The 144,179-nt window shown below is 45.5% G+C and overlaps 1 protein-coding gene across 2 annotated transcripts; it reads right to left on the minus strand.

The window, feature by feature from the left end:
• Positions 1–5,817: 5,817 nt before the first annotated feature.
• Positions 5,818–92,137, minus strand: MTAP (methylthioadenosine phosphorylase). 2 transcript variants are annotated; one of them, XM_075931482.2, is made up of 8 exons: positions 91,838–92,137; positions 68,458–68,544; positions 58,980–59,038; positions 49,825–49,992; positions 34,932–35,034; positions 23,402–23,641; positions 20,237–20,359; positions 5,818–7,158 (listed from the first exon to the last, which is right to left on the minus strand). In XM_075931482.2, the coding sequence occupies exons 1-8, from the start codon at positions 91,868–91,870 to the stop codon at positions 7,120–7,122; spliced, it is 852 nt and encodes a 283-aa protein (XP_075787597.1). In that variant the 5' UTR covers positions 91,871–92,137; the 3' UTR covers positions 5,818–7,119. The 2 variants fall into 2 exon arrangements, with proteins under 2 accessions (XP_075787597.1, XP_075787598.1); XM_075931483.2 differs by lacking the exon at positions 91,838–92,137 and adding an exon at positions 69,906–69,932.
• Positions 92,138–144,179: the final 52,042 nt, after the last annotated feature.

Genomic DNA, 144,179 nt, shown 5'->3' on the forward strand with positions numbered 1-144,179 from the left:
ACTCTTCGCTTCTGCAGACTAAACAGACCCACCTCCCTCAGCCTCTCCTCATAAGTCATATGCTCCAGCCCCCTAATCATTTTAGTTGCCCTCCGCTGGACCCTCTCCACTGCGTCCACATCCTTTTTTGAGGAAGAACATCGTTTTATGAAGAAGAATGCCTTTTTCTGTCGAGAAAAGCTGTGTGGATGCAGGGAGCCAGTTCTGTCGAAGAAAAAGGCCTCCAAGATGAAGCCCTGGTGGACTGTCAACCCTTTACGTGTACAGCACCTCTGTGGTTCCTGGCTGCAGCCTCTTAAAAGCACAGTCACCTGGACAGGCCTTGCTGTCCAGCAGCTAGCCAGAGCACCCGTGCCAGCCATGTCCCAGCCTCCTGGACCGTCTCGGGACAGAGAGGAGGATCCACCCAGGAGCACCAAAAGGTGGGCACCAGCCTGGTCATGGATAGAAATAAAAAACCTGCTGGAGCTCTGGTCCCAGGAAGAAGCCCTGCAGACATGCGGCAGGAATTTGGACATCTATGAGTACCTGGCCCAGGACTGACCACCAAAGGGCATCACCCTCACACCATGGCACAAGTGAGGGCCAAGGTCAAAGAGCTGCGGCAGGGATATGCCAAGGCCTGGGACCAGAGCTCCCGCTCTGGGGCAGCCTCAGAGAGCTGCCCTTACTACTAGGAGTTGGAGAAGATCTTGGGCGGTGGGGAAGCCCAAACTCCACTGTATGTGGTGGAGTCCGGGTTACCCCACCGCATCGTGGACCGACCCCTGAGGGAGGAAGATGAGGCACGAGAGGTGGGAGAGGAGTCAGCAGGGACCTTCTCTCAGGAGCTGGTCCTCCAGATCCCAGAAGCCTTCCAGGCATCCATGGACATGGAGGAGGGATCATCAGGTGCGTGCTTTGAGGGGTCATCACGCACGGGCGGGTTGGCAGTGTGGGGGTCCATCTAGTCCCATTGTCACTGTGGGGCTCCTGTGAGGCTCTCAGGCTGCTGCCCAACTCACACGCAGTGTCACGTGTAACACCCCTGAGTCTCCTGTCCAAAGGAGAGCCCGACAGTCACGGCATGCCCTCGGGGACAGCAGGGGTGCGCGCACACATTGTCTCCTCCTCTTTTCCTCCACAGCCAGACCCTCTACCCAACAGAGGAGCACCACACCTGCCTCATCACCATCCCAGATCCATGGCCCCCTCAGGCACTGGCGTGTGTACACGGACCTGCCGAGGGAGCATGTAGTGGCCCCTGCAGGAACTTAACAGGACCCTCCAGCAGAGGCCGAGTGGCACATCAGGCTGCTGGATGAGCTGGTCCAGCAGCGCACTTCCATTTGTGCCACAATGCGGGAGGTCTTCACCTTGCCTGCCCCGTCACGGGCACCGCTCCTCCTGCACGCCAGCCCCCTGCTCCTCCTTCCTTCCCATCCCCTCCTGCTCCTGAGCCCTCACAGGCCCAACAGCTGCCCCCCCCTCCTGCCCAGGCCAGGACTGGCTCTTGCTCCACCCGATCCCAAGGCCGTGGATGCAGGAAGGTGGCAGGTCCCTGTGAGCCCCCCTCACCTCTCCAGGTTTTCAGTCCCCTACCATCCCAGTTAAAGGACATTTCAGTTATGGAACAAAATCTTTTTTTTTGACTGACAGATTTACTTTGTTTAGTTTGAGCAGTAAGAAGAGAAAGGTGTTTTATACATAGTCTGCACCTGTTCTGTACTGCTAGTGTTTCTAATAAAAAAAACCCAACTCTGTTTACAAAGGAAACCAGGTCTGTGTCTTCTTAATGGAAAGAGAGTGAGGGTTGTGGAGGGAAAGGTAGGATGGGCCAGGCCAATCCTACAATGGGAGAGTCAGTGGGCTCCTTCTGAGAATCTGTCCCTCAGGGCCTCTCATATTTGGACACCAGCCTGGCGGATGGCAGCCGTCCGGGGCTGCTGAAATTGCCTCTCCTGGCCATCAGGACCTGTCCTCCACCCCAGGAGGCAAGCCTCCCCTTTCCTCTCCACCAGGTTATGGAGGGTGCAACACGCGGCCACCACCTCCGGGATGTTGCGTTCGCCCATCTCCAGGCATGTGAGGAGGCAACGGAACCTCCCTTTCAGCCAGCCGAAGGCGCATTCCACCTGGATGAAAGCCTGGCTAAGATGCGTGTGGAAAAACTCCTTGTTCACATCCAGGTGGCCGGTGTAAGGCTTCATGAGCCATGGCATCGAGGGGTGTGCTGCGTTGGCCACTATGCACTCCGGCATCTGCACATCCCTGAGTGCAAGGTGCCGCTGGGGGAAAATGTTCCTGCCTGCAACCTGTGGTGCAGGTAGGAGTTCCTGAATATGCGGGCATCATATGCCCGCCCTGACCACCTGACACAAATGTCCATAAAGTGTCCCTGGTGGTTGACGAGGGCCTGCAGCACCATGGAATAATAGCCCTTCCGGTTTATAAATTGGGCTGCTCAATGGGGTGGTGCGCGGATTATGATGTGTCCCCCATCGAGGGCTCCTCCACAGTTCGAGAATCCAAGGGTGGCAAATGATGTTGTCCAGGTCCACGAGGTGGACGAGCCTCTTCAGCAGCTCTGCATTGATGGCCCTCAGCACCGGCAGCACGAGACAAATAGAAACCAGGGAGTTAGACAGGATACCTAAGCGCTCGGGAGGAGCACCCTTCCCACCCCTCCCCTTGTCAAGGTGCCACTCCATCCCCCACTCCCTCTTTTCCTTGCCTGGCAGTCCCCCTTTCTCAACCCTCCCCACTCAGCAGGGCCTGTCCCCCGACAGTGACTTACCGCCATCAAGACGGCCCCGGTGGTAGACCTCCCCTCGCCAAACTGGTGTCCCACAGAGCGGTAGCTGTCGGGGGTGGCCAGCTTCCACAGGGCAATTGCGACCTGCTTCTACAGGGGGATGGCGGGCCGCAGGTGGGTGTCCTGGTGTTCCAGAGCAGGGGCGAGCCAGGCACACAGCTCCAGGAATGTGGCCTTCCGCATCCGGAAGTTGCGGAGCCAGTGGTCATCGTCCCAGAGCTGCATGATGATCCAGTCCCACCAGTCCGAACCCATCTTGTGCCTCCAAATCTGCCTGTCCCTAAAAAAGTTTGCGGGCAAGGGCAGAGCTCCTGCATCCCGGAGGAGGGTCTCCTCAGTGCGGTCCGGATCCATATGGGGCAGGAGATTCATGACAGAGTCATGCAGATGCAGCAGAAGCTGCAGTATGGCAGCATGGGGCTATCACCTGCCCAGAGGCAGCTCAGGCTCCATGTCCAAAAACAGGGTGAAAAGCAGGAAAAAACCCTGCAAATACACTGCTGTGGTGTCCGCGGAGCAGGGCAACCAGAGTAAGCACTGCAGCAGCTTTGCTTTCCCTCTAGGAGGTAGGCAAGCCAGGAGCAGAGCAACGGCTGTCCAGGGGGATCCCTTTAAGCACGTGTCTTTGCAAAGGGCAGGAAGCAGAACCTGGCAATAAAGGTTGCCCCCGTGCCCTGCCAGAAGCACTTCCAGATGCCTTCTTTTTTCGACAGAGCGCCCGGCAGTCTAGACGTTCTTTTTAAAAAAAGCGGATCCATTTTTCAATCCGCATAATGTAATCTGGACGCTCTTTTTCGACAGAGGCTTTTTCGAAAGATACTGTCGACAAAGCCTCTGTCAAAAAAGGTGTTCAGTCTAGATATAGCCTGTAAGTGTAGGCATGGCATGTTTGTGATAAGATTTAATTGTAACTTTTTAAGTGCAAAATTTGGTATTTTATTGATAATTAAAAAAATTAAATATCACATTAAAATAAAAACAGATGCTTTTAAAAATAAAAAAATCATTGATTTTTATCCTCTCTCACATGAATGGCTACTAGTCAGGCTGGCAGGGATAGCGGCCCTAGCTTTTGATAGCCAAAGGCTAGGAATGGATGAATCACATGATTACCTGTTCTGTTCATTCCCTCTGGGGCACTGGTTACTATCAGAAGATAGGATACTAGGCTAGGTGGACCCTGAGCATCATGACTGGGCTGACATAATTCTTGGCCAAAATGCTGCTGTGTTGACAGAAGAAATCTTTCCTCTACCTAGCTCCTACCTGTCTGAGAAGTGGATTAACTATATCAATGGAAAACCCCCTTCCATCGCTGCAAGAAATGTTTACACAACAACAGTACAGCTGGAGCTCTATAGCTGTGCTACAGTAGTGATGGTAGTGTAGACATGGCTTGATCCACCATGGTTTGGCAGGACTACTGTGGTGTGAGAATGAGATTGAACATGGAATCTTTTGCTTCCTCTTCCCATCACAGTTTATTTCACTGTCAATGTGCTTTGAAGATCTGGGTATAACTTAGCAAATCCCATTTTCAATGTGTGTTTCTCTGTAGAACTGGAATATTAAATTTACAGCTCCAGTAGCCACACTAGATCAGACTAGTGGAGCACAACTGTCAGCAGCTGTACAGAATGCAGCTGAAGAGGTTTTCGAAGGAAAGGATTTAAGTGGTGCAGGAGGCCTTGGTAGGTTCTCCTTAAGTGCATTCCAGCATCTATGATTGAATCCTCCTGGAATTCCTCTCTATTTTGAATGGTTTTTTCCAATACAAACAACTCTGTGTTATTGGCAAATTTCACTAATAGATATCCACTTTCTTTCTCAAAGCCCATGGGGGTTCTGCCTGCAGAGTACTCAAATTAGGAACAGAGTCCAAATAAAAAGACAGCACAGTTCTGAACTGAAGATGCAATTATTCTCTTTTATTTCACCTATTTTAAATTCATGTCAGACCTCTCCCACAACAGCCAGAGCTGTGTAATATTTTATGGCTGACCTTACTAAAAATGTCACCCTAGTCACCTTCATCTAGTTCAGGGGTTGGCAGCATATGGAACATGTGCCATAAGTGGCACGCAAAATAATTTTCAGCATTGCACCTCCCGCAAGATTGGAGCCAGCACCAGTTTCCTGCAGGGAGGAAAGCCCCGAAGCTCCGTGCTGGGTCCGGCTTGTGGGGAAGCGCATACACACTGCTCCTCCCCTCCCCACAGCAAAGCGCGGCTGCCTTATCCACTCTAATTTCCCCTGTGCTCCGGGGAGGTAGGACACAGAAGCTGCGTGGCCTCCCCCCACCTGGGAGCCAAGGGCAGGAGACCAAGCAGGGCACACAGTGGAGAGAGCGGTACAGCCCAGGGCAAAGGGGGTACACTGGGGCATGCCACTTCTGAAAGGTTGCTGACCCCGATTTAGTTATTTCCCTGTTCAAAGAACTTTGGTTATAGTAATAACTGATGCAAAAAAGTAGAACTAATTTTTTTTCTGAAGAAAGAAACATGTATCCTACTTGCTTCTAATATAGTTAGACGACTATAAGCCTCTTTGGGTATGGATGACTTCATTGTGTGTCTATAACATGCCTAACACAATGGAATCCTGGCCCATGTATGGGAGTCCTATGGGCTACTGCAACAATAACAATTATAATGTTTTAAAACATTTTATTTCTTTATGTAGAGCCTCATTTTTATCTAAACAAATGGTATAATTTGCTCTTTTCACTTCCAATCTTCTCCTCACTTGACATTGTTTGTGTTTTTATCTGCATTGTTTGGGCAGGTAAGTACTTTCTGAAATTTCTTTAAGATTTTCTAAACTCATGTACTCTTCTGCTTAACTATTTCAGGTTTTGCTTGTACAATACTCAGATCTTCAACTTCCACTAATAGTGTTAGTGAATTACTGTATTGACTAGCTCCATGCTTATCCAGTATTTTTGCCATCCAAACAGCTAAACTCAATTATCTGAATAAAGACCAGAAATAAAACAAACCCATTCACATACAATTCACAGAAGCAGGAGGTTACATTTGGTTTATTTGACAAGCAGCAGCAAATTATTTTCTTGAGGCAAATTGCATTTATTCTGCATATGCAGTAGAAGATGCAGAGTGCATGAGTATATGCATGAGATACAATCAACAGGAGATACATTCATCACTAACGCAGCTATACATCAGAATAAAATGAAAGAAAAATAATTCTGTAAACAAACGTAACAGATAATGCTACCCTTGGTGTACAGAATGGACAGTGGCATCAGGCCAAGATGTTGTGTTCAATTTGTCACTTCAGTTTTAGTTTAATTAAGGTCTGAGCCAACTCCAATGAAGACAATGGAAGTCAGTGGCTGCAAGGAAATCTTGTTCAGACCCCTGATGCCCACCATTCCTCCTTAAACTCACATAGCTCAGCTAAAATTGAGAAATGTGAAATTTTACAACATTTCAATAGTCTAATTTTTTTAAACAGAGATTGAAATCCAGACTTAAATTTTGCAGGAATATTTATATATCTGTACAATCTGTGTCTGCAATCGATTGCAGGCACAAATCTAAATGTTTGTCTTCTGACTTGCTCATGCAATCAAGTAAACATTTAAAACAGTGACAAGTACTCAAAATTATTGCTGCTGCAAAACAGCTGACACAATGATTTATGGTGAAACAGTAGGGCAGCACAAATGGACATGTTTTTAAAATGTGGGTTTAAAATGTCCAAATCAGAAAGTAATTTTTTCATAAGAGAACAGTGACAATCCATACAGGTAAATATATATAAAAATTATAAAAATACTGCAGCGTATTTTTTAAGTAACTAATAGTCCTTCAGTTACATTTCTGTGGTAAGATAGCTAGCTCTCAGAAAAAGGAGGTAGCAAAGCAACTAACAGTTCTGTCTTTTTAACTTTCTGAAGTTTTAATTTTTTTAAAGTGATCAATAAAGTACACAAGCTAACCACTCCTTTTCTCTTGCCTTCTTTCAGGTCAGGAATGAATAGCTATTACTGAGCAAAAAGTGAATGAAGCACTTCTCTTTTTAATCTGCAGTTTGTAATCAAGAACAGAAGTACTAGATCTTATGATAATTTATTATGGAATGCCTATCCCATTGCCCTACCAGTTCATACAATCAATACATTTCAAGGCTATTGATAAGTTCTTCAACCGCCTTTAGCATGATATTTTACTAGCAGACAAGAAATAGACCAGTGCAAGGTTTACTGTATTCTTTCATGCTTACATCAAATTCCTGAAAATATTGTCACTGATAGATGCTCAAGACTGATCCTCTCCTTTCTTCAGAGTCCATCCATGCTTTCAATGTTTTGGTAACATGACAGAGCACTGCACAGTACACTGAAGTACAAAAAGATAAAAGCTGAATGCACCCTCTCGCAATACACACACAACTTTACACTGTAAAGCACTCTCAACAGCAACCCATACTGACTGCATGCAGATTAGAAATGGGTATGAATTCTCCTGATTCAGTAGCCCTGAAAAAACCCACCGAAGGTATGACGGGAACAGCCTTTCATCTCCAGGAATTGTGAAACCAAAATACCCTGTAACTACAATTTATTTTCTTTCTTTCTTTCTTTCTTTCTTTCTTTCTTTCTTTCTTTCTTTCTTTCTTTCTTTCTTTCTATCTATCTATCTATCTATCTATCTATCTATCTATCTATCTATCTATCTATCTATCTATCTATCTATAAATAAACTGGTAATTGTTGTTACAAATCAACTCCACAAGTACTGGATTAAAATTAACACATTTCAAAACTAAAGTTAAGAAATGTCCCATTTTTATAGACTTTTATCTGTTTAAAAAGTAGCATATTGGTCACATCCATTGGATTTATTAAACTCTCTCTGTATATAAACTTAATTAAAAAAAACCCTCTGAAAACAACAATGCTAAGAAAAAGTGAATTTTTGTATATTTCTTAACCACTGTAACTCCCCCTCCCCCAGTAACCCCTCACCCAAATATCAGAACACTGAAAGTAATGAGAAACTATTGTTTTCTTAAGACAGTATGCAGGGAATAACATGCTCATGGCATTGAGGGACTGGCCTCAGCCAAGCTGTGCATCAGAGTCAGAGATACTGAGCAGTCACAACTGCCACTGAATTTAATGAGAGAAGCTTGGCTCTTTTGGACACAATTGCTTGATACTGCAGTCAGCCCTGCATGGAATCCCATTTCTCACATGTAGTTTTAACCACTCAGACTTCCTTGAGAGACTCCCATGAGGATAGTTACTCATATACATAAACTTTTGTTGAATCAGAGCCTTCTGTGGCTAGTGAATAAATGTGTCATTTAGGGTACAACTAACCTCATAAAAACAGCAAAAGTTATCTAGGAAACATTTTAAAGGGCAAACTATATTTCAGCATATGTTAACTTAATGGTTTGCAAACTTTTTTTCTTGCAACCCAGCTGGAGAAAACTGTTGATGCCTATGACTCAGCATAAATATTTTTTGAGTAAAGTGAGGGCTCTGGGGTGGGGCTGAGGAATTTGGGATGCAGGAGGGGGTTTGGATCAGGGCTGGGGCAGGGGATTGGTGCTCAGGGTTTAGATGTGGGCTACACGTGGCACGGAGTAGGTAGTTCAAATTAGGATCTCTAATTCGAACTACCATTACTGAGGTGTACTGGTAGTTCAAATTAGAGATCCTAATTCGAACTACCTACTCTGCGCTGGGTGTAGCTGCAGGCACGGAGTTCAGACTAAGGGACATTTAAAAATGGCGGTGCCCAGGAAGATGCAAATGAAGCCCGGGATATTTAAATCCCGGGCTTCATTTGCAACTTCGAATGCCTACATTAGCCTCCCTAGTTTGAACTAGGGGGCTAGTGTAGACATACCCTCAGTGCCTGACATTCTGTGACCCAGTACTGAGTTATAACCCGTCATTTTCAAACTGGTGTTAACTGGTTACGGTGATCCCTAATTCTGACCTCTCCCCCTTGATTAGCCAACATGTTAAAATACAATTTGCCCTGTCTACACTAAGGCCATGTTTTCACTCTGAGAAAGATCTACGCTCCTGAGATCAATCTTCTATAGTTTGATTTAGCAAGTCTAAGTTAAGACTCACTAAATTGAACTCAGAGGGAGCCCCCACTGGTGTCCAGTACTTCTGCTCTTGCGAGGAGTGAAGGAAGCCAATGGGAGTGTTTGCTCCCATTGGCCTCCTGCTGTGGGGACGCCACCAAACTCGGCTTAAAGTAACCCTACTCCTGCTACATATTCTATGTAGCTGGAGTTATGTACCTTAAGCCAAGCTTCTGGGTCTAGTGTAGACCAGGCCTAAGTGTTTGAAATTAATTAATTAAAATATCTAGGTAAGTACTTTTAAAAAAAGTGTATTCAAAAGTCCATGGGACTCTGCATGGGGACAGGAGTCTGTGTGTGGAACTCACTGAAGAAACAAAGTCTTTGTGTACACATGATTTAAGAGGCAAATCAGTCTTAACATAACATTCTCTTTCTATCCCAGTACTAAACGTCTCAAGCCAAGACTGTTGGTTGTACTGTATTATGCTTTTGTGTTAGGTCCAATGACATCATCACCACTTTGCCTAGCCCATGAGTTGAAATTCTGGCCAGTAGAGACTGAGGTCTTTTTCCCCTCTTTCCAGTATTTTCTCTTTTCCAATGACTAACAAAAGATATCCGACATACATTCAAGGTAGAATAGCATAGTAAATTCAGACTACCTCATGCGTAAGCTAACTAAGGAGCAATTCTACACATGTATCAGTTAAAGGGTACTCATAAACAATAAAGCCCAATCCCAATCAGCTGAGCTTTCACTTGCTAAACATAAGCATAGAAGGCTCTCTACAGTTCCCATCCATTCCTTAAAGAAGCAGCATTAGTACAACTGCTATGACTTCAGAGAGAACATTATTATTGATCATCCATAGATTGAATCTGAAGTGGGGGTGACTCTTACTTTGATAATATAAAAAATGGACTTGTTAGGACAGTTGTACTAATGCTGCTTCTTTAAGGAATGGATGGGAACTATAGAGAGCCTTCTATGCTTATGTTGGCAGTTTTTCAAAGGGACATTGTTAAGGGCCCAAAAGCAAGCTATTCCGCTGCATCGGAAAGATAGAAAATATGGCAAAAAACCGCCTTGGCTTAACCATGAGATCTTACACGATCTAAAAATAAAAAAGAATATTTTTATTCTTATAAAAAATAAAAAATGGAAAGTAGGACAAATTACAAAGAATGAATATAGACAAACAACACAGGAATGGAGGGGCAAGATTACAAAGGCACAAAATGAGCTCAAACTAGCTACGGGAATAAAGGGAAACAAGAAGACTTTTTATAAATACATTAGAAGCAAGAGGAAGACCAAGGACAGGGTAGGCCCACTGGTCAGTGAGGAGGGAGAAACAGTAACAGGAAACTTGGAAATGGCAGAGATGCTTAATGACTTCTTTGTTTCGGTCTTCACCGAGAAGTATGAAGGAATGCCTAACATAGTGAATGCTAGTGGGAAGGGGGGAGGTTTAGAACATAAAATAAAAAAAGTTAAAAATCACCTAGAAAAGTTAGATGTCTGCAGATCACCAGGGCCTGATGAAATGCATCCTAGAATACTCAGGGAGCTGATAGAGGAGGATCTGAGCCTCTAGCTATCATCTTTGGAAAATCATGGGAGACAGGAGAGATTCCAGAAGACTGGAAAAGGGCAAATATAGTGCCCATTTATAAAAAGGGAAATAAGAACAACCCAGGAAACTGCAGACCAGTTAGTTTAACTTCTGTGCCAGGGAAGATAATGGAGCAAGTAATTGAGGACATCATTTGTAAACAGTTGGAAGGTGGCAAGGTGATAGGGAACAGCCAGCATGGAATTGTAAAGAATAAATCATGTCAAACCAATCTGATAGCTTTCTTTGATAGGATAATGAGTCTTGTGGATAAGGGAGAAGCGGTGGATGTGGTATACCTGGACTTTAGTAAGGCATTTGATACAGTCTCACATGATAGTCTTATCAATAAACTAGGCAAATACAACTTAGATGGGGCTACTATAAGGTGGGTGCATAACTGGCTGGATAACCGTACTCAGAGAGTTATTAATTGTTCTCAATCCTGCTGGAAAGGTATAACCAGGGCTCGACAAATTATGGAAAACTCTACTCGCCAGACAAAAAAGGGACTCGCCACCCTCCCCCCAAAAAAGTGTTTTTTTATGGCATAAAGTCCTAATAAGAATAAGAACAGTAATTACTAATACATTCTTAATAAATATCATCTAAGTTATTAATACATATCTTATAAACGTCTACCTTTTCCCTCTGCTGCCATGTCTCCTCACCTTGCTCCATCAGCTCCCCTGGTGCCTGCTGCCCCCCAACCCCTCACCCTCCTCTGCTGTCCTGACTCCTGCCCTTCTCGCTGCCCTCAGCCTTCCTGAGACCTGCCCCCTCCAACAGCCCTTCTCTCCCCCCTGTGCCCACTCCTCCAGTAGCCCCACTCTGATCAAGTGAGCTACCCCTCCTCATCCCCTCTTCTAACACCTCCCTCTACACACCTGCCCTGCCTCTCTCCTCTGATGCTGGTCCCTCCCCTGCAGGTGTCTGCCCTTCTGCTTCACCCCCAGAATCTCCTGGCACCTGCACCCTTCTGATTCCTCCCTCCTCCCTCACTGCCCCTGCCCCCTTTGTCCTCTTTTCCCCTGATATCCACCCCCTCAGCACCCTCTGCCCCCTTTCCCTCATGCTCCTGTGCCCTAACACATGCCTTGCTCCATCGCCACCTTCCTCATGCCCACCCCTTCTTTCAAGCCTTCTCCCAGCACCTCCCCCTCCTTCCTCTAGCCCCCAGTGACCTTACCCTCTCCTCTCCCAGCATCACCCTGTTCCCCCCTCCCACTGACACCTCCCTTCCTGCCCTTTTCTCATTGTCTGCACTTGGCCCCCTGGGATTTGTCTCTCTTGCACCCCTGTCCCTTGGTGCCTTCCCCTTTCTTCGTCTTCTTCCCCTGACCTCCTCCCCTCCCCTCAGCACAATCCCCTTCCCCATATTTTCCCCCCTCCCCTCCCCTTCCCTCCCCTCAGCCCAGCCGCTTCCCCTCCCCCAGGGCCAAGCAAAACATTTCCCTCCCTTTTTTGTTGTCTTTTACACGTTTGCATTTTGTAATGGTTTTTTTTTTGTTTTCATTTTTGTCCCACCATTTTAGCCCAATAAATAGCAAATAGCATTTTTGTTCATTTTTTTTCTATAAAGGTAAAGGTGCTTCAAGTGAACTCCCCCTTTCACTCATTGCTGGGTCACAGCAGCCTTTTCCCTGCCCTGTCTAGCCCATCCCTATGGACAAGCACCCTTCACTCCCAACCCACAGGGGAAACAGGGTGCAGGGACGGCACAGAGCCAGAGGGGTACAGGGAACAGTGGCGGGGGGACAGGGGTGGCATGGGGAACAGGAGGCACAGAGGCAGAGGGATGCAGGGATCGGGGGGAGCAGTGTGCGGGGTGCGGTGGAGGCACTGGGAATGGGACGCGTGGAACGGGAGGGACAGAGGGATAGGGGTCTAGGGGCAGTGCAGGGGACAGGCTGCACAGAGCTGGAGGGGGAGAGCAGGGATCGGGAGGAGCAGGGTGCGGGGTGCAAGGGTGGTGCAGAGCCAGAGGGAGAGCAGGGGATCCAGGGTGCAGGGGCGGCGTGGGGAATGGGCGGCAGAAACCAGATGGGACGCGGGGCAGGTGCAGCGAGCCGGGCGGTCGGCAGAGAGCAATCTCTCGCCGGCGAGGGGGCTGGGGGCCATGCCAGGACTGGAGCCGGCGGGGCGGGGCCTGGCTCCGCTGCACGCCACAGCCAGCTGCTGGGGACACGCAGCCAGAACCGAGCTGCCGCGGCCCTTTAAAATCAACGGGGCCATGTCACGCCAGCCTCCTCGCGCCACAGCTGCACGCAGGGAGCCTGGCACTGAGAATCGCCGCAGTTCCCCCTCCCCGGCAGCGCTCTGCTCCTCTGCCGGCTGGCGGATTGGATGAGGCCACGTCGCCCGTAGTGCGGGCTTCAGCCAGCCCGTTACAACAGCCTACCGGGTCAGTCCGCCCCTGCACTTGCCAGCTGGCAAAATCTACTCACCAAGGGCGAGCGGGCGAGTGTATTTGTCGAGCCCTGGGTATAACAAGTGGGGTTCCGCAGAGGTCTATTTTGGGACTGGCTCTGTTCAATATCTTCATCAACGAGTTAGATATTGGCATAGAAAGTACTCTTATTAAGTTTGCAGATGATACCAAGCTGGGAGGGGTTGCGACTGCTCTGGAGGATAGGGTCATAATTCAAAATGATCTGGACGAAATTGGAGAAATGGTCTGAGGTAAACAGGATGAAGTTTAATATAGATAAATGTAAGTGCTCCACTTAGGAAGGAACAATCAGTTTCACACATATAGAATGGGAAGCAACTGTCTAGGAAGGAGTATGGTTATAGTGGACCACAAGCTGAATATGAGTCAGCAGTGTGATGCTGCTGCAAAAAAAGCAAACATGATTCTGGGATGTATTAACAGCTGTGTTGTGACCAAAACGCCAGAAGTCATTCTTCCGCTCTACTCTGCGCTGGTTAGGCCTCAGTTGGGAGTATTGTGTCCAGTTCTTGGCACCGCATTTCAAGAAAGATGTGGAGAAATTGGAGAGGGTCCAGAGAAGAGCAACAACAATGATTAAAGGTCTAGAGAACATGACCTATGAAGGAAGGCTGAAAGAATTGGGTTTGTTTAGTTTAGAAAAGAGAAGACTGAGAGGGGACATGATAGCCCTTTTCAGGTATCTCACAAGGTGGAGGGAGAAAACTTGTTCATCTTGGCCTCTGATGATAGAACAAGAAGCAATGGGCTTAAACTGTAGCAAGGGAGGTTTAGGTTGGACATTAGGAAAAAGTTCCTAACTGTCAGGGTAGTCAAACACTGGAATAAATTGCCCAGGGAGGTTGTGGAATCCCCATCTCAGGAGATATTTAAGAGTAGGTTAGATAAATGTCTATCAGGGATGGTCTAGACAATATTTGGTCCTGCCATGGGGGCAGGGGACTGGACTCGATGACTTCTCGAGGTCCCTTCCAGTCCTAGTACAGGCAGTCCCCGGGTTACGCACAAGATAGGGACTGTAGGTTTGTTCTTAAGTTGAATCTGTATGTAAGTCGGAACTGGCGTCCAGATTCAGCCTCTGCCCCTGCCTCGCTCCTCGTGGAATCCCTACTTTCGCTTCGCGGAACCCCAGGGCTCCGCGGAGCACCAATTGGGAAACACTAATTTACACTATACTCAATTCAAAGTTTAAACTTGCTTAAGGATTTGTGGATGAGTTTTGCCTGAGACAGCATGGCTTTTAATACATCCAAAGTGTGCTAAAAGATGAGATGTGAGTCTTCACTAACTGGACCATACAAAAACATAGATTTATAAATTATTTTTATTAGAACTTCAAATTTCTAGTACCAAGGGAGAAAGTGCAGGGATATCAGCATTCAGGGACATGTTCCTTTTACTGTCCCTAGGCCTCCCTCCCTTACACAGCATTCACCAGCCTCCTTCTCCAACACCCAGACCTTCAAGCCACATATTGGTGGCTTGCCTCTGCTCCAGGACCTTCACAACGCCACTCAGCCCTGTGACACCAGAAAGGAAGGGGGTCAAGAGAAGGTGAGAGATGCCTGAGCATGAAGGTGGCGTGGGAAGGAGTAGGAAAGAGATCAACATTGTAACATCTGAGACAAAGATTCTCTTTCTTGGGCAAAAGGAGTAAAGTGACCTTGATGAAACTGAACAACTTTTCTCCTGCAAACTCACAAGTGCAAGGTGCAGTCAATTAGGTTTAATTGGGAGGAGCACATGGGTTGGACAGAGACATTTCTTAGGGGAGGATCTATGAATAGAGATTTTCCATGTTCTAGTAAGGAGGAGAGGAATATGATAAAATATGGGTATGATCAGATGAAAAACAATCAAATTAAAAAGCGTCTAACACATCAGGAAATGGCAGACAGATAGTGACACATTTTTAAGTGATTATGCACAAATGCTAGAAGTCTAAATAAGATGGGTGAATTAGAGTGCCCCATATTGAAGTAGGATATTGAAATAATAGGCATCAGAGAAACTTTATGGAATGAGGACAATCAATAGGACAGTCATACCAGGGTACAAAATATATCAGACGGACAGAACAAGTCATACTGGGGGAGAGGTAAGGGGAGTGGCACTATATGTGAAAGAAAATGTAGACTCAAACGAAGTACAAATGTTAAACCAAAATGTTCCATAGAATCTCCACGAATAGTAATTCCATACTCTAATAATAAGAATATAGCAGTAGGGCTATATTACCGACCTCTTGACCAGGATAGTGATAGAGACTATGAAATGCTAAGGGAGATTCAAGAGGCTATCAAAATAAAAAACTCAGCAATAGTGGAGGACTATCCCTATATTAACTGGGTACACGTCACCTTAGGATGCAGAAATAAAATTTCTTGACTGCTTCTCGGAGCAGCTGGTTCTGGAACCCACAAGGGGAGAGGCAATTCTTGATTTAGTTCTAAGAGGAGGACAGGATCTGGTCCAAGAGGTAGATATAACGGGAACACTTGGAAATAGTGACCATAATGTAATAAAATTGAACATCCCTGTGAGGAGGGATGGGGGAGGGAAACACATAAGCAGCCCAACACTGTTGCATTTAATTTCAGAAAGGGGAACTACAGCAAAAAGAGGATGTTAGTTAATCAGAAATTAAAAGGCACAGTGCCAAAAGTAAAATCCCTGCGAGATGCATGGAAACTTTTCAAAGCCACCAGAATAGAGGCCCAATTTAAGTTTATACCTCAAATTAAAAACACAGTAAGAGAACCAAACAAATGCTGTTATGGCTAAACAGCCAAGCCTGAGACAGGGCTGGCAGCAAGCCCGCAGCCATGGCAGAAAGTAGCCAATTAGGACCCAGTTGGGGCTACATACATAAGGGCTCCAGGAGGGAGGAAGAGAGACTCTTGCTGTAGCTGGAGAGCAGGAGGGACCTGGCTGCCAGGGAAGCTGGGGCCTTCCTGGAACAGAGCTGGGCTTGGAAAAGGCAGGCAGGACTGGGGAGCTTTGCCTCAGGGCAAGGCCTCATGGTTAGAGGGCTGTAGGGAGGCGGCCAGGATAGGCAAAGGCAGCAGGTCCACCCCTTTGCCAATGACGAGTGGCCATTTCAGACTTCAGTTTGCCCCGGAGATAAGGGGCTAGATGAAGACTGATAGTGGGTCACTGAGGCAAGGTGGGAATAGGGAAATTGTGGGTTCCCTGGGAGGGGAGTACCCCCAGAGTACAGACACTGATAAACAGCTCCCCTCCCCCCCAGAAGGGGGCCAAGAGACATTGGAGTGGGCACTGCTGGAGGGCAGTGTCCTGAAGAGGACCCCGCGGTCTGAGAGTGGCGTGGGTCTGAGCCAGAGCGTGACATGAAAACACGGAGGGACACCCACCAGAGGGAGGTGCCCTGCTTCCAAGCTAATTCCCAGTGCTACCGGCAGGCGGCGCTGTGGTGGTGAGTATCCGCCCCATGACATTTGGTGGAGAACGTGGGCAGTTGCTACAAGGGGACTAGTATGGACTGAGTGAGCTGTGCCTAGAGAGACTGAACAGAGGATGGTGGGGAAAATGGACCCCAGATATGCAGAAGTCTTTTTTGCAGAGTGCTCATGTGCAGTTCCTGACTGGACTCCTGTGTCAGTGCCCCAGCAAAAGAGGACTGGCCAGCAGCAAGAAAGATTGGTGAGCCTAATGCAGGAATTTGGGGAGAACCAGAAGAGACAGCATGAGGGGCAGTGGGCCCTTCAGAAACAGTTGGTAGCAGAACAATGAGCCCTGGTAATACTCCTACAGAAAGAGTACAGGAACAGCCGCCCAGGGTCAGGAGGCTGGCAAATGAGAGAAGGACTTGCTATACTTATTGGTGGTCTGAAAAATGGCTTTTGCACAAGAGAGGGTTTTTGTGAAAAAAGGAGCTGTGCAGATGGCTCCTTTTTATGCAAAAGCCTCTTGTGCAAAAATGCCCCCTAATTAATTATGCAAATGAAGCACGGCAATATGCTAACTGTGTGGACCCAGACCCTGAAAGTAGAGAGTACAGAAGAGTTTGGCCTGCATAAGCAGGTGGAAGCAGCAGAGAAGGCCTGCCGCCAAACAGAAGCGAACGCGACAGACATGGCCACGGAGTACGAGGCCGTGGTGGAGGAGAACGTACATCTACGGAGTCAGGTGAAAGAAGAGGAGAAGCAGCAAGTGGCTCTGGAGGGGCACCTGCGACTGGTGAAGGCTAGGAAATCTCCCTACCCCCCGGGGTGCTGATTTTGAGGAGGGGTGAGAGAGACACGGCATCTGCCCTATGCTGGCCCTTTAAGGGTTAAACCCCAGCCCTGGGAGAGGGGTGGAGCTGAGGAGCCAGCAGCTGTGGCCACTATGACCCAATTAGGGCCCAGCTGAAGGCTGTATAAATAAAGGCTCTTGGAGGGGTGGAGACAGACACTCTTGCTCTGGCTGGGAAGCAGGAGGGACCTGTCTGCCAGGGAAGCCAAAGGCCTGCAGAGATGAGGCCTGAGAATACAAGGGCTGTAGTTAAGAATGGGGCTGGGGAAAGGCAGGCAGTTGGGGAAGCTCTGGCCAGCCAAACTCCCAGGCTGCGGGGGCTGAAGCAAGGCCTGAGATTACTATGGCTGCAGAGAGGCAGCCAGAGAAAACGAAGGCAACAGGTCACACCCCCTTGCCAATGATAAGTGGCCATTTCAGACTGCAGTTTGCCCCTGAGGTAAGGGGCTAGATGAAGAATGGCAGTAGGGTCACTGAGGCAAGGAGGGTATAGGAGGTTGGGGGTTTCCAGAGGCGGAGAACTCCAGAGTGCAGAGACATGGGGAGACACCATCCAAAGGGGGTGCTCTAGCACCTAGAAGCTAATTCCCAGAGTGACCAGCAGGAGGCGGGACAGTGGTGCATCACACCGCGTTACAAGCACTCAAACACAATAAGGTCATTGCGGAGAAACTAAATTAATTCTTTGCTTTGGTCTTCATAGCTGAGGATGTTAGGGAGATTCCCAAATCGGAGTCATTCTTTTTAGGTGACAATCTGAGGAATTGTCCCAGATTGAGGCCTTATTAGAGGAGGTTTGGAACAAACAAATAAATTTAACAGTACAAATCACCAGGACCAGATGGCATTCACCCAAGAGTTCTGAAAGAACCTAAACCCCATGCCCTGAGCTCCACATCTCCAAACTCCTACATCCCCAGTCTTTTGCCACAACACTCCTGCACCACTCACACACCACAAACCTGTGCCCTGAGCCCAGCATACACCCCAACCCAAACTCCTGCACCCTGATATCCACACGTCTGCAGCTTGCTCAGCACCTCAACCCTCCACCTGACTCCAACACTCTCCAACCTGGAGCCCCCTCCTCGAGCCAGCATCTCCTTCTTCTCCTCCTCCTGCATCCAACTTCCCTCCAGAGCTTGCACCTCTTACCCCTTCCTCCATCCAAATCCCTCATTCCCACCCCAGAGCCTGCACCTCCTGTCTCACGCCAGTGAGAGTGAGTGAGGGCTGGGGCCAGCAAATGATGGAGAGGAGCAGAATGGAGAGGGCGAGGCCACAAGGAAGGGGTGGAGTCTTGGAGAAGGGATGGGGTAGATCTTGGCTTGCCCCGATATTTAAAAAGTATCCTGGATGTAAAAAGGTTGGAAACCACTGATGTAAAGTAATGCACATTGGAAACAAATAATCCGAACTACACATACAAAATGATGGGGACTAATTTAGTTGTAACCACTCAAGAGAGAGATCTTTGGAGTCATTGTGGATAGTTCTCTGAAAACCATCCACTCAATGTGCAGTAGCAGTCAAAAAAGCAAACAGAATGTTAGGAATCATTAAAAAAGAGGTAGAGAATAAGACAGAGAATATCTTATTTCCTCTATATAAATCATGGTACACCCACTTCTTGAATACTATATACAGATATACTCAACTCATCTCAAAAAAGGATATATTGGTATTGGAATAGGTTCAAAAAAGGGCAACAAAAATTATGAGGGGTTTGGAACAGGTCCCATATGAAGAGAGGTTAAAAAGACTTGGACTTTTCATTTTAGAAAAGAGGAGACTAAGGGGGGGGGGGATATAATAGAGGTCTATAAAATCATGACTGGTGTGGAAAAAGTGGATAAGGAAAGTTATTTACTTGTTCCCATAATATAAGAACTAAGGGTCACGAAATGAAAATAATAGGTAGCAGGTTTAAAACATACAAAAGCAAGTTTTTCTTCACACAGGGCACAGTCAACCTGTGGAACTCCTTGCCAGAGGATATTGTGAAGACCAGGACTTTAACAGGTTCAAAAAAGAAATAGATAAATTAATGGAAGTTAGGTTCATCAATGGCTATTAGCGAGGTTGGGTAGGAAGGGTGTCCCTAGTCTCTGTCAGGGGCTGGAAATGGGATGACAGGAGAGAGATTGCTTAGGGCACGTCTACTGAGTTATTTTGAAATAACAAGGTGAGTGTCCACACAGCAAGCCCATTATTTTGTAATTATTTCAAAACAACAGGCTTCTTTTTCTGGAATAACAAACCCTCATTTCATGAGGAATAATGACTATGTGTGGATGGCACAGCTGTGATTATTTCAAAATAACTGGCCTCCATGGCTTCTCACAGCTGCTGTGGTGGCCACTCTGTCCATACCCCTCAAAACTCTATAGGGGAAACTTCTGGTGGCACAACTCAAGCCTTGCCAGCCCTGCTCCACACTGCAGAATCAGTTTGTGCAGCAATGGCTGACCCCAGTACTCCCACTGAGCCCCCCTCAGTGCTGCTAGTGAGCTAGCAGCCAGCTCCTAAGCCCCTGCCCAGGAGCAGAAGAGGAGGGCCCCTTCTTGGTCAGGTATGCAGATGGATCTCATTGAGGTCTGGGGAGAGGAAGCATTAGCCAATGTTGGAAGACAAGATACTAGGCTAAATGGAAATTTAGTCTGACCCAGTATGGCCGTTCTTATGTTCTTAATCATCTCCATTTGGCTCACTATTATTATGAGCTCTCCCCTGAGTAAAGATATAGCAGATTTGTACTTTTCCTTGCTATAGGAGTACCACAGCTTTAAGACACATACCACAAGTGTCCCTCTTTTGGAAACACTTGTAAAATTGAGGCTAGCTATTTGCAATAAAGGTTGTCAAACTCTGTAATGAACCTTTCTCCCCGGTGACTTCCTTTTGTTGAATCACACATTTTTTTGAGTGGTGTTTTGAAGAGGAGTATCATGAGACATACATAGCACACACTTCTCTCCTTCTTCCCCCCTTCCTTCGACGCCCCCATAACAAACAATCCTGTTCAAATATTGTTCTTACTTTCATGTTATGCAGAGTTTCTGTCCAGTCCATCGAGCCTATTTGAGGTATAGCCGTAAGAAGTATGCTTGTAGCCTTGTTCGCATTTTCTTTCAGAGTCTTTAAAACCTTATCTACTGAAACCTAGAAATACAATAAAAATTAATGATTTTCTCAAACTGGTTTGTAAAATACCGTACAAAACACAATTCTTAATTAAGCAATACACTACATATCATCCCCATATAACTGTTCTAAGGGGAGAACAAAATACACGAATAAAAATAATCTGTTATGCATTTTAAATTGAGATAATATGTCACAGAATAGAACTTTTAAAATAATCTAAAACTTCTTTTATTGTTATATTGTACAATTGGAAAGCCCTTCCTCGAGCTTCAATGAAATTCTTCACCAGAGTAAGGATTGAAAGATGGGCCCTTGCTGCGGAATTAGGGACTTACATTTACTCTAGCCATCTACGCGTCTAAATATAATACTGAGCTGACACATCTGAGTAGAGTGAGACCTCTTGCCATGGAATGTTTGAAAATGCCAGAATTACTCTTTATACAAAGACAACCTTGGGAAATCTGAGGGAGCAGCTATTAAATGTAAGCTGCAAGGAAAATGTCAGAAATGTATCAGCAGCTTTACATAAAATGCTGCAGTGTGGTGATTTTCATAGCATCAGTAAAAGCTTCAGTATCCTTTGTGAGGGCATAAATTCAATTTTAGTGGGCATACTTGACTGAAATCTTACTGTATAATAATGGACACTGTAGGGACATAAATATTTCCACTCTCCAAAAAGTCAAATTCTGTACCCTGTCTATTGGTCTGTCTCTGTGTGACACATTTGTACACAGACAAAGATTGCAGAAAATCACTATTTCAATTTTGTAACACGGTTCTTTCCAGAGCAAAACTACGTTAAGATGGAGGAAAGATTGAGGGTAAAATACATTACAAGGGTGTTATAAATATCCCAAACACAAGCACAGCAAACACAGAAAATTCAGAGCTAAGATTAAACTGGAAAGAAAACTAAATATGTTAAATGGCGCTGAAATACACAGTTAAGGAACCCAAACAACCTTCTGTCTTTGAAAGGCATCATCATGGAAAATAATCCCAAACAAATCCATCTTTAAATCTGGGACCTCATGAATCATTATTGTATGGTTATTTCAGGGCATCACTGTTGTAAATTGTGTGAAGGCTACAGTGTATTCTTCATATATACTAAAGATATTGAATTTCAACTTCAAATGCAATAAAACAAACAACCCTCTCACCCCCAAACAAAAACTTAACTATTGAGCTTTGACCACCACCTTCCTAAACGTAGTAAGAAAAAAAAATCAGCTACTGATGCCTTTCCCTTGACTTAAGTGGTAGTTGTGTACATACATCCAATAGAAAATCTGGCTCTAAATATTTCCTGGCTCTAAAGATTTAGAAGAACAGTGGGCAATAAGCCAGAGGCGGTTCCACCAGGGTTAGCTGCTGGCAGGCCGCCACTACTTTATTTAACTGCGCCTCCGCAGGTTCGGGCACTTGCCACTCCTACCGGCCATGGATCACTGTTTCCGGCCAATGGGAACTGCAGGAAGTGGCGTGGACTGGGACACCTCTTGCTGCAGCTCTCATTAGCTGGAAACGGCTATCTGTGGTCAATGGGAGCTTTAAGTGGCCATACCTGTGGACTTGCAGGTATATAAAGCAGTGGTGGCCCACCAGTGGCTAACCCTGATAAACTGCCTCTGGCACATGGGCTGGCTTCTGCTCACTGCTGATTTAGAATTATAGGTGTGGAAGGGACTGCAAGGGTCATCCAGTTTAACCCCCCGCTAAGATGCAGGATTTATAATTTCTATAATCATCCAAGAGAGATGTTTTAAGGCCAGAAGGGACCAATGTGGCCATCCAGTCTGATTTTCTGGACAAAACAGGCCACAGAAGTTCGCCTAGGAATTTTTGTATCAAGTTCAGTAACTATTGGTTAAATACGATGGTCTCTTAAAAAGTCCCTGAAAGTCAATTTACAGACTACAAGTGATGGAGAATCTATCACATCTATTGACAAATGATTTCAATCTTTAATGATGCTTGCTGTTTAAAAAAGTGCCACATTTCCAGGATGGAATTGTCTAGCTTAAAAATTTTCTGCATAAGTATACTTGTTTTCTGTCCAAAACCAAACTGCCCCACAAAAGCTAGGAAATATTTCATGTAAGCATAAAAAAGGTAGAACCAGCAATTTTACAGAGTTCCTTTGGACAACTGTTTCTTCACGTCTTACAGCTGCTGCTGTCATTTTCACTATGGTGGCGACTGGGGCACACGGAGCGACCGGCAGAACCCTGGCTATAGCGAACTAGCCACACTCAACCGGCCAAATAGCCACATGTGGCTAGCATGTTGGACACCACAGGACTAAGATTTAACTGGCAAGCATTCTGCTGGTTAGTGGTTGCTCTTGAATATGTTACATGAGAAAAGAGACAAGAACTAAAACAGATGTGTTTTTGTGTGGAGAGCTCAAGAGGTTAAGGACAAAGTCAGTTACAGGAAATAGATGTCACAACTGGCTTTATACACATACCCTTATTCACACAATAAGAGGTGACCGGTTTTATTCATGATTTGAGAACTTTATGAGAGGAAAAAGCAGGCATATTGGGCATTGTATTTTGCTCTCACTAAGGGCTTAACTACACTGCCAGTCCATAGTGCTGTAACTTTCTCGCTCGGAGGTGTGTGCGTGGGTAAGTGAAACCCCCCGTGAGCACAGCAAGTTACAGTGTTGTAAAGCACCAGCGTAAACAGGCTGCCAGCACTGTTAGCTACACCCTCGTAGAGGTGGTTTTCCTATAGTGCTGGAAAAGCTCTCTCCCAGCACTTCTGTCATGGCCACACTGCTGCGTTAAAATCACTGCCATGGCTGCACTTTAAATTTAGAAGTGTAAACAAAGCCTAACACCTGAGTTATTTCAGAATAACCCCAATAATTTCAGGGAGTGAACTAGGATATAAACCAGCATAATTAAGAGCAGAATTTGTCTGGTATAAAAAGCCCAATTGTGATTTCTAATAAGAAACTGTATAATTTTCTGTACACACACTACATATAGGTTGTCAATCTAAAACAAGAAGACCAAACAAAAAAGAAGTGTCACTCACGGCTTCTTCATGCTCCTTCCAACAATCATAATCCGTTGCCATAGCAATACTTGCATAGCAGATTCCAGCTTCTCTTGCAAGAACTACCTCAGGAACTGTGGTCATGTTGATAACATCAGCTCCCCAATTGCGAAACATCAAGCTTTCTGCCCGAGAACTGAAACGTGGCCCCTCAATGGTGATCACTGTCCCCTTTGAGTGGCACTTGATCCCATGCTTCTTGGCAACCTCCATAAGAACCTTTACAAATATTATCACAGATACAGCAAATTATTAATCACCTGTGTGAAGCCAGCTATTTCCTCTTACAAGAGAAGTAAGCAAAGAACATTTCTTTGTCTGGTGTGACACTTTTGCCTCTCATCTGAATAACTTTCACACAATGAGGCTGTCTTTACACCAGTGGTGGCCAAACTTACTGACCCTCGGAGCTGCATAAAATAATCTTCAGAAATTTGCAAGCTGCAGGACACTCACAACTGTTGGGATATGTAAAAATGTTAATAGGGGGCTGAAGTTGCTCTATATTAGTGGTTCAGGGGTCAGCCATGACATTACCCTTTAAACTTGCTTTTTCCTTTTGTTTTTTGTAGTTTGGGAAGACAGATTAAGAGTCCGGTCGAAGCCATTATTATCCTTTCTGATGTGTAGAATCATAGCACTGGAAGAGACCTCAGGAGGTCAAGTCCAGCGCCTTGCCCAAAGCAGGACCAATCCCAACTAACCCTAATGGCTCTTACTACATTTAAAAAGCAAAGCCGCAACAATTCTGGCGCGGGTGCAAGCTAGGACTGCTTGTGCCATCCCAGCTCACACTGTGCACGGGAGCTAACCTCCTTATTGACTTATTGACTAGTCAATGGAAATTCCATTGACTAATCAATTAGCTTATTAACAGTTACTTAACATCCCCAGAAATTGATAGCATGATGACTAAGTGGGCTGAAAGGTTTTTAGAAGACTAATCTGACTGTAACTTCTGTAAGTGATTCTGTGCTTTCTATGTACATGCCATTTTGCAACTTGTATTCCTCAGGGTACATCTACACCAATGCTTCTTAAACTGTGTTCCACAGTACACCGGTGTGCCACGGAGAACAGAATTGAAAATGGCTGCCCTTAAAGGGGCAGGCGACCTTTTTTTTCCTAATAACTTTCCCCTGTCCCTTTTACCTCCCAACATTTTTTTTTTTTTTTTTTTGCTCCCCATAAAAAAAAAATGGTTAGGTGTTCCTCAGTCTTAAAAAGTTTGAGAAACACTGGTCTACATTGTGAAGCTATTTCGGGATACTTCCAGTATCTCAAAATAGCTATTCCGCGTCTTTTGAAACAAGCCCATTATTTCAAAATATAATGGGCTCGCTATTCTGACGTCCCTGTAAACCTCTTTACATGAAGATTAAAGACGGTTTCAGAATAGCGGTTTATTTTGAAATCTGGTGCTGTGTACACCACACCAAATTATGAAATAAGCTATTTCGAAATTAATTCAAAATAAGCTACGCAATTTGCATAGCTCAAATTGTGTAGCTTATTTCGAGCCTTAGGTGGAGTGCAGAGGCACCCTCAGTGACTGTTAGCATGGATCTCTTCATTTTCCCTCAGCTCAGATGGAAGGATATGTTCTGGTCCAACTGAAAATGAGCCACTTTTAACCATAAACAAACTATTTTTAAAAACAATATCAATACTGAAAAGAAAGCAGCATTTTCTGTTACTTGTTAAAACAGCACAACCTTCCTCCAACACACAGAAATCCCCAAATGCATACAATAAGAGCATCTGTATTTAAAAATGCCAGTACAGACGACCCCGCACTTACGACTTAATTGGTTCCTGGAGAACCGTCGTAAGTCGGGCTGTCGTAACTTGAACCCTTATTGCCCATAGGGGCAATGTTATGAATGGGGGTACCGTTCCTGGCCTGCTTTGCCTCTTGGGAGTTGTAGTCTCCCGGAGCCAGGGGGCTCTGCTGGGCAGTAGGCAGCCCTGCAATGGGGCATGAACAGCGCCCTGAGTGAGCTGAGAGTTGTGCCGGCCAATAGGCAGCCCCGTGGAGCGGACAGCTGGGGGCTGGGCCCAGCAGTTGGTGACCCTGTGGCACAAATGGCAACTTGAGCTGGCTGGGGACTGGGTCAGGTGGTAGGCGGCCCCCGGAGCAGGGTGGCCGTAAATGCGGGGGGGTCATAGGTTGGATGGTCGAAGTCGGAGGTCACTGTAATAAGATTAGTTTCCATCCTGAAAATGCTTAAACATTTCTTGTAATAATTGGGCCTACAAAATTTACCATGATTGCGAGCTCAACTTCAAATATAAGTAAAAGTTCACAAGATGCCACAATAACCTTTAATAAAAAAAATACTGATGGGAAAAGATACAAAGGGAGAAAGAAAGACTGAGTTAGTTGAAACCAAAAGGCCTACTGATGTAACTCAAGGACTGTGTTAGGATCACGACTAAACAGGAGCAGCTGACACCAAAACTTATTTTGTCCAACAATTAGGCACAGTATTCGACATACTAGGGCAGGAGTTGGCAACCTATGGCTCAATGGGGAGCCAGATATGGTTCTTCTGGAGCCTCAACTCAGCCCCCCTGCACCCCAACCCGCATCAGGGATGCAGTGCTGGTGCTACAGTCTTTCGGCCTCCTGCAAAGGGGCGAAGAAAGCCCCGAGCTTCTCCTAGGGAACAAGCAGGGCAAAAAGTGGCTACTTGAGCACTGCCAATTTCCTTCCTCCGGGAAACACTTCCTCGACGATTCCCCTGCAAATCCTTCCTGGAGGCTTCCTTCTGGCAGCAGAAGGCCATGTTCCACGGTGCCTGCCATGCGGCATGAAAACAAGTAAGTGCTCCCCCATCCTCTCATGCCCAGAGCCCCATGCCCTCACTCATCCTCCCCCAGCCAGCCAGCCAGCCTGTCCTCAAGCCCCGTGGCCAGACAGCCTGTCCTCAGCCCTCTGGCCAGACAGCCTACCACCAGCTTGCTCCTGCCCCCCTGGCCCAACTACCGCCAGTCCCTTCGAGAATACTTATGGTGCTGTCGAGAGCCCGAATGGTAGCACTCTGTACTGGAAGTGCCTGTCCTTTATTGTAAAACAGAGAAATCTTCTGTGTGATGGATATATTGATATATGAAAATAAGTGTCCTGGAGGTCGAGGATAGACAACCATGCTCCTTTTTCCAAGGCAGGTATAATTGTGGCAAGGGTCGCCATCTTGAAGCGTTGGCATCTGACAAAGCAGTTAAACCTGCAGAAGTCCAAAATAGGTCTCCAACCACCCAACTTTTTGATGGTGAGGAAGTATTGGGAGTAAAACACCCCGCCCCACTGTTGCTGCGGTATCTCTTTTATGGCATCCAGACTTAGGAGATGTTCCACCTCTTGTATGAGTACATGCTTGAGAGAGGGGTCCCTGAAGAGCGACAGGCAAAGGTTGTGGATGGGAGCAGAGAGGGGCAACTAAAAATGGGATGCAGTAGCCAGTTTTCATGATTTCCAGCACGCACTTGGTGGTGGTGATGACACTCCAGGCTGGATAAAATGCAGCTAGTCTGTTACCAAATGTTGTGGATGCTTTGGATTGCTGCCTCGGAAATTTCGGGGTTGTCAGACCCTCGGTCAGGACTTCAAAACTGGCGTCTGGATGTTGAGGGTTGCTGAGCTGATGACTGGTCGGAGGCCTGTCTACAACTATTTTGGCATGGCTGGCATCTGTTGTCATAGTGTAATTGCTGTTGGTTAATGAGGTAGGTCTGTACCTTTGGAAGAATGATCTGCCTTGTTTTCTTTTTGTGACAGATACGTGAATGCCTAGAGTCTTCAATGTGACTCTTGAATTATTAAGGTATGCAAGAAATGTCTGGACTCTGCCAAGAGCTTAATGCCCTCGAACAGCAAGTCCTCTACCGTTGATTGGACCTCTCTTGGAAACTCCGAGAGCTGAAGCTAAAAAGCTTGCTTCATTACCACTGCCAAGCCATGTTCCCTATAAGCTGTGTACCTGCACGGCCACGCACTAAAAATTTTAGGTCCATGCACGTCATTTTAAGAGCCACGCAGCAGCATCCACCACTCACTTCCCTGTGTGAACGGAAGGTGAGTGGCAGTGGTGGCTGGTGGGTTCCTGGTGATGGGCAGCTGCCCTTTTGCTCTGCCTGGAGCTGGGGCACATGAGATGAGGCTGGTCCGGTGAGGCTGCCAAAGCTGAAATGGGCCTCATGCGGCTGCCGCTTTACTCCAGTTGGAGCTGGGGCCGCCCGTGGTGCTATTTTTAGTACTGAGGTCCTGTGGGGATCAGGACCATAGTACTAAAAATAGCACTGCAGGCGATCTCTGCTCCAGTCCCGACATGCAGTCCCACCGCAGGAGCAGATGGGGTTTTAGGGCCAGGGGCTGCAGTACTAAAAATAATACTGTGATCCCTGCTCCAGCCCCCGCAAACAGCTTTCCATGTTAAAGGTAGAAAATTAGGGAAGGGGCAAGGAGAGAAAGGGGCTTGTGCTGAGGGGAAAGGGGCAGTCACCAAGGGACAGGGTGGAGGAGAGACAAATGCCGGGGGCCCAGAGGAGACAATAAGGAAAAGGGCAGAAGGGGGGAGGGAAGTTGTCAGTGGGGATGCAAGAAGGGAGGAGACAGGGTGATGATAGGAGAGGGGTGGGATAATGGAGGCAAGAGGGAGGAAGAGTGGGTGCCAGGAGAAGAGAGGTTGAAAGGAGGGATGGGCACGAGGAAGGCAGGGGATGGAGCAAGTTATGTGTGAGGGCACAGAGGGGCATGAGAAGAACTGGGGCAGAGGATGGTGAGGGGGTGGGCACCAGGGAGAAAGACGATGCAGGTGCCAGGGATATTGTGGGGATGAAACAGAAGGGCAGACACGTGGAGGGGAGGGATGGGCACCAGAGGACAGAGCAGGGCAGGTGTGTAGAGGGAGGTGTTAGGAGAGGGGATAGGGAGGAGTAGCTTCAGATGAACAGAGTGGTGCTAGAGGAGGAGTGGGCACAGAGAGAAGGGAAGGGCAGGTGCAGGGGTCAAGGAGGATGGGGAGGGAGAGTAGGTCCCCAAAGGGCTGAGGGGAGTGAGAAGGGCAGGAGCCAGGACAGCAGAGGAGGATTAGGGGTGGGGGGGCAGTAGCCAGGCACCAGGGAGGAGATGGGGCGAGGGGAGGGTGGGAGACATGGCAGCAGAGGGAAAACGGAGAGGTTTATAAGATATTTATTAATAACTTGGTGGCACACATCCAAACAAGAACATGTGACCTCAATACTGGTGTATAAGACAAAACTCACTCTGCTTATGGGTGAAAAATCTTAGAGGAAACACTGCTGCTGAGGCCAAAGATCTGGCTGCTGTGTCTGCTGAGTCCAGCGTGGCCTGTAGGGCCATTCGAGATATTAGCGTACCCTCCTTAATGTTTGATTTAAACTGTTCTTTTTTGTTGTCTGGGAGATTCTCAATAAAAGATGTTGATCAAAAACGTGGTGTGTATATTTTGCTAGTATTGTTGGCTATTCTGAGCTGGAGGCTTGCTGTGAATATGCCTTTCTCCCCATTGTATCCAACCTCTTGCAATCCCTGTCATAAGGAATGGTACAGGTAGCTTGTTGCTTCCCTCTTTGATTCACGGCTTCCACTACAAGGGGAGTTTGGTGCCGGGTTGGAGAACAGGAATTCTGCTCTTTTGGGGGCAACATAATATTTTCTATCTGCTCGTTTAGATGTTGGTGAGATTGTGACAGGAATATGCCAGATATTCTTGGCAGGATCCATAAGCACCTTGTTCGTGGGGATAGCCAATTCCACATGAAGAGAGGTGTGCAGTATGTTTGTCAGCTTATGTTGTGTCTGTGGCATATCTGATAGGGAAATCCCTAAGCTGTCTGCAACCCTCTTGAAAAAAATTCCTAGAATGATTTAAAATCATCCCCTGTGGTTGGTGGTGGGGGCACGATCATATTGTCAGGAGGTGAAGATGAGGTGTGTGTGGGTGGAAAAGTGTGGGATATCTGTTCCTCCCCCGTAATATCTACATCCCGCTTCTTTGCATCCGAACTATAGCGCTTTGGATACTGCACTGTTAGTGCGTGGGACCATGGTGCCGGGGATATCTGTTGTGGCTGTTGCACCTGCTGTGGTCTATAAGCTGCCCATAGGTCGCAGTATGGCCAGTTGGGCAGAATAGGCGGTGGAAACCACTGTGGAGGCTGCCATTATTGCATTTGTTGTTAGGTGAGGACTATCCCGGTAAGCGTGCTTGATTGGACACCTCGTCATCAGACACCTGGCTATCTGAGGTGTTTGTACACGAATGCGAGAAGCCTGGGCAACAAACAGGAAGAACTGGAGGCCTTGGCCCAGTCCAAGAAATATGATTTAATTGGGATAACAGAGACTTGGTGGGATGACTCGCATGACTGGAGCGCTGTCATGGAAGGGTATAGATTGTTCAGGAAGAACAGGCTGGGGAGAAAAGGAGGAGGAGTTGCACTATATGTAAGAGAGCACTATGATTGCTCAGAACTCCAGTATATAGAGGGAGAAAAACCTGTTGAGAGTCTATGCGTTAAGTTTAGAGGTACAAACAACAGCAGTGATGTTGTGGTTGGTGTCTACTACAGGCCACCGAATCAGGTGGATGAGGTAGATGAGGCTTTCTTTGGACAAATGAGAGCTTCCAGATTGTAGGCCCTGGTTCTCGTGGGGAACTTCAATCACCCTGACATCTGTTAGGAGACCAATACGGCAGTACACTGGCAATCCAGGAAGTTTTTGGAGAATGTTGGGGATAACTTCTTGGTACAAGTGCTGAAGGATCCAACCAGGGCCTGTGTGCAGCTTAACCTTCTGCTCACAAACAGGGAGGGACTAATAGAGGAAGTGGAGGTGGGTGATAACCTTGGAAGCAGTGATCATGAGATGGTAGATTTCAGGATCCTGACCAAAGGAAGAAAAGAGAGTAGTAAAATACACACCTTGGACTTTAGAAAAGCAGATTTTGACTCACTCAAGGTGTGTCTAAACTACCTGGCTCCATCAACGCAGCCATGTCAGGACGGCAAAGGGAAATGAAGCCGCGATTTAAATAATCGCGGCTTCATTTAAATAAAAATGGCCACCACGCTGTGTTGCTCAGCTGATTGTCAGCTCAGTGCAGCAGTCTAGATGGGGATCTGCCGACCTCAGAACCCTTTGTCAGCAGATCCTTTATGCCTCATTTCCGTTTGCCAAGTAAACTAATCTACATGGCTCCATCGACGGAGCCATGTAGTTTAGACGTACCCTCATAGACCTGATGGGCAGAATCCCCTGGGATGCTAACATGAAGGGGAAAGGAATCTAGGACAGCTGGCAGTATTTTAAAGAAGCCTTATTGAAGGCACAGAAATAAGCCATCCCGATGCGTAGCAAGAGAGGCACACATGGTAGGAGACCGGATTGGCTTACAGGGGAAATCCTTGGTGAACTTAAGCTCAAAAAGGAAGCTTACAAAAAGTGGAAACTTGGACAAATGACCAGGGAGGGATATAAATATATAGCTCGAGAATGCCGGGTAGTTATCAGCAATTGGAATTGTGACTGGCAAAGGATGTGAAGGATAACAAGAAAGGTTTCTACAGGCATGTTAACAAAAAGAAGGTGATCAGAGAGGGTGTGCAGCCCCTACTGGATGAAGGAGATAACCTAGTGACAGATGACGTGGGGAAAGCTGAAGTACTCAATGCTTTCTTTGCCTCTGTATTCACGGACAAGGTTGGCTCCCGGACTAATGTGCTAAGTGACGCATGATGGGATAAAGATGGACAGCCCGTGGTGGGTAAAGAACAGGTTAGGAACTATTTAGAAAAGCTAAACATACACAAATCCATGAGTCCGGAATTAATGCATCCGAGGGTACTGAGGGAGTTGGCAAATGTCACTGAGGCGCCTTTGGCCATTATCTTTGAAAAGTCGTGGAAATCGGGAGAGATCCTGGATGATTAGAAAAAGGCAAATGTAGTGCCCAGCTTCAAAAAAGGGAAGAAGGACAATCCAGAGAACTATAGGCTATCGGTTCGTGGAAAAACCATGGAAGGGATCCTTAAGGAATACATTTTGAGGCACTTGGAAGAGAGGAAGGTGATCAGGAATAGTCCGCATGGATTCACAAAGGGCAAGTCGTGCCTGACCAATCTGATTAGCTTCTATGATGAGGTAACTGGCTCTGTGGACATGGAAAAGTCAGTGGATGTGATATACCTGGACTTTAGCAAGGCTTTTGATACAGTCTCCCACAATATTCCTGCCAGCAAGTTAAGGGAATGTGGACTGGATAAATGGACGGTAAGATGGATAGAAAGATGGCTAGAAGGCTGGGCCCAGCGGGTAGTGATCAACGGCTCGATGTCAGGATGGCAGTTGGTTTCTAGCGGAGTGCCCCAAGGTTCGGTTCTAGGACCAGTTTTGTTCAATATCTTTATTAATAACCTGGATGAGGGGATGGATTGCACCCTCAGCAAGTTTGCAGATGACACTAAGCTAGGGGGAGAGGTAGATACTCTTGAAGGCACAGATATTGTCCAGAGTGACTTAGACAAATTGGAGGATTGGGCCACAAGAAATCTGATGTAAAGTGTGGTATCTGTAGGGGAGAGGGTAGTAATAGAGGCTGTGAGGCATGTGGTGTGTGCAGCAGTGTTATTTCAGGTGCCGGTTGCTTTTTCTGCAAGTGCTTTGGTGGTGCTGCTGCTGCCGCCTCAGGCAGAGCGCTCGCACTCGGTGCCGCTGGCGGGCACTGCTTGTTATGCACTGCGGCCGGTGCCAAGGACATTTGAGCTGGTGCCGATGGGGAGGCTTTGGATTTTGTTTCTGTCAGCACCTTAGGTGAGGTGTGTTCTCTGTGCCTGGGGTCGCGACTCCTTCCATTGCCAGCCCCGTTTGTAGGCTGTTAGTCCGACCCCTTTTGTGCTGAGGGTGGGTGTGCGGTATTTTTGTGGAGAGGACCCGTCCTCAGGGGAGAGTCAGTTCCCGAGGAAAAATAGAGGACCTTTTCTTTGGGTGAGTATTGTTCTTTGGACTCAGCCCAACGGGAGCCAGTCTCTCCAACTCCATCCCAGGTGATTTCTGTCTGGGAGGGGTAGATGACTCTGGGTCAGAAGCCGACCAATCCTTTTTCTCCATCTGGAGCATTTTTAGTTGCAATTCTCTCGATTTCCTGGTAGGCGCTGTCAGTTTCTGACAATGAGGACAGTGTTCTGTGAGGTGCTCTTACCCCAGACAGCGGACGCGCTGTTCATGTCCGTCTGAGATTGACGTGGACAGCCTGCAGCCCGTACACTTTTTGAAAACAGCTGAACCAGGCATGTCCCAGACACCAGTAAAGTTTGCACAGAGCTTCTACGTCCATTTAACTGCTTACCTAAAAAAGAAAAAAACCCGCCCCAAACTATTCTTACTAACTATGGTAGGACTCGTCTATAGAGAATGGAATTTTTTTAAACTATCACTATAATCGAAGAAAAAGATTTCTGAGGTTATAACCATCTAAAAAACTAGCTAAACATATAACTTGTCAATGAGGTAAAGGGTGACTGCTGAGCTGCAACCAGAGCCGGTGGCGGTTGAGAAGAAAATGAGGAAGCTTCCAGCTGCACACGCGCAGTAGCTGGCCCTCCGATTAGAGGTGCAGTGGCGCTGGCGAACCTAATGGTGGAGCACCCACGGGACGCTCCTCGAAGAAGAACCAGATGGTTTTTGTTCCCACAACCCTTCCAATTCTCTATACAACAGCGGGCTGGAAGCCACCATGCAGTGCAGATTGTCTGTCATGAGCAGTGCTCGCCAAGCGGCGGCAAGCCCCACTCGCCAGCTGCGCAGTTTCGCGCGGTTCTGCGCATGCGCGGATCATTCTGCGCATGTGCAGATTGCTCTGCACCGGCTCTTCCGGGTTGTAAACAGGCAAGTAGATTACATTATTTGTCGAGCCCCGGTCATGTGTATAGTAGGGTTGCCAGATGGTTTCAACAAAAATACCAGACACACTTGACATTACATCACAATCTACATTACATCTTATTTAGAAAATACCAGATCTTTATATTTTCTCATTTATGTTTTCTCAATTTGTTTCCGGAACAGAAAGCTCAAATACTGCACTGTCCGGTTCAAAACTGGACACTTGGCAACCCTAATTGCATGACAACCCAAGTTGGGAGGGGGGAGATATGTGACAGGGTCAGAACAGAAGGCTATGAAAAAAAGTAGTGGAGGGGCGATCTATAAGCCTCAGACTTGAGGAGATCCCTGCTCCCAGAGTAACAGGGAGGGGATGGTTTAGAACCAGCAGAGGCAATGGGGCAGTGGAACACCTGGGGCAAACTGACCAGGCCTTCGGAGTCAGGCCAGCCTAGGCCAATTAGCACACATGAGGGTAATTAAGAAAACCCATTCAGACTGGCTATCAAAGAAGCTGGCCTGCAGCGGGAGAGTGCATGCAGCTGGGAAGAAGGAGGAGAGAACCGCTGGAAGTAGATAGAAAGGAGATCACAACTAAGATGACAAACCAAAGAGAAGAAGGTGCTGGGGAAGGTGTAGGGAAGTAACCCAGGGGTCTTGGAGATGTATCCTAGCAAGCGTCAGGGATTCACATGAACAGCTACTATTACAGGGCCCTGGGCTAGAACCTGGAGTGGAGGGTGGGCCTGGATTCCCCCAAACATCCATCTCCCCATTTCCACTCGAGGAAAAGGACTGTGGAGTTTATTCTCCGCTTTACCAGACAATGGCCAATGAAGAAAAGAGATCAACAAACAGTAAATTGAAGCCCTGGGCATGATGCCTAACACTGTGGGCTGCTGGAAGCCTCTGAGGCAAGGAAATCCACCAGGAAGCACAGGATCCACTGAGTTTTCATAGGAGCTGTGTCACACTGTTAAACGACTAGGTTATGTGAACACCTATAATTCTTTGGGCACATATACTCCATCAAATAAATACAACAAACTACATGCTATACATGGTAAAATGGCTCAGACATCGTGGAAGGAAACAAGTGCAACATTGGCACTACGAATTATTTGTACTGCAGTAGCACCTAGGAGCCCCAGTCATGGACTGGGACCCTACTGTGCTAGCGCAGAACATACAGAGTACAAAGATGTTGAGTGCCTCAATTTTCTCTCTCTTGTTTGCCCACAATGCCATTTCAATGGATTGGTTCTTCATAACTTATGAGACTTTCACCCCCATGAAAGTCCCTGGGGAAATCTAGATTGCCATACCCTACTAAACATTACTAAACAATTGGCATTCTTTTCCATGGAAAACCAGACTTGGTCTGACTTTTTCCATCATTAAACCACAACACCTTTTATTTCCTTTGCCTACCAAATTCTAATTTTATTTTTGATTTGATAAAATGCTGCGATACAGTCTCCATTTCTCCATTCCAGTATCTGGATTATGGAACCATTTATTTAGTCCATAGAATTATAAACCACAAAGGATATCCAAACAACTCTGAAATATTTGATTTTTCTTATGAAATCGACTAACCTCTCTGGTTTTGGTGCAAAATGGTTCAGCCATTGGAATATGGCATACTCCTGAAAGACTGGAATAGCACCCATCGTAAAAAGTGTTATGTCTTTTCATAGTTCTGGAAAGAAGAGAAGATAATATGTAGTGAGAAGCAGACGGAAATTCATGGATACTGAGTGATTATCAACTGATGAGAAAAGGACATGAAAATATCACATTAATAAACATCTCAAACACTGTTCTTTACCTGTTTTGCTCTAGATACATTTTCTGAAATTGTGGTGGGAGTGAATAAAGCAGTAGTTCTAGGAGTATATTATCAATCAGTTCATTATAGAACATGTAAGTTTATTTAAAAGGGTCTCAGTGTAAGTTACTTTTATAAAAAGATGACAATCAATTTTCAGTTCCTAACAAATTCCAGTGTGAATTATTCATAAATGTACAGAAGAAGCCAGTCTCATTACACTATATTAACGGGTATTTATGTGAACAAAACATGCACAAATTCAATCACAGCAATAAATTAAAATCATCCTCTTCTCAAAAGAATTATATCTACGTCTGCAGCGTGCAAATAAAAAAAGACTCTTCCTATTTGAAAAGGGGATTTCCACCTCCCCCGAACTCCCCAGATGGGAATCTGTTTCCCTGCATGAAAGTAACTAAACAAATATGCAGCTCATCACAATACAGAATTGTCTATCAGTAACACTACATACTTTTTCCATTTTGTCATCTGTCAAAATTGTGATGGACAGTTGTGTTGAGTTAGCTAATTCAGATGATTGAGTGGTGCAAACTTTCCGAAAGCAAACCTTCTGAGAGTCATTCCCCACTTAGGAGGAGGAAAAAGGGCATTTGTCCTGTCATTTGACTTTTTCAGGAGTCATTTGACTTGAAAGGTTAACTTCACATTAAGTAACTTTTTGGTTCGCCTGTTGTGTAACTAATTCCCCCCTGCCCAGTTCTAATACTTTAGAGAAACAAAGCCAAAGCCCCATGGCTTCAGCCCTTGGTGGCGGGGCTCAGGTTACAGGGCCCCGCTTTGGTCCCCACTGCCTAGAACAGTGAGGCTCATGCTTTGGCACCCTCTCCTGGGATCATGTAATTTTTGTTGTCAGAAGTAGGGATGTAAAAATGTTTAAAAAAAGTAACCATGTAACCATTAAAAATCTTGGGTTAGGTCTATACTACAGAGTTTTTGCACAAAAACTCGTGGAGAGTCCACACCTCCTATTTTTGCGCAAGTAAAATGAAAGAACAGAGGGGTTTTTCCGGTGTAGGTATTCCTCCTTCTACGAGGAATAATTCCTTTTTGTACAACAGCTCTTGCTCAAAAAGGTGGGTGTGGATGGGGAACAGGGTTTTTTTGCACAAAAAGAGGCAATAGAAAAAAAGCACAGGTGTCCATTCTGTAAACAACAATCAGAGTTTCCTTTTGAGAGCGCATCTATGCAGTCTGGACGCTCTCTTGCAGAAAAGCACATCGCTTTTTCAATGCGCTTTTGCATTGAAGATCTCTTCCGCAAAAAGCTTCTTGCGCAAGAAGCCTATAGTGTAGACACAGCCCTAGCAGTTACACAGCTACCCATGATAAGCTGGCTCCCAGCGTGCATCAGATCCGGACCCGCTTCCAGGGGGCCGGCTACTACCCTGTGCTGCAAGCTCTGCAGTATCAGAACCCACAGCGTGAGTGGCAGCCCCCTGCTCCCAGGGAGCCATCTGCACTGCATTATAAACCTCATATAGCAGAACCCGCAGCATGGAGCTACAGCTGACTTCTAGGAACAGGGTGTGTGCTGACAGGAGAGTTTAACTACAACCTGATCTGATAACTGATGCTTATCAGTTATGTGGTTAAACCTTTACATCCCTAAAAGGAACCCACATAGTTATTCTTAAAAATAAAACCAAGAACTCTTTGAAATATTGTCCAAATGCGACTTGTTTGCACTTGAAAGCAACAGCTCCAAACCAGCAATGATTTTAGCAGCCCTGTCCTTCAGGGTGAAATTCTACATAGTAAATGCAGCATCATGCACAAAGGCTTACTTCAGAGAGTCTTGAAAAAATCATCACAACAAATTGAGGAAAATTAATGACATCGTATTGTCTTGTTTACACATCCTCATTCTCCAAAACCATTTTGCTCCATTTACCACACTTTGTCACTATGAATATGTTTTGGGGATTTCAAATGGCCTCCTTCTGTTCTAACAGACGTCAAAGAAGAGGTACACTGGTTTTAATGCCTATTTGGGGGCATAAGGGAATAGCTTTTCCCATGTAAGAAGGATGCTGCAATCACACAGCAGGATCTCCTGTGCTCCACCATATTTCTAGCTCACAACAATTATTCAAATTTATGAAGCTATTGTTTATTATTGCACTGACTTTGTGTGAGGTTTCTGATACACATCATTATTATAACACCAGTTCAATTACAAGAGTGAATTCACCACACCTTCATAACACCAAGCAGGGAGCTTGGTCAAGTCAGTAAATACACCGCATAAATTACAAATAAGACACAGACAAGAAACTGCAGTTGATTGCTTCTTCTGAAGCAAATAAAGGGAAATGTAGTTGAAGGAAATAGTTCTTGGGCTTTCTATTAGACAAAAAGTTTAATAAAGCCCAACAACAACAAGAACAACAAAAGGCCATTGGAACAAAGGTTTTAAAATGGTTAATCAAATGCATTATAGGTTGCACCTCTATAAACTGGAACTCTCTGGTCCAGCAATATTGGTGGTCTGGGTCAGAGAAACCTGGCGCTCCAGGGAGTGGAGGGTCCTGGCACGATGCAGGGGATAGAAGGAGAAGTGCAGCCCAGCTGGACTGCGGGGGCAAGCTGGGAAGCCTGGTACGTGGCTCAGCTGGGCTGCAGTGTGTTTGTGTGTGTGTGTGTGTGTGTGTGTGTGAAAATGGGCTGTGCGGGGGGGGGGAGGAAGGGAGGGCGCAGCTCAGCTGGGCTGCGGGGGAGGAGGGGGGAGGAAGGGGGAGGAGAAGGAGCTGATGCGTGGCTCAGCTGGGCTGTGGGGTCCAGAAGCCAGGAAGCCCAGTGAGGGGGCCAGGGCAGGTGATGGGGCTGGCAGCAGGGGGCCAGAAATTATCTCCCCTGGTCTGGCAAAATCCCTCATCTGGGACCAGTCAGATCCTGAAGGTGCTAGACCAGAGAGGTCCAACCTGTATTTTGGTGGCATATTTTTCAAAATCTTTTACATGCAATTGTCTAAATAGATATTGCATGCCACTATCATGATCCTGCATACATAGAAAGTGTCTACCTGGACATTTTAACGCAGAAAAATACCTGCTTTGCATATACAAGAATGACTTGTGTGTGTACATATAAATTAGGTACACAAATTGTAGATGCATTTTTGCACACCAAAACAGGTACACTCAAATGAAACAAACAAACAAACAAATTCAGCCTTGTAATCTTTCCATTATTTTTGTCTCAAAAGTGAGAAACTTGATTAAATTGTCCATGTGCCAATTTTTGTCTACAGATATGAGAACAAAATCACATAAAATGAAATAGGTTTCTCTCATGCACTGCACACACCTATTTATTTTCTTCAAAGAAATTGTTCTGAGATGGTATTAGGCACAACAAAAGCTTAGCTTTTGGGGCCTGTTCTGATTTACTCTGGTTTATTCAGTGTAGATAAGCACTGCTCCCCAAAGAAGGGTTTCTGATTTAATTTGCACTGTAGAAATTCTGAATCCCAAGACTGTAAAGTTAGAAATGTTAAAAATTATAACATTTTCTTAAAGATGTATCCCAAGAATTAGATATTCAGAACAATTAAAAAATTACTAAAAAAATTATTGCAGTGCAAATTTAGCAGGTCATAATTCTTCTTCGGGCACAAAAATAATCAATTGTCATTTGATATTTCAAAACAATATTTTTTTTCAAACATTTCAGCTATTTCTATCAGTGGTCCCCTTGCCTGTATTACACTATTTAATTAAAGTTGTGTTTAGATGTCTTTTTCTTCGTGAAATATATATGGTTTCTGTTTTTAGACTAACTTTCACCAGTTCTAAGATTGAATTGATATTTTCCTTTCTATACAGTTAGTTAGCAGAAGCCATTTGTTAAGTTATATAAATAATGTGAACAACTGAGAGATAGCATTACTATGAAAACATTGGCACCTTGTGATTGTTTCATAACTTTACACTAATTTGATTTTTGGCATGCTCCTTTCTCTAAGTCAGGTGATTATTACTGACAGATCTATAGGCTCAACAGGATTTCAAGTCATGACTAGAAAGTTGTAACAGCTGCAAAAATTGCCAGACGGTCTGGAATTACCTGTAACCAAACAAAATCAGTCATGAAAAAAGTCATAATGCAATAATGGCACCAGGCTACCCATGAGATCTGTACTCTATTTCTCCTCTCTCCAGAATTATATCTACCCATTAACTTTTTAATTTTTTGTCCTGGTTTTTCTGCAGAGCCAATGCAGCTATGGTAAGAGCGAGCTACACTGTATTCTGGTTTCTACACCATCATAAGACTGGCTAACTAGCTATGTAGTCAATAGCCACATTCATACTGTACAAACTTCGAACATGTGATAATGCAAGACCCAAGAAAGAATAAGGTTTGACTTTCAGATTTAGATCAAGTCTGCAGTAAAAATATTTACTTGCAAAAGAGTGAAATTCAGCTCACATGCCTTTAGTGCCCAAGTAACTAACCCTTATGGGGGTAAAGTGTCTGGATGAAATACATTTCCAAATTATCGCCAGTGAAGAAGACAACAATTTAAACCGCCCAGCTGCACAGAATGTGAAAAGTATTAATGTAATCATCGATCTATGGCTTCCTTTTCTAGCTTGCCCCTCAAGGCTATCCTGCGTGGCTGGTGCAGAGGACCCACCCTTTCATGGACTAAAAGGGTGATCATCTGCCCTGCCCGGGCTACTCCACTTGTGTCTCCTTTTACCAAGCCTTACCTCTGGACGTGGAGCAGCAGGCTGTCCACAGGTTTAATATGCTCTGAGCAAATCTGATATGGACTCATTGAGGCACAAGAAACACGGAGACTGACATTATTATTTTTACAGCCACTCTTCAAAGTGAAACTGTAAATATGCAGACTGGCTGAGAAAAGTAGCCTTTACTAAACATTTTCATTTTGTATGGAAATGTACATTTTTCTTGTAGTGTTACATCACCACTAGAGCCTATGGTCAAAGTGTGACTACATCTAAAACACTTAGTGCAACCAGACCCACAAAGTCTCCCCCACTACTCCCTTCGGGTATGTCTACACTACCACCCTAGTTCGAACAACCTCGAGGAGTGGAACGAGGAGTAACAGTAGTTCAGAATAGGAAGCTTAATCCGAACTATCTAGTTCGTGCTGCGTGTAGCTGCGGGCACGGAGTCCAAACTAGCAGACATTTAAAAATGGCGGCACCTGGCAATATGCAAATGAAGCCCAGGAAATTCAAATCCCGGGCTTCATTTGCAACTCCAGTTGCCTACATTAACCACCCTAGTTCGAACTAGGGTGGTAGTGTAGACATACCCTTCTTCCTTCCTCTACAGAGCATTTACTAGTAACAAAGTGGCAAAATTAAAATTCATTATGAAAGCTAATCTCAGCGCTTAGAGTTTTTTCCTCTCTTTTTTTGTGGCATCTTGGTTCTGTCTTTAAGGAAATTAAGGACCCCGCCCCCCATAGTCAAGACACTTCTGCCTCGTAACCATCTTAGTAGTTAATTTCAGTGGTACATGTGATACTGAGAATTCGAGGAACAAAACTAACTTATGTAGAAGCAGCCTTTAATGTGGTAACACCTCTCTCAGAAGCCTGCTGAGCCTTGCAGTGCAAACAGATTATTGATTGCATCTTTCATTTTTACCAGCAGTTCTCAGCAAGAGTTGGACCTGAAACCCGCACAGAACCTCTGGGAGCAGTGCAACAGGCTTTCACAAAAACAGCTTGTGGCATCAGACTCATTTCTGCCATAGGCAATGTCTGTTGAAAGGTGGAGGTAGTGGTCACTGCCTACAACTTGGTTTGTGGCTCAGCAGGGATTTTTGGTCAGAAGTGGGGAAAATATCAGGGACTTATTTCATTACATTTATAAATAAAACAATTTCTAGAATTGTGCACACACTGAGAAATGATCACTGGCAATACCACTTTTAAAAGCACAGACCCTTATCACATAAAATTACATATAAAAAGGCACTTTAAAAGAATGTTACCTAGGCTGCAATGTCAAGCACTCAGAAGTTATGAAAATGTGAAATGTATAGACACCCTGGCAACCTAAATTCTGTATCCCTCTTGCACTTTTAGCCTGGGCAGTGCATGATACAGGAGTCCTGCAGGAAATATAGTGCATGATGATATAATTAAACAACCTTCCCTACCCCTCACCTTTAAGGAAGCTGTGTGCTAGGGGACTTTACAAAACAAGACAGACACAGTGCCTCCCATGAAGAGCTTGCACAGTCTCACTTTTAGGCATGACAGAATAATGTAGATCAATGAATAATAGGAGAGAGGGAAGGAGAGAAACAGCACAAGGGTTACAATAACATTACAGGGTTACTTGGTCATGAATACCCTCATTTTGAGGGTATTCACCTTTTTGAGCAGACATTCAAGAGGAAAGAAAGAGGTTGGACTAAGATTAAAAAAGACTAGAGAATGAGGGATAAGGATATCCTATAGCTTAATACTAATATAGATGTCCCAGATAGTTAACAGGCGGAAAATGGAGAGAAAACTGTGAAATTATGATGCATCATGAACCAGACAGATTACAAACAGGAGGCTGCCAGATCCCGCTGGAGAATACCAAAAGAAACAAGACCATCTGCTCATGAAACTCCCTCCTACAACTCAGGAACAAATTTATACAAACAACCTCCTAGAATGCCACTGTTGGAGATCTATCTGCTACCCAAGACCCATAAACCCGGAAATTCTGGACATCCCATCATCTCTGGCATTTGCACACTTGCTGCAGGATTATCAGGTTACGCTGACCCTCTCCTGAGACCAGCACTCCTAGCTACCTTCGAGACACCATAGACTTCCTGAGGAAACTACAGAATATCAGTAATCTCCCTGAAAACACCATCCTGGCCACCATGGATGTAGAAGCCCTTTACACCAACATTCCACACGATGATGGATTACCGGCTGTGAGGAACACTGTCCCTGATGACTGCACACCTGGTGACTTTGTCCTCACCCACAACTATTTCCAATTTGGGAACAATTTATATCTTCAAGTCAGCGGCACAGCTATGGGCACCTGCATGGCCCCACAACATACCAACATCTTTATGGCTGACCTTGAACATTTCCTCAGCTCTTCCTAGCACCCTTATTCTACTTATGCCACATTGACATAATCTTTATCATATGGACCCATGGGAAGGAGACCCTTGAAGAATTCCACAGGGATTTTAACAACTTCCACCCCACCATCAACCTTAGCATGGACCAGTCCAGCCCAGCCCAAGCCAGACGACTGGGTCAGAACCCCAGGCCCGCTGCCATACCCAGAACTCGGCTCTAACCTTCAGCGGCCCTAGAGTGAGCACCGTGATCTGGGGAGGCTACTGAGAGCCCTACTACGGCCCGATGCTTCCACTGGTTCTCCGGGTCCCAGACCTGACCCTCGCCAGTGGACCGGGCCCCCTGGACCTCTACCTATAACCCCATAGGAAACTATGGACACCCGGCCACCTCCTTCGACCCCCACTGAGCCTGCCAAGCTGGACTGGAGCCAGTTAGGACCCTCGGAAGGTAGCCCAGTGAGGGCCTGTCTAGAGCCGGCGGAGGAGATGGATGTCAGCTGGGCAGCAGGTTGTGGCCTGGAGCCCTGCTAGCCCCTGACTAGGCCGGTGTGTTGCGGTCAAGGGCCCCACAGACCTGACGGCAGCTAGTGCTGCCCTCATTGGGGACCTGGGCTGGGACACTGGAGTGCGTGGGCCTGTGTCTCCCCCTTCCCCCAGAGGAGCAACCCCCTGCATCTGTCGGCTCTCTGCCAGCTAGGAGACCCAACCTTGAACTTGGAGACTGCATGCCCCCCTGCCTGCCCTGCCTGTTCTGATTTGACTGTTTACCCCACCCTGACCCCAGGGTCAGGCACCTCAGTGGATGTTGACTGACTGTTCGGCCCGCTCTGGCCCCATAGCGGGGCCCGGGGACTGGTTGTGGGGAAGTGGCGGAGTCAGCTGCCACCTGGGGACCACTACACCCTGCAATAAATTCCACTGTTAACTCTGTCCTAAGGATGTTAAGTACTGGGTAATTGACTAATCGAATAGTCGATGCACTTTGCATCGACTATTCGATTAGTAGAAAGGGCACCTCTGCCTTTGAAGTATTGTTACACTTCAAAGGTGAAAGCGCTGCGTGAAGCGCAGGGTCAGCTGGTGACTCCCCTGCTGATCCTGGGCTCCATGCAGTGCTGCTGCGGCGTTTCAAAACAGCAGCGCTTTGTGGAACCTGGGGTCAGCTGGACAGTCCCCAGCTGATTCTGGGCTGCACATGGCACTGCCGCTTTGAAACGCCATGTGCAGTCTTGGGCTTTTCAAAGCGGCAGTGCCGCGTGGAGCCTGGGGTCTGGTTCCGAGCTTCAAGCAGCGCTGCTGCTTTGAAGTACCCCCTCGTCTTCCCTCCCTTTGCTGCCTCTATTTGATAGAGGCGGCGGGGGGGGGGGGAGGGGGGGGGAGAAGCGGAGGGAGAGAAAGAAGAAAAGCAACTAGTCAACTATCCTGTCAACTATCCAATAAGTATTTGCTTATTGGATAGTCAGCTAGTCGACTAGTCCTCCACATCCCTACTTTGTCCACACATCTATACAAGCAACACCGTCACAAGACCTAACCACATAAGCCACAACATCAGAGGCTCATACAGCTGCATATCTAAGGTGATATATGCCATCAAGTGCCAGCAATGCATCTCTGCCATGTATGTAGGTCAAACTGAACAGTCTCTACCATAAAAGTTAAATGGACACAATTGGGATATCGAAAATGGTAATACACAAAAATGTGCAGGAGCACATTTTAACCTACCTTGCGCACTCATTAATGGATTTAAAAGTAGCCATTCTTCTATAAAGGAATTTCAGAACCCAACTATAGAGAAAAACTGAGGAACTGGCCTTCATATGCAAATCTGACACTATCTCTCTTGGCTCGAACAAAGACATGAACTGGATGGGCTGTTATATTAAAAAACTAAAATGACATCAAAAGCTGAGAATGGGACACTTACAGCCCACTCAATTAGCCTCATTAGCACCAGCACTACAATTAACAGGTATTTTTTCCCTCCCTCTCTCCCTTCTTTTTCTGTTATATATCGGGAGGTTTCCCCTTTTTTCTCCACTCATCTGAGGAAGTGGGTTTTGCCCATGAAAGCTCATAATACTATGAATTATAGAGCCGGAAGAGACTTCAGGAGGTCATCAAGTCCAGCCCCAGCACCGGCTCTGCTTTTCCCCCCTTCCTCTGGCTGTCTGTAGGAAGCAGCAAGTTGGGGCAGGTGGGTCTCTAATGTGCTACAGGACTACTTGTTTTTTAACAAGTGATGAGTTGGGAAAAAAGAACAAAGGTGGGAGGGCAGGAAAAAGCTGTATACACAAGAGCAGGAGGGGAGTGGCAGAAAGGGTTAAAAACCAAGGGGACAGACAAAATGTGGAGGTAAAGACTAAAGAAGTAGGTTCTCTCCAAGAGAGCTGAGAATAGAGTGGGTCGTGGGGTGAGACGGGTAGAAGTTTCCTGCTGGCGCCAAAGAACAACGAAGCTTGAGACAGCAGGAGGGGGAGGGGAAAGCTGGGGAAGCAGGTACTTTCAGAGGCCAGAGGAATGGGAGCTGTTGCAAGGGAGAGTGAGGTGACTGCAACAACCTGCTTCCAAGTTACAGGAAGGACGAAGCAGGGGACCCCTCCCCCTCAAAATCACATGACTTGTGATAAATTTGAGAGAGTTGGCAACGTTGCATTCTAAGAAAAATGCACATAAATAAGCTACAGGATGACCTGCAAATACAGGAAACAGTTGTTCAAAAAGGGCTCTTTACAGGGGTTCAGTCACTTAGACACACTCTAAATTAAAAAAAAAAAAAACAACAAGAAAAAAAACCTGGTTTCGGTTTTCCAAGAAACAGCACATTAAACAAAGGCGCTTGGTAAGTGGTTACAACTGAATTCATGACACTGTAGAAAACAAGCCTAGACATGCAGCATTCAGGCTTAAGAAGCAGTACAAAACTGCCAGAAGCTAAGCTAAAAGAATGACGAATTTTCCCACAAGACTATTCTAAAATGATAGGGGATGAAATGAGCAGTTACACATGCAGTCTGTTTACAAAATGCTGGCATTAAATTCACATGTTTTCAAAAAGATAGAGGTGCACCATTTTAGAATCCCTCATTTGCTAAAATATTTTCAGATATATGGATAATAAAGGAATGCAGTTTGCAGTGCAGGGACTCTTTGAGAAGCACTCTAAACACTATACCCTCATTAGGATTCTTGGGAAACCAGAAATGTAATTAACAACCTTTCTTTTTTTTAAAAACTCTCCATGGATTTATTCCACTCTCTTTCTTTGTCCCTTGTGTACATTTCCCGGTTCTCCTACTACTTGACTGTACTGTTCTCTATTTGGTCCCTTTGCTACACAGTCTCACCATTGTACTACAGGTTGAACCTCTGAAATCTGGGACTCTCCGGTCTGTCAGCATCTGTGGTCTGGCAGGATAACAGATGTTGCTAGATCAGAGAGCCCTGGTGCCTGGGAGTGTGAATTCCGTCCCCAAGGAGCCCCGGCTGGGTGGGGCAGCAGCTGGACTGGGAAGCCCCATCTCCAGGAATCCCCGGCATACAAAGCAGCAGCAGGGAAGCCAGCAAGCCCATTCCCGGGGATTTCTGATCAGGTGGGGGAGAAGCAGGCTGCAGGGCTGGGGAGCTCCATCCCTGAGAAGCCACAGTGGGTAGGAGCCCAAGTCCAAGCTCTGCAGGCTGGAGCCAGCAGGAAGGCAGTAGCAGTGGGTCTGGAGTGGAGCCAGCTGCAGGGAGGGGGAGTGTCCTGGGAGGCCAGTGGGAGGGACCTCCCCTGGTCTGGCAAATTCCCTCATTCAGGAAGGGTCAGTTCCTGAGGCTGCCAGACAAGGGAGGTCCAACCTGTATTTCTGCAAAAAAGTCTTTTCCTACATAGATCCTAGCTATAGCAGTCTTCCTGCTTCTCCCCATCTTAATTCAGATCTCTGCTGATTATTTTTCTTAAGCAGATGCTTGAGTTTCATGTGTGATGGAATAATATACTGCTATATTCTCACATCACTCTAACATTTGTACAGAATATACCTTGTAAGGTATCATTTGCAAACTAAAAACTCAATGGTCAATAATACTATTGTAAAAGTTATGCAAAATTATGAACAGTATCTGAAATCATGACTGAAATCCATTTGCTGACTGGCTGCTGAGGTCAAAATTGCACTGGATCAGGACTATGGCTACACACAGACTCTCAGGATGTGACCTGCATGCTGTTAGACTACTTGTAAGTGGCCCAGTTGGGAACTACAGTAGCATGATAATGTACCCAATGTTGCAGAGTCTGGGTGACACAGTCCCCCACTGGTCTGGACTGCACCCCAAATGTCAAACTACTCCTCATTTGTTGAAACCCTCCACCCCACAATTTCACAGCCATTATTCACAGATAGAGTAAATCAGCATCTAGCAACAAATTGAACTTTAATGGCTCCTAAACACACCATAGAAGTGCTTGGGTGAGCATCAAGAATAAAAATCCATTCACTCATTAACAACCTCTATTTGAATAGAGTCAATCAGATCATTTAGTCCGAGACAAAAAAAATAGATACATGGTGAAAATACATTATCTTCAACTCCTGAATCACATGGCTCACGCATCCAACACATCTTTAAGTAAATTAGTTGCTTAGTTTTAGGAATGGACAATGTGAAGATGACTACACAATTAACCGATAAGCCTGGGCTTATCAGTTAATCTTGTAGACTACACGCATTCCCCCCACCCCTTGTTGCCTCTGTATTTGAAGCAGCAAGAGGGAGGGAGGTGGGAGCCAGCTTTTAAGCACCTCCCCACAAGAACTGGATGTGCCTGCCCCCCTCCACTCCTGTGTTGCTGACTCTGATAGAGAGGCAGCAGTGCGGAGGATGAAGGGGGCCAGGTGGGAGCCAATACACGTGAGGAATCAGCTTTTAAAGCTGGCTCGCTGCATGTGCCAGCTCTGTGGACCTGCCTACCCCAACCTGCTGCCTCCTACAGACAGCCGGGGGAATGGGAGAAAAGTGGAGCTGGTGCTGGTGGGAGCTCTCTGCGAGCACAGGCTCCGTGGAGCTGCCTGCCTTCCCTGTGCTGCTTCCTCTATCAGCCAATGAAAAATCCTCAGTGACTCTTGTGCAGTTGGGCCATAGTAAATAAGGCACCTAACTTACCAGATAGAGCAGGGTTTCCCAACCTATGGGTTGGGACCCAAAAATGGGCTGCCATTATGTTTCAACAGGGTCGACAAGTGTCTCCTCAGGTGGCTCTGCCCTCCCTACTCCCCCCGTTTTGAATTGCCTTGGGTCACCAAGTCTTCCGGAATTGTCAAAATGGGTCCCCACCTGAAAAAGGTTGGGAACCGCTGAGATTGAGGGATCTCTTATATCCCTCTGATTCAAAATTCTATAAAAGAGTTTTCAAATAAATTTTCTTGTAGCATAACTCATATATGGACGCCATGACAGTCTGAGATGATTCATTCACTACTTTGAGAATTACACAACCCAAAAGTCACCTCACAGAATTCTAAAGCTGCTTGTCCTTTGAAAGAGGAACTTACTGTATAACACAACTGCTCCACTGTGTGTGTGCACATTTTTTTTGTGCTGGAGGGAGGAGAATTGGGGAAAAACATGTGAAATTGAAACAATATTTTCCTGTGTGTCAACCAACCAAAATTTATAAGATCCAGATTATCCTTGAACAAATAACATTAAAAAATTGCTAGTTTTGTGTCAACGAATTCTTGTTCATTCTCCAGAGATTTCCTGAGCTAAAAATAAAACCTTGCCAAAATTCTTTCCAACACTTTTACAGTTTTTAGAATTCTACACACAATTCAGATAGACCTAGTTCCTGTCCTACTTCCATAATTTAGCAAAGCTCAAATCTTTGTTAAGTTAAAAACAGTTCATCAAGATGAAATTATTGCTTTTGTTTTTGTTATTTTAGAGAAGACCATAAATCAAGTCTGCTACACCAAAAATAATTCTGAAGACTTTCTAAAAGAAAGAGATGTAGCCATGTTAGTATGAACTTGGTAAAACAAAAAAGCAGTCATGTATCACTTTAAAGACTAACAAGATGGTTTATTAGGTGATGAGCTTTCATGGGGCAGACCCACTTCTTCAGATCAAGAACTTAGTACTAATTTTCCTAGAGCTATCATCACTGCAAGTTTACATCCATACGCAAAATGACTATGGAAACTTGTGAATGTCACCTACAGAAGTCAGTAAGAGCTATGGATGCATAATGCCTTTGAAAATCAGCCCTCTTTTATTTAGGTCCCTAAATATGATATGGGTGTCTAAATTTAGGTACCCGATTTTGAAAATGATAGCCTTGGTTGTTTACTATCTCAATAAAGATCTGCTAACTTGGTTGTCACTGCATCTATGTTTACCAAACATGCACTCGGGACATTTGTCCAAAGTAAAATCTTGGAAACATTTACCTGCACACTTAGGATTCAGAACATTGTGATTTGAGCCCATCTCTAATACAGATATTGCTCTACATGATCAGGGTTAGTGTTGGAGAGACAGGGACTGGTTAACTTCAGTGGTTATAGCCTGTAACATTGCTCCCTTTACACACAATGGAGCATGTACACCAGCTACCCTGTAATATACCCTCAGTCAGCATGTGTCTCTGCACAGTGTGCAGAATCCCTCTTTCCCCCAAGTACCTGTTGTACAGACACACAAGCTGGCTCCACAGCCGGCCACTTTGAATGACATGTAGGGATGCGGCAGCCAGATAGCCTGCCTGAGGTTACCACGGGGCTCTTGGCTGGGAGTCGCCTAGGGTAAGTGCCTGCCAGCCATAGCCTGCACTTGGCACCACAGCCCCTACTTTATCCCTAACCCAGATCACAATCTCTTCCTGCCCCAAGTCACAACCCAAACCCTCTGCTCCTCCCCCATTTCCCTCCCCTATGTCAGAATCCTTTCCTGCTCCCAACTCCTCTCCCAAATCCTGCACTCTCTCTGCATCCCAATCTCTTATCCCAGGTCACAACCCCCCTCCTTCACCCAAACACCCTCCCAGACCCCAAATCTGCTCCTGCATCCAAATCCCCTGCCCAGAGCTCTCTCCTGCACCCAACTTGTCCCAGACCCTGTACTCCCTCCATTAATATCATAGAAAAGTGTGGCCCTTGACCACTCACCAAATTCTCTGGAGTGCACCCCTCCCCCCATCAAAAATTATCGCCCACCCCTGTACAGCACTTACCACAGTGGTTTTGTTGCAGGCCTCTAGATGGCATCATAATACAATAATAAAATCATCAAGATCACTCCCTCCATGAAATGAAGTCAACCCCCCCCCCCATAAGAAGTTCCCTTTTTGGCTCCAATAAGACTGCAAGTTCAAGCCAACAAGCCTTAAATGTTTATTAACTATGATCAGCAGCATCACCAAGGAGCCCCAGTCATGGAGCAGGAGCCCTCTGTGCAAACATAACAAAAAGACATTTTCTGTCCTAATCCATTTGCAATTTAAGATAAAAGCAAACGTGACTGGATGGCTTTACTTTACAAAACATCATGTTGCTCCTTTACCTGTCAATGAACTGGTCAATCATAACAATATCTCCAGGCTGTATTTCTTCTCTTAATGAACCACAGGCAGTAGTTACTAAAATATGAGTACAACGCTCTTCTTTCAATGCCCAGATGTTGGCACGGAAGTTGACATTTGTTGGCATAATAGTATGATGTCTTCCATGCCTGCAAAGACAAGCGGGAAGCAAGATAAGAAAACTCAAAAGGTAAATAAAAAGTACCCACCTATTTAAAAAAAATTAGATTTCTGAAAACTTGACGTTGACAGTACTCAACTTCCCATATACCATACTCCATTTATAGGATTTAGTTGTGCATGAGGTCCCCCACAAAAATTGAGTCTCTAGGTTCCATTCACTCGGCTCCCATTATTACTTTTAGTATCATGTTCCAGTGCTGTTATAATAAAAGTGGCTCTGTGATACTGTGGTATTCTTCCTCTCTCACTCATCCCCTCACCAGCACTAGATATACTTAATGTTATACATATAAAGGTTGTTTTTGTGTTAGCATTATGAGCACCATCTGGTATCTTAAAGTCAAGCTGAGTTCCTTCATTTCTTACAACTTTGCTAGTAAAGATAAGATTCTACATTCTACACTCAGAATAAAACCAGCAATGTCTAATGATAAAACGGGCAGAAGAGCATCTAATTCGCCTTTCCATCCACAGCTTCCACAGAGTTAATATAGTAAAATAAAAAAATATGCTAAGGAGGGGGGGGATATATTACACCCCAATCTTCTTGAAAAACATGGTATTTCCTAAATCAAGTATCAGAGGGGTAGCCGTGTTAGTCTGGATCAGCAAAAGTGACAAGGAATCCTGTGGCACCTTACAGACTAACAGATGTATTGGAGCATAAGCTTTCATGAGCAAAGACTCACTTCGTCAGATGCATGAAATCAGTGTTTCTCAACCTATTTTTTATGAAGTACCCTTTTAAAAAAAAATTATAAGTGCCCCCAGTACCTACAGTTTTGAGACACATCAAATTTTTTTCTACCATTGCAACACATTTGTTTAAACAACTTAATCGTAGCTGGGCGGGCGATTAAATTTTTGGGTGTAAAAAGTACAAAAATAATAAAGCGCTGTAAAACTTTAAACAAAAATTCAATTTTCTCCAAATTTCAGTTGTGTTAACCTACCCCCCAGACTTCTCTCAAGTACCCCTAAGGGTACGTGTACCACTGGTTGAGAAACACTGTCCTAAATCATGGTAGGAAAGATGTCTGACTAAGTCTTTCCTTCTCCTTCTTTGGAAGACAATGCTATATGGACCCTTGAGCTAGGTCTACACTAGGGATGTTAAATTTTGATTAATCAGCTAATCAGGAATTTCCATTTACTACTCAATTAGTTGATAAAGGGCTCTATCCCATTGTGCCTCTTCCTTTGAAATGTACAAGAGCCACCCAAAAAATGAGGAGTACAGGATCTTTCAAAAAAGGGGTGTGTTTTTTTGAAAGAACCGTGTCTAGATGTCGGTTTCACTTTCGAAAAGCCCCTTTTCAAAAGAACATGTGGCTGCCATTATGCAAATGAAGTGCAGGAAATTCAAATCCCGGCTTCCTTTGCAATTTCGATCTGTCTAATTTACATCCCTCTTTCGAAAGAGGGATGTAGTCTACACATGCCCTAAGTCTACACTAGGGATATAAAATTCTGTTTAATTGGTTAAATGGTTAAATGCAGTGCTGACACTGTGTTTAATCAATTAAAGGGGTGGTGGTCAGGGGCAGGGCTACTCCAGCAGAGCTGGGGAGCCCGCCCGCCTGCTGAGGTCAGACTAGAGTGGCATCTGCCGCATGAAGGAGCTACCGCAGCCACACACACACACACCCCATACAGGGGCTGCCAGCTGAAAGAGCGCACAGACTGGGAGCTGACAGCTCCACACAGGGGGCCCAGCGAGGCTGCTTCTGGGTACTGGTTATTCATGATGACCAGTAAACATCATCCATTAAGGGTGACGCTTACCAGGTAACTGTTTAACCAGTTACCCATTCATATCCCAAGTCTACACTAAAATCTTACATCCAGGTTTGATAAACTAGTGTCTACTATGGCTTACCCAGCATCTTCAGAATGGTAAGACAGTCCATTTTTAGACTACAACACAACAGTCAAACAGTATGTCAAAAGAATTTTGAACCTAGGGATGTAAAAGTATAACCATTTAAATGGTTAACTGATAAGCCTGGGTTTATTGCTCACCATTAATGGCTACACGCAAGCTCCTGCCCCGCTCCTGAGGAGCCAGTGCTTTCCCGTGCTGCTGCCTCTGTATCAGAGGCAGCAGCACAGGGCAGTAGCCAGCTCCCTGGGAGCAGGATGGAAGGCAGGAGCCGGTATACACTACAATCCAGCTGCTGCCCCATGCTGGAGGTACATGTAACTGCTGAGATTTTCAGTGGTTATGCGGTTACCCAATTATCCTCTTTTTAACATCCCTATTTGAATCCATGTCAGTCCAGACAGTCAAGTTCTACACTGATCGAGGTATACGGGAGAGTCATGTTCGACGCTCACTGTCAAACAAGCAGAACAAAAATAATATGGTGTATGCCCAATATCAGGATAAGGCTACCAGGATTTTTTTTGGGGGGGAGGGTCCTTGGGAATCGTAGTATATATTTTAAAAAATATATATAAAAGCATGCATATATACACTATAAGTTCCAGTTTGTATATCTGTCTCTCAGAGTACAATTTTCTTGCTGGACAGAGGAATAGGAATGCCAACATGTAGTTGACTACACAATTAACTGAGAAGCCTGGGTAGGAGGGAGTCGATACGTGTGGGGAGCCTGCCCCCCTGCCCTTGCTGCCTCCTACAGAGGCAGTGAGGGGAGACAGGTAGGAGCCTATGCTGGTGGGAGCCCGCTTAAAAGCTGGTTTCCCTGCAGCACAAGCTCCACAGTGCCACCTACTGCCCGCCCCACGTGGCTGCCTCTGATAGAGGGGAAGGGAAGCTGCCACAAAGCAGCCTGTATCCATAGCAATCTGGGCCGACCGTGGACAGAAGCTGGTCCGCGGCAGCAGCCTCTGCTGGGGGGGGGGGGAGAGGGAGGTCCAAACTCCCCACAGACAGGGGCTGCTGCCTCTATCAGGCAGGCAGCCTGTCTGTGTGGGGAGCTGGTTTTTAAACTGGCTCTCCTGGCAGTCCGGCCCCTGCCTGCCATCCCACACTGCTGCTTGATACAGAGGCAGCAGCACAAAGTGGCAGGAGGCTCCCCAGGAGCACACTGGATGCTGGGCCCACCCCCGGGGAGTCTCAAATAGTCGTGCAACTGCAAAGATTTCATGACTATTAAACGACACAATATCTAACATCCCTAGAGGGGGAGGGAGGAGTAGTAAAAACACATTAAGTCATAGATTGCAGAGAAAAAAAACAGTTACCTAAACATGAGTGCAAGGAAAGGACCAAAGTCTCCCCAGACTAGCAATACAAATGGGATATCAGTTTGACAGTATTGTATTTCAAAGTAACATGGGGGAGGTAGCAACACAGCCCCCAGTCATATTAATGGGAGTTGCATGGATAAATCCTTGGATATAATACAGGTTTTACCAGAGGATAGAATTTAGCTTATTTTGACCAAAATAACTAAGGAAACAGTAATTACATGAAGTGTCATGGTAAGTGATATGGCTAACCCCAAATTCTTCAGCTCACCCAATTTACTGATTTCTTCTGTTACCTAGAATGTCTTTCAGTTTTCAGGGTTTATGTAATAGGACATTTTATCTTTTTACAGGGAAATATTCCATGACCTCTTCTTTAATAAAACTAGATATTTAAGGCCTTGAAAAGAATCAAAAGGGAAAAAGTTCAGTGGAAACAAAGCAAAAGACAAAGAGCACCCAAAGAAACAAATATAGGAGAGATCCAGCCAGATGTGATAGCCACACTCAGCAACTGCAATTGGCCACAATAGAACTTAGAGACAAAAAAGAGGAAAATAAAATTACAAAGACAGACAAAACAGAAACCACCCTCTAGCAAACCACCTCTAGCAATACTCCCTCTAATCCAGTGGTTCTTAAGCTTTTTGGCCAATGGAAAACCTGGCTCAATGTATACCTTTCCGCCAACCACCAGTTGCTAATGGAAACTTACCGCTAATTACATAATTATGCCCAAGCCATTTTGCTACTGCTGCAGCTAGAGAGGCTGGTTTAAATTATTAAACAAATTAAGCGTTTTAACTTGCTCATGTTAATTTATCAAACTTCATTTATATCCAACACATAAGGTTTCAATATCTTCTTTATGGCGGATGTGGGGAAACTTTATTGTGTCAGGGGGCCACTGACCCACAGAAAAATGAGTTGGGGGACTACACAAGAGAGAAGGAAAAAAACTCCTCCAAAACCCGCACTGATGGGGCCCTCAACCGAGGCACCTCACTTGTCTGGCATTTCAGCAACACGGGGCAAGGGGAGGGGAAGAGAAGGGACAGGGAGGACTGAGGTTCAGGGCTTCCCATAGGCCAGATTTACTTTTCTGGCGTTCCAGAGTTAGGATTTTATGAACCCCTTCAGGGTCTGGGGTGGGAACAAAAATGAGAGGTTCAGTGTGTGGGAAAGGGCTATTAGTGAATGGGGTAGGGATGAGTGCAGGATCTGGGAGGGAGGTGGGGTGCAAGGTCTGGGTGGGAGGTAGGATGCAGAAGCAGGCTGGGAGTAGGGTGTCTGGCGAGGGGCAGAGAGATGGGGGCAGGGAGTGCCTGGGTCTAAAGCTGGGGGGTTGAGTGACAGAGGGTATGTCTACACTACCCTCCTAGTTCGAACTAGCGGGGTAATGTAGGCATACCGCACTTGCAAATGAAGCCCGGGATTTGAATTTCCCGGGCTTCATTTGCATAAACTGGGCGCCGCCATTTTTAAATCCCCACTCGTTCGAACCCCGTGCCGCGCGGCTACACGCGGCACGAACTAGGTAGTTCGGACTAGGCTTCCTAGTCCGAACTACCGTTACTCCTCATTCCACATTTGCAAGTGCGGTATGCCTACATTACCCCGCTAGTTCGAACTAGCGGGGTAGTGTAGACGTACCCTGAGAGGGTTCAGGGAAATGGAGGGGCAGGTGGTAGGGAGGCTGAGCTTGGCACAGCAAGGCAGGTGTGGGTGAGTAGGTGACCTCGGGGTGTCTAACCCTGCAGAGGATGGGGTCCTGCAGGAGTCCAGCCCATGATGCCCTCAGGGGCTGAGTTGCTGCTCGGCCCCTCCTCCCAGACCAAGTACCCAAGGGTATAAAGCCTAGAAGGACCCTGAGCCCCCCCCTGCCTCCTGCATTTGTGGGGTCCTCAGTCCCAGCGTCACCTGCTCTCACCGCTGCCGGGCACAGCCCAACCCAACCTACTGCTGGGGGGGAGGGAGAGCGCCAGCCACTCGCACACCACGAGAGCCCATCCTGCCCACCCACGCCCCGTGCAGCCCAACCTGCTACCTGACCCGGTGGACCAACTGAGGGACACACTGCTCTTTCCATGGTGGCAGCGCTCCTCCACATGTAGCTCCGCAGCCCATGTGTGCGGGGGGAGGAGTTTTCTTTCTTCACCTCCCCGCCTGCCACCCGGACTTGGTGCTGTAGCCTCCTGGCTGCACACTGATCACGAGGCTGCAGCGGCTGTGCGGGCTCCCCGTTGCATGGGGGAGGACAGAGTGTGAGCTTCCGTCGCAGGCCACCTGGGAGGCAGCTGCGGAGCACTAGTGGTCCCTAGACTGCACTTTGAGAACCACTGCTCTAATCTTTTCCTTCCATGTGCAGAATACATTTCGTTATATGCACTGAAGCACGTGCAAATGTGCACCACCAGCAGAAACACTACGTAGTTGCTTTACTAATCAGCTGGGGGGCACTGGGATTCCTGAGTGGCTGCACAAGCACCCAGCTTACATCACACTGCCCACCACTCTCAAACAGTAACCTATTAACACACGGGCCATATCCACCTTCAAGAATTGTAAACTTAATTCTGTATATAAAATGGAGATGGCCCAGCTGATCCTGGGCTCTGCACGGCATTTCAAAGCAGCAGCATTGCACAGAGCCCAGGATCAGCTGGGGACTTCCCAGCTGACTTCGGGTTCCATGGAAATGCTGGATGGAAGCCGGGGTCAGTTAGGGAGCCCTCAGCTAACTCTGGACTCCATGTGGTGCTGCCGCTTTGAAACACTGTGGCAGTGTTTTAAAGGGGCAGTGCCGCATGGAGCCAGGGATCTGTAGAGAATCAACAAATATAGTGCTTTGGCCGCGTGACAGGGCATCCCAAGGATGAAACCAAGCAAGAGTCATGAGCCAACAATAACAACATCTTCCTGAGTCAACAACCTTCGAGAATGCTGTGTTTGGGACTGTGAAGAAGCACAGTTTATGAAAAGCAGGATGTGGACTTTTGGGAAGTTTGAGAGGGTATAAAGATAGTTGTAATCTTGCAATAAAATGATTTCGTGCTTGCACTGGCCGGAGTCCGTGCCTTCATACACCACGGGGATCAGCTGTGTTGTGCTGCCCCTTTGAAACATCACCACAGCTTTTCAAAGCGGCAGCACTACACGGAGCTCATACCCCGGGCTCCATGCGGCGCTGATGCTTTGAAGTACTCTCGCTTCCCCTCCCTCCTTGTTTTCTCTATTTGACAGAGGCAGCAAGGGGAGGAAGGGGGAAGAAGCGACTAGTCAACTTGACTATCTGATAAGTATTTGCTTACTGGATAGTCAACTAGTCCTTAACATCCTTACCAGGGAGACAGGTGGAGCCCCACAGGTGGTAGAGCAGAGACTGCCCAGAGCTGGAGGAGCACTGAGGTATGGTCAGGAGGCAGAGACAAGCCAGCAGGTGATGGCATGGGATGGCAGACAGCAGGCTGGCGGGGCTTCAGAGTACAGTGCAAGCAGAGCAGGACAGGGCCCCTTCTGAGCACAGGCCCAGCTCTATGGAACCCGGTGGCATTGTAAACCCAGCACTGAGCACCCAAACACTAGCTGCCTCTGACGTTTCTATCTGGCCCATCCAGCTGAAAAGCAGTGTGTGAAAACTTACATCCAGCAGCATGTATGCAGCTGCAAGCACACACACACTCTGTCACATCCCCACCCCCAGATTGCCTCACTCCTGTCTGTGTGCCACATACACTAACTCACACAATCTGTCAAAGTCTCTCTCTCTCTCTCTCTCTCTCTCTCTCTCATATTACTGCCCACATGACAGTGACTTAATTAGAGAAAAAGACGACAATAGAAAAGAAAAATATGGGAGATTTCTGTCCCCTTTTCTAATAAAAAAATTAAACCTTGGCTGTATCCATAACGCTAAATCTAATTTTCCCTAGTTTTGCTGGATGATCTCTTAGAAATCTCAAAGATTTATATTGTGAGCTTTCAATCACTAAAGTTTCAGCACAAGCACACACATTGCAGTTCTCCCAATCTCTTAAAGAAAATAAACTTTACAACCAAGCATTCACTGGAGATAAACAGGCATTAACAACAACAAAGTTTTCCAATAGTTTGACTAAAAACCCTTTCCCCTCATAATTGCATAGCCTTCAGTTCCTTGTGATGGCATAACTTCACTGGTTTTACAGACGCGACAGTGTTTTTCAGTGTAGACAACATATCGATTTTTTTTGCAAATAATTTTTAAGGCTGGATTTTCTTTTTCCTTTTATTTTCTATGTAGAGGGTATTCGATAGAATGATTTTGCTGAGGTGTGGGATGAAACCCACTGTTGGTATGTGAACTGCTCGCTGGTCTGGGGTATACCGCATAGCGCCTCCCCTCCTGCTGCGGCTGCTGGGAGAGGCATGTCCTGCCCCGCATCTCAGTCAACCAGTGCTGGGCAGAAATGGGGTCTCCTCCCGGATACAGAAGAGTTATTCACTGTGCAGCGGGAGGGCCACATGGAGCCCAGCACAGCAGCCTTAAGAGCAGCTGCAACCCAGGCAGCAGCACTCAGCTGGTAGTTGGGAGGCACCGCAGGCCTAGGTGAGGGGGGCGGGGCAGGGCTAGTGCTGGAAGGCTCTGGGGGTGGGTGGCTGGGGCTTCTGGCAGACTGGTAACATTTTATTTGAATATCTGTATATCCATAATTTGCATAATGAACATGCAAGTGTATGTTACTGATCTGCCAAAAGTTTGTGAACGTGTTTGCCGGTCCGCAGTATAAAAAAAATCGTGAACCACTGATCTATAAAATAACCACATGCCTCACAAAAAGGAACTGTGCTATTGATACTTAAGAACCATTGACATGCAAAGTTTTAATCTTCAATTTGTTGTCATCATGACTAGATGTAAATTAGAGTAAAAAAAAAAAAACCTAGCAAGTGCCCTTACTAAACTCAAACATGGCTGGATAAAATTTCTTCAAAATTCCATCCCCACCTCTCGCCATCCTTACAAATGACCCCAGAACGATTTGGAGAAAACTAAATGTCTGAAACAGTTGTCATACATTTTACCACAAATTAAAGGCATAGTACACTTTTACTGTATTTTAATCTCTATTGGAAAACACCACAAAGCAGATTTTTCTACTACTGCAGATGCTTTCATTTTAAACCTGAAACAGTACGGTGCTCATACTTGTCACTGAAAAGTGGATTGTATCCTTGTAGGATCAATTCTGCCTGGAAGCACTACTTAAATCAGAACAGCTTCCAGGCTATAATAGCACTAAAACAACCAGTGGAGGTTGAAATTGAGCTATGGTTTGTGAATGAACAGAGTGTTTACAAGTGTTCCAGGTATCTGAATTACTCTGCAAAGATGGGGACCCATTTTGACAAGTCAGGAAGACTTAGTGACCCAGAGCAATTCAAAAAATGTGTGAATGGCTCTTTAAGAGCCAGCTGGGGAGTCCCCTGGTGACCCTTTTGAAATGTAATGGTGACCTATATTTGGGTCCCGACCCATAGGTTGGGAAACCCTGCTGTAAAGGGACAAAATTATATTATTAAGCTCCTGATTCTTCCCTAACTGAAGTCAATGGAAGTTCTGCCCTTTACAGGTTCAGACCTAAATTTGATAGTCATAAGAAGTAGTTAGTCCTTCTGATAGAAAAAGAAAATATCTAAGACAAACAACTTTATTTAAGAAACAAGAAATACAAAAATCCTTTGAAGAGCTCTTTACCTTGCTAGAAGCACACAGTCAACGTTTTTTATCTTGCCCAAAATCAAAGCATCTGATGGCTGAAAAAAACAAAACAAGTCACAACATGTCAGCATGATTAGAAACATTTACTGATATTTAGACATGATCAATATCACTATGAAAAGAAATGAAAGTTGACTCATTTTCTTCAACTCATAAATAATTGCAACTTAATGTGACATTATCAAAAACAGTCTGGAACTGGAAGGACATGTCTTTCAATTACAGGTTCTCAGCGTATTAATAGCATTGCTAACATCTGAAGTCCAATCACACATTTCACACAGCTGTTCAAACGTAGTAACAGATATGCAGTCCTGTTAGTCTGGTCTTGCTGAAACAAAAGACAGGACTATGCAGCACTTTAAAGACTAACAAGATAGTTTATTAGGTGATGAGCTTTTGTGGGCCAGACCCACTTCCTCAGATCAAATTGTGGAAGAAAATTGGCATGACCATATATACCAAAGGGATACAATCAAAAAAATGTGAAACATATAAAATTGACAAATCAGATTTTAGAGCAGAGGGTGTGTGTGTGGAAGGGAGGGAGGGAGAGGGGAGGTTAGTGTCTATGAGATAATGATATTAGGGGTGATGATTGTGGAAGTTATCTTTGTAATGTGTAAGGTAGTTGGCATCTTTGTTAAGGCCCATTCGTAAAGTGTCAAATTTAAGCATGAATGACAGTTCTGGGCCACTTGGGTCCAGTATTATCCTTTAGCACCTTTGGGTGGGGTTTGTACATGTATCCCAGTCAGCTTATGACTGAGAAAATCAAGGTGTTATGACTACCAAGTGTGGAAGAGAATACAGGAATACATTCCTCCCCACATCCACTGTTCTTTAAACACGATGGCTGTGTCTACACTGGGCCACTTATTCCAGAAAATCAGCCGCTTTTCCGGAATAAGCTGCGAGCTGTCTACACTGGCCCTTGAATTTCTGGAAAAGCAACGATGCTCTACTGTACAAAATCAGCCGCTATTCCGGAAAAACTATTCTGCTCCCGCTCGGGCATAAGTCCTTATTCCGGAACACTGTTCCGGAAAATGGCCAGTGTAGACAGCCCAGTAGTCTTTTCCGGAAAAAAGCCCCGATCGCGAAAATGGCGATCGGGGCTCTTTTCCAGAAAAGCGTGTCTACATTGGCCACAGACGCTTTTCCGGAAAAGCAGCCTGCCAATGTAGACGCTCCTTTTCCGGAAAAACTGAAAACGGAATAGTATTCCGTTTTAAGCATTTCCGGAAATTCATGCCAGTGTAGACACAGCCGATGAGTTTAGAAGCACAATGGAGAACTCTCAGCCCAGGAACGGCACATGATGGTTTTAACCTACCTTTGCACCTTTCCAAATCTGGGCATCTCCATAGCGTATGGAATAATTTAGACAGCCCTGCGGGCCTTTCTAAAGTACAGCAGTCTATGGGTCCCACCAATACTTAGAATACCTGCAATATTACATGCTGGGACCCCATCCTGGTATTCCCCCTACACCAAGATATACAAGGGGATCTTTGGGAGACAGCCTTATGTCTGACTTTTGCTGCTCCTGTGCAGGGAGGAATTCCCCACAATCCAGATTCTGGGCTTTTACAGGCTTTATATTACTCCAGTCCTCTTACCAAGCAAAAGTGGCTGGAGCAAAGGTTGCATGTCTATATGCACATCTGTTTGTTTAGCTAACTGTGTATACCCTACAGTGCGAGCACATAGTAAGAGGCATTCCCTGCTCCAGAACCACAAAGAGCTTTCCATTTAAATAGACTAGCCAGGCAAAAGATGGAAGAAAAGGGGTGGTGTAATTCCCATTTTACAGGTGGGGAATTGAGGCAGAAAAGTGACTTCACATAAGTGTATAAAAACTAGAAATTTAAACTCAAATCTTCCATATTATCTGCAAAATAGAAGACTGAGAGCTGTATACATTACGTATACTGTCTCATGCCAGTACAGTTCATAAGACATACCATATGTGGCAGCAATGGTTATTTTATGAGGAGGAACTTGTGTGGAAACCTAAACCTGTATGTCTTTTTCATGGGGTGTAGTGCCACCTTGTAAGATCCAAAATCTGGAAGGAAAACCATACCTTGCAACCAAAGTGATGTTGAAGAAGACTTTGTGAGTGTAAGGGACACAGGCAATTATGGAGTATGCGTGGATAGTCACAATTGGCAGTGGTGGGGAAGTAATAAGGTGGAGGAAAGCTGAATTAGAGGTAGGAATTTGAATTTTCCACCACCCTGTAAAATCTGCAAGAGTAATGGGGAGGGGATGAAGGGGACTTACTCATTTGTATCCTTCCATCTTCCCATCCTTCTCCCAAAACTAAAACAAGCATCTCATATGGAGCCAAGATCCTTTCACTTCTAAGTCAGTGCCTTGAATTCAGGCTAGAATATCATAAACAAAATGGATCATATCTGACAGTTCCTTTACTGTATATGAGATTAGCTGCTGAGTTTAGTAAAATTCTCAGTGGAAATTGTGCATATTGGAAATAATCATTACAGTTGACCTTTTTTATTGGCTGTCTCAGCATTTAATTCGGGGGCTTAATGTACATGGAAGACTTAACTGTCCTCTCACCCTTGGAAAAGTCTTTTCAGATCATTGTCCTGCCAGCAACTGTGTGGGAAGCGTATTCTTTTGCAGTATTCATATGGTTCAGATCCCACAGGATCCCTAAAACCTGTAATCAATCGTACTGAAATCAATGGGCTTCTATGCGGATGTGTCATTTAACAGGCTCAGGACTGTGTGAGTAAATGGGAAGAACTTCAAAATTTGTTAATCTTGTACCTCCCACAAGCAATGAATTAACTTTTTAATGTAAGCATTAGGAAATAAGAAACAATTCAGTTATTTTTTTCCCTGAATTCTATAGTTGTAATTTCATTAGCAATGGGTAAAACCCTGCAAATCTGTGATATCTGCAGATATAAAGCAGATGTGGATGCAGATATCTGTGGCTCATTTTTGCGGATATGGATGTGGATACACATTTTTTTGTCTGCTCAGGGCTCTAGCATTAGGTATTGTATATGCACTGTAACAGCATTTCCCAAACTATGTGCTAAGGCCTGGGGGAAAAAAATACCGGGCCTCAGCGTGGCTGCCAGGAGGGGAGCAGGGCGGGGCGGGCTGGGAGGAGATGTGTGTGTGTGTGGGGGGGGGGAAACGGCTGCTGGGAAGCAGGATTGGAGGTAGCAGGGCTGTTTGGCAGAGATCGGGGGGCAGCCGGTCGGCGGAAGCAGGGTTGGGAGCAGCGGGGCCATCCCATGGAGATTGGGGGGAGGGGGCTGTCCCGCAGAGAGTGGGGTGGGCAGGCGGCAGAACCAGGGCTGGACGGGTTGTGGGGGGGGCTGGACGGGAGAGATCAGGAGGAGGAGGACTGGAGAATCAGCCTCCGAAAGCAGGGCTGGATGGGGGCAGCGGGCTGGCCAGGGGACGGGTTGGGGGGGCTGGACGGGGGAGATCGTGAGGAGGAGGACAGGAGAACCAGCCGCTGAAAGCAGGGCTGGACACGGGCAGCGGGTCTGGTTGGAGGGAGCGGGGGGGGGGGAGTGGGGAAACCGGCCGCCGGAAGCAGGACTGGACGGGGGCAGCAGGGCTGGATGAGAGAGATTGGGAGGAGAAGGCAGGGGTGGGGAGCGAAACAGCCGGCAGGAAGCGGGACAGACCCAGGCACAAGAGTGAGTCCGGCCCCAGGGATTCCATTTCTCTCCCCCCCCCCCCCCCATACCCTCCCTTGAGTAGTTGCGAACTGCCTGGCTGGGAGACACTCAGGCAATGTGAGCACATCTACCAGCCAGGCAGTTCGCAGCTACAGACTGATACACCTAATAATAATAAAACTTACCTGATTAGAAAATTTCTCAATTTGTTTCCCAGACAGAACCCTCGAATACCGGACTGTCTGGTACAAAACTGGACACCTGGCAACCCTACCCTTCCTTGCACCCTCCCTCCTAGGCAGATACCCTACCCCCAATCTGCTCCTGCTCTAGCCTCCTTGAATGTCCATGCGGCGCCAGGTCCCCCAAGCCCTGACCCAGGCTGGGCGGATGATGCAGCCGGGTGAAACACTGTAAATGTATTAATTTTTAATTCTTTTTTTTACATGCGTTTATATTTTTGGGCTGCAAAAAACAGTACTGAAAAAAAAATGGGTTCCAACTAAAGTAAAAAGTTTGGGAAACCCTGATCTAGCCAGCTTTCTGTCCATCTTACAGCCCATTTATCCAATCCATATTCCCTTAACTTGCTGGCAAGAATATTGTGGGTGACTGTATCAAAAGCTTTGCTAATGCTGGCACTGGGGGCTTTGGGAGGACCAGAAACAACTTATTTGAATATTCATCATTTGCTTAATGAATATGAAAATATGCAAATGAATGTTCCCAGTCCTCCAAAAGCTCATGAAAGGATTTACTGGTCCCTTTGTCAAAAAGTTTGGGAACCCCTGCACTGTATTACAACAAGCCGTGGCTTAAAATGAGAATACAAAAGCTTTGGCATTTCATTTTATTAAACAGTTCAATATACATGGGAGGAAACTCATGTTATAACCAAAATTAAACTTAAGTGAAAAATTAGCACGACACATTAATATAGGCCCTGATCCTGGAAGGCAGGGGTTTTCAAACTCTGGGTTGCAGCTTGTAAGGGCAAGCTGCTATCTGGCCGCAAGATGCTTTGTTTACCTGCACCTCCACAGGTACGGGTGATTATAGTTTCTGTTGGCCACAGATCATTGCTTCCTGTAGCTCCCCTTGGCTGAGAACAGTGAATTGCAGTCAACAGGAGCTGTGAGTGGCTATATCTGCAGACACAAGGTAAGCAACCTGTCTGGAGGCCCACCAATGGCTTACTATGAGGAGCTGCTTTGCCTATCACTATAGTAGAATATCAGTGTGAGAAATTGACAGGTAACTGCATTTCTGATTGGACTGTTTGGGTGTGTTAGGAGCTAACGCTTTAGTTTAATTCTAATAAACATAGGGTGAAATAATATATGTATTAAAGACTTAACAACATGCCTGTTTAGTTAGTATTTGAGAGCTATACACCTGAGTCTTCCAACAAGCCTTCTAGCAAATCACAGAACATCAGCCATAATAGTCCCATTAATTCCAGTGTAACAAACCAACAACTTTAAAAAATAATTCCAGCTTTTCAGATTGTAAAGAAGCAAAAAGAGCACAGTCCTGTCTTTTGAAGTTCCCTTGGAAACTTATTGTATCAACATACAACCAGAACAGAAAACTTTTTGAAACATTGTGTTTCTTGCAAGCCCTGCCTTTCAGCTGCAGCAACAGAACTATCTTTCTGCTGTGCATTTGCTTTGAGGAGCATGACAAGTAGGATTACCAGGTGTCCGGTATTTTACTGGACAGTCCGGTTTTTGTGCCCTCTGTCTGGTAAAAAATTCAGAAAATACCGGACATGTGCAATGTCCAGTATTTTCTGTTTTTCTGGCTGGGTGCCGGACGGAAGCCTGGCAGGGGCAGCGGGAGTGGCTGGGAGGCGGGGCCGCGATCGGCGCTGGGAGCCTGTGGTTGCGTGCAGAAGCCGGGTGGGGGTGGGGGGAGTGGCTGGGAGGCGGGGCGCAATCAGGGCTGGGAGCCCTCAGCTTATTGCATCTGAGGAGAAGTGACGGCTTGGGGAGGAGGAGAAGCCCTGTCCCCGCTCCTGAGCGCTGTTCAAGCGGGTTGTGGCACCGTAGTCCAGGAGAGAAGCCCACAGGTGCTTTGTAGTTGCATTTAGGGGCCTTCCATGGGCTCTCAGCCAAAACTGACTGGGGTGGAATTTCTACTTCTTCCCACTGGGACATCCAAAGACCTAGCTATGGGGGAGTCACCTTCCTACCCATGGTTGCCCCCACCTCCCCCGCCCTGCCATTGTGTCTGCCTCTCTTTGCTTTGGGTAGCAGAGCAGGCTCTGCTGCCTCCCCCTTTGTTCCCAGTTTGGTGGCTCTTGGTAGTAGCCACACAGGGTGCGTGTTCGGTTTGGGTGGGGGGGTTCTCAACAAATTTTCAGCCCATGTGTTCAGTATTTTTTGGGAGACCATCTGGCAACCCTAATGACAAGGAGCAGCTTGTAGAGCCGGGCTCCTCAACTTTGGAAGCCCTGGGAACCACAATGATACTCTCAGTACATGCCGAGGGCTGCAACTTAAGAGTGGTTGCATATACATGCAAATATATATGCAAACAGCTTCTTACACACTGACGGGCATGAATACAAAGATTAAGCCATAAGCTGCGGTGCCAGACGCAAACATGGTCAGTGTGAGCCAGTCAGCACCACTCAAGCTCTGCCCACAAGGCTAAGCAGACAACACTTCCCACAATGCCCCGGTGCTCCTGGCACCTCCTCCCTGGGGTCTAGAAATGTCGACACCCTGTACCCGTCTGTTCCAGCCAGCCCGTCCGCTTGCGTGTTTCAGCGCTCACCCTGCCCGGGAGATGCCTCACCGTTGTGGAGTGCGTTCCCAGTGGAGGCCATGTTCAAAAGATCCCACCCGCGGGCAAACCTGGAATATTTGACTAGACAAATCCACATGTGCGCTTTCCGGTTCTTTAATCCTACAAATGAGTTCAAATATCTACTAATTCTGCCTGGTTTTAAAGAAAGGAATTTATCATCAGGATTCCAGATTTGTTTACCCTCTTTTCATTGTGAAGGATTGTCACTGTCTTATCCCCAATGGCGACTCAAAGAAGTGCAGTGGCAGGCAACCGGTCTGCATGGGGAGCTGGCTTTTAAATGAACTCTGCTTGCGGACCAGCTCCCGCCTGGCACCCCACGCCGCTGCCTCTCTATCAGTGCACTGGCTGCCGGCCCTGACCTCAGGAACTATCGAATAGACATGTAACTGATAAGAATTCATGCTGTTAAATGACTATTCAGTTACGTACCCGATATCTAACATCCTTTTTCTGTACACCAGGGGTGAGCAATAATTTTAGAAGAGGGGCCACTTCACAAATTTTTGTAGCGCCCTGGGGCGAGGCTTTGGGCATAAGGGGTGGGGTCAGGACACTTCCTTTGCTCCCCTGTCCACAGACCCTGATTCCCCTGGGAGTGAGAGAGCGCATGAAGTCAAAGTGCATTCCTTAAGGATCCCCGCCATGATTTTCCCAGGGACTGAGGTGAGGCTGGTCTGTAGTTTCTTGGATTGTCCTTCTTCCCTTTCCACAAGCAAAAGCAGACAAGGGAGGACATGTTCTGGGAGCAGATAGACTGCATGAGCTCCCTCATGGAGGAGAAGCAGGCAGAGCATCTGGACTGGGTTGTGGAATGCCAGGAATGAAGAGCTGCCTGTGAGCAGCAGGCCAAACAACACAAGACCATGTTTGCCTCCCCGTGTGCTGTGATGGAGCACCTAGCTTCGTGCCTGGGGAGGACCTCCTCCCAGAATCCCATCCACCCCGATGACACCCGCAGCCCTGATGCTTCCACTCCCAGGGGCCACAGGACACGGGGAGGGAGGAGACCCTCAATGACAACTGTATCCTCCAAGACCTTGGAAGGAAAAAGGCAGTTCCACGGGCATTCCTGAGTCCCCTTCCCCTTTCGGGTTCCAAGTTCTTCCATTTTCCTACTGTTTCCCCCAAATACAAACTCCTGTTCTTTGAGCACTGGTCTCTTTATTGCTTGAACTGCACAGGTGGGGTGGGGGATGAAAGGAAAACACAGACTGGCTGCCTGTCGCCCCACACTACTGCCTCTGATAGAGAGGCAGCAGCATGGGGTAGCAGTAGCCGCTGTCTTTGGGAGGGGGCTGAGCTCTCCGTGAGCTTATCGATTAATCGACTACACTATTACATCCCTAGTCCAGAATGCAGCAAACTCTACACTTTTCTTTCGAGGTGGTTTACCGAAAGAGCAGCAGCTGCGGAGTTAGTGACCACTAAGTGCCTTGCCAGGGTAGACACCTCAGGAGTTTCAGTACTGGGAGATAATTTACTGCACAGTAACTTGCCAGTATAAACTTGACCTATATCTGGCAGGCCAGAGACTTGAGCCTGGTTCACTCCCACGTTATAGTGCAGTGGGTCTTTCTCTGCTATTGCCTAGTCCTAGAGGTTCCATTCTGGATCAGAAAAACCTTTCCTCATGAAACTTTCAGCAAAGCCAGTATGTTCCCACAAAATATTGGTTTCAACAAATAGACATTTTCTAACTATAAAGTATTTTAATGACAAATTCCTAACCAACTATAATCCTCACATCCTGTAGCCCTCCTACCCAGCTCTCTTCTTTTACTTTTCTCAGACAGATCTCCACCAGCCAAATTCTAAAACCGGTTTTGAATCTAATATATATTTGAAAGAGTTTGTGTGTCTGTATGACTATGGGAATCTCCTATAGACAACCACCTAACCTCAGGATGATTCTTACCAACAACCACAGGACATACCACACTAATACCAACCCTGGAACTTTCCCTTGCAACAAACTCTGTTGCCAGCTTTGTCCACATATTTACTCTGCTGACACCATCATTGGACCTAACTACGTCAGTTACAAGATCAAGAACACACATTCCTGTTCATCCAGAAATATAATTTATGCCATCATGTGCCAACAGTGTCCATCTGCTATGTATATTGGACAAACTTCTCAGACACTTCACCAAAGAAATAATGCCCACAAATCAGACATCAGACGGTTTCACAAAGAAAAAACAGTTTCTTGTCATTTTAACCAGACTGGGCATTGTCTCAATGACCTCACTACATGTATCTTACTACAAAGAGACTTTAACACCAGACTACAAAGGGAAACCACCCTACCTCTCCTGACATGCAGAGAATCTTCCAATTACAGAAGAGGCTTAAAATGGAGCAACTCAGCTCAGAAAGGGAAGGTAGGGAAGAAAATAAACCTCCCCTGAAGACTCCTGGACAAGGGTGTTAAAGAAGCCTCCTTGAGAGGAAGAGGATTGTATGCTGAGCCCAATTGGGACTCAAGGTTCAATTGTCTTTTCTACAGATATCTTATGTTGTACTTGCAGCTGTTGGAAGAAATGGAGGGATCCAGTAAGGGTAACTCCAAAGGGATTCAAAGGTGCCAGACCCTAACTGACTCTTATAAGGCTGGGTCAGAGCCTAATAGAGTGGGAAAGTTTAGGCTGCCTTACTAACTTCTGTTACAGGTGAGACATAAGTCTCATGGCAAGAACAGTAACAATGCTAAGCACATACACAGATGAGGAACTAGACTGAGAAAGTGTCCTGGGTGGTGAGATGCTGGACACTGGGCACACCATCACCTGGATCCACAGAGAACTCCAATCAACCCTCGGCAATGTATTGTGAGCAGTGTCTCCTTTGCACCCCCATTTATACAAAGAATCATAGGCAGTAAAACTTACCATAAAGCACACAAGTAAAAGTCTCTTTAAAAAAGCACCTTAGTAAGCAATCAACAAAATTATACAGACCTTGCCATAAGGAGTATCCACATATTTTTCTGTTCTTCCTTCCAAGATATCAGGATCGTCCAGGCCAGAACCACCAATAATTCCAATCTTACAAACAAAAATAAGTATTAGAGCCCTAGCAATTTCATTGCATTTTGAGTCTGACAGTGACAGTTTCACAAGAGGGCACTCTGATCTGGTTGATCAAGCCATATCACACTACCCATTTGGTTCAGCATTCACATAACAAAGGAGTCTTTCACAGTACAGTATCTTAAACATATCTTTAACAAGTTTTATTGCAGGCAATTCAGGAGCAATTTTAAAAGCACTATATGTATATGTATATTTAGTACTAAGCAATTAAAACAACATTAAAAGACAGTAAAAGGCATCACAAGCAGTAAAAGGCAGTAAAAGCAATATTTAAATAGAGTAATTAACAATCTACATCTAAGTCTTAACCCAATTTAGCAGCCTAATTCTTAATTCAATTGAATACACACACACACACACACACACACACCCACCCACCCACCCACCCACCCTCTGGGGCTGGCCAGACCCCAGGTAATGTTGATTAATTTGGTTGAGGCGGAAGTCCGAGGTGCACGTCACCCCAATATGCCGAATTGATGGACTCCAACTTGTGGGGCAAAATGGTGTGATACATATCCCCTCGGCAGGGGCCAGTCCGGTGAGATGCCATCCACTGGTTACACACAGTCCACATGGGGTGATGTCCGTTAGTGACACCCCCTTTTTCTTACTGGTATGTCCAGTAAGATCCAGAAATATCCAGTTTTTGCACTGCTTGTCTCACCATGAATGAGAAACAATGGTCCTTCCTTGGTTAGATTCTTCCCTTGTTACGTTTTCTTATCTGGCAATGCTGGGAATGCTGCCTCCGCATGCATACCTCATGAGGGCAGAGGACTGGACTCAATGACCTCTCGAGAGACTGTGAGGGATGAGGTTTACCTGGGTGGTCGACAAATACCTTTGATGTCGCCACCCGCGCATCCAGACTATCGCGCTGAGCCGACAAACAGCTGATCAGCTGTTTGTCGGCTCAGCGCAGCAGCCATGTAAATTTAAATGAAGCGGCGATTATTTAAATCGCCGCTTCATTTTACTATGTCTGGTAGCCTAATCTACATGCCTCTGGCGACAGAGGCATGTACTCTAGACGTACCCTCAGTGACTCTGGCCATTGGGGACATACTGATCCCCAGAAATGGAATATCAATTGCTATTGAGGTATGGCTCATAAGTTTCCTCTCACAGCAACAGTTGCTTTTAGATGCATGTGGGAGAGCCAAAAAGGAAAGTGTGTTGGCAATTATAACTAACTTGCCTGACAAGAAACTACTAGCTGAGAAGCTGCTAACTTTCAGGCCACATAACCTCCTTTAAAAAACATATTACCTAATTTAGTAGTTCCCAACCGCTGGGCCGCAAACCCCTACCTGCCGGGCCATGCCCCAGGATAGAGGCTGTCAAACAAGAAGCCTTCCTTGCTTGCCTGTACAGGCAGTCCCCGACTTACGCGGATCCGACTTACGTAGGATCCGCACTTACGAACGGGGCTTTCTCGCCCCGGAGGTCGAGGTAGTGGATTGCTACCTGCGAGCTCCGGGGCGAGAAAGCCCCGTTCGTAAGCTGCTCCGGTGCCCCTGGTCTGCTGGAGACCGTCTCCAGCAGACCAGGGGCACCGGGCGGGTTCCCGTGCTTCTGAGGCTTTGCCAGAGCAAAGCCTCAGAGGCGCGGCACCCCGCTGCCGCTGCTGCTCTGCTCCCCGTGTCCTTGGTCTGCTGGGGGGGAGGGGGCACGGATAGTGTGCCCCCCCCCAGCAGACCAGGCTTTTGTTTTGGACCCTGGAGCAGAGCAGCTGGGGCGCTGCGGATTGGTCCTGCAGCAGCCGCTCTGGGCACTACTGGACCAACCCAGCAGCATCCCAGCTGCTCTGCCCCAGGTCCTGATTCAGCCGCTGCTGGTCAGTTTCAGCAGTGGCTGAATCAGGACACCTGGGGCAGAGCAGCTGGGGTGCTGCTGGGTTGGTCCAGTAGCGTTGAGGGGTGCTACTGGAGCAACCCAGCAGCACCCCAGTTGCTCTGCCCCAGGCGTCCCCAAGTCAGCCGCTGCTGAAACTGACCAGCGCTGACCACAGGTAGCCCGAGGCAGAGTTGCTCTGCCCCAGGCTTCCTGGAATCAGCGCTCATCAGTTTCAGCAGCAGCTGACTTGGGGAAGCTTGGGGTTCTTAAGTTGAATCTGTATGTAAGTCAGAACTGGCGGTCAGTTTCAGCAGCGGCTGAATCTGGACGCCAGTTCCGACTTACATACAGATTCAACTTAAGAACAAACCTACAGTCCCTATCTTGTACGTAACCCGGGGACTGCCTGTAATATATCCAATCAATTTCTCTTTGCTGGAAACAAACAAGGTCCCTAATTACTATTTCAAATGTTGCTGGGATTCATTTTGAAAAACAATAATAGGAGAGGAAACATGCCTCTGCACTAATTTGTATTACTTTAAAAAAGTGATCTTCAGATATAGGAGTATTTCATCTACTCACAAGGAGCAGAGAGAGAGAGCATTCAACCTAGAGCTTTGTCAAAAAATGTCTGAAGAAATGTCTATGGATCAAAACCATGGAGTGTTGATTTGGATAAAAATTTAATTTGGAAAAAAAAATTAAACCAAGCATTTTGATAAAGCTGGAACATTCCATTTCAAAATTAGAGAAATGTATTTTGTTTTATATGTATTTTTTTATTCTTGTAAAATGGTATAGCAATTATATTACAAAATGATCAGTCAGAATATCAGAAATAAGCAAATCAAATAACAATTTCAAAATTACCAATCGTCATTTCATATAATTTTAAATACTTGTAGTGTGTCTGTGTGTGTGTGGGGGGGGGGGGGGGTGCTACTTGCTGTGTGCTGAACTTGTTTGTTTGGTTTGGTTGTTTGAAGGAGCGTGTGCTGTGGCCAGCAGCTAGAAGCTGTGAGCTTCTAAAGGTTTGAAATCTAGAAGCCTCTGTTAATTGGCTGAGCCTTAGTCAGGCTACCAGGGCTTTTTAAAGCTGTGAGTCAGCGACCAGGAGCAGCAAACAGGGAGTTTTGAGAGGGGGAGGTTAGAAGGTGCTAGTGACTTCTGACTTTCTTTAAACATAACTTTTATAATAATCTATATTCCAGACATTTAAAAAGAAGCTCAGTTTATAATTAAACTTATTCATAAGAAAAATGGAGACAGAAGCCCAGCAGCAGAGTGGGGGCTATCCTGTTTATTGCATCGAGTGTAACATGTATGATTACCTGCCCTGTGGGCGGGTGGCGTATGTGTGCACCCATTGCAAGGAGCTCCTGACCCTCAGAGACCGAGTTCGGGCTTTGGAGGCCAGGGTGGCTGAACTGGAGGAACTAAGGGAGGCAGAGAGCTATGTTGATGAGACTTTCCGGGACACCATAGTACTGTCCCACCTCCAGTCTGAGAGCCCCAGTGCTCTTAAGGAGGATGAAAGGCTCAGGGAAGCAAAGCATTCAACGGGAACAGAGGGAAACCATCCCATAGTTGGGACCCTCCTTCCAGAGGATGTTGCAGAATCCTCTCACACTAGGGATACCTCTGAGGGGGAAGGAACGCCAGTTGTTAAGAAGAGGCAGGTGTTAGTAGTGGGTGATTCAATCGTTAGAAACATAGATAGTTGGGTTTGTGATGACCGGGAGAATCGTATGGTGACTTGCCTGCCTGGTGCGAAGGTTGCGGATCTCTCGAGGCATCTAGACAGACTTATGTATAGTGCTGGGGAGGAGCCGGTGGTCGTGGTACATGTAGGTACCAATGATGTAGGAAAGGGTAGGAGAGATGTCCTGGAGGCCAAATTTAGGTTGCTAGGAAAGAGAGTGAAATCGAGGAGCTGTATGGTGGCATTCTCAAAAATGCTTCCAGTTCTGCGTGCATGGCCAGGTAGGCAGGCAGAGCTTCAGAGTCTCAATGCGTGGATGAGACGATAGTGTAGGGATGAGGGGTTTAGATTTATTAGGAACTGGGGATACTTTTGGGAGAGGGGAGCCTATACAAGAATGATGGGCTCCACCCAAACCAGAGTGGAACCAGACTGCTGGCACTGAACATTAAAAAGGCTGTAGAGCAGTTTTTTAACTAGGAGATGGGAGAAAACCAATTGGTGTGGAGAAGCACGTAAATTCTCCTCTTAGAGGAGAATCCATTGATAGAGATTCTCTAGGCTGTAGTCAGAAAGAGAGGAGGGGAGAGGACAAACAAGGGGCCAGAGCAGACAAACAACCACATACAAAGGAATCTAATACATCAGGAAAGGGCAGACAAATAAACAGTGGCAAATTTTTAAAGTGCTTCTACACAAATGCTAGAAGTTTGACTAATAACTAGAGTATCTTGTATTAAAGGAGGAGATTGACATAATAGGCATCACAGAAACCAGTGGAATGAGGAAAATCTGTGGGACACAATCATACCAGGATATAAAATATATCGGAAGGATAGAACAGGCCATGTGGGTGGCGGAGTGGCACTATATATGAAAGATAACGTAGAATCAAATGAAATAACAAATCTTAAATGAATCAACATGGTCAATAGAATCACTATGGACAGTAATTCCCTGCTCCAATAATAAGAATATAGCAGTAGGGATATATTATCTACCACCTGACCAGGACAGTGATAGTGACATTGAAATGCTGAGGGAGATTAGAGAGGCTACCAAAACAAAAAACTCTATAATAATGGGGGATTTCAATTATCCCCATATTGACTGGGTACATGTCACCTCAGGAAGAGATGCAGAAATACAATTTCTCAATGGCTTGAATGACTGCTTTTTGGAGCAGCTGGTACAGGAGCCCACAAGGGGAAAGGCAATTCTCGATTTAGTCCTGAGTGGAGTGCAGGATCAGATCCAGGAGGTAACCATTACAGGACTGCTTGGGAATAGCGACCATAATGTAATAACATTTAACATTCCTGTGGTGGGAAGAACACCTCAGCAGTCCAGCACTCTGGCATTTAATTTCAAAAAGGGGAATTACATAAAAATGAGGAGGTTAGTTAAACAGAAATTAAAAGGCAAGTGACAAGAGCCAAATCCCTGCAAGCTGCATGGAAACTTTTTAAAGACACCATAATAGAGGCCCAACTTAAATGTATACCCCAAATTAAAAAACATAGTAAGAGACCTAAAAAAGAGTCACCGTGGCTTAACCACCATGTAAAAGAAGCAGGGAGGGACAAAAAGGCATCTTTCAAGATATGGAAGTCCAACCCCAGTGAGATAAATAGAAAGGAACATAAACACTGTCAAATTAAGTGTAAAACTGTAATAAGAAAAGCAAAAAAAGATTTTGAGGAACAGCTAGCCAAAAACTCAAAAAACAATAGCAAAATGTTTTCTAAGTATATTAGAAGAAGGAAGCCTGCTAAAAAAAAACAGTGGGTCCCCTAGACAATTGAGATACAAAAGGAGCAATCAAGGATGATAAAGCCATTGCGGAGAAGCACAGGGTATATCTACACTACAGCACTAATTCGAACTAATTTAGTTCGAATTAGTTAATTCGAACTAACGCATCTAGAACTAAAAACTAGTTCGAATTAGTGTTTTGCTAATTCAAACTAGCGTGTCCACATTAAGTGAACCCTGAAGCGGGGTTAAGGATGGCCGGAAGCAGTGCCGGCAGGGCATCACAGGAGGACTTAGAGCGTGGAGATGCTGTCTTAGGCTAGCCGAGGGCTGCGCTTAAAGGGTCCCGACCCCCACCCCGGACAGACAGTTCTCAGGGTTCCCCGCTTGCAAAGCAGTCCTGGCTTGGAGTGCCCGGAGTACCCACACTGGGCACATCACAGCACTCGGACATCAGCCCGGCTGCACTTGCCACAGGCTGCCATCTGGGGAGAGGGGGCAATTGGGGGGCTGCAGGAGAGCTTCCACCCCCAGAAGCCCGCAGAGCCATCCCAGTCCTCTCCATCGGGGGCTCGTGCCCCATTCCTCCCTCACCTCCTTCCACTTACCCTTCCCTAGCCCCTCTTCTGGATGTACAAAATAAAGATAACGTGTCTTCCAAAATGGAATCTGTCTTTATTGAACAAAACTGGGGGAGACTGGGAAAAGGAGGTGGGAGAGGGGAAGAGAGAGGCTGGGAGAAGGGAGGGCAACTAAAATGATCAGGGGTTGGGAACAGGTCCCATATGAAGAGAGGCTAAAGAGACTGGGACTTTTCAGCTTAGAAAAGAGGAGACGGAGGGGGGACAGGATAGAGGTCTCTAAAAGCAGGAGTTGGGTGGAGACGGTGCATACAGAAAAGTTCTTCATCAGTTCCCATAAAGAAGGACTAGAGGACACCAAAGGAAAGGAATGGGTAACAGGCTTCAAACTAGTAACAGAAAGTTGTTCTTCACAAAGCAAAGAGTCAACCTGTGGAACTCCTTGCTGCAGGAGGCTGTGAAGGCTAGAACTGGAACAGAGTTTAAAGGGAAGTGAGATCAAGTCATGGAGGTTGGGTCCATGGAGTGGTATTAGCCAGGGGGTAGGAGTGGTGTCCCTGCCCAAGGTTTGTGGAAGGCTGGAGAGGGATGGCATGAGACAAATGGCTTGGTCACTGTCTTCGGTCCATCCCCCCCAGGGTCCCTAGGGTTGGCCGCTGTCGGCAGACAGGCTACTGGGCTAGATTGACCTTTGGTCTGACCCAGGACGGCCATTGTAAGCTCAGGGCTCAGGGTCGGGGGTCTCACTGGACCCCCTTGATTCTCTTGCACACCTGCTTCTGGGTGGCCAGGCTGGCAGCTATCCTGCCCAAGCCGGCCACTTTCCTGTGCCTAGTGCGGAGATCGTGGACGAGGTCCACAATGTCCGCACTAGCCCAGGCGGGTGCCCGCCTCTTGCGGTCCCGGGCAAGCTCCCGGGAGCCGCCAGCCTGGTCCCGGGAAGAGGGGGAGGGCTGGGGGCATCGGGTGGGTGGCTCGATCCGTGCCAGGTGCAGGGTCTGCTGGCTGGGTGCTGGCAGGCTTGCACCTGGCACGGGCACCGTAGCCAGCCTGTGCCCCTTTAAGGTGTCCGGGGCCGGGAGAGGGGCAGTAGAGTTTCCCTGGTGTTGGCCAGGGTGGCCACCAGGGAAACCTGGGGAGGGCTAGCCTCCCACTAGTTCGAATTAAGGGGCTACATACCCCTTAATTCGAACTAGCTAGTTCGAACTAGGCTTAATCCTCGTGGAATGAGGATTACCTAGTTCGAACTAAGCGCTCCGTTAGTTCAAATTAAATTCGAACTAACGGAGCGCTAGTGTAGCGCCTATGAAAGTTAGTTTGAACTAACGTCCGTTAGTTCGAACTAACTTTGTAGTGTAGACATACCCTAAATGATTTATCTGCATCAGTCTTCACGGCTGAGGATGTTGGGGAGATTCCCAAACCTGCACCGTCCTTTCTGGGAGATGAACTGGGGAACTGTCCCAGACAGAAATGTCATTAGAGGAGGTTTTGGAACAAATAGAAAAACTTACTGTTAACAAATATCCGGGACCAGATGGCATTCACCCAAGGGTTCTAAAAGAACTCAAGTGGGAAATTGCAGAACTGTTAACTGTGGTTTGTATCTATCCTTTCAATCAGCTTCCGTACCTACTGACTCGAAGGCTATGTCTAGACTGCAAGCCTCTTTCGAAAGAGAGCGTCTAGACTGCACGTTGAACTTTCGAAAAAGCGGCTTGCTTTTTCGAAAGAAAGCATCCAGTGAGTCTGGATGCTCTCTTTTGAAGAAGCCCTATTTACGTTGAAGAACGCCTTCTTTCGAAAGAGGAACTTTCGAAAGAAGGCGTTCTTCCTCGTGAAATGAGGTTTACCACCATCGAAAGAAAAGCCGCGTTCTTTCGATTTAATTTCGAAAGAACGCGGCTTGAGTCTGGACGCAGGGGAAGTTTTTCTGGAAAAAGGCTACTTTTCCCGAAAAAACCCGAGTCTGGACACAGCCCTAGATAGCTAACGTGACACCAATATTTAAAAAGGGCTTTGGAAGCGATCCCGGCAATTACAGACCGGTAAGTCTAACGTCAGTACCGGGCAAATTAGTCGAAACAATAGTTAAGAATAAAATTGTTAGGCATGTAGAAGAACATAATTTATTGGGCAAAAGTCAACATGGTTTCTGTAAAGGGAAATCATGTCTTACTAATATATTAGGGTATGTCTATACTACCCCCCTAGTTCGAACTAGGGGGGTAATGTATGCATACCGAACTTGCTAATGAAGCCCGGGATTTGAATTTCCTGGGCTTCATTAGCATAAAGCCGGCGCCGCCATTTTAAAAAGCCGGCTAGTGCGAACCCCGTGCCGTGCGGCTACACGCGGCACGGGCTAGATAGTTCGGACTAACAAGCCATTCCGAACTATCTGTACGCCTCGTTCCACGAGGCTACTGGGCGAGATGGACCTTTGGTCTGACCCAACACACTATTCTTATGTTCTTAGTCAAAAAGTATAACATATATAAAAGTAATAACTGAAACAAATATGACTCAAAACAAAACATTTTCATACAATGTTTTGCAGGAAACTTTGAAATTTTTTTATTCTGAATTGGAATGAAATGCTGGAATTCCCACAGAAAAGGAATTCTGAGTTTTGATCAGCTCAGTTGACTAAATTAATTATGCATCTTTCTAGGGTTAAGAAGCTATAGTTCAACCAGCCTATTTTACAAATTACTCAATCTCTGTTGGAGCAGCAGGATACTTTGTTTACCCAAAAAAATGCTGAAAAGAGACCTAAGAGCACCCTTACTATGCAAAGAACCCCCTTTGGGACACTGTAACAGTCTATACTTTTGGGTTCAGAGTATTCTTTTCAACTTTATAGCCTTAAAAGGTGCTTAATAATACTTGAAATGTAATTATGTGGGTTAGCCTAACTCTATATTTGTGCTATACAAAGCGGATAAAAGTCGCCAATTGAACTGGATTTTTAATTTAAATAATATTTTATTTTTTTAAAATCATCAATAAAATACATTTCTCATTTAAAAATTAATAGTTACAATTAAATCTCATCACAAACATGCTAAACTTATACTTACAGTCTCATAAAAATTAATGACTATTTCTAGTCTGTGAAGCCTAACCACTGTCTCTCTTCTTCCTCCCCTCCTTTTCTGTTTTTTTTCCTTCTCCCCCTTTCCCTCCTTCCCTTATTTATTCTTGAATCTGGATTTCTAACACTTCTGTCATCTGAAGTGGGCTGTGCCAACGAAAGCTCATGATACCATTTACATGTTTTGTTAGTCTTCAAGGTGCTACTAGACTTATTTGTTGTTTAAGTTTTTCTTGTTACAGATTAGCTTGGCTACCCCTCTGAAGCTTTCTCCCCCTGCCCTCCCGCCATCAGCTCTTATTTCTTGAAAGCCCTGTGCTTTCAGTTTCTGTTTCTCAGCAGACTAAAGTAACATGTGCAAAGACAAACACAGGCTGGATAGGACTGGTTTTGATCTGAGCTTAGGGGGTGGTGGACTGCGGCCAAGCATGGAAGATTTAATTAAGACACTGTCTATAAACAGAGATACAATACAAAGAAAAGGACGCAGGTAGCATAGAAAGGAACAGAAGTGTGGACTGGAAATAAAAAGGGAAGACATTTTTCAGCACACTCACAGCGTCCTATATTCCTCCACACTTTTGTCACAGAAAAAGTGGGAGTAAGAGAAACCTTATCTTGGAGCAGTGGTCACCAGACAGTAGACTGGGATCTACTAGTAGATCTTGGAGCCTCTGACAGGTGATCCTGACTGGTTTGACCAAGAGGTTATCAAGCCCAGCACTTCAGCTGTCCCCCTGCAGACTTCTGAGAATTTCCTGCCATTTGCCTTAGAATTGTCCTCTCAGGAGTCTCCTGCTTGCTGTGCATGGCAGGAGAGGGGAGTGGGAGGGCTGATGTCAAGGTGTCCTCTCTCCACAGAGCAGAGAGGGGGCACAACAGTACTTGGGATGGAGTTTGCTATCTGCTTTTGGGAGTGGTGCAGGGCCAGGGCAGGGGTGAGCCTGCCTTAGCCCCACTGCACCACCACCCAGGAGCCACCTGAGGTAAGCAGTGCCCAGCTGGTGCACACATCAGAAAACCCTACCCCCAGTGCCTTCCTCCCCCCCCCCGCACCTGAAGCCCCTGATCTAGCCCTGAGTACTCCTGCATCCAAACCCCCTTCCGCCCCCTACTGCCTGCCCCAGGCACAGCTCAGAGCCCCTCCAAATCCCTTAATCTAAGACCAGAGCCTGCACCTCAACCCTCTGCCCCAGACGGGTGAGAGTGAGGGAGAGTGGGAGAGGGAGGGAGGACAGAGTGAGCAGGGGCAGGGCCTCAGAGAAAGGGCACAAAGCAGGCAGGACAAGGGTATTTGGGTTTCAGGTAGATCTTGGATTTCACTTAAATTCAAAAAGTGATCTCATGCTTAAAAAGGTTGGAGACCACTGTTTTGGAGTAGTTTGAAGAAATGCATTCCCTGGATTTAAAAGAAAAAGAAAAAGAAAAAGAAAAAGAAAAAGAAAAAGAAAAAGAAAAAGAAAAAGAAAAAGAAAAAGAAAAAGAAAAAGAAAAAGAAAAAGGAGGGTAGAAGGGAGTGTCAAGTGTAAGCAGTGCAAGAAGATGCAAGTTTCCACCTGCAAAGAATGAAACTTGGAGAAAATGATGTGGATATGTCTGAAGAACAACTGCTTAGTAACTTAAACAATGCACTGTGCAATTAATCATTCTTCAAGACTCTCTCTATGCCTTTTAGTGCAAGTGTGATTTAAGAAGTAAATTCCCAAGGTTTGCTCTGTTAGATGTTACCAGAAAAAAAATCTAGAGTTCCAGTTGTGTCTGTCATTTTCTTATTTTATATAAAATATTAGGGATATAAGCAAATAGTTGACTACCTGATAAGTATAGGCACCATCTCTGCAGGGGAGGGGAGGATGGGTTAGGGTAGGGGAGGCAGAGGCGCAGCAGGAACCCTGCTGATGTGCCTCGCCCTTTGAAATGTACAAGAGCTATGATGGCTCTTGTACATTTCAAAGGCAATTGCACAGCAGAGCACCCCCCTTATTGACTAATTGAGCAGTCAATGGAAATTCCATTGACTATTCAAGTAGCTGATTAAATCGACATTTAACATCCCTATTACATACCTCTTATTTTGGAACATCATAGTCATGGACCATAATGAGGTGCCCTAAGTCTCTTACTTATTTTACTTCAGCATAACTCAGCTTACCCAAGGAGGGAACCCCATTCTATACTTCTGTTTTTTGAGATCGCAAGTGCCACTGAGTTCATTGGGCTTATTCCACAATTAAGTGCACTCAGTCTTTGCTTTTTTGATCATTTGGAATTAGATCTGCATCCTTGCTGGAAAATAATGTAAACAATTAAGAGAATAATAGAGGGAGAAGAACTGAGAATTTTGTTTCAGGATCCCAGTTAAGTGGAAGAGATGTATATTATCTGCGACAACTTCATAATCATCCATTGGTACTTTCAGCAGTAGTGCTGCAACTAAACATATTTAAGACAACATTCAATCATCAAGTAAAACCATCACCATGGATGGGTTTGTAGGAAAGACCAGGAAATCTAAAAAAGACAATAGATTAAAAGACTGCTCAGTTTATTTAAGACACAAATTATCATTTTTGCATTAACAATAAACACCTTCATTGACATGGTTGTGTCCTTACGACCAAGCTGGCCCCAGGCAGCACGCAGCATTTCAAAGTGGCAGTGCTACATGGCGCCTGGGGTTGCCATGTGTTGCTGCCACTTTAAAATGCTGCGGGGAGCACTGGGCCAGTGAGGGACTGCTTGAGTCCCCTGCTGGCCACATGCTCCCTGCAGCGCTTTTGCCTGTCAAGTGTAGCAACAACCCTGGGGCTGTTGCTACACTTTAAAGGTGAAGGTGTCCTTATCGACTATTCGATTAGCCCATTAACCAAAATTTAACATCCCTAGTACACAGACAATCCAGGAAGTTTTTGAAGAATGTTGGGGACAACTTTCTGGTACAAGTGCTAAAGGAACCAACCAGGGGCCATGCTCAGCTTGACCTGCTGCTCACAATCAGGGAAAAATTAGTAGGGGAAGTAGAGGTGGGTGGTAACCAGGGCAGCCGGGATCATAAGATGGTCAAATTCAGGATCCTGACCAAAGGAAGAAAAGAGATCAGCAAAATACAGACCCTGGATTTCAGAAAAGCAGACTGACTCCCTCAGGGAACTAATGGGCAGGATACCCTGGGATAACAACATGAAGGGGAAAGGAATCCAGGAGAACTACCTGTATTTTAAAGAAGCCTTATTGAAGGCACAGAAACAAACCATCCTGATGTACACTAAGAAAAGCAAATATGGCAGGCGACCAGATCGGCTTAGCAGTAAAATCCTTGGTGAGCTTAAACAAAAAAAGGAAGCTTACAAGTGGAAACTTGGACAGATGACTAGGGAAGAGTATAAATATATTGCTCAAGAATACAGGGGAGTTATCAGGAAGGCCAAAGCGCAATTAGAACTGCAGCTAGTAAGGGATGTGGAAGGTAACAAGAAAGGTTTCTACAGGCATGTTAGCAATAAGAGGGTGTTTAGAGAAGATGTGGGACCTAAAATGAATGGGGAGGTAACCTAGTGACAGATGATGTGGGAAAAGCTGAAGTACTCAATGCTTTTTTTACCTCTGTCTTCAAAGACAAGGTCAGCTCCCAGACTGCTGCACAGTATGGGAAGGAGGAGGCAGCCCTCCATGGAGAACGAAGAGGTTAAAAACTAGTTAGAAAAGCTGGACCTATACAAATCTGTGGGGCTGGATCTAATATAGAGGTGGGTGCTAAGGGAGTTACCTGATGTTATTGCAGAGCCATTGGCCATTATTTTTGAAAACCCAGAGTGATCAGAGGAGGTACTGGACGACTGGAAAAAGGCAAGTGTTTAAGAAAGGGAAGAAGGACAATCCTGGGAACTACAGACGACTTAGTCCCACCTGAGTCTTGAGAAAAATCATGGAAGGGCTCCTCAAGGAAACAATTTAGAAGCACTTGGAAGAGAGGAAGTGATCAGGAATAGTGAACATGGATTCACCAAGGGCAAGTCATGCTTGACCAATCTGATACTTTGTCATAGAAGGCAAACTGGCTCTGTGGTTATGGGAAACGCAGTGGATGTAATATATCTTGACTTTAGCAAAGCTTTAGATACAGTCTCACACGGTATTCTTGCCAGCAAGTTAAAGAAGTATGGATTGGATAAATGGACTGTATGATAGAGAGAAAGCTGGCTAGATTGCCAGGTTCAACAGGTAGTGATCAACAGCTCAATGTCTGGTTGGTGGTCAGTACCAAGCAGTGTGCCTCAGGGTCGGTTCTAGGACTGGTTTTGTCCAACATTTTCATTAATGACCTGGATAAGAGGATGGATTGCACCTTCAGTAAATTCACAAATGACACTAAGCTAGGGGGATAGCTACGCTGGAGAGTAGGGATTAGGGATGACAATGAGTAGTCGGCCATACAAATAACCGATAAGCCTAGATTTATCAGTTAATCTTGTTGACTACTAGCGCCCACCCTTTGGGCCTCTAAATCTGAGGCAGAAAAGTGTGTGTGTGGGGGGGGGGGAAGGAGCCGTTTAAAAGCCCGTTTCCCTGAGCGCCGTCCCTGCGGTGCTGAAGCAGCAGTGCTGGGAGAGGAATGGCAAGGCGAGGCTGCCACAAAGCAGTCTCTGCCTGCAGTGGGCCCAGGCTCCACGCTGGGATCCCCACAGACAGGGGCTCCTGCTAGAGCAGCCACTGCCTGCAGCCAGCCTGGCCAGGCAGACAGCCTGGCTCAGCCCTGGCACGTGCCAGGTCCAGGACCTACCCTTGCTGTGGCTCTTCAGTTTAAATGTAGTAAGAGCCAGGTGGGCAGACAGCCTGGCTCCTACTACATTTAAACTGCAGAGCCACAGCTGAGGTAGCCCCCAGACCTGGTACAAGCCAGGACTAAACACTTCTTTCCTTATCAACTAATCATGTAGTAATTGAATAGTCATGTAACCACTAAGATTTCATGTGGTTACACGACTATAGAATAGTTGCCAGTGGTGTAGCCAGTGCCCTCCCTGTCCCGCTCTTTATTGGAGGCAGCAGCATGGGGTGTCAGGCAGGAGCTCGTTCATGAGGGGAGCCAGTTTAAAAACCAGCTTCCCATGTAGATCGGCTGTCTACCGCCTTGTGCAGCTGCCTCTGTATGGGTATGTCTACACTACCACCCTAGTTCGAACTAGGGTGGTTAATGTAGGCAACCGGAGTTGCAAATGAAGCCCGGGATTTTAATTTCCCGGGGTTCATTTGCATATTGGCGGGCACCGCCATTTTTAAATGTCCGCTAGTTTGGACTCCGTGCCCGCGGCTAAACGCGGCACGAACTAGGTAGTTCGGATTAGGCTTCCTATTCGGAACTACCGTTATTCCTCGTTCCACTCCTCGAGGAGTAACGGTAGTTCGGAATAGGAAGCCTAATCTGAACTACCTAGTTCGTGCCGCGTGTAGCCGCGGGCACGGAGTCCGAACTAGCGGACATTTAAAAATGGTGGCGCCCGGCAATATCCAAATGAAGCCCGGGAAATTCAAATCCCGGGCTTCATTTGCAACTCCAGTTGCCTACATTAACCACCCTAGTTCGAACTAGGGTGGTAGTGTAGACATACCCATACAGAGGCAGCTGCACAAGGCGGTAGACAGCCGATCTACATGGGAAGCTGGTTTTTAAACTGGCTCCCCTCATGAACGAGCTCCTGCCTGACACCCCATGCTGCTGCCTCCAATAAAGAGCGGGACAGGGAGGGCACTAGCTGCTCCCCTGGCAACTATTCTATAGTCGTGTAACCACATGAAATCTTAGTGGTTACATGACTATTCAATTACCTGATAGCTAACATCCCATATAAGGATAGGGTCCAGAGTGACCTAGACAAATTGGAGGATTAAGCCAAAAGAAATCTGATGAGGTTCAACAAGGACAAGTGCAGAGTACTGCACTTGGGAGGGAAGAATCCCAAGCATTGTTACAGCCTGGGAACTGACTGCCTAAGAAGCAGTTTAGCAGAAAAAGACCTGAGGATTAAATTGGATGAAAAGCTGGATATGAGTCAACAGTGTGCCCTGGTACATAAGAAAGCTATCAGCATATTCGGATGCATTAAGAGCATTGCCAGCACATCTAGGGAAGTGATTATTCCCCTCTATTCGGCACTGATTGGGCTACATCTGGAGTACTGCTTCCAGTTCTCGGGCCCCCATTAAAGAAAGAATGTGGACAGTGGAGGGCAACCAAAATGTTTAGGGGGCTGGAGCACATGACTTACGAGGAGAGGCTGAAGGATTTGGGCTTATTTGGTCTAAAGAACAGGGATGTAAAATTCTGATTAATCAGCTACTCGATTAGTTGATATGGGGGGGCACTCGCTATCCCAATGTGCCTCTACCTTTGAAATGTACAAGAGTCACCCATGGCTCCTGTACATTTCAAAAAGAGAGATGCAGTGAGAACCTGCGCTGCAGGTGGCTCTTGTACATTTAAAAGGGAGAGGAGCAGCAGTCAGGACCGGTATGAGCAGGACTGTTTCAATCCCCACTCATGCAGTTTCCCCACTACCCCCTGCAAGATGGTGCTAGATGGAACCAGCTTTTAAGCTGACTCCCCCCAGCATCGGTTCCTGCTCCAGCCCTTGCTGCCTCTCTCTGACAGAGGTGGCAGGGGGAGGGAGTGACTAGTCGAGTTCCTACTCAATCACCCAATAAGCATTTGCTTATCGGGTAGTCAACTAGTCACTTACATCCTTACTACAGAAGAGAATACTGAAGGGGGATTTGATAGCAGCCTTCAATTATCTGAAGAGGGGTCCAAAGATGATGGAGAAAGGCTGTTCTCAGTGGTGACAGATGACAGAATGAAGAGTAATGGTCTCAAGTTGCAGTGGGGGAGATGTTTTAGGAAAAACTATTTCACTAAGAGGGTGGTGAAGCTCTGGAATGGGTTACTCATGGAAGTGATGGAATCTCAATCCCTAGGGCTACGTCTACACTGGCCCCTTTTCCGGAAGGGGCATGTTAATTTCACCTATCGTAGTAGGGAAATCCGCGGGGGATTTAAATACCCCCCGCGGCATTTAAATAAAAATGTCCGCCGCTTTTTTCCGGCTTTTAGAAAAGCCGGAAAAGAGCGTCTACACTGGCCCCGATCCTCCGGAAAAAGCGCTTTCAAAGTAGGAATAAGAGCCTCCGGAAAAGGGCGCTTTTTCCGGAGGATCGGGGCCAGTGTAGACGCTCTTTTCCGGCTTTTCTAAAAGCCGGAAAAAAGCGGCGGACATTTTTATTTAAATGCCGCGGGGGATATTAAATCCCCCGCGGATTTCCCTACTACGATAGGTGAAATTAACATGCCCCTTCCAGAAAAGGGGCCAGTGTAGACGTAGCCTAGAGGTTTTTAAGTCCTGGCTTGAGAAAGCCCTGGCTGGGATGATTTAGTTGGGACTGATTCTGCTTTTAGGAGGGGTCTGGAGTAGGGATGTTAAATATCAGTTAATTGAATAATCGATTAACCTTATGAATTCTTATTGATTACTCAACTCTTCTATGGTCCCTGGTGGTGGGGCTAGCAAGCCACTGTGCTCCGGCTCCACTCCAGAGGAGCCCTCTGCCACTCTGCATCCAGACGGGAGCTTGTCTGCAAGGGGAGCCAGTTTAAAAACCAGCTCCCCTTTTAGACCGGCTGCCTATCACCCTGTGCTGCTGCCTCTGGCAGGGGGTTTCTCAGGAGTGGGGCAGGAGCACAACACTGGCTGTATCAGAACTGAGCTGGGCTACCAGCCCACCTGGTTCCTAATGCACTTTAAATGCAGAGCCTCAGCAGGGATAGGTCCCAGACCAAGTACAAGCCAGGACTGAGCCGGGCTGCTGGTCAGCCTGCTAAAAAAATTTACTGGGGGGGGGGGGGGGGGGAGTAGGAGGAAGAGAGAGAAAATGTGTGTAGCCTATAGCATTAACCTATAAGCTTTTGCTAATCAATTAATCAACCACACTGTTACATCCATAAAATGGATTCTATGACCTCGAGATCTCTTCAGCCCTATGATTCTAAGATCAACCAAGGCAGCGTTGATCCTCCACGGAAGTGTGGACTTGCCCGTATAGTATTACCAGCTACCTTACACATGCAAAAAACCAAGAATAGAAGGTTTCTATCACCAGCCTGAGAAGCTCCACGCCTCTCCTATAACAGGACAGTATTGACAGCCAGCATAGAGGCATCGTCTGCTAGGGTGCATCTAGACTGCAGGGTTTTTTCAGAAAAATAGCCATTAAAAAAAAAAAAACTTTATTTGCAGCAACACTGCTATTGTGTTCTTTTGAAAGACCGCATTCTATCGCATTTCAATTGTGATTACTATGGATGGAGTGGCCACCAGGGCACCTGTGCTTCCTTCAAAAAAACTCCCTCTTCCCGGTCCACACACACGTTTTTCAAAAAAAGCTCTTTCGGAAAAAGCATTCTTCCTCATAGAATACTACAATGAGAAAGGAACATACATGTCCAACATATGCATTCCTTTCGCTTCCTGGTGGAACCAGTTGTCTTTAAGGGGTCTGATCAAACTCCCATTTCAGTCAATGAGAGGTTTTCCATTGATTCAATGGGAATTAAATAAGGCTGTTCAGAGCAATGGCCGTTTTTAATTGTGTGGTCTTTTGCAACCCCTAGAATGCTGTTGACACTTGTCACTTTCTGTTACATGTAGCAAAAATATTGCTTTTTCAAATTGGCAGTTACTGTTGAAAAGTTTCGTCTCAGTTTTAAGTGGAAAAACTCAAATCACGTTCAGCTTTTAAAAACAAACAAAATACCACACATAAAACCTCTCCATTTTTGTCCTCTGAAATACCTGGTCAGCAATAAAAGTATGTTAGCTGAAGTCTCAGAATGGTTTCTAGCTATACAGTTAAGAATATGTATCTCTTAACAAAATTAACAATATTCAATAAGCACTCAGTCCTGCAAATGGAAATCTCAAGTGGTGTAAACCAGAAACAAAAAACTGCCTCTTGCTCTCAATATCTATAGCCCTATGTTTATAGCAACCCTACAGACTCCATGTTGTTATATTGCAATTAGCTCATCAGGCATCTCTTTTCAATAAGCAAAGACTGCGGTCTTTATGTTCCAAATACTCTTCAATGTGAAAGGCAAGTTCATGTCATCTGCAATTTTATTCCTTTTGGTGCCATCTTGTGCTATATGCATGTAACTGCAGGAAAACAACTAATTATAACCCCCAAAAGGCAAACTAGGGGGAAAAATAAATCACAATATTTGTTTATAATTGTGTAATAAAAATGGAGATTTTTGCTTTGACAGATCATGAGTATTTGACAAGTGTTGGTTGTTCATGAAAATACTCACAAAAATACTTAAGAGTTCTGAACACTATGATTTATTTCTCTTCAAAACTGTACATGAAGTGTTATGGGATATTTATTATTCAAGCTTTTCCTGTTCCAAAGTTCCAGTCATCCTCTTATGGAGTAGAAATAACATCTACATGGCAATCAAAGTTGGGATTTATAATTCATATAGACGTACCCGTTCTAGCATTAATCTAACTCGGGGTGAGCAAGAATTTTCAATAGGGTGACACTCCAAGAATTTGGTAAGTGGTCTGGGGCTGCACTTTTCTACAGTATTAACAGACATAATGCAGGGTTTGGGAATGAGTTTAGGAGAAAGGAGGGAGCTGTGGATAGGGGACTGGGAGGGAGTCTGGGTTCAGGATGGGGTTCTGACTAGGGACCACTTAACCGATAAGCTCTTCCAATTAATGGTTAAACTCGTGAGGGCTTGGGAACCTGCAGGGCAAGCATCCTGCAGGACTGGAAGCCCCCTGGAGCTCATTTAACCAATTTAAATTTTAATTGGTTACTAGGGATGTTAGATATCATTTAATTGCATAATTGTGTAAGTACATTAATTCCTTATCGGGTACACAATTATTCGACAGGCCCCGTGCACTCCCAGCTCCAGTCCCGTTGAGCTGTATCAAAGGCAGCAACGTCGGGTGGCAGGCAGGAGCCACTCCATGAGGGGAGCCTTCAGAGAAGAAAGAACAGGTTAAGAACTATTTAGAAAAGCTGGACATACACAAATCCATGGGGCTGGATCCAATCCACCTGAAGGTGCTGAGGGAGTTAGCTGATGTGATTGGAAAGCCATTATCTTTGAAATGGCAATCGGGGAAGGTCCCGGACAATTGGAAAAAGGCAGCTGTAGTACCCATCTTATAAAAGGGAAGGAGGACAATCCAGGGAACTACAGCTGTCAGCCTCACCTCAGTCCTTGGAAAAAAATCGTGGAGGGGATCCTCAAGGAATCTATGTTGAAGCACTTGGAAGAGAGGAAAGTGATCAGGAATAGTCAACATGGATTCACCAAGGGCAAGTCATGCCTGACCAACCTGACTGCCTTCTATGATGAGGTAACTGGCTCTGTGGATATGGAAAAGATGGTGGATGTGATATACCTTGACTTTACAAAGCTTCTGATACAATCTCCCGCAGTATTCTTGCCAGCAAGTTAAAGAAGTATGGATTGGATCAATGGACTCTAAGGTGGACAGAAAGCTGGGTAGTTCATCGAGCTCAACGGGTAGCAACGTCTCAATGTCTGGTTGGTGGCTAGTATCAAGAGGCTGGTTCTGGCACTGGTTTTGTTCAACATCTTTATTAATGACCTGGATGAGGGGATGGATTGCACCCTCAGCAAGTCTGCGGATGACACTAAGCTACGGGGAGAGACAGATATGCTGGAGGATAGGAATAGGGTCCAGAGTTACCTCAACAAATTGGGCCAAAAGAAATGTGATGAAGCTCAACAAGGACAAGTGCAGAGTCCTGCACATGGAATGGAAGACTCTCAAGCACTGTTGACAGACTGGGGACTAGCTGGCAGAAAAAGACCTGGGAATTACATCAGATGTGATGCTGGATATGAGTCAACAGTGTACCCCTATAGATAAGAAGGCTAACATCATATTGGGGTGCATTAGGAGGAACATTGCCAGAAGATCCAGAAAAGTGATTATTCTCCTTTATTCAGCACTAGTGAGGCCACATTCAGAGTACTGTGTCCAATTCTGGTCCCCCCATTACAGAAAGAATGTGGACGCACTAGGCAAAGTCCAGCCACAACTTATTGGTTAATCTAAATGATTACACACAAATCTCCCCCTTGCTATATCATACGCAGCAAGGGGGAGGAGGACCCGGTGCCCATAGAGACAGCTTTTAAGCCAGCTCTCCGTGTGTGCCAGCTTTGCAGAGCCTCCTGTCCCCTCTTGCTGCCTCCCATAGAGGCAACAGTGTGGGAGGGTGGGGGGAAGCAGGAGAGGAAGGCAGGATGCCAGGGCAACCTCTGTCTTCAGAGAGCTTGGGGTTCCTGCACACGGGGTTTGCTGCCGCCTCACACAGCTGCCTCTGTATCAGAGGCAACAGTGCGGCAGCAACAGGAGCCAGTCTGCACAGGGAGCTGATGGTTTAACAATCTCCCCTAGCAGACTGGCTCCACCTGCCACCCCTGTGCTGCTGCCTCTGATACGGAGGCAGCAGTGCGGGATGGCAGGGGACTCCCCAGGAGAGGGGCCGGGACTGCACTGGCTGCCAGTCCTACCCCCAGGGAATATTTTAGTAACCGTGTAACTGATAAAAATTATTGCAGCTACACAATTACTAAAACACACGATATCTAGCATCCCTACTTCCAGCAGAACTAGACTCACTATATCAAACTCTGGAAGATCGATCTCGGCAGCGTCTATCTTCCATGGAGAGAAGACCTGAGGTGTCTTGAGAGAAAAGGGAAGCTAACAAGAAGCTGTTCTTCTCATTATTTATCTCTAACCACTATTTTTTCAGAGGTGGATGCAGATATACATTCCACTAAGATGCACATGTGCAAGGGGAACACATGACTAAGACCACTGGAAGAAGAGAAGCTGCATGAGCGCCAACAAAAGGATTTCACACTTCTCTTCTTCCTATTCCCCAGACGTTTAAAGGCATCAGAAGAGACTGGAGTTGGGCCCAGTGATAGCATGGAACTATAGTTTACTGATGCAGCAAGTCCTACTTTCATAGACCCTCCTGTGGGTTGTTACAGACACAACCACTCGGAGTATAGGTCAATGGACAGATAACCCTTTGAGAAAAGCTAACCCCATCCCAGACCATGGAAAAGGCAAATGGAGCAAGGCTGACACCAACCTCAGTATCCTAAATTAGCCTCCCCTTTCTCTCAAGACAGGAAAAATTATACTAGGGATCTCAATGTGTAGTTCACTGCACAATTAACTGATAATCCTGGGTTTATTGGTTAATCTTATCGACTACACACTTTAAGCAGGCTCCCCATGAGCACTGGATCCACCTGCCATCTCCAACCCTGTGCTGCTGCCTCTGATAGAGAGGCAGCAGCGTGGAGGGTGAGGGGGGCAAGGTGAAGGCAATACGCACAGGGAGCCAGCTTTTGGATCTCCGCGCGTGCTGGCTCTGCGGACGCGCCTGCCCCCCCAACCCACTGCTGCAAGGCAGGAGAAGATTTCACATGCTCCTCCGCCTCCAAGCCAATCAGGGCATTGGGACAGAGGGAGCATGCAAAGTTTCCTCCCACCCTGCCAGGAGCAAGTGGAGCTTAGAAGGGCCGCGCACTGCTTGCAGGGCAGGGGCAGGGTGGGAAGAGACTTCGCATACTTTCTCCGTCCCCCAGGCCCTGACTGGCTTGGGGGCAGGGGGAGCAGCCGAGTCTCCACGGGCTGGATCCACTTCCTTGGTGGGCCAGATTGGACCTGAGAAGGCCCTTTTGCCCACCCCCGGTATAGAGCAGGCATAAAACAGATGATAATTCCAACCCCAAAGTGTTTACCATTCTAATATATAAATGAAAGCTAAGTCAATATTACCAAAATCAATACTATGTGAGCTGGAGGACAGGGGACCCTGGCAGCAGCACTCCCAAGGAAGTGGTGTGGGAAGCTAGTGAGTCGTGGCACAGAACCTCAAAGCAGATGACCTCTTATTTCACAATATCGATTTGCGTATTATATACAATTTTCAAAAAGTTGGATAAGCGAAGAGAGGATAATAATTCTGCACAAATGCAGTTAGAGATAGAGGGAAGAAAGCAAACCTCGAAGCCAGCAAATGCAGTTGGAGGAGAGGAGACATCCAGTGCCCAAACCAACAGCCAGTTAGCAGATCAATATAACTAGCAAAACTAGAATATTTTTATGCAGTAAACAAAACCCTGGCAACAGTTAATGATGGTGCTTTTTTCACCCACCGTGAATACAGGCTGCCCCCAACTTGCAATGCGATCGGTTCCTGGAATAGCGTCGCAAGTCAAGGGCGTCATAACTAGAACTCGCATTTACAATAAGCACCGTATGCTGTTGTAAATGCGGGCTGAGGATGTAAGTTGGGGGTTTTTAGCCCCTTCCACACTAAAAAAAATGGCCATAAGTGCGAGGGGTCACAACTCGGGCCATCGTAAGGCAGGGGGTTCCTGTAGCTGTAGATACAGCACAGGATCCTGAGGGCAGTAACAGCGTATAACTTTCCATTTAAAAGTTGGATTCCTAGCTACCCATAAACTGCAGCGTTGTCATGCTCAACTGATGAGGATTATTACTGTTATTTGGCTGAAACAGTATCCTACAGTCTTGTCTACACTGCAACCTATTTCAGGATACCGGAATATCCCCAAATAGCTATCCCGCATCTTCACAGCAAGCCCATTATTTCAGGCTCGCTATTCCAATGTCCCTGTAAACCAAATTCTAGGAGGACATTTCGGAACAGTGCTTCATTTTGAAATTTGGCGATGTGTAGACAGCGCTAAAGGATGAAGTACGCTATTTCGAAATAGCAGTGAAATAAGAGCCGCAGCGTGCCTGGCTCAGAGCGGGGTCTTAGTTCCGGGCAGGGTGCAGTGTGGCTGCACCCTGACAGTGCCGGGTTGGGAACGCTGCCCGCCTGAAATCACTAGAGCAGCCAGACGTGTACAGCGCACACGAGGGAGGCGGCAACGCGGGGGCAGGGCTGCGGGCGCTGAAGCGGGGCCGGAGGGGCAGGGAGCCGCGGGCGCTGCAGCCCAGCATCACAGGGGGAAGCTGCTCCCCACGTGCCCAGCGCAGACTGGCGCCCCCCGCAGCAGCAGCAGCACCAGAGGCGCCTCCCTCTGAGCCCACGTGCGCCCGCGGGGAAGCGGCTGGCGGCGCGGGGGACGCTCGGCCGGGGGCGGGAGCGCGGGGCGCCTCTTACCTTCACGGGCGCGGCGGCCGCGGCTGCAGCCATGTTTGCGGGCGGGCGGGCGGGCGGACGAGGAGGCGGGGCCGGGCCGGCTCGCTGCAGTCAGCGGGACTCGCGCCCCCTGGCGCCAAGGGGCCGCCGCCGCCGGCCCGCCCCCGCCTTCCCCGGGGGGCTCCGCAGTGCGTCGGAGGGAGCCGCCCCGCAGGAGCCGGCCGGGACTGCACGGGGAGCGGCCGCTGGTGCAGGCGGCGCCGTGGGACAGCGGGGCCGGTCGGGGCTTCTTGTGACTTTCCGCTCTTGGCAGCCGCGTACCCCTCACCCCGGCCCCGCAGCCCGCGGGCTGCTCCCGGCGCGTTCACCTCCCTGCTTCTCCCCGGCGGGGCGTGGTGAAAATGTGCCCGTGGGACTCTCCCGCCCCAAAGCTGGCAGGTGCGGGGGGGTCCACGGCATCACCAAACCCCAGGGCACAAAAACGAGCCGAGACTCTCCAGATTAGTTTAAAAATCAGGCGAAAGGCGTTTTTGCCTTCCAGGGATGAGGGGTTGAGTGTTCATCTCGTCCAAGCTTTCCGTCACAGTCATGAGGGCTGGAAGCAATGTGAAACAAAACCCAGTGAGATTCTCCCGGAATCTAATCCCTGTACCGGTCATTTCAGAAAAGCGCTAAATATCAGAAGTCTAGTGGCAAAGCATTTGCAACACTACAAGAAAACAGTCTCAAACAAATGTAGTGTCTTGTTATTTCAGAGAGGGAAAGTATCAAACAGTTGTCCCTTACTAGCAGGTGAGGCCCGACATTGAGGGGGCAAGGTCATTTTGCATAGATTACATTTATAGGAAAGTTCAAGAAATGAAATATACGTAATAGAATTTTTTATTTATGTGTTTGCAAAAGTTTTACATTTGTAGGATTTCAAATTCAAGTATGATTCATTTTGTTGAGTAATTACCATACATAGTGCAGTTGAATCAAACTCATAAAGCTTCCATTACTCTTTCCATGTCTAATTTGAATTATTTTCAGAGGGGTAACCAAGTTAGTCTGTAACAGGAAAAACTTAAAAAATCAACAATAGTGATTTATAACGGTAAAAGTTCTTTACACTAAAATGACAGTTGAATAGGTGGTTTGATTTTATTTTGTTAGCAAATATTTTTTATGAACTCTAGTCATGACTTTTTTCTGATGAAAAAAATTACATAATTAAATCTGTTTTTCAAAGTTATCTGCATGTGAGAGCTGCTACTGGTCTGGTCTGGTTTGTTTATTTACTGGCTCCACAATCTCAGAGTCTCACGGTTTCCATTGGCTGCAGTTTGCTGTTTGCAGCCACAAGAAGCAGCGGCCTGGGTCATGCTGTTTTCCACAGTTCCACTTGGCTGCAAACAGTGAACTGCAGCTAATGGGAGCCATAATGCTCCATGGTTGTGGCTCCTGTAAGTAAACAAACTGGCCTGGCAGCAGCTTTCTCAGTGGGTCTCTGGTCCACTTTGAGAAACATGGATTTAAACCTTTCACCCAGCATATTCCAGTGTAAAAAGTATTGTGCATTGAGCTAATTTAAGTGACAGGATTGTCTACGCAAAATTTGATATCTGTAGGTTATCGCGAAGTATGGCTTTATTTTTTACAAACAAATCTACACACGAACTCTTAAAAATATAGTAGATTATTCAGGGCTGGCCTGTTCATTGCTTGGAAAATGTGAAAGGAAAGGAAGCCCTGTTCCATTTGAGGAGGAGGAGCGGGGGAGACAGATTCTAGCTAGATTGTCACAGAATTACTATAAAAACTGCAGTGTGTAAATCAAGCCAGGGAGATGCACAACAGGATCACAAGGGAAAGTAGAGCAGGAACCAATAATTTGAAGATAATTGACTCTGGTTAGTGATGTGAAACAAAATACAGGTTGCACCTCTCTAAACCAGGATTCTCTGGTCTGGCAACTGGACCATGGATGTTCCTGGACCAGAGAGCCCTAGGGCCAGGAGCCTAATGGCAGGAGGGCCAGAGGTGAGCAGCCCTGCCACGGTTGGTAGCCTAGTGACAGGGAGCCCTGTGGTAGGGATGATGAAGGCTAGCTGGAGGGGGATGCCCGGCAGGGGCTGGCATAGGGGGACTGGTGTCCAGCAAACCTGGCTAGGGCCAGTAGCCTAGCCAAGTGTGCTGGACAAGCAGTGTTGTGTACTGATTAAGCTTCCAGGACTGGTACACTACATTTGTAAACACGTGCAAATCAGACAGTTTTAGATAGAATCCTCAACAACGTAATTTCAAACCTACACACAAGAACGGCCACACTGAATCAGACCAAAGGTCCATCTAGCTCAGTATCTTGTCTTCCGACAGTGGTGAATGACAGGTCCCTCAAAGGGAATGAACAGAACAGATAAGTGATCCATCCCATGTCCCCCATCAGGGCCTGGGGGCAGGGGAGCTGCATGGAGCTTTCTTCGCTCTGCCCCCACCCTGCGTGAGCGTACAGCACTTTGAAATGCAGTGGGCTCCTCGCAGGGCGGGGGGACGGGGGAGAGGGAGAGGGTGGAGGAAACTTTGTGCACTCCTTCCACCCCAAGGCCAATCAGGGCTTGGGGGTGGGAAGCGCGTGATGTCTCCTCCCACCCTGTGAGGAATGTGTAGCACTTTGAAGTGCAGCGTGCTCCTCACAGGGCGGGAGGAAGTTTCGCGCACTCCCCTGCCCCCAAACCCAAATTGGCCTGGGGGCCGGGGAGTGACAGGACCTCTACAGGCTGGATCAGCTCACTTGGCGGGCTGAATCCAGCTCGCAGAGGTCCTTTTGCCCACCCCTCAGCTAGAGCTTTGACTTCAGATAAACCCTTCTGCACAACAGAGACAAATTAATGCAAGCATGCCTTTGTGACTCCCTTGCTCCTGAGGTCATTTTGTGCTAGGCCTGTCCCCTGTTGTGGGTGAAAGCAGCCTTTAACTTTCACCATCTGCTAAGGAGCCATTATAACAGCTGGATATGACATATAAGGTAATTCAACCAAAGACCACTCTGGGACCTTCATCTGGCTGCAGTGGCATATACTGTAATGATTCTTCCCTCCTCTTCTCATTTATAGTAGTAACTGGACATCAAATGTAAATAAAACAGTCATCTCCCCCTCCCTTTAATTCTAATTTACACCATCAATGAACTGAATGTCCTAAAACTAATATAGATTCAATTGTAATATGAACATTCTTATTTTTATTAAAAATATTGATAACACTGAATGCATAGTTACAGAAAAATGTGATCTGAATTAATTTAGAACTGATCTATATGCATATATATATATATATACATTTTGTATAGTCAAACCAGAGTTTACTGTAGCTATGCATCTGTCATCTAAAATTAAGAAGGTAGATCAGGGAAACTGATAAATCATTAAGTATTATTTACAGAAAGTATACAACTGTGCAGAAAACCAGAAACTGCATTAAACACAATCTGTTTATGAGGCAGGAAGAGCTGTTCACAGAAGTTCATATCTAAGGGTGCGTCTACACAGCAAGGCTTAACTTGAAATAAGCTGTGCAAATTGAGCTACGCCAAATGCGTAGCTTATTTCAAAATAGCTTATTTTGAAATTGGGAGCGTCTACACAGCACTTATTTTGAAATAGAGCACTCTTCCTCCGACTCCGTTACTCTTCATACAATGAGGATTCCAGGAGTCGGAGTAAGAAGTCCTCCAGCTTGACAGTATTTGGACATTATTTCGAAATAACGCTAGCTATTGTTGCTGTGGAGATATATCCTAATATAAAAAAGTCTATGGGCACCATCTGAAAGTGCAGATACTAAATTGCATTAAAAGCAGGGCCGTCCTATAATAAGCAAAAATAAATATTTTTTCTCTTATCTTCAACTGCAAGGATGAAATTTGGGCTCCATTGAAGTTGCTGGGGAAACTCTCATTTCACCTTTTTAATGTAGTGGAGAAAAACGTCTTTACACAGAAACATTTCTCCATTGCAAGATAACAAGTATTTATGATAAAAAGTGAGAAAATATTTTAAAGTTAACTACAGGTATTGCCAAAATGTAAATGGTAATTACTATCCTGCAGGTGGCAGCAAATTTGCATGCTACTGATATTAAAACACTGAGACTGAAAGTACAGTTAATTATATCAGTACTTGGAAAGAACTAACATTAGAAGTATATACTTTGGTAATCAGTATGAAATTCAGTACCTTCACATAAACTGTACAGAGTTAAGGCGGTAGCCTACAAGTATTTACAAACTGCCTTCTTCTATGCTTGCACACCACCCTGCACTACTATGAGACACAGAAAATGTGGGTGCACACACACAATATGGTTTACAGGAGATGAATGGCTTCAGAAAAAAAGGATCCAATTTTTAATTTCAATGCCATGTTTTCTGACCGGAATGATCCCACACATTGTGGAACATGTTTTGTCCTCTGATATGCTCATGAATGACCTTGCAAATTCCTCTGCACTACTTAAGATGCTAGTAGGAACAGCACAGGGGATAAGGATACTGGTGCCTATTCAACCCTATGTGCTGAAGAAAGCGTCTCCGTGCTATACATCCACAGGTCAGAATAAGATACCATACAGCTGCTTGACTCAAAGGAATCCATGCTTAGACTTAGGGGCCACTGCGCCCTGCTTAGCTGCCACCAACTGTGCACTATTCTTGTTGCTACATTGGAATAATAGATGTACCCGAGGCCCAGTTCCAGTCTAAGGTTTGCAAAGTGGACATCAGCTCCCTAACACTTCTGTGCACCATCAGATTAGATCTTGATCATTTGGGATTTATAAGAATAGAATGGGTTTCATCCATGCAGTGAAGCAACTAAGTAAACACGAGTATCCAAAGGCAGAATCTGGTCCCAGAAGTGCAAATTTTTGTCTTAGTTGTATCCTTAAAATATCGTATCAGGTAGAGAACATGCCCTAGCCATTTAGGCCTCCCTCAGATCACATCTAATGTGACATACCTGTGTATCTGACAGATTTTTTAAAAATTAAAACACCGTTGGAAACAGAATATCACTCTCCCTTCTAGCACCCACACAAAGATAGCCTTAAGACAGTATGTCGAGATCATGTGAATCATAGTTTTAACTGAGCTCACATATTGTAACTGGCCACAATACTTCTAAAAATCAGCACAAGGCCTCTGAGGTTATAGCTACATGACAAAATTAGGTTGAATTCATTAAGGTCACATTTTTAGCACCTGAATTTACAAGGTGCATGTCCTCGCTAAGTGCATGAGGTTGATGTGATTACCAGTAGTGTGATTACCTTCAACTTCAACAGCAATGCACTGTGGGTAACCATCCCACTGTTCCTGCCACATTTTTGCATTCTGAGTTAGGCTACCAGTGCCTGATGGGACACAAACATTGCAGTGGGCATTTCTGTGTATATGTCGTCAGCCTAATATTATGCACTTATCTGCTTCCTCCCTCCCTGCTTGAAAGCAACAGCAAACAATCTTTTTGTGCCCTTTCCCCCCTAGTTAAGCATGCAGATGCTATAGCATGTCAAGCATGAACCTCGCTCAGCTTCAAATTGCTGTGCCAAGCATTGCAAACACCTTGCCCATTCTGCTGCGGTTTGTCCAGACCTTCGCCAGGAGCTGCCAGAGTGAGGAAGAATGCGAGGAAGCCACATCACAGACATGCATGAATCATTGAGCAGAGCAATTGGCATATGCTGGTGGCAGTCTATCCTCTTGACACAAAAAACACTGATTCTGGACGAGCATAGACTGGTGACACCGCATCATCATGCAGCAATGGTTGCCAAAGACCTATTGCTGCAAAACTTTCACATGCATAAGGCCGCTTCCATGGAACTTTGTGAATTGCTTTCCCCTGCTCTGAAGTGCAGCAATACCAGAATGAAACCTGCTCTGACAGTTGAGAAGTGATGGCAAAAGCTCTGTGGAAGCTTGCGACTCCAGACTGCCACCGATCAGTTGGGAATCAATTCAGAGTGGGTAAATCTAAGCAGGGGCAGATGACCGTTTTGCGGGACCCCGGGCAGCATAATTCCACGGGGCCCCCCCTTTGCCACGGCGCATGCGCGGGGCTTTCTGAAGCGCAGGGCCCGGGGCGGCCGCCCCGTTCGCCCTGCCCTATATCCACCCCTGAATCCAAGTAGCCAGGGCAATCAATACCCTACTGCTATGAAGGACAGTGAATCTGGGAAATGTGTGGCTTTGGATACGTAAGCCACAAGAGATACTTTTTGATGGTGTTGCAGGTGCTGGTGAATCACAAGGACACTTTCACCAACATCAGCTTGGGATGGTTGGGAAAGGTGCATGACACTCGTAACTTTTGGAATTCCAGTCTCTTCAGAAAGCTTCAACATGGAACTTCCTTCCCATACCAGAAAATAATCATTGGAGACATTGAAATGCTAATAGTTATCCGTGGAGATCCAGCCTACCCCTTGCAGCTATACTGACTAGGCTGCCTGTGTAAGGAGCATAGAATACTAGAACTGGAAGGGGCATGGCTGGTGGGTGAAAGTAGGGTTGGGGGAGGCAAACCCCCTGTCCATCCTGTCTACCCAGATCCTACCCCCTCATGGGAGCTGAGTTGTTCTCTCCCCATTCTCTATCCCAGCACCATGGGTAGGTGGGGTGGAGCAGCATGGGGCTCCATACTCCCTGGCCCCAGAGCATGGGGAGGGTAGGCACTCTTGGAGCAGCTGGTTCTGGAACCTATGAGGGGAGAGGCAATTCTTAATTTAGTCCTAAGTGAAGCGCAGGATCTGGTCCAAGAGGTAAATACAACTAGACCGCTGGGAAATAGTGATCATAATGTAATCAAATTTAACATCCATATGGTTGGGAAAATACCTCAGCACCCCAACATTGTGGCATTTAATTTTAGAAAGGGGAACTACACAAAAATGAGGATGTTAGTTAAATTAAAAGGTACAGTGTCAAAAGTAAAATCCTTGCAAGCTGCATGGAAACTTTTCAAAGCCACCATAATAGAGGCCCAACTTAAATGTACAGTATACCCCAAATTAAAAAACACAGTAAGAACCCAAAAAGTGCCACCATGGTTTAACAACTAAGTAAAAGGTGCAGTGAGAGATAAAAAGGCATTGTTTAAAAAGTGGAAGTTAAATTCTAGTGAGGAAAATAGAAAGAAGCATAAACTCTGTCAAATTAAGTGTAAAAATATAATAAAAAAAGCCAAAAAGGAGTTTGAAGAACAGCTAGCCAAAAACTAAAAAAGTGGTAGCAAAATGTTTTAATTAATCTAAAGCAGGAAGCCTGCTAAACAAACAGTGGGGCCACTGGATGATTGAGATGCTAAAGGACCATTCATAGACGATAAGGTTATTGCAGAGAAATTAAATACATGTTTTGCTTCAGTCTTCATGGCTGAGGATGTTAGGGAGATTCCCAAACATGAACCGTTCTTTTTAGGTGATGAATTTTAGGTGATGAAATTTAGTTATAACCATTAAAGAGAAAGATCTTGGTGTCACTGTGGATAGTTCTCTGGAAACATCCATTCAGTGTTCAGTGGCAGTCAAAAAAGCAAACAGTGTTAGGAATCCTTAAAAAGGAGATAGAGAATATCGTATTGCCGCTATATAAATCCATGGTACACCCACATTTTGAATACTGCATTCAGATGTGGTCACATCATCTCAAAAAAGATATATTGGCATTGGAAAAGGTTCAGAAAAGGGCAACAAAAATAGTTAGGGGTTTGGAATGGGTCCCATATGAAGAGAGATTAAAAAGACTGAGACTTTTCATCTTAGAAAAGAGGAGACTAACGGGGGTTATAATAGAGGTTTATAAAATCATAATTGGTGTGGAAAAAGTGAATAAGGAAAAGTTATTTGCTTGGTCCCATAACATAAGAACTAGGAGTCACCAAATGAAATTAATAGGTAGCAGATTTAAAACAAACAAAAGGAAGTTTTTCTTTACACACTTTTTCTTCACTGGTCTGGGGGTGGGAGAGCACACAAAGTCTTTGCCTCCCTCCCCCACCAGACAGAACTGCCTGCTGTTCTGAACAGCCGGCCGTTCCTTCTAGGTGCCGAGCCCCTGGCAGTGGAAAGAGACTTTGCGTGCCCTTCCACTTCCCCAGGTCAATCACGGCCTGGGAGAGGGGGAGCATGGGAAGTCTCTCACTCCTTGCCCCCGCCCTGAAAGAGAGCGCTGCACAGATTGTGCTGTGATTGGCTATGATTGGTAGGGGCTGTAATTGGCTGTGATTGGCAGGTGGAAACTGTTGGCTTCTAATTAAAGTTTGAATTCTAGAAGCCTCTGCTGATTGGCTAAGCCTTGGTAGGGGGAGGGGCTTTATAAGGCAGTGGGCAAGCGACCAAGGAGCTTGTGAACAGGTGAGTGCTAACAGGGAGTTTAGAGAGGGAGATTGGAAGGGGAGAGGGAAGGGCGGGAGGTTCTTTTGCCTTTCTTTTTAAATCCCTTCTCCAGGACAGCAGTGATGGATGGTGATGGGTCTGCTGCTGTTACCTGCACAGCGTGTGCCATGTTTGTCTTCCTCCCGGAAGACAGAACAGATTTCATCTGCACGAAGTGCAAGCTGGTTGATATTTTGGAAGAAAAAATTAGAGGACTGGAGGCCCAAGTGTCGACCCTACGCTTGATCAGAGAGGATGAAGACTTCCTCGATAGAAGGCAGCATTTAATCCTTCAAGCACGGAAGGCAGAGGAACCAGAGAGGGCAGTCCGTGACCAAGAAGAGAACTGGCAGCATGTAACTTCTAGAAGGGGAAAAAGGCCAGCATGGGAATCCCCCGATGCTATAGAGGTAAGTAATCGCTTTCAAGCTCTCTCCACAGGCTCTGCAGAGGTGAATTCTTTGGAAGGGACCTCACAAGGAAGAAACCAGAAGCGAGCACCATCTACTGGAAGGCATGGGATGTGTAGTCCTAGGGATGGGGGTTCCACGGCCACCACCCCCAAAAGAAAACGACAGGTGGTGGTGGTCGGGGACTCCCTCCTAAGAGGGACTGAACCATCCCTCTACCGTCCGGACCTGAAATCTCAAGAGGTGTGCTGCTTACCGGGAGCTCGCATTCGGGATGTCACTGAGAGGCTTACCAAGCTGATCAAACCTTCCGATCACTACCCCTTCCTGCTTCTCCACGTAGGAACTAATGATACGGCCAAGAATGACCTTGAGCGGGTTACTGCGGATTATGTAGCGCTGGGAAGAAGGATGCAAGAATTCGGAGCGCAAGTGGTTTTCTCTTCCATCCTCCCTGTTGAAGGGAAAGGACTGGGCAGGGATCATCGAATTGAGGACGTAAATGCGTGGTTGCGCAGGTGGTGTCGCAGAGAGGGCTTTGGTTTCTTCGACCATGGGACTCTGTTCCAGGCACAAGGATTGTTAGGAAGAGATGGGATCCACCTAACGAAGAAAGGAAGGAGCATATTTGTGGGAAGGCTTGCAAACCTAGTGAGGAGGGCTTTAAACTAGGTTCGTCGGGGGACGGTGACCAAAACCCTGAGGGGAGAGGGAAAGTCGGATACCGGGAAGAAATGCAGAGAGGAAGGAGCAAGAAAGGAGGACCCCTTTTTCGAATGGAGAAGATAGGGCAATCAACAGGTTACCTGAAGTGTTTGTACACTAATGCGAGAAGCCTGGGCAACAAACAGGAAGAACTGGAGGCCCTGGCCCAGTCCAAGAAATATGACTTAATTGGGATAACAGAGACTTGGTGGGATGACTCGCATGACTGGAGCGCTGTCATGGAAGGGTATAAACTGTTCAGGAAGAACAGGCAGGGGAGAAAAGGAGGAGGAGTTGTGCTATATGTAAGAGCACTACGATTGCTCTGAACTCCAGTATAAAGAGGGAGAAAAACCTGTTGAGAGTCTATGGGTTAAGTTTAAAGGAGCAAACAACAGCAGTGATGTTGTGGTTGGTGTCTGCTATAGGCCACCGAATCAGGTGGATGAGGTAGATGAGGTTTTCTTTGGACAACTGAGCAAAGCTGCCAGATCGCAGGCCCTGGTTCTTGTGGGGGACTTTAATCACCCTGACATCTGTTGGGAAACTAATACGGCAGTACACAGGCAATCCAGGAAGTTTTTGGAGAATGTTGGGGATAACTTCTTGACACAGGTGCTGAAGGATCCGACCAGGGGCTGTGTGCAGCTTGACCTTCTGCTCACATACAGGGAGGAACTAATAGGGGAAGTAGAGGTGGGTGACAACCTGGGAAGCAGTGATCATGAGATGGTAGATTTCAGGATCCTGACCAAAGGAAGAAAAGAGAGTAGTAAAATACACACCTTGGACTTCAGAAAAGCAGATTTTGACTCCCTCAGAGATCTGATGGGCAGAATCCCATGGGATGCTAACATGAAGGGGAAAGGAGTCCAAGACAGCTGGCAGTATTTTAAAGAAGCCTAATTGAAGGCACGGAAAGAAACCATCCCGACGCGTAGCAAGAGAGGCAAACATGGTAGGAGACTGGATTGGCTTACAGGGGAAACCCTTGGTGAATTTAAGCACAAAAAGGAAGCTTACAAAAAGTGGAAACTTGGACAAATGACCAGGGAGGAGTTTAAAGGTATAGCTCGAGAATGCCGGGGGATTATCAGGAAGGCGAAAGCGCAAATGGAATTGCGACTGGCTAAGGATGTGAAGGATAACAAGAGAGGGTTCTACAGGCATGTTAACAAGAAGAAGGTGATCAGAGAGGGTGTGCAGCCCCTAATGGATGAAGGACGTAACCTAGTGACAGATGATGTGGGGAATAGTCAGCATGGATTCACAAAGGGAAAGTCATGCCTGACCAATCTGATTAGCTTCTATGATGAGGCTCAGGCCTCCCCCAAAAGTGACACAGACATGGTTACAGCCTCTCTGTTATTTATTTCATGATCTTTCTAGGCCCACAAAAGCCCTAGTGCAGATACAGTTCAGAGGTGAAAGTAACTTACATTTTTTATGGGCACTGTTATACTGCATACCCGGGAGATCTGGGCAGAGGATTGGGGTGGGGGGTGGAGAGTTACAATACAACAGTAATTGTAAGAAATGTAAGTGTGGGATAGAGTATGGGGGGGGCGGTGCTCAGGTCAGGGGCTTGAGCTGGGTGTGGGTGATCTTAGTTTAGAGGGTGGAGGCTCAGGACAGGGAACTGGGCTATGATTGGATGCAGAGAATACAGGGGACAAGGGTGCTATTTAGAGAGAGTAGGGGGAGCTCAAACCCTACCCCCAGTTCCTAGTAGGAGGCTGCTTGCTGTTCCCTTTTGTCACTCTCAGGGAGCAAGAGGGAAGCTCACAGCATTGGTTGTTCACTCCTCTGCCCTTTCCTCTCTCTCCTGGCTGGGGAAGGGAGAGGAGAGGACTGTGCCCGCAGTGTGTACTTTGCTCTTCTTCCCTGAGGAGAAGGGAAACAGCAAGTAATGTCCCCCTACTCAGAGAATGGGGGTGGGACTGAAGCCCCCTCTCGAAATAGCACCAGAGGAGAGAGGCTCAGGGCTGGGGCAGTCCCCAACTGGTGGAGGAGTTCACCCCAGCTGGCCCCATTAGCCAACCTGCCTGCTGTTTAGCAGGAAGCCCAACTGGGAGTGTGCCATGCCTCCTCCTTCAGTAAAGTGCTCCAGCTGGCCAGCTGCTTCTTGCCAGAGCGGAGCACCGGCTTTAGTTTCACTTCTGCTTGGCACATCCTTGTGTCTATACTGTTCATTATGCTCAGGTAACTCTTATAAGGAGTTTTCTGTCTGTTCAAGAACTCCTCCTAAGTGGTAAGAGCTGGGACCACCAAATTCAGGATACAGCTTCCTCTTATCACTTAAAGCAAGGTCAGGGTTTGGTTGTGCCAGGACAATGGGATGTGCCTGGAATGGGATTGCTTCCCATAAAGCCACAGAAGACAAAATCACCAGGCAGGTGAAAGGGGCTGGCTGGGGCTGCAGCCCTTGTCCAGGACTGCTTCTCATCACCCCAGGTGCCCGTTAGGGAGAGTGAAGGGGAGGGGGCCCTTAAGCTCCTCCCCTCCTTGTGTCACAGTTTGCTGCATTCCTCACTCTGGCTGGGGAGTAGTGGGGGCAGACAAGCTGTGCACTTCGCTTTCATGCTTTGAAAGGAAGGGGAAGAGCAAGCAGTGCTGGTACAAATCTTGGGGGGCAGGGTCTTTGGTCCCCCCAATCTGCCTGCCCAACACTCACTTAACAACCCTGACTCCTGCACACCCCATATCCACAGCCCCCTGCCCTGAGTCCCTTAAGGACAGGAGCAACACTTGGTAAATGCTTAGTATAGCTGTAGAGGTAGTACTATACCAGGACACTTTTTCTAGTGTAGATCTAGCCTGTGCTTTCTATCCCATTTCCTAACAATATGCAGAGGTAGGAACGTATTTCAGATTGTATTTCAAATCAATGTATAAGCCTGAGTCAGTCAAACCCTCGTGGATCAGTGTACACGGAAAGAATGTAAATATTTTTGTTAACAGTTCACCTGTGCAAGTATGTCCCTTAAATAGATCATTAGGGTTAGAAGGGACTTGAAGTTAACCCAAGAAATTTCTGCTCCCAAAACTATAATTGATTTCATAATTCATAAACCAGCTGTACTATTATGAGCTTCTAAAGGTATTAAACATCATAATTTCCTGCACTTCTAGTTTCAGGCAAATTTAAACAACAACTTAGGAAGCATCAAATCTCAGTTCTGGGCCAGATCCTCAGGAGCGGCCTTATTTTGCTTGAATAGCTCAAGGAGGGAGGGCTCCCTGGTTGCTGGTACTGAGGCATAATTTAAGGTTATTTAAAGCTGCAACAGCTGCAGCTGCCTCCAAAGGGGCTGGTCTGGCAAGCAAGGTTTGCTAAGGTGTATACACTATCCAATTGCCCTCTTTCTCTTCCTCCAAGGGATACAAGGGGAATCCTCAAAAAGCCAGTTAAACTGGTTTTGTGGTGGCTTTGTGCTTTCTGAGCATAAGCACAAGCAGCTATACTGAAACTGAAGCACATGCAGCTACAGTGGGACTAAGAACCTGGAGCCCATAGCCAGGGGGTTTCTGCCCACCAGTTTCTTAATAGGTTTGCTGGAAAGATGAGTTTTGCAGCTGTTTCATCCATTCTCTAGCTGTTAAAGCTTTTCTCAATATTTAAAAGAATGAATGCATCACGGTTATTTGAAACTAGGTATAGCACATACACATAGGCTACGTCTAGACTGGCACGATTTTCCACAAATGCTTTTAACGGAAAAGTTTTTCCGTTAAAAGCATTTGTGGAAAAGAGCGTCTAGATTGGCATGGACGCTTTTCCACACAAGCACTTTTTGCGCAAAAGCATCCGTGCCAATCTAGACGCGGTTTTGCGCAAGAAAGCCCCGATTGCCATTTTCGCCATCGGGGCTTTTTTGCGCAAAACAGTTTTTAGCTGTCTACACTGGCCCTCTTGTGCAAAAACAATTTCAGAAAAGGGCTTTTGCCCGAACAGGAACGTCAAAGCATTTGCACAAGAAGCACTGATTTTGGACAGTAGAATGTCAGTGCTTTTGTGCAAAATCAAGCGGCCAGTATAGACAGCTGGCAAGTTTTTGCGCAAAAGCGACCGCTTTGGCAGAAAAACTTGCCCGTCTAGACGCAGCCATAGCGTTTGCTACACTGGATCGAACCAGCAGGTCCAGAATCTTGTCCCTAAGGCTAAGTCTAGACTGCAGAGTTTCTGCACAAAAACAGCTGTTTTTACGCAAAAGCTCGTGGAGCATCTACACCTCAAGTGCATTTTTGCACAAGTAAATCGACAGACTGGAGAGGGTTTTGCACAAGTTATTCCTCTTTCTATGAGGAATAACTCCTTTTTGCACAAGAGCTCTTGCACAAAAAGGTGTGTATAGATGGGAAACTGCCTCTTTTTGCGCAAAAAAACCCTATTGTAAAAAGCACAGGTTCCTCGGTGCCCATTTTGTGAATAGCTATCAGCACTTTCTCTCGAGAGAGCGTCCATGGAATCTGGACACTCTCTTGCGCAAAAGCGTGTTACTTTTTCAATGCATATTTGCAGTGTGGACTCTCTCTTGTGCAAGAAGCCTGTAGCGTAGACATAGCCTCAAAGATACCAATACATGATGCTTCAGACAAAATCTGCAGTGTACCTAGTTAATTGTACAATGTTCAACATTTCCCCTGGTTTAATGTACCAGCTCAGTTTGTGTCTCCCTCTCTCCAGTGACTGCTCGAAAGAAGGGGTCTTCTTCTAATGGCATCAGCTGACTGAGATCTCTGCTCAAGTAGCAGAGTACAGTACTGTTTCCAGAGCAGTGATTCTCAAACTGTGGTCCACAGCTGCCTTCCAGGTCTTCCCAGCTCAATCTTTCTCCTTCTCCCTGCAGTGGGGAGCCTGCCCTAGTGCTCCAGACTCACTCCCCATCCCCTGCCTGAGTGGAGGTGGGGGAAGAAAGCCCCAAGCCTCGCTGCGCAATCCAACTCACGGGAAAGAAGTGCTCCCTGTCTCCCTCCCCCAGCTGAGGGAACAGTAGCGCACTGGCATGCTGCTTGGAGGCTATCCCCACTGCTGCCATTGGCCGGAATCCAGCCAATGGGAGCAGCAGCAGGACATGCCTGGGAGCGACCCAGGTTACAAAGGCAAGTAAATGCCCCCCCACTCCCTCATGCCCAGACCCCTGCAGCCCCAACCTGCTCCTGCACCCCTCTAGCGAGACCCGTATTCCACTCCTGCTCACTCCCACTGCCACACACTCTACCCCCAGCCTGTTCCTGCACCCTCCTCCCTGGCCAGACAGCCTGCCCCTTGCCTGCTCCTGCCTCCTGTCCAGACCTTGCACCCACACGCCACATCCTGCTCAGATCCTGTACCCCCATCCCTCTTGCTGGCAGCCCTGTCCCACACATTGAACCCCAATCCCAGAGCTTAGGGGAGGTTCACAAAATGCACTAACCCTGGAATCCCGAAAGAGTAAATCTGGCCTATGGGAAGCCTTGAACCTCAGTCCTTCCTGTCCCTCCCCCTATGTTGACTGGTACGCCTGGCCAAAAAGGGAACCAGCCGAAAGGAACATCTTCCTACCCACTTCTGTCATTGGGGTTTATCTCAGTCCCTTAGGAGAAATAAAACCGACTAGAATGTGGGTGCTAACAAGTTATTTGACAGTTCAAATAAAGTAAATGAAAGGTAAACCAAAAGGTAAAGAACATTGATATAACACGGACCCCCCACAACTAAAGGTAAATAACAAAAAGCAGTGCACTGACTTCTATGCAGGTGAGTTCCATTCACCAGGATGGGACCCAGGTGAGGGAATGGATGATTATGAAATCTATACCATATCTTGCAGCTTGAGCATTGAGTGGCAATGGTTGGCCCACTACTCTCCCTACACCTTCATGGGGTATGTATGTCCTCGGTGATGAGGGGTGGCAGCTGGTAGCACACCCCTTGTGTGCAGGTAGGCTCACCCTCCCACAACCAAACCTGTATGCGTGGTGCTGGTGTACACTTCTAAGTAGCTCTGGACTCTGCCACTCAGAAGGGCAGCCCCTTAGAACTGATGACGCAGTCGTTAAACAAGTTGTTGTTGCCAGGCAGAACCTAGGTCATGTGTCTGTCTAGCCTCCCACCACAATGTCAGAAGAGCAGGAAAGTGCCTGCAGGGAAGGAAAGAGAAGGGCAGCCAAGATGGAGTCCAGATTGTTGTTTGGAATTCTCCAAAATGGTGTATCCATGTTGTTGATTATCAGACCTTCCCCCTACACCAGTGGGGCTGTAGCACCAGAGAAGTCTCTCAGTTGGGGGCCACATCAGTGAGGGTTGGTTTTTTTTTGGAGGGGTTCTTTTTTTTTGTTTCTCATTGGTGTGGTCCCCAATTGATTTTTTGGTGGGTCAGTGACCCCTGACCCAAAAAAAGTTCACCACCCCAGCCATAAAGAAAGAAAAAATGGGAACCTTTTGTGTTAGACATAAATATTTTACTTTATTTAAAATGAAGTTTGATAAACTAACATGAGACAGTTTAAGCACTTAATCTGTTTAATAATTTAAATTAGTATTCCCTTTCTTCCTGGTTAAATTAAACCATTCTCCCTGGCTGCAGCACTAGCAAAACGGCTGTTGCGTAATTATGGAATTAACTACAAGTTTCCATTAGCAACTGGTTGTTCCCAGGAAGGTTTGCATTGAGCCAAGTGGGCCATGGGCCAAAAAGTTTGAGAACCACTGCTCTAGAGACAGAGCTCCTAGGGCCTGACACTGCATGGGTTAGCTACTAGCTAATGAATCTGTGCATTCGGCACGTGGATGCATCACACCACCAACAGGTGCTTATGTACTAAAGCCAGGTATAGTGTGAGCAGCTCTGCCAGTGCTTGCTCAGTCTCAACTTGCAAACACGCCTGTGCTTCCCATGGCTTGTTGAAACTTGCGAGGCAGATCTAATTTTACATGCTTTATGCAAAACCTGAAAAGCGAAGAGCTAGAGGAGTCGACACTGCTTTGCCATTGATTTGTTTTTAGTTATTATTGTGGTGGGTTATTTTGACAGAAATTACTACAGTAGAACCTGGGGTGCAAACACGAGCATTACAAACTGACCTGCCAACCAGACGCCTCATTTGGAACCAGAAGTATGCTGTAAGGCAGTGATCACCAACCAGTAGATCAGGATTTACTAGTAGATCTTGGACCATCTGACAGGGGATCCTGACTGGTTTAGCCAGGAAGCTAGCAAGCACTGGCACTTCAGTTGCCCCTCCACACACTGTCATGCTGCTCCTGCCCTCTGCCTTAGAGCTGCCCCCCTGGGAGCCTCCTGCTTGCTGTGCAGGGTGTGGGAGGGAGTAGAGGGACGGCACTGATGTCAGGGTGTCCCTCCTTCCCCCCACTTCTGTACCTTGTCTCCACACAGAGAGAGGGGGATGGAAGGAGCTTGGCAATGCAAATCTGTCATTCTCACAAACACCAATTGTCCTTCTCTCATCTCCCGACCCCACACAAACATGCGGAGTTGTTGTTACTTCTTTTACTGCTTGCAAAGTGTGTTAGGTTTGGTTTGGTTTTTGACTGGTCTGTGTGCATTTCATAATTTTCATTTCTCTCTCATGCTTAAATTTCATTCTTTGAGTAGTGAGTTCTAAAATGCCTAACCTGTCTGTCCTGGCTGGAGTCATTATCCCTGTGGTAATTGCTGCTCCTGGACATGTCATGTCCCTGCAGCCCTTGAGAAATGTGGAGACCCCCTGCTCTGCCTGCTGTCCTGGCCTGCAGACACCACTCCTGCAGCTCCCATTGATCAGTAATGGGGAACCATGGCCAGTATAAGCTGTGGGCTCAGTGACTGTGGATGAAGGGCAGCACATGGTGCCATGAAGCCAGAGCCGGCCTGAGCCATTTTGGCGCCCTGGGCCCGGGTGCGCGGTGTTGCCCCATGGTGCATGGCACGTGCGCGGGCCCACCTCCCGGAGTACACGGCGCAGCCCGGCCACAGCCGCTGGCGCACAGCCTGGGCCCGCCCCAGGGCACACAGCACATGCGCTGCCCAGCCCGGCCCAGCCACCACTGTTGGTGCGCGCGCCGGGCTGTACAGGGCCCCGCGGCCGTGGGGGGAAGGGCACTGCTGGCTGGCTCTGCGGGATCCGGGTGCATGGCACCTGATGGCAGCTATAAGGGACACCGTGCGCCCCTTACAGCTGCCATCAGGCACCTCCCATTGGTTGGCGCCCTGGGCAGCTGCCCTGCTCGCCCACCCCTCAGTCCGGTGCTGCATGGAGCCATTGCTGTACATGCCAGCTGTTTTCAGGAGTGGGGCAGGAGTAAGCCTACCTTAACTCCACTGCTCCACCACCCGCAAGCAGTCTCAGTTTAACGGTGCCCAGCCAGAGCCTGCTTCCTGAACCTCCTCTTACACCCACCTCCTGCCCCAGACATGAGTCCCCCTGCACCCAGACTCCTTTACCAGAGTTTGCACCCTGAAACTGTTCCTGGACCCCAATCCTCCATTCTGGGCTAAGGCCAGAGGCCCCTTCCACTCTCCAAATCCTTGGCCCAAGACCAGAGCCTGCAACCCAAAACCCTACCCTAACTTGGTGAAAGTGAGGGAGGATGGGAGAGGAAGGGGGATGGAGTGAGCAGGGGGAGGGCCTCAGAGAAGGGGCAGGAAGGAAGCAGGGCAAAGGTATTTGGGTTTGAGGTAGAGCTTACATTGCACTTACATTGAAAAAGTGATCTTGTGGTGGAAAAGGTTGGCTGCAATAAGGCAACAACAGAGACGAGAGACAAATACAGTACTTTATTGTGTTAGTGGTCAGCCTCCAAAACAAATAAAGGGAAACTTAAGAAAATAGATTTGACGAGTAGGGGCAGCAAGTTTATAGAAATTTTGGTGGTGCCCAGAACAGATCAAAATCCTGCCTACCCCACGTGCCTAAGTCTTAGGGAGGGAATTTGGGTGCTTGGTGAAGGCTGGGGCAGGGGTACAGGAGTGGGGTGAGGGCTCTGAAAGGGAATTTGGGGACAAGAGGGAGTAGGAATATGAAAGGGGGTAAGGTGTGCGTATTCTGGGAGGAGGCAGGCAGGGGTGCTCTCTGGTAATGGCTGCTACTTGGGCGGGCGAGGAGGTCTCCACATGCTGCTGCCCACAGACACCACCCCACGGCTCCCATTGGCCAAGGGGATGCAGGGACATGCTGACAACTGTGTGGAGCAGGCAGGCAGCTGCTCTAGCTCCTCTGCTGGTGGCAGCAGTAAGGCTCTCCAGGCCCTTTTAAATTTCCCAGCATGTGGGGCTGGAGGGGAGGCACGTGGGGGCAGGAGATAGGGTCAGAGAAGAGATCAAGCCCCCCAACTTTGCTGGAGCTGAGTCCCTGGCCTAGGAGTATCCCTGGAATCTGGGCATGGTCATCCTTATCCATACACCGAATATGCAGCTGCATAGGGTACTGAAAATTTAGGGCACTACTGGGTCTTAATGTCCACCCAGCTGCCTCTTCCGCTTCCTGTTCTTCGACTGCTTCCTCCGGATAGTATCTAGTTAACTTAAAAGTGAAAGCCTGCCAGACCTCTTAGCAGGACACTGAAACCATGAAAGATCCATTTATGTGCTAACGAAGCCATTTAACAGTCACTTGCCAACCCATTATATCTTGTCCATTTCTGAATTTACTGTGTTAGTCAACAGGACCTTAGTTTGTAACTTGCTTTAAAACTATTTCATTAATGTATTGCTGAAGACGATAAAAAAATCACTTCTAAAAAAACTCATCATCCTCTCACCTCAGGCTGTTGTTTGGAATAGGGACACCGGTTTTATAGTACTGACCTGGGAACACAGACACCGGTTTTATAGTACTGCCTCAGAAATCCTGAGGATGTACCTGAGCCTGGACCCATATAATTCACTTCCCCTTCCCCTGTTGACAAGGTAAAGAAATGGTTTCTGAGCTTATTACATTTACATTAAGATTGTTAACACCATTTTTCTTCTGTAAAGCTGTGTCAAAGCTGCATTAAGTCAATGTTCAGTTGTAAAATTTTGAAAGAACTACCATCACTTTCTGTTCCAAGATACACACATTTTAGAGTTATGAACAACTTCTGTTCCTGAGATGTTACTAAGCTGCAGTAGGACCTCAGTTAAACATGTATCAGTAATTTTATTATAATCAGAATCCATTAGTCTTCTCCATTCCAACTCAGGCGGAACTCCCATATGCGTTGAGTGAGTAAGGGCTAGATTAGGATTTCAGGCACAGCCCTGAGAATGAGGTGATGCATAAACTAAACCACCTCAGGAATAAGAAATACTGACTCAGACATACTTCTGAGTCACCTTGCCGCTCCTGCTTCCTTCATGCTCCAGGAGCTAGTTACTGACTGCTGGCCTATAGCAGCCAACAATTACTACACCCCCATGCCTCCCACCTGCTTGCCATTGTTGTATGCTGACTCAGCTCTGCTGGCCAGCAAGTATCAAGACTAGGGCCAAGACTCCACCTATTCCCTGTCCCTGCCTGCTTGCTCCAGAGCAAACACACATCTCCACTTTCTCTTATGTGCCTACACCGCTCTAAAGGCATGTAGTGCAAGTCACAATCTAGCTCTTAATTTAGAATGGGGCCCATACACATCATCTGAAAGGTATATTTTTGTTGCCTTCTTTACATTGGTTGCTCATATTGGAAGAGGCCAGTCGCCTAGGACAGGTGAAAGCATGATAAGCAGCTTAATAACCATTTAATTATTATTGCAAAAATATTTTAAGTGAGCCAGAGGCATTTAAAGAGTTACAGCTTGAACGTTAATGTCTTAAACAACATGTGTCAATATTGTAAAGGAACTAGCAGAGCAAATTTGTTTCTACTTGAATGGAAAAAAGAAAAGTAACTCAAGTTTATTAAGACTGTTTGGGGAAAAACGCTTATCAAGATAACTAAAGTTCCTGCTAGTATAAACAAGTCTATCTACCTAAGATACCTACCACAGCATCTGAGAGCCATACAATATTTTTAATGTATTTTTCCTCAAAATGTGTGTGTTGTCAGGGAGTACTAGATCTCCATTTAATAAACGAGTAATTGAGGCACAGAAAGACTAAGTGACATAAGCAGTCTGTGGCAGACCAAGGCACTCCTTTCAAGTCTCACTCCCAAGTTAGTCCTAACCACAGGACTGTCTTTCCTCTATACAAAACCAAAAATCCAACACCCCCTTCTAATGGCTTAAAAATATAGATCTGCAAAGCTAAAAAGGCTTAGCAAATAGAGAGGTCTGACTTCACTGGCATGTAGAGGACATAAAGGTGGCATCTTGAGGGAATGTTCCACAGGGATATACAGAAGAATTTATTTTACTTTGTAACTATCTACCATATATTTTGAAGAGTTTGTGCAAAATAAAGTCCTACTTCACAATTACCAAATTTTGCATAAACAATCTGGCCACAAATTAGCTGAATGCACACTACTTTTTACACCGGAACATGCTGGGTGAAAGGTTTAAATCCATATTTCTCAAAGTGGTTCGTGGACCCACTCAGAGAGCTGCTACCAGGCTGGGCCCATTTGTTTATTTACCGGCTCCACAGACACAGAGCCCCGCAGCTCCCATTGGCTGCAGTTCACTGTCTGCAGCCAAGGGGAGCCCTGGGAAGGAATGCGACCCAGATGGCTGCTTCCCATGGCTCCCCTTGGCAGCAAAGCATGAATCACAGCCAATGGGAGCTGCAAGGCTCTGTGGTTGCAGAGCTGATAAGTAAACAAACCAGCTTGATATCAACTCTCCGAGTGGATCTGGGGACCACTTTGTGAAACATTGATTTAAATAATTTATTTTTGTATTTCCATCAGAAAATAGTCATGACTAGAGTTTATAAATACTTGCTAACAAAATTAAAATCAAGTCACCTATTCAACTGTCATTTTAGTGCAAAGAATTTTTACTGTTACAAATCACAAAACAATTCAAATTAGTTATGGAGAGAGTAATGGAAGCTTTACAAGTTTCTGATTCAAATTTACTGTGTATGATAATTATTCAATCAAATGAACATTTGAAGTTGAAATCCTACAAATTTCACTGTTCTTTTATTTCCCTTTTGCAAGCACTTTAATAAAGAGTTCTTGAACTTTCCTATAAGTGTAATCAATGCAAAATGACTTGCCTGGCCAATGACAGGTCTCACCTGCTATCCGATAATACTTGTGAAAAGAGGACTGCTTTGCTACTTTGCTAATTTTGACTTTGGGGCCTGTTGCCGTGTTTGTGACTAGTCAACAAAATGGAAATTTATATTGACTCTGACAGACAACTTTGTATATTTAGCATGTATTGAAAACAATCTCTTGTACTTCTGACGTTTTCTGCAAAGACAGGTTGCAAATTTTCTGAACCTCAGGGTACTTCTACACTGCACGCTTATTTCGGAACAAGCTATTTCGAAAGAAATACTTTGAAATAGCTTATTTCGAAATAGCCTGTTTACACAGCAAATGCCCATAGAAATAGCGCTGAGCTTCAAAATAGAGCGTCCACGCTGATTGGATGCTAACTCGCATTTAAGGCTACCCAGAACCACTTCAGGCAGGGCATCAGGATGCAGTTACTTCCGGGAGCTGCTGCCTGAGGCACTATGAAGCTCATAATTAAAGAGCTCCCCCTGCATAGCTCACGTGTCTCAGGCTTCTCTCCTTTCGCTACCTCATTGAGGGACAACAAACCCATTCCTTTGCCTGCTGTGGTTGCCCTTGCGGATACCTCAGCTCTCAAGCTATGGAGCTGGAGCTGCCTCCAAGCACTCAATGGCTCTTATCTGTCGTGCTGCAGCTCCTGCAGCAGTTTCTGCAGGCTGCCTTCCAGGCCCTGTAGGCATGCAATCCCCAGCTCATCACGGAGAACCTTATCATCTCTCTGAGGGCACGGCTCGTGCAGCTGGAACCCACTGTGCACCACTGCTTCTGCCATCTGGACACCAGTTCTGACTGGTGGGACCAGATCATTACGGAGCTGTGGGATGACCAGCAGTGGCTCCAGAATTTCTGCATACATAAGGACATCTTCATAGGCGTGCGCAGCACATTTCATTAGGATGTGCACCCAAAGAATTTTTTTTAAATGCACTTTGACCCCCATTGGCCACACCCCTGAGCCCCATTGGCCACACCTCTGGAGGCAACATTCTCAGGGCAAGATGGACACATGATCAGAAGTAAAAGATGTCATGTGACCCCTCCTCCCCCCCCCCCCCCGGACTTTTCCCACCATCCTGCTACCAATAGGGATTAATTTGGCCCCCACCAAACCCCCCTCATGCAACTATCCTGCAATTGCATTAACCCAATGTGTGTGATATTAACTCGGGGGTGGAGGGGCTGGGGGAAGTGTTCCCTCTAAGAGTTTCCTCCCATGAGCAGAATGTATTTTGTGTTGTGCACCAGTACTGAGTTCATGTGGCTTGTTTGGATGTGCCACTGTGGCACCCAAGTTATTAATACATATCTCAAACCTCTACCTTTTCCCTCTGCTGCCATGTCTCCTCCCCTTGCTCCATCTGCTTCCCTGGTGCCTGCTGCCCCTCAACCTCCTCTGCTGTCCTGACTCCTGCCCTTCTCACTGCCCTCAGCCTTCCTGAGACCTGCCCCCCTCTGCCAGCCCTTCTCTCCCCCCTGTGCCCACTCCTCCAGTAGCCCCACTCTGATCAAGTGAGCTACCCCTCCTCATCCCCTCTTCTAACACCTCCCTCTACACACCTGCCCTGCCTCTCTCCTCTTATGCTGGTCCCTCCCCTGCAGGTGTCTGCCCTTCTGCTTCACCCCCAGAATCCCCTGGCACCTGCACCTTCCCTTACCCCTGCACCATCCTGGTGCCTCCCTCTTCCCTCACTGCCCCTGCCCCCTTTGCCCTCTTTTTCCCTGATGCCCACCCCCTCACCACCATCTGCCCCCAGTCACCTCATGCCCCTGTGCCCTCACACATGACTTGCTCCATCCCTGCCTTCCTCATGCCCACCCCTTCTTTCAAGCCTTCTCCCAGAACCTCCTCCTCCACCCTCTAACCTCCAATGCCCTTACCCTCTCCTCTCCCAGCATCACCCTGTCCCCCTGCCACTGATACCTCTCCTCCTGCCCTTTTCCTCATTGTCTCCACTTGGCCCCCTGGCATTTGTGTCTCCGCTGCCCTGTCCCTTGGTGCCTTCCCCTTTCTTCTCCTGATCTGTCCCCCTCCCTCTCTCACTCCTTCCTCTTATTTTTCCCCCCTCTCCTCCCCTCCCCTCCCTTCCCTTCAGCCCAAAGTACAGGCCGTACAGGCCATAGCCCGGGGCACCTCAGGGGCGCCGCGTGGTGTTGCTGGGCAGGGTGGGGGCACTCCCAGGAGGCCACGTGGCGCTGCCGGGCTGGGCGGGGGCACCTCAGGGGGACTGCACGGTGCTGCTGCTGGGGCAGGGTGGGGGCCCGGGCCGCAAAAATGGCTGGGGCTGGAGTGTGTAGTCGGGCCCCCGCTACCTCTGGAGCTGGACAGCGCAGTTTTAAAGTCCCGGACATGACGTCACGCCATGCCCAGGCGTCTCCCTGTTGCACGGCATTTACAGACACCGCACATGCGCTCTCTCTGCCCCACAGTGCCCTGTAGATGGCCGCAGGGAATTTAAAATGAGGGGCTGCAGTGCCCCATAACAAATCCCCTTCTAGCCGGCCCGAGACATTAGCGTGTGCCTAGGTACACCCGGCACATCCCATGCGCACACCTATGGACATCTTTCTGGAGCTGTGTAAGCGGCTCGCCTCTGCCCTCAGGCGACAGAACACCCACATGTGACCCACTATCTGTCTCAAAAAGCTGGCTGCCATCGCACTGTGGAAGTTTGCCACACCAGACAGCTACCTATCTGTCAGGAACCCTGGTCATGCAGGTATGGCGCTCTTGGCTATTGTCCCAAGAGAATGGTGAAGCACTGGAAAGAGGTACCCTAGGGAAAGGGGGACTTGGTGGTGGAAGCCCCCTCCCCGAGAAGTTTTTCAGTCCCACGTTCACAAAGCCCTACCAGGGGATGGGATCATTGCTCTTTATTCTGTCATCTGTCACACTGAGAACAGCCTCTCTCCATCCTCTCTGGAACCCCCTCTCCCTTCAGGTAGTTAAAAGCTACTATCAAAATAGCAGCAACTCATACTACTTATTCTAAATGATGAGGAAAAGTGTTGACTAGGGGCCAACATTAGAACAGAGGAATTCTGACAGCTAAAATCATGAGCACTGTTGAAATCCCTTGTGCGCTGTCTCTGGTACATACTGCCTTCTCCCACAAAAGGAAACAAGTGGATTTTAGTAGTAGTTGATCAAAGATTCTTGCAGAGACAAGGAAAGAAAGTTTACATATCCTTCCCCAGGATTTATTTGGGTATAGTTTACACAGTATCCATGGATGGAAAAGTGTGAGGTGGGTGCAATGCTCTCTAACATATAGGCACCAAAAACATGTCTTTATCACCAAATACTAGAAGACAATCCTTAGTCAATGCTCAAGACACAGGTAAATCTTCAACCTGATGAATGCAATCCTTTGCATTTGAGGAGGAAACACAATAATTCCTTTCCATTTAATAATCTGAACATCTCTGAAAACTTGAGGACAATTTACACCAGGAATGATGGTGTGGCCTTATGTTATTACTACAAACTAAGGATGTTAAATATCAATTAATTTACTAGTCGAGTAGTCAATGGAATTTTTTTTGTCTCTAGTTTGAAGCTGTTTCCGGAGACTTAGAAGAAGTCTTATACAGTAGCATGTTACAGTTTTACACAAAATGTTGCCACACATTTTACCAGGAAAATTATGTTCACCAGATTACGAGCTTTCAAGTGATACTTTGCAAGGCATACTTCATGCAAAATTTATTGTAGTCTTGCAAAAAAAAAAAAAAAATGACCATGAGAATATGGACTATCACAGCTTGTTTATGTCAAATTGATTTAAGAGAATTTTCAGATAATAGCTAGTATTAGAGAGAAAGTAATACATACGGTACCCCTGACTTTCTCAAGGTTTAATCAGTGTCTCTGTGACAGGACTAATTTTTTTACACCTATAAAAAACACAGTTAAAGTGAAATGTTTAATTAGGTCTTTTAGCAGGTTCTACAGGTTAATACAGAGTAACAACCATTTCTCTTAAATGATCACTTTCTGTTCTCTAGTTTTTGTTCAGGAATATTCTTGATTGCAGTATGATTTGTTTTGTTCTTTTTCCTCTGTAGACTACTATGTTTGCAAGGCAGGAAATTTTGTATAACTAGTTTGTCTTGTTGCTAACATTCATAATCAAAATCATTTGGGTTTAACAAGCTGTAGCTTTCTGTCAAGAGTTATTATGTATAAAAAGCCTGCAGCCAGAAAGGAGCTTTGCAGATCTTGTAGTGTCTGTCAAAGAAAACCACAGAACTAAAGGAAACGCTGTATTTCTCATGAATGTTGTGAGTACATTAAGGGTCTTTGCACCAGATCTGTGGTTTGATTTTGTCACGGCTAGAACAATCTATACCATAATTCATAGATTTAGCCAAGAACTGAAAGGCAAAATCACTGGGCAAAGAGATTATGGCATTCTTATGAAAAAAAAAAAAAACATTGTTTGCTGAAAGAAAAAAGACCTGGTAGTTGTTGTTGTTTTCATGTGTTCTGTCCATCTCTTTTAGAAAGTATTTACGAGTCTTCCCTTTAGTGCATTTTCTGAAAGGCCGTTTTCCTGCAGGTATGTAGGTGAGGTGCTCACACTGGGATAGACTGAATGCCTAATGACTCATGAGGATTTTTGGAAGGTAATTTGAACTGGTGAAAATTAAGTGTGTCAGACTTACGTAAAAAGGACAAATTGATGTGTGGGCATATATACAGGACAAAATCCTGCCCTGTGTTGGATGGGTACACAAATGAATGATCTAGCTCTCTGTCTACTGTTACAAAGTGGGTGGCAAAAGGGTGGGATGATGACACACACATCTCCAAAAAAATTCAAGAGTGAAATTTCAAAAGCACATGGCAAATAGCTTTTGATATCGAGGTGGAGGGGGAGAGGAGGGCAGAACAGAAGCATTTCTGCAAATCTCACCATAATTTAATGTTTTCATTTTCTCACTTTGAGTGTCTGTAATCTTAATGTTCTCTTAATGTTTTTATACATATGCATGAAATATAACAAGACTACAACTCCTGGAAAAAGGACTAGAATGTTCAGTTACCACATACAAACTTATGTTTATTTATGCCTCTTGTTTCCTTAGCTGCTATTATTCAATTGGAGAAATTGTCTTTCCTTGCTGAAATTCAGTAACAGGAAAATAAAAATATTGTGATGGTATTGGGGTATAATTTGTATTTCCAGTAGCCCATAGCATATCTGCTCTATCAGCCTGGGATGAAATAAGAAAGTTAAGAGATAAAACAAAACCCGAGATGCTTTGTGATCTATATAGTCATGTATGATCATTCAGTATTCTATTATACTAAATAAAGTTACCTAGGAAGTACCTAAGTAATGGCAGGTGTCTATATATAAATAAAATATTTAATGCTGCTAAAATAGGCTCTAGTAATTGGAGGTTTAATTCTCTACTGCCTTGCACCTTAATTATTTAGGCTCTGATCAGCAAAATACTTAAATATGTGTTTTAACTTTAGTCCTCCTGCAGTCAATGGAACTAATCATGGCTTTGAAGTTAAATGTGTGCTTAAGTGTATTGCTGAATCAGATCCTCATGTGAAGACAACATAAAGAACTCCTAATAAAAATTCTCCACTCATTTCCCCCAATGGAAGCATTTGACAATTGCTATCCACAGGTGCAAATGGCTAGACAACATGCAAGACTTTAATTCTCATCTCTTACTTTTTGCTGTTTTAAAATCACAGTCTAAAAATGCAGTTTTAACCTTTACGGGGGAAAAAAAGTGAACTGAAAAAGGACAAATGTCTCTCATTCTCTGTCTATACAGGTCTTCTGACTTTTCTTCTTCCTTTTATTCACTCCTTTACTCTTTTCCCCCTATAGTCTTCTTCTCACCCTTTCTTCTAGGGTGTGTCTAGACTGGCCAGTTTTTCCGGAAAATCAGCTGCTTTTCTGGAAAAACTTGCCAGTTGTCTACACTGGCCACTTGAATTTCCGCAAAAGCACTGACTTCCTACTGTAAGAAATCAGTGCTTCTTGTGGAAATACTATGCTGCTCCCGTTCAGGCAAAAGTCCTTTTGCGCAAAACTTTTGCGCAAAAGGGCCAGTGTAGACAGCTCAGATTTGTTTTCCGCAAAAAAGCCCCGATCGCGAAAATGGCGATTAGGGCTTTTTTGCAGAAAAGCGCGTCTAGATTGGCATGGACACTCTTCCACAAAAAGTACTTTTGCGGAAAAGCGTCCGTACCGATCTAGACGCTCTTTTCCGAAAATGCTTTTAACGGAAAACTTTTCCGTTAAAAGCATTTCTGGAAAATCATGCCAGTCTAGACAGAGCCTTATTGTATCTGTATTGTTCCCTAGCTGGAGTCTTGTTCTTCTCTCCTCAATCCCTGCCTAAGTCTCTTTTCATAGTCCTCCAGACTCACCTTTCATGAGGCTTTTATTTGGGTTTCTGAAATGAACAAAGACAAGCCAGGAAATTCATATTTAAAGCTGACTTATCTTGTATGTAATTTATCTCATTGTGCATTTTCATGCTCTCACCATGATGAGTTATGGACATACAGCCTAATTCAAGAAATCAGGAGACCTACACCACTTCAGGTTGGAGTGTTAAGTTGAACTATATATTTCCTGTCTTTTGCCACGTTCTGTTACAAGTTCCACATTATTTAACTGGCAGTTTTGGTAGGTTACTTTTCTCTATAGAAGTATGTAGACCAGAGTGATGAATGATCCAGGTGTACGCTGCATCTTACAAAAGCAGGTCTCTATTTGGCTGCCTTTCAGCAAAGGAGATTACCCAACAAGATTTGACCAGCCCTTCCACACCTGGGGAGCTGCTTTGTTACGTATACACTGAGCTGTCTTTTTTCTTATTGGGCGTAAGAAACCAGTTTGATACCCCATTTAAAAATGCTGTCCTTGTGATTTAAAAGCAACATTATACCAAATAGAACAAGTGGCTGCTATTTGGATTGCTGGACGGTTGAATCACCGATTCTTTTATAGTTTCTAATTGCCAAGAGCACGAGAGAAAAAAATCCAGTATTTTGTTAAAAAGCTGGATCAATTTGGTTCATAACTTACATTTTTTAAATAATAAAGTTCTGTTTAAGCAACAACCAACAGAAAAGCTTCATTTCCATTTCAATTATTTTTTAAAATGTCAACAGATTCTTGTTCAATATTTAAGAAAGAGCAACCTGTTTGGAGTTTCTCAGTCTAGTCAGATACTCATGACAGAAGGAGTGTGAAGTTATCGCAAAACACCAAAACTGCTTAACATTCTACCTCAATACTACATGATCAGTAAAGTCAAACAAGTTGTTATTGCTAGTTTAGAACAACTATTCAACAGAAAGTATCATTTTGGACTTTTTTTGCCAGTCAAATTTTAAGACATACGTGTCAGCAAAATAGTTGATTATAGAGTAGCATGAACCCAGTCATTACAGGTACCTATTAATAATGCAGGATTTAATGGCAGATGTAGATTTAGGAAGTGGAAAAAATATTTTGCCCTAAATTTTCCATATGCCATATCATGTGTGTGTCTTATGAATCTGAAAACATTACTTTATTTTCTTGAGATAATGATAGTCACACAATGGATTTTCCCCATATTAGATCATAACCCTGTGCATGTGTATTTAAGCAGATACTCACTAATCTACTACAAATTCTTTATTTAAGTTGTGATTTTCAAAGGCTTTGCATGTGCATTCTGGGGGATGGGACATACATTCCTTAAATGGATGTCTAAGACCTGGTCGACACTACAGACTACTTTTTAACACAGACTCCTGGTCTCATTCAGTGCACAGGATGGACCTTCTGTGGGGATAAATCAGATTTCTGCAATGAAGGAGACTCTGAAGGGCCCTGGCCTGATCTGTTGGAAGATGTGATTGAGTGAAACAGTAAGAGAGAGGATTGAGGCAGTTGAATGCTAACCTGGGGAACTGTAGTATAATCCTGTCTATGCCATGGGGTTCCTATGCAATGTGGGGTGAATCACTTAAACCAAAAACTTTTCACAGATGGTTATTAAGGATGGGTATGTCTACACTGCAAAGTTAATTCGAAATAACAGGTATTATTTCGAATTAACTTTAATAGAATCTATACATGCAAATCGCAATTTTGAAATTAATTCGAAACAGCGGAATGCTTAATTCGAATTTGGTAAACCTCATTCTACGAGAAGTAATGCCAAATTCGAAATAGCTATTTCGAATTAAGTGCTGTGTAGATACTTAATTCAAAATAGGGGGCCTCCAGCCCTTCCTAGGAAGCCCTGGTGGCCACTCTGGGCACAATCAGGAAAACTTACTCTTCTCTCCCCCAGCCCCAGAGCCATTAAAGGGGTAGACTCTGGCCACAGTGCCTGTGCCAGCTCCAAGGCTGCCAGCCCAGAGCTAGCAGTGACCACTGGGCCCCCTGACCCAGTGGCCTCAAAACATGAGCCAGCAAGCCACTGGCAGCCTGCCCTCCACCGCTCCCCAGGAGCAGTCTGCCAGCTCCCAGGAGCCTGACAGGGGCTGGAGAAGGTGGGCGCCTTCCTGGTCCAGGGTGGAGATCATGGACCTTATTCAGGATTGGGGGGATGCCCCCAACATCCATGATCTCCACACTAGACAGAGGAAAGCAGCCATCTCTGGCAGGATAGCTGCCAGCCTGGCCACCAAAGGCCACATGAGAACTCAGGAGCAGGTTTGCATGAAAATCAAGTTGGTCCGGCAAGACCCCCAACCTTGGGCCCTGAGCTTCCCTTCCCCCTTCTTCCCCTTGCTTCCCCCTTCCAGCTCCCTCCTCCCAGGTTTCCCCCTCCCCTAACCCACCTTCTCTCTTCCCCTCTCCCACCTCCTTTTACCAGTCTCCCCAGAGGTTCCCCCCTCCCCCCAGTTTTGTTCAATAAACCCAGTTTCTATTTTTGAACATACATGTCTTTTATTTGACATCATGAAGGGGGGCTAGGGAGGTGTAAGTGGAAGGACATGAGGGAGGAATGGGCATGAGCCCCTGGTGGGGAGGACCAGGGTGGCTCTGAGGGCTCCTCGGGGTGGACACTCTCCCGCAGGGCCTCCTGGATCCTGACAGCCCTCCGATAGACCCCCCCGGATGGCAGTCTGCAGCAAGTGCAGCCGGGCTGATGGCAACGACCCCATGAGATGCACCGGTGTGCCCAGGGGCAGCTCTGGCTCCATGTGGCCAAGTGCTGTGATGTCCTGAGTGTGGGCACTCAGGGCACTCCAAGACAGGACTGCTTTGCTGTCCTACATCGAGGTAAACAAGCAAGTGGGAAACCCTGAGAACTGTCTGTCCGGGGTGGGGGTAGGATCCCTTTATGCACGGAGCTCAGTTAGCCTCAGGCAGCAGCCCTACACACTAAGTCCTAACCTGATGCCCTGCTGGCACTGGTTCTGGCCAGCCTTAACTTTGGTTCAGGGTCCACTCTGCGTGGACACACTATTTTGAAATAGCAAAACGCTATTTCGAAATAGGTTTTGTGTGTAGATGCGTTAATTTGAATTAGCTTAATTTGAATTAACTATTTCGAATTAAATTAACTCGAATTAACGCTGTAGTGTAGACGTACCTGATGGGATTTATGAAGGGACTTTGGCAGTGCAGCACTGAGCATCATGGGACCAAACATTAAGCTTTGCGAGTTTCAGAAGCAACACTGATCCGTAAAGGTACCTAATTCATCTTTGCAGTTTGCAGTGTTGTTCCTAGGAGGTAAAAGACTCTAGGTCCAAATTCCCTACTCTGGTCACACTTTCATTATTTATCTACAATGGAACAATTTAAATATGAGAGGAGCAGATTGCTCCCACATCAGAATATCCCATAGTTTAGTAATTCAAGCACTCAGACATAGGAGGCCCTCTGTTCAAATCCAGGAAAGAGGGAGGAATTATAACCAGGTCTGTCACATCTGACAAGTTCTGTAACCACTGGGCTAAAAGTTGTAAGGTAGGTTCCTCTTCTTCCTCCTGCCAGATTTTGGATGGGACCCAGTGCAGGACTCTGATCATGCCTAATGGATCAGACCCCCATCTGTAACTTAGGCAACTATACATCTTTATTTCCCCATTTATGAATCACTGTCGGATGTGGAAAGGAGGCAGCGTGTATGCTCAGAGGCTTAAAGTTGAGTGTCCACCCCTACTGGGTCTGGCCATGTTCAGAGGAGCCAAAAATGTGATTTAAGTGCCTAAATGAGACTAGGGAAGGGGAGCATGGATGAGTGTTCATGCTGTGCTCCCTAACAGTATCTGGGCTGGGGAAGGTACTGATCCAACCAACAGACCAAATTTGGTGATGAATAGTAGGAAGTCCCTAAGATTTAGGCTGCTAAGTTCCTCTGTGGATCTGGGCCTAAGTTCCACATTTTCTGAGTGCTTGATTTGAGACCCAGAGCTCTGACTTGCTGAAGGACTGAACACTCACAACTGCAGATTAACCCTCCGAAAGCTCGGCTCTAACAGAAAATGCTATGCAATGCTAGATATTCTAAACGTCTGGTCCTTGGTGTCTCAAATTGGGCACCTAAAATTAGAAGGAACAGTGATCAAAAGTATCCATTAAGCTGCACAGCAGCACAGCTTCACTGGTGATTAATCAGTTCCACCCAGTCAGAGGCTCAGGGCCCATGCAGGGAGCTGCTGCACAGCTTAGACCAGGCATGTCCAAAGTCCGGCCCGTGGGCCAATTGCGGCCCGTGTTCCGGTTTAATACGGCCCCACAGGTAATTTGGCAATATCTATCTTTTATGGCCCCCAACGAATCCATATGTATTGAGATGAATACATTGTAAAATCTCAGTTAATGTCAGTTGGTCTAAATCAGTTATAAATATATTTGGACACAACATGTATACTTGGTGTTATGTTCCTGTTCATATTTTTTGAACTTAAAAGTTGACAGACAACCTTTATTACCAATAATATGTAATGTACTTTACAATGTTCCTGACATATATTTCAGCTTCCTGGATTTTTTTTTCATCTGGCCTTCAGATATGAAAGGCAGAGTGATTTAACACCTGTTTAGATTTGTCATCCATGTGACGAAATGAAAAGTATGCCGTTTGCAATAAACTTTGCATAAAATAGTTAATTTGCATTGAATTTTAATGGTTCAAAGAATGTCAGGCAAAATGGTCGGCCCTCACGCATGTTCACTTCATCAAATCTGGCCCTCTTTGAAAAAAGTTTGGGCACCCCTGGCTTAGAGGGAATACTGCTTTTGATCTTAATCTCTCTATGCCACAGTTCCCCCTCTATAAAATGGGGACTAATATCCGCTGCTATGAGGTCGATATGCCCATCACCGTCAGGAGGGGGCTTGGTACTCTATGGCCCCACAATTGGGCTCAGAACCATGTAACTCAACAGTTTGGTCCTCACCACAGTCCTGGCTAACTTGACAATCTAGCCTAGAAGCCAGAGTCAATAGAGCAGCCCCTCTTTCTCACTAGCAGGGGAATGGGGCCACCACCTGGAGCAGGGGGGTGGCCAGGGAAGGAGAACCTGGGCCAAGCCTTATTCCAGTGCTACTAGTGTTCCCCCCGCAAAAAAAAACTCCTCTGGGTTACTTCCTACCCGATTCTCCGTGTCTCCGTCTTTCCCCTACGCAGCAGCATCTGAGGCCATTGTCTCTGTGTTGGTCTTCCTTAGCTGGCCTCAGTGTTCTGGCGTGCAGACTCTTCTTCAGGAACTAGCACTCCCCATCAGCTCAGACTAAGCTGCTTTGTGGGCATTTATACTTGGCCTCCAGCTGGAGCATGTGCAGCACAGCTGAGGGGGTAGGGCTCTCCTGCTGTAGCAGTGGAGATGGAGATGCCCTGTCACACACACCCCCCACCATTTCACACGGTTATCATGAAAATGACTTAATGTTTGTGAAACTCAGACACTACAGCTCATAAGTAAATTAATATTTATGTCTTCAGAACTAGGTCAATTCAAAAGCTTCAGAAGGGTAGCCAAGATAGTCTGTAACAGAAAAAACTTAACAACGAATAGACTAGTAGCACCTTAAAGACTAACAAAACATGTAGATGAAGCAAAATGCAGGACAATGTAGCACTTTAAAGACTAACAAGATGGTTTATTAGATGATGAGCTTTCGTGGGCCAGACCCACTTCCTCAGATCCTTTTTGATCTGAGGAAGTGGGTCTGGCCCACGAAAGCTCATCATCTAATAAACCATCTTGTTAGTCTTTAAAGTGCTACATTGTCCTGCATTTTGCTTCAGCTACCCCAGACTAACACGGCTACATCTCTATCACTATAAAACATGTAGATGGCATCATGAGCTTTTGCAAGCAAAACCCATTTCTTCAGATGACCGGACTATAATAAGTCCAGATCCAAGAATAAATAACGGGGAGGGGGGTGGGGGGAAAGGGGGAGAAGGCAAAAGGGGAATTCAAATAGTTACAAGAGGCTGTTAAGAACCATTAGCACCTCCATTGTTTTGTTGGTTGGTTGGCTGAAGCCATTAAAAGGGTCTATGTGGCTCATTCCCAACAGATGAGGAGGAGGTGTGAATATCAAGAGAGAAAATAAATCTCCCAGTACAAAAGCAATGAGATTTAGAATCTAAGGGCTTTTACTTCAAGAACTTCAGATTCCAACTGCTGAGACAGAACATTAGTCAAGAGAGCTGAGACCAGAACCATACATGGCTTGTAAGAACAACATTTCAATTTCATCAAAAATATACTGGGAACCAAAGCATAGGTATAATGAACTACATCTAAGAAAGACTATTAAGTGAACAGGAACACTTCAGTGTTGACTTTAGGAAGAGCCCCACAGTAATTAATTCAGTATGGAGATGGCAAAGCATGGCAAACAGTGGGGATGACCACATCTGATAGGAAAAGAAGCAATTTCTTTGATAAGCATTGGTAGAAAACAAATATATTTGACTACTTTTTTTTTAAAGTTTCAGAGGGGTAGGCATATTAGTTTGTAACTTTAAAAAACAATGAGCAACCCAGCTGCACCAAAGGCCATCGCTACATTAGGGATGTTAAATATCAGTTAATTGAATAGTCGATTAACCTCATGAATTCTTATCAATTACATCACTATTCTATCATCCCTAGGGGTAGGGCTGGCACTGCACTTCAGCCCCACTCCTGAGGAGCCCCCTGCCATTCCATGCTGCTGTCTCTGTATCAGATGTAGCAGCGTGGGTGCCAGGCAGGAACTGGTCCACGAGGAGAATCAGTTTAAAAAATAGCTCTCCTCACAGACCAGCTGTCTGTCGCCTTGTGCTGCTGTCTCTGATACACTTTAAATGCAGAGCCACAGCAGCGGTAGGTCCTGTACCCAGCACAAGCTGGGACTGAGCCAGGCTCCTGGCCAGCCTGTTAAAAAATTAATGGCCAGGAAGGAGTGGGGGAATGCGTGTGATCTATGGCATTAACTGATAAGCTTTTGCTAACTGATTAATCAACTACACTACTACATCCCTAATCTATACTACAGATAAGATCCAAGCAGCTGCAGTCAATCTTCCAGGGTTCAAATTAGCAGGTCTCATGAAAATATTCTGATTCAAAAAGAGCACTCCTATCAATGCTGATAGTCCTGTTTCTACGAGGAGTAAGGGAAATCGAAGGGAGTGTGTGCTCCATTTGACTTCTCACAGTGTGGAAGGCACCAAAATTCAGGTTAAAATACTTTGTCTTAAGCTATGCAATTAATGTAGCTAATGTTGCATATCTTAATTTGAACTTATCCCCTAATGTAGATGAGGCCTTACAAATATATACCAGATCATGAGCTTTTGTGGCCAAATATCCTCTCACCTGAGGAAGTGAGTTTTGCCCATGAAAGCTCATGATTTGATATTTTTATATATAATTTAGTTAGTTAGTTAGTCTCTAACGTGCTATTTGTTACTTTTTTCATTTGGAATTCACTGCATGCTAAAGGCATTTACTGCCCTAGTGAACTGTACAGAAATTAGGATAAAAATTTTAATTCTACCTTTTCAATTATTATATTATAGAATCATAAAATACTGGAACTGGAAGGGACCTCACTTGATAATCAAGTCCAGTCCTCTGCACTCACAGCAGAAACAAACACTGTCTAGATCAGTAGTAGGCAAAAACCGGCCCATAGGCCAGATCCAGTTCTTCAGGGTTTACTGCTGCCTCTGTATTTACTTGCCCCTCCACAAGTACAGGTGCTTGTGCCTCCCGTTAGCCGAGGATGTCCATTTCCAGCCAATGAAAGCTACAGGAAGTGGTGTGGACCAGTACACCACTTCCTGCAGCATCCATTGGCTGACCCTGGCATATCTCCAGCCTATTGCTCACTCTGGTCTAGCTCATCCCTGACAGATGTTGGTCTAACCTGCTCATAAATATCTCTAATGATGGAAATTTCCCAGCGTCCCTTGACTGTAGCTATTCTTGCATGCATAATTTTTACCCAGAGTTAAGGACAAATTAAAATGAAATCAGGGAAGTATGGAACAAAAGTAGCACACTGCTTGCAAAGAATGAAGTTCTAAGCCATCTGGACTGGCCAGTATGTCTATCCCTCCCAGACAGATTTTTTTTAAAACATATTTTGGTACAATTACTGATTCATTTTGAAAAGATATGGGACAGATCTTTATTCACATTTTCATTAGTCCAACACGTCTCAAACGAACCCTTTAGCTGGTGAGAATAGGTCCTATCTTGGACTATGTCCAGGCTATGTTTGAAAAAGGTCATCAATGGAGAATACAAAGTTGGCATTAAGTCATTTTTACACACCTGGTGTGAGGGTTGTCCAGCAATAGGACCAGTGACAAATATTAAGAAGAGCAAACTTAGGACTGCTTTATTTTATGTTGGCTGCCCAGAGTTCCCAATAGGTTGTTCCAATAATCAATTATTGTCAGGACATAATGATATCATTGCCATACTTTATTTCCTTCAAGGAATCCTTAATTTGCCAGATCCACCAGGTTTATGCAGGCTAGAGCAGCACAAAATGGCTGACGAGTACTCTGAGCATCTGGACCAAGATATTGAAAACAAAAAACAGGATTCTACAGAGTTGCATAAGACACTTTTAGCATAAAACAGCTTGTGGCTTGAAAATAAGATGTGACATTTTCCAAATTAAAATAGTTAAGTCTCTTCAAAATGCTGAAAGTATTATTAAAAGCTCGTGCTCTATGTAGAAAATGTAGGATCTGCCTCAAAGTATTGAAAAGACAGAGAGAATCAGATCTGTTGCATTCACAATAAGGATAAATACTCAAAAGGATCTGATTACTTTTGCAATATAAAACTGGCACTCAATTAATTAGTCATCCTGAATTCCACTCTTACTCATGCTGAATAATATCTTACTACATGATCGGTGACACTGCTTTCAATGGACGTGTCTACATGGCGCCACAGTTCAGTCTATGGAGGTGTAATTGTAGAGCACTAATGTTTTGGGCTGTAACTAAGACTACTTGCATAGTAAAGGACCCACTCAATATAAGTTATACTAAATAGAGGAAGTTGTAACTTGTTGAAAAATATATAATTACCACCTTTCTTCCCATAGCAGAAAGGCTCCTTCCCTATTATTCCCGGAATGCAACAGGCATTTTATCCAATTAGATTCTGAAGTCAGTTACATCAGTATAAATGACATGAATGCGTCCCATTGAGAATTACAAGGCAATCCTTAATTTTACATAAATGGTTACATAATTAAAAAAAACCCTTCTCCTTACTTCATAGCAAGATCTATATGCAAACAATGTTATGTAAACTAGTATAATTTACTGTATTTTGTTTCTTTAATTTTAAAAGAATATTCACTGTAAAGAGGTTGTATTATTAAATTTTATTTTAATGAAAATTGGTTTTGGTATATAACACTCTACATGGAATAGGTTTATTCATAGTGGGAAAAAATGGTCTTTGTCAGCTTCTGAAGAGCAGTACAGGCAGTCCCCGAGTTACGCGGATCCGACTTATGTGAACATGTCTTTTGATTAAATTTAGTTTAATGGGCTTTAAGGAACATGTACGTCTACAGAATTTTCGGTTCCCACAACTTTCAAAGGTCTTAGCATGCAATGGCTTAGAGGCAGAATTCTGATATATGTACAGTGTCAGAAATTTTGGGATCAGTTCAGAAAAGCACCCAAAAGTTTGGATACGTATCTGAATGGCTTGAGTCTTCTAACTGGAATAGAATTCTGACAAAACCAGGATTATTTACAAATGATCTAGAGAACGGGGTAAACAGTGAGGAGGCAAAATTTGCAGATGATACCAAACTGCTCAAGATAGTTAAGACCAAAGCAGACCATGAAGAGCTTCAAGAAAATCTCACCAAACCAAGTGATTGGGCAACAAAATGGCAAATAAAATTTAATGTTGGTAAATGTAAAGTAATGAACATTGGAAAAAATAATCGCAGCTATACATACAATATGATGGGGACTAATTTAGCTACAGCTACTCAAGAGAGAGATCTTGGAATCATTGTGGATAGTTCTCTGAAAACATGCACTCAGTGTGCAGCGGCGGTCAAAAAGGCAAATAAAATGTTAGGAATCATTTAAAAAGGGATAGAGAATAAGACAGAGAATATCTTATTACCTTAATATAAAAACATGCTAAGTCCACATCTTGAAAATCAAGTACAGATGTGATTGCTTCATCTCAAAAAATATATATTGGCATTGGAAAAGGTTCAGAAAAGGGCTACAAAAATTATTAGGAGTTTGAAACGGGTCCCATATGAAGAGAGATTAAAAAGACTTGGGGTACGTCTAGACTACCGCGTTTTGTTGACAGAAGTTTTGTCGACAGTATCTGTCGACAAAACTTCTGTCGACAAAGAGCATCCAAACACATTGAGTTCTGTCGACAAAGCAAGCTGCTTTGTCGACAGAACCCTGTAGTCTAGACGCAACCCTACAGGCAATAACACCTTCTGTCGACAGGACTCTGTCGACAGAAGGTGTTATGCCTCGTAAAATGAGGTATACCAGTGTCGACAAAACTGCTGAGTTCTGTCGACATTATGTCGACAGAACTCAGCGGTAGTGTAGACGCAGGTATAGTTTTGTCGACAAAAGTCCACTTTTGTCGACAAAACTCAGTAGTCTAGACACACCCTTTGACTTTTCATCTTAGAAACGAGGAGACTAAGAAGGGAAATAACAGAGGTCTATAAAATCATGACTGCTATGAAAAAAGTGAATAAGGAAAAGTTATTTACTTATTCCACAATATAAGAACGAGGGGTCACCACATGAAATTAATAGGAAGCAGATTCAAAACAAACAAAAGGAAATTTTTCTTCACTCAGCACACGTTCAACCTGTGGAACTCCTTGCCATAAGATGTTGAAAGACTAGGACCTTAATAGGGCTTTAAAAGAGCTAGATTGCTTAATGGAGGTTAGGTCCATCAATGGCCATTAGCCAGGATAGGTAGGAAAGGTGTACCTAGACTCTGTTTTTATGGAAATGGGTAACAGTCCCTCTGGGACATCTGGCATTGGCCACTGTTGGCAGACAGGATACTGAGCTAGATGGACCTTTGGTCTCACCCAGTATGGCTGTTCTTATGTTCTAATGGATTTTAAATAAAGTTTCCAGAGTTTCTGTTTCTGATCATAGCCAAATATAGCCCCAAAACAGTACTTTTTGCTGCATTCAGAATTATCTGTTATGGTCCAAAGCATAGTTTCCATGAAAAAATTTTAATTAAAAAAAGTTTATTTGAAATGTATATCTAGTTCTAAACAGAGTTAAATGAAGATTCCATAATGTGATTTATTGATTTTTGGTCTATTTTTCTATTTTGTGACTTGTCTATAAGCGGGTTGTAAATAGTCTTACATTTATTATTTGATATTGTGCAAATTTCTTCACAATATTTTCCCATACACAAATAGCTTGCTACATTTCATTGTGAATATTGGATAAGTAAGCTTTGAAATGTAGAGTCAGTTAGCTACCTAACTCCAGCGACATTGTTTATACCCTGTGTAGATTAGATGTTACTGTAATAGAAATCATAATTACAGGAGGCTCCAACAGAGATCAGGCCCCGTTGTTCAAGATGATATATGAGTACATAGAGACAGTCCCTCCCTTGACTATTTAAATAAATGAAGCTTGTTCCTATTTTATAATTTGGGAAATTAAGGTATATAGAAACTCAGTAAATTGCCCAAGGTCACACAGTGAGAGAGTGCCACAGTGAAGAACTGAATCCAAATTTCATGAATGCTAATCCAGTGTCTTAACCACAAGATCATACTTTCTTTCCTTGTGCAACTAAACGGCAACTAACTTTCTCCTGTGTGTACTAGTTTGACTCATTGGACCCCAACACAATCCGAACTTCAAATGTGAAATCTTACAGTCTGAAACTCTATTAATCAGAGATTTAAAACTTACCTGTAATAACACCACAATTTTAAGCCCAGGCTTAGAATAAAATAGACTTAACTATAGACTCAGTAGTATGGCTCTAAAATACATAAGTGGCCTAGAAGCATGTTGGATTTGTCCTAGGGCAGCACTAAGTTATACAATAGTATTTTCCCTGAGTAGGTAGATATATTATGTAGCTCATTTCATCAAGGCTTTCATTGATTGCACCCATTTTTGGCTAGGACACTCGTCAGGGATATAAAAGTTTGATAATGTGTTAGTCATTTGCCCAGAGGTGAAAGCTTTCGTAATGAATTAAAACTTGAAAATTGTGTGTGTGGATTTTTTAAAACTTTCCTTTTCTTGTACAAATAAAAATTATGCAAACACCACAAGCTAATGAAACTAAAGATGTTGTGTGATGCGATAGGGCGTGGTGTTAAATAATTTATCACGTCAACTTTAAAAAAAACCCTTTTTGCTTGAATCTTCTGAAATTATCCATGCCAGATAAATTAATAGCACAAGCGAGAAAGGAAGCAGTACAAACTTGTCTCTTCTATATTACTGTATTTGTGTGTCCTCCAAGTAATGGCAAATCTGAATATGATAGCCCGAGAGGCCTATAGACAATAAACATTGATTTCTTCATCTTATTAAAAATGTACGCTGAAGGTGAGGGAAGAGGACATGGTGACTCAGAGGATTGGCAATGGAATAAAGACTACATTTAAAATGTGTTTGGCACAGAGGCTTAAGAATGAGTGATCTTGGAATCTGAACTACCGTCCTGTCACCTTTCGAACAGTAATCTCGCTCCAAAGTCCATTGAAATTACTAGAATACTCCGATTGACTTTGATGGTTTGGGTTAGACCATGAATGAGGAATACAGGCTGGGGTGCAAGTTGCATTGCATCTGCCGATTCTGTATCTTTCATGGATAAATTAAGAACTTCTGTCTCCAGAGCCGTTAAAGCAATATTTTGTGAGCATTGGAGTTCTGATTTTCTACTGCTTTGTACCTTGCGTAGATATTTGCACCAACATGCAATGAGCCCAATTCACCTCTTGAGCTTGCGTAAATTGGAAGTAATTTCATTGACTTCAGTATCAACTGGTGTAAAACTGGTTTAGAATACAAAGTGGGTGTAAAATGCTACCAGAATTAGAATAATCCATTCCTTCACACCAGGGACAGCATATAACCCGACTGTGTATAGGCATAAGTTACCCCACAAAGTGAAAGGAGTTGGTAGAGAATCAGGCATTAAAGGGTGAATCCTGTATTGGAGATGTAAGAGTTTTTTGGTTTACTGGGCCCATGAAAAGACAACTACAGGCAGTCCCCGACTTACGCGGATCCAACTTATGTCGGATCCGTAGTTACGAATGGGGCTTTTCTCGCCCCGGAAGACGCGGGTGGCGGGACTGCACGGCTTTTCTCACGACGCCTGGGGTAGAGCAGCTGGGGCGCTGCCCGGTTGGTCCCGCAGCGCCGCTCCTTGGCGCTACTGGACCAACCGGGCAGCACCCCAGCTGCTCTGTCCCAGGCGTCCAGATTCAGCCGCTGCTGAAATTGATCAGCGGCTGATTCCAGGAAGCCAGGGGCAGAGCAACTCTGCCTCGGGCTTCCTGTAGTCAGCCCCTGGTCAGTTTCAGCAGCGGCTGAATCTGGACGCCAGTTCCGACTTATATACAGATTCAACTTAAGAACAAACCTACAGTCCCTATCTTGTACGTAACCCGGGGACTGCCTGTACTTGTTTTTTAATTAGAGGACTTTAAATGAAATGAAGAATGTTCTCTTTGTGAAATAAAACAAAAAACCTAATTTGGCTTGACTGAAACAATTCATTTGATCTAAACAAAACATTTAATTTTCATTTTCAGGTTTTAAAAAACTTTTTAGTCAATTAAGGTAAATATCAAAACAAACTGTCATTTTGAAACAAAATTGAAATACTTCATTTTGAAAATTTTGTAATGAAACTTTTCAAATTTTTTCAGGCGAAACTATTCACTCAATTTGCAAACCATCTCAGTTGATTCAAAGCTGGATTTTTTTGGTGAGCAAAAAGCCCTCATTTGAAAAGTTTTACCCAACTTTACTCACAAACAATTCCCATTTGCCTGCCATGGTGACAGTTCCTTGCTGGATTGCAGTATACTGCCCCGTGAGTCTGTGCTACTGCTACACTACAGATTTGTGGGATCTGGCAGGTTGTCTGTCTCTGTAAATTAGCACCACAAGGTGGCGATGGGGAGCAGGCTGGAACTTGAAGATTTCCCTGTCCTGTAGTTACAGGTAAGAGATACAGTACCAGAATGCCTCTCATGGCTTTGAGTCCTCAGTGGGCAGAAAAACTAGTCTTCCACTCTTAGCTAAAAACTTTTACAGGCTTATTGTAGCCTTGAGTACCCAGCAACAAACTGCAGTCTTTACATTTTAATTGTCTGAATTTATTGAACAGTTTAATAGGACTTTTAGCAATAGGTTTATTGTTGTTTAGACTCAGTGGATGAGAGGCTGTCTTATAAATATTGTATGTATTTTATATAAGATATATACAATATCACATACATATCTTGTATTTATTTTAGATAAAAACGCTCTCTCTCTCTCTCTCTCTCTCTATATATATATATATAAATGACAGAATGACGTCATCACACTCTCTCACGCTCTCTGGCCCCACCTCCTATGCCAGAGGTCAGCAACCTATGGTTCCCGAGCTAAATATGGCTCTTTTGTAAGTCCAGTTCAGCCCCCTCTCCCGCCCCTTGCTCCTCTTGTAGCAGGCAGCCTACGCTGGCACTCCAGCCTTACTCCCCACCCCCTTCAAGGTTGAAGTGCCAGAGGTGGTTTCCTGCAAGGGGTTGGGAGAAGAAAGACACAAGGCTCCCTGCTGGATCCGACTTGTGGGGAAAAAGCACAGTTTGCAGTGGCTGCGCGTGCTGCTGCTTCCCTTCCCCTCCGCTGGCTGGGGGAAAGCAGCATGGGGACACGCTTCCTGGAGGCCTATCCTGCTGCTCGTCCAATAGGAGCAGCAGGATGTGTTGCCTGGGGCATGGTATTGGGAGCCACCCAAAAGCAAGTAAGTGGCCCTCCTCCCCTCATGCCCAGACCTTGCCCCCACAGCCAGCTCACTCACCACCCTGCCACGATCCCACACCTCCAGCGCACGCACTCACTGCCCTGCTGATATCCTACACATCCATCCCGATCATTCATACCCCCCAAGCCAAGACCCTGTACCCACACACACCTCCTCCAATGAGACCCCACTCCCCAGCCCACTTCTGCACCTCCCCCCTAACTAGACACCTATCCCCACCTTGCTCCTGCACCCTCCTTTGCTCTCGCACCTCCCCTCTGGCCAGCCACTCTGTCCCCAGCCTGCTCCTGGACCCTCCTCCTTGGCTCCACACCCTATCACCAGCCTGCTTCTACACCCTTTCTCCTGGCCAGACTCTGTGTTCTCACCCCCTCCTAGATCCTAACTCCCTCACCCCCTCCTGCATCCCTATCCTGCACATAGAACCCCGCAAAACAATCTTGCCTCATGAAAATCTATAATATGCAACAAATAATAGTAATTTGTAAGTAATTCTGGACCACCTCAGGAAAAAAAATAGCAGATTAAAATACAGTGAAAGCCTTGTTATCTGGTACTTCGTTAACAAGAAAATTTGGTTAACTGGCTCCCAGCCACAATACCCCTTTGTCTTCAGCACATGTGCCTGACTCCCGCCTGTCCAGCAGGACAGCTTGATGCCTCTGACTGCTACAGGGCTTCTGACATGATCAGGCACCTTCTTTCCCCTCAGCCTGCCTCAAGCTGCCAGGAGCCGGATCTGCAGGAGGGCTCCCCGGGCAGCTGGTCTGCTCGCTGCTTAGGGTGGCTCTGTGGCTTGGGGGGGAAGGGTGTCAGGTGTCCCAAGGGAGCAGGGGTTGATCACTGCAGTTTCCTCCCAGTATGGGGGTGGGGGCAGAGCAATAAGCTCAAGTATCTGGCATATTCAATTAACCAGCAGCCCCATTCCCCTTGAGTGTCAGATAACAACGCTTTCGCTGTATGTATTTTGGCAGAACAATTTTAAATCTAAAAACTGCATTTTTTTATTTGGTCTGAATTTGGCAAACCAGGATCTCCCCATCTGTGGTAAACATCCCGACATTTATTTTTATTTGTTACTCACATGAACAGGCACTTTTCAGAATTCCTGGGCCTGCTCACATTTACACATACCCCATATGGAGTACTGTGGCACCTTAGGGTGCATCTACACTGTACAGTAACTTGAAATTTAACTGGAATTGCTTTACTGCATGACTCATGCAGGATAAATTATCAACAATGAAAAATCATTCCAAACACTGATACAACATGAACTGAAAATGCTTTATTTTTCAAAATATCTATGGGAAGAAGGGGACACATGCCCTTGCTAAAATAGCAAAGAAATATATCGGAGTAATGCCTTTCTATCTATGCTGTAAATATGTACAGGCAGTAAATATTTCATTTAATACATATTACAAATGTTAATTAATAATGGATAATTTAAAGGAACTTGAACAAGTGGTTAAATGATACACACAGATTTTCAAAGCAATCTAGGGAATTTAGATATGTGTCTATATTAATTTTTAAAATTTTCCATTAATGTTAATGGAAGGCATGTCTAAATTCCTTAAACTGACATTTTTATTTTTGGAAAACAACCCTCCACTTTACCAGGGGTGGAGGTTAAATGCTCTGGCTGATAAAATGATTTGTTATTTTATCAGTTAGGATTCAGATCCCAGGACATCCAAGCATTTAAGCACTTAGGGGAAAAATGAACTGAAGTGATCAAAGATACACATTTGCTTGGGTATTTTGTTGGATGAAGATCTAATGGGAATATATGTGAAAAGATGAAAAGAGAGGGAATTCAATCACAATATAAATATTTTCACAAGGCCAGAGAAGCCAAAGAAGCAGCAACTCTTCTCTGTGTATGACTCTGATCCTGCTCCATGAAAGTCAATGGCAGATTTGCCATGGATCTATGTCTGCAAAAATCCCATCATGGAAACACTGTACAATTGGATCTCCCTGAGAAATCACCCCTCCTTCCCATTCTCACTTCCACCAGTTTAGTTCATTACATTTTGACATTTAAAATACCATTTTAAAATCAGCAAAATTTCTTTGTTGGCTATGAAGTTCCAACATTATAAGTCACTATAATGACTAGAAGCAACAAGCATTTCAGATTAGTCACACATTTGCACAAGTCGAGACAGGAAAATGACACTAATCAGTTGCCTATTATGATGAGAAGGCTATGGTTATTGCTCTTTAGGAACTTCATAGAGATTCAATTCTGAGGCCAGAAGTAACTTGTCTGACCTTCTTCATTTTCACTTCAAACGCTGCACAAGCCCTGGCAAACACAAACTACACACACAAGCTCATGTGTTGGGCTCAACCCTGCTTTACTGTGGTAAAACATCCATCAATATCAATGAAAGTTTTGTCTGAATAAGTGCACAAGTCAACTCTCTAACTGTAGGGCATACAGGGAAAATTACAATTGTAATAATTAATCCTACACTCTACCTGAAAAGAGCTTCCTGGCCATGGGTCCCGGACAGATATATAATTTTACTGCATCTGGTGCCTTGTATATCTGTCACCTCTACATATAGAGGTTTTGCCTACAAACCACATTTGTTAGGCCTCATGGCCAGCTGTTAAATGTATGACATTTTCTCCTTTTTTCCCTCTAAATGATAGACAGGTAATATGCCAAATTCATCAGCTAAACTCAAAACCTTCAGAAATTATTGAAAAGCTCAGCTGCAGGGATGATCGGGGAGGCTGCCAATTCTAGAGGCTCTGATTTGATGAAAGGGGCTGGTTTCTAACTATGGCACTGGAGGCTCCAGGGCCATAATCAGCAGTTTAGAGGGACCCACATCTTTAGAGTGTCATCTTCCTCTACTACATTCTAATGGAGGTCCCGTGAAGATGGAAACTTGCATAATAGTACAAAGGCAGAGCTAACAGCCCAGCTTAAAAGTGGTCAGATGGCTTGGGGAGCCGATGCAGTGGAAGTTTATTTGTGTTGAGTTTTTATACAGTGCCCATTTCCTACCATGAGACAGGACTATGTTTCAGCAAGACCAGACTAACACGGCTACATCTCTATTACATTTCCTAACATCTGAGTGCTCCTTCAGCACCTCCTTGCACAGCCTTCTCCCGTGGGACTCCAGCCAGAATAAAAGTTATCTGTCCTTGTGTAGCTCCATGAGGAGACCAGCCAGCCAAGGGGTTAAGTTTTCCACTCCGATATTTTAATGGGTAAGTATATGACAGACGAGAGGGGCATAAGACAGAGGTGGTTCACCAGGGTTAGTTCCTGGCGGGCTGCCGCCATTATATTTGTCTCCACAAGTACAGGCCCTTGCAGCTCCCATTGATTATGGATCACTGTTTCTGGTCAATGGGAGCTGTGGAAAGTGGTGTGAACTGGGGCACTGATTCCTGTGGCCTGAAGACACAGGTGCCTGTGGACTAGGACACTGTTTCTTGTGGGCTGATGACACTGTTTCCCATTGGCCAGCTGGCCAGGAGCTAACGCTGGTGAACCACCTCTGTTTTAATACCCATCCCTGCTGTAGATCCTCCCCAAAGCCCAATCAGGTGGGGGGAGCTGGAGCCCACTGGAAAAGAGTTGTGGACAAGGAATGGTGGGGCCTAAGGTCTATTGGAGGAGGGAGCTCCAGGGCAGGAAGGATCAAGGGTACAACTTGAAGAGGGAGAGGGAGGAGATAACTTGAATAAATTGCAGATAAACGTTCAAATACTTGTCCAAACCCATCTCACAGGCTGTACCTTTAGAGTTTGGCTTATCCCTGATTTAAACAAGTTTGACTAATGTTATCCCTCACAATTCCACTCAAGTAAGTAGATTCACATCAGGAATGGAGTCATTTAATTTGATGTGCTTTATTTATAATACTTGTTCCAAGAAAGGGCACATTTGACTCCTTCATATCTGGGCATATAAAAGTTTCATAATTGGAAATTTGGGTAACAAATAGGAAATCCTTGTGTCATTTTATTGTTCTAACAAATGCAAAGGTGTCACAAACCATTCTACCCTTTATTTCAAATAATAGTATCTGAATATGAAAATCACCAGCCCCAAAACTATTCATCCTACCTGCAAAAGAGCTACATGCTTCAAGTCGATTACACATGACTTGAGCAGTATAATAAGGCTGGAGTTAACACATTGCTACAATGAATTCTGTGTATTAAAAGTGTATTGCAGTTTTGTAGAAGACATCACAAACACCATGATATTTCATTTTTACCCAGTTTGAGAAATCGAATTACAAATCATTAAATAGATTCACAGTAATGCAGAGATTTTTATAGTTGCCAAATCAGAAATAAATTATTGAATAACTGACAGCTAGTAGAGAAGCTTTTGAATGATGGCAAAAAGCAAAAATGCCTAAGTAAAATAACTAATTTCCACAGCACATCATGTTAGGGATTGCAGTGACAGACATTTAATTTAATTCCATCCGAGATAGCAGAGAAATACAGTAGCAGATCTAGAGATCACCCAGGCATGACATGTTGCTCTTCTGCATAATTATTTCACTTCTACGCATACAGAGCAAAGCACCACATTCTGTGTGAGTAAAATTTCCAATACCTTAAATTGCCAGTTTCTTGAAGACATCTCCCAGGAAACTAGCCCCCTGAAAATTTCACATCAGAAAATAGATAATCAGCTGGAACCATAACAATCTACAAATAGCCTTTGCACTCAAATATGCTTTGAGTTACAGTGCGCATGATCTCCTTTTCCTTAACACTATATCATGACAATATTATGTCACCTAGTAGCAATACATGAAAAAGTGTAAATAAAGTGGTGAAAAATGTGCTGTTAAGCTATACATAGAATCACAGAATTCTAGAACTGGAAGGGACTTCGAAAGGTCATCGAGTCCAACCCCCTGCCCTCACATTTCTCTCTTCCCCATGCACCCTAAACTAAAAACATCCCAAAATATCCAGAAGAGTAGGACTGCAATATTCTTGTTTAAAATTACCTTCTTCTATAATGAATTCTTCAAATGAATTGTAAAATTACAGTTCTCTTCTATCATCTGCATTCAGAGCAATTATATTTCACCAGTCTTAAAAACAAACTTAGAGTGCAGAAAAATTATTCCCAACCTTACCTACAGTGAAAATACTGGAGTCACATAAGAAAGGGAATAAGAAACATTTACTCTCTTTTTTTCAATTCTTAAAAAAAATAAATAGTTGGAATCTAGTAACAAGTTCCTACTCAATAAAATACCACAGTGAGGAAAGCTGTGGTTTGCTGTATGAATCAGCCAAACATCTGATCTCTAAGGATAATTATTGTCTGAAAAAAATCTGGAACCTGTGAAAAAGGAAGTAGAAAAATAATGCTCAATAGCATTAACATAGTAGATATAGAAAGAATTTATTAAAAGCAGCAGCTAACGAACACACGTCAAAATATGGTATTTTAATCAGAACAAAATGGGGCTAGGAGCAGCACACAACACCTCTTTTTGGTATGGAAGGACAGAACAAGGAAATTGCAGAATTGTGTGTTCATCCAATCCTTGAAAACAATAGTTGCACAAAAACAATTGTGTATTGCGTCTACTTTAACATGACATTTGTCATCAACTAGAATGCCCATCTTATATTACATTTGAATAGTCTTAATATTTAAAAATAGACTGATAAGTGCCAGGAAATTCAAATCAAGACTAAATTCCATGACTCATTCTTATTACTTCAGCAAAATAAAAGCCCAGTTGAGCTCCTCTACGCACAGATTTATTCTCCATGGAATACATGTGGCACTCCTATGGCAGCAAGTACAAATGGTCAATGACAATTGATCTGACCATACCTGTCTGAACTTGAGTCTCCCAACCTTGTGACACTGTCATCAAATAGATTGAAATCTGGTTGCATGCATTTTAGATTTAAAATAATCTTCTATTCCAGAGCTTAGCTACCCTTATACTCAGAAAGTTGTTTTCTATAACTAACTTACCTCTCCTGTATGGCAGATTAAGCTCATTATGAAGTGTCCTCCCATCAGTGGGCATGGAGAATTACTGATCACTATCCCCTTTATAATAGCCCTCAGTATATGTAACACTGAGCCAGTGAAGATTAAACAGTCAGTCATCTGGGTTACCTGGAAGAATGTATGAAAAGGGTACTGCAGTAGTAAACAGGGACATTCCTTGTAGATAGTTATAAAAGCCAGGCTAAGTAGACTGAAATCTTTAACACGATTGCCAGTATTGCTAGAGAATCAAGTATGTATTTGTCTTTATTTAACTATATTTAGTTAGATGTTAACCGTCAGGATCTGTCTACAGTCCTGACAGTTCAGGCCAGTCCTTGGTTTCCTTCAGGTCTGTAGCACTGTCCCACCTTGGGAAAGGCATCTGGCCCCTCTGGCAGCTGGGCTGTAAGGCCCAGACTAGACTACAGAGTTTTGTCGGGAAAAGGTTGTTTTTCTGACAAAACTTGAGTTATGTCCTCACTGCAAGTGCGTTCTTTTGACAGTAAATCGAAAGAACAGAGGGCTTCCTCATTCTACGAGGAAGAAGCCTTTTTCTGTAGGAGCTCTTTCGCAAAAAGGCACGTGTGGATGGGCAAGAGGGAGATTTTTTGGAAGAAGAGGGAAGAAGAAAGAGCACAGGTACCCTGGGGACATTCTGTTCATAGCAATCTATCTTTCGAAAATGTGCATCGCTTTTTGGATGTGATTTTGCAGTGTGAACGCTCTCTTGTGCAAGAAGTTTTTTGGAAGATCTCTTCCGAAAAAAGCTTCTTGCACAAGAAGCCTGCAGTCTAGACGTAGGCCTAACTGATCTCCTGGACCTGCCTTTTATACTTCTTGTCTCATCTCCTCACTTCCAGCATGATGGTGGGGTGAGGCAGAGCTCAGGGAGCGGCTCCTCCCCATTCAGGCCACTCCACCTCACTTGAAATACATGTGTTCAATTCTGGGCACTACACTTTAGGAAAGATGTGGACAAATTGGAGATAGTCTAGGAGAGAGCACCTGCAATGATATAAAAGTTTACAAACCAGACATACGAGCAACGTTTTTTTTAAAAAAAGGCACATTTAGTTTTGAGAAAAAATGATGGATGACAGAGGGAGGATGGGAGGGGCAGACTGATAACAGTCTTCAAATATGGCGTGTCCAGGTGCCTGGGTGGACCAAACTGAGAGAGCTACAGAGCAGACTGCAAGGAATGGAGCAGACAATCCCCTAAACTGGTGGTTAATTGTATAATTAGATTCACTAAGCAAGTAACAAAACAGCTTATGTAATACCACATTGACTAGCAAGAACTAGGAGACCTGACTGTTTGTTGTCCACTTTGAACATAGGCCTAAGCCCCTGAACTGCTTATTGCTGAGCTAAAGCCCGGGCTTACTATCTGCTTGGCCTAACTATATGCCTGAGCCCCTGAATTATTGCTACCTACCCTGAATGAGGGCCTGGCGCACTAACTGTTTGGCCTGAGAATAGGCCTCAGACCTGGGAATTGGTTGCTGTCTTGCCCTAATCCCAGAGCCGGGATACACTGACTGTACTGGAGTGGGCACAGGGCCACACTCGCAATGCTAAGTCACCCAGCTGATTCCCTGTGTGCTACCCAGGTGAGTAGTGAGGCAGAATGGCTGCCCATTGACCCAGAAAGAGAGAAACCCCTTCTAGAGCCCTGATAGAGGGAACATTGCCCGGCAGCACAGCTTCACAGGTAGTTAATCAGCCCCGTCCAGTCAGTCAGCTCCCTGTACAGAGCCCTGGGTCTCTGACTGGGTGGGACTGATTAATCACCTGTGAAGCTGTGCTGTCTTGCAGCTTAGAGGGAACACTGGTGGTGTCCCGCCCCCAATTGGACTACCCTTTACGAGGGCTAAGTAGAATGGAACAATTATCTCCCATGTTCATTAAAACTGTGCCAAAATATCCTCAAGAAATGTGTTTTGTGATTATGAAGTAGCTGCCATAGCTATTCAAAAAGCCTTTAAGATACCAAAGCCAATTAGCACCTACATTTGCCACACTTATATTTTTATTTAAAAATTTTAATATCAAATATCAAATAAATATAAGAGTGTAAGAAGCTAATAAACTGTAAATTATGTTTTATGCATTTATATGAGAAATTAAAATAAGATACATGCTTATCCACTGATTATTTGTGTGTTGGTTTTTGGGCCCAAAACGAAGAGGAAAGGATGTAAAAATCAGAATAAAGCATTAGAAAAAATCATAGTGGGGAAATGAAATTCCCCAAATGGAAACTCACTGTGATGGTTCTTGAGGTACCCAGGACTGTGTCACCTAGGGTATGTCTACACTACCCCGCTAGTTCGAACTAGCGGGGTAATGTAGGCATACCGCACTTGCAAATGAAGCCCGGGATTTGAATTTCCCGGGCTTCATTTGCATAAGCCGGCCGGCGCCATTTTTAAATGCCGGCTCGTTCGAACCCCGTGCCGCGCGGCTACACGCGGCACGGGCTAGATAGTTCGAACTAGCAAGCCATTCCGCACTATCTGTACACCTCGTGTAGCCGCGCGGCACGGGGTTCGAACGAGCCGGCATTTAAAAATGGCGCCGGCCGGCTTATGCAAATGAAGCCCGGGAAATTCAAATCCCGGGCTTCATTTGCAAGTGCGGTATGCCTACATTACCACCCTAGTTCGAACTAGGGTGGTAGTGTAGACATACCCCTAGATTCCCCCTATCTCCTGGAAAAGGGAATCTTTCTTAAGCTCCCTAACGATATGAGCTCCCTAACACTGCCAGCCCTTCAGCCACTCCTCAAATTTATGTAGCTCCCCTTCCTTCAGCAGGCAGGCAACTAATAGGTGCACCCCAATTCCCAAGTACCTTTGAAGTGTCCCCTTGCAGTGTTCAGCCTCTTGTCCACTGAACACTTTCAGTAGTATCAGCTATGTTGTACCGAAGGGAACAGTGTATACACCAGCTTGTTTGATTACACTCTGGATCAGCTCCTGTATCACATCAGCGCACTGAAATGTATTTACAGTGAAAATATAATAATTTTATACTAAAGATCAACATTTAAGATACAGTGAGCAAGGATAATGGAAATAGAGAGGTTACATATAAAACAACCAGGATAGAGAGTAAGCTTAACTTTAA

Source organism: Pelodiscus sinensis, chromosome 6 (genome assembly GCF_052426305.1).
Source record: "Pelodiscus sinensis isolate ZL-2025 chromosome 6, ASM5242630v1, whole genome shotgun sequence".
Classification (NCBI taxonomy): domain Eukaryota; kingdom Metazoa; phylum Chordata; order Testudines; family Trionychidae; genus Pelodiscus; species Pelodiscus sinensis.

What these genes read in the sequence shown, in the direction of transcription:
- MTAP (XM_075931482.2), bottom strand. Translation starts at nt 91,870, where the DNA reads ATGGCTGCAGCCGCGGCCGCCGCGCCCGTGAAG. An exon ending in TGGATACTCCTTATGGCAAG is followed by an intron (nt 59,039 to 68,457) that starts GTCTGTATAATT and finishes TGTTTTTTTCAG; the next exon opens with CCATCAGATGCTTTGATTTT. An exon ending in GGAAGGAGCATGAAGAAGCC is followed by an intron (nt 20,360 to 23,401) that starts GTGAGTGACACT and finishes TTGTATTTCTAG; the next exon opens with GTTTCAGTAGATAAGGTTTT.